The 144179-nt window shown below is 46.2% G+C and overlaps 2 protein-coding genes across 2 annotated transcripts in view; both read left to right on the top strand.

The window, feature by feature from the left end:
* LOC134354390 (matrix Gla protein-like) overlaps positions 1-10026 on the top strand; it is an 11367-nt gene extending 1341 nt beyond the window's left edge. The window contains exons 2-4 of the mRNA XM_063063380.1: positions 2912-2941; positions 4235-4304; positions 7513-10026. Of these exons, the coding sequence (XP_062919450.1) occupies positions 2912-2941; positions 4235-4304; positions 7513-7717 (305 nt within the window). The 3' untranslated portion in view covers positions 7718-10026. The remainder of the gene's footprint in view (positions 1-2911; positions 2942-4234; positions 4305-7512) is intronic.
* Positions 10027-76080: 66054 nt separating this feature from the next.
* LOC134353521 (uncharacterized) lies at positions 76081-142427 on the top strand. The gene is made up of 38 exons (XM_063061520.1): positions 76081-76291; positions 77386-77415; positions 90660-90716; positions 93805-93840; positions 93980-94015; positions 95072-95128; positions 97011-97046; positions 98586-98642; positions 102181-102216; positions 103408-103464; positions 104960-105016; positions 106519-106575; positions 108070-108126; positions 109620-109676; positions 110993-111049; positions 114856-114891; positions 117465-117521; positions 122272-122328; positions 123266-123301; positions 123447-123482; positions 124389-124445; positions 126326-126370; positions 129193-129249; positions 130117-130152; positions 130693-130749; positions 131843-131878; positions 132421-132477; positions 133899-133934; positions 134476-134532; positions 135593-135628; positions 136170-136226; positions 137296-137322; positions 137864-137920; positions 138939-138974; positions 139508-139564; positions 140636-140671; positions 141212-141268; positions 142357-142427. Exons 1-38 carry the CDS (start codon positions 76234-76236, stop codon positions 142425-142427), a joined length of 1839 nt encoding a protein of 612 aa, XP_062917590.1. The 5' UTR covers positions 76081-76233.
* Positions 142428-144179: the final 1752 nt, after the last annotated feature.

Below are 144179 nucleotides of genomic sequence, written 5' to 3'. Positions count from 1 at the left end.
AGCATCTCACTGTCAGAGGGACGGTACCGGGGGAGTGCCTCACTGTCAGAGGGACGGTACTGGGGGAGTGCCTCACTGTCAGAGGGACAGTACCGAGGGAGTGTCTCACTGTCAGAGGGACGGTACTGAGGGAGCGTCTCACTGTCAGAGGGACGGTACTGAGGGAGTGTCACACTGTCAGAGGGACGGTACTGAGGGAGTGTCTCACTGTCGGAGGGACGGTACTGAGGGAGTGTCACACGGTCAGAGGGACGGTACTGAGGGAGTGTCTCACTGTCGGAGGGACAGTACTGAGGGAGTGTCTCACTATCGGAGGGACAGTACTGAGGGAGTGTCTCACTGTCGGAGGGACAGTACTGAGGGAGTGTCTCACTATCGGAGGGACAGTACTGAGGGAGTGCCACACCTTATTTCAAGGTGACGTCAATATTTTCTCAGACTCAGGTGGACTTGGAAGAGCCAGTGTCGAACATTTCAATTAGACATAGTGTCAATTTGAATGCCACAGTTTGCAGTCCTACAGCAGGCTGTCTAGCCTTTCTCACGGTTGGGGAAGGTAACTGGGGCTGAACTGCGTCCCTCCATGGGTGTCATCTAATGTCAGGGGTCAGTTACTGGTTGCTCTCTGTCGGAAGAACCACAGGACTGGGTGCAGACTATCGCTACTCGAGAAGTATCTGCGTCAGTTTTTTAATTTTGTGCTGGCTGTTTCCTAGATAGTTATTTCCACGTCCAGCAGCCGACAGATTGTACAAGCTATGGGTAACGTCCATGCCTTGGATCTGGTGGTTTGGCTTTGATATCTGCAGTTCAGCGTGCTGAGCTCGGACACACTCACCCAGGGGGCTGTGGAGCTGAGGCAGCTACAACTTCACCCCGGGCATCCTCGCCAACAGCCACAAACAGCAGAGAGGTGACCATTAATCAGAAGGACAAGTTTTCAAAGTTCAAAGTAGATTTATTATCAAAGTACTTTTAAGTCACTATATGTAACCCTGAGATTCATTTTCTTTTGTGCGTTCACAGTAAGTGCAAGGAACACAATAGTATCAATGAACAGCCACACCCAACAGGATGGACAACTAACCAATGTGCAAAAGACCAGAAGCTGTGCAAATACTAAAGGAAATAATAATAATAACTAAATAAATAAGCAATAAATATCAAGAAGATGAGGCAAACTGTCCTTGAAAGCAAGTCAATAGGTTGTGGGAACACTTCAGCGATGAGGTGGGTTAAGTTGAGTTAAGATATCCCCTCAGGTTTAAGAGATTGACGGTTGAGGGGGAATAACTGCTCCTGAAAGTGTAGACTTCTTAAAGCAGTGGAGGGCTCGAGAACTCCATTAACCCCTTAGTTATCGGTAGAGTAGGTCTGTGAATCCTAATTTGTTCCACCGATGGATGTTTTCAAGGAATGGTTTTCTCTGCGCATTTTGTGTTGTGGAAGGTGATACCCATGTAATTTTCCTTTGGCAGACAGAGGGACACCCAGCTGCAGATGCCAAGAGATATCCCTGTGGAGTGCATCACAGACAAATATAACGCCACTCCCTTGAGATAACGTGGTGCTCAATCCCTGGGAGTCTGATCCTTTTTGTACCATCTCAGCCTGGAGTTGCAGGGACAAACTAGTCGTTGAACTTCCAGAACAGCACCTCACTAACTGTCGCATGCCTCAGGGCACCCTGAGGCTGTGAAGGTGCCTTTGCAGTATCAGACATTTCAACATCGAAAGCAACTGCAGATGCTGGAAATCTGAAATAAAAGTTGAAAATACTCATCGGGTCAGGCAGCAGCTGTAGAAAAAACACAGTGCTAATGTTTCCAGTCAAAGGGTAGAGAGTTAAGTTTTGCAGAGGTTTGGAGGATGGATATCTCTGATAGGGTGAGGTTAGGGTTGCCGTGGTGACAGGTTATCAAGGGAGGTTGGAGAGAGAGGAGGAAGAAGTAAAGTATTATGTAAAAGATTTGAAATGAGTTCAAAGATCTGGTTCAGACGGAGGAAGTCAGTTAATTATAATGGTTGAATTCGAAATGTTGGAACATCAGCCGAAAGAAGATGAGGAGCTGTTCCTTGAGCTTATGTTGAGTCTTTTCAGTAGGGTTTCAGGGTCTACCTTGGCTCACTGTAGAGAGGGATTTGCCCATTTTCCCCAAGTCCACCATGACTCACAGTAGAGAGGGATTCGCATCACTCATTCCATCAGTAATCAGGAGGCTCCTTCTCGGGCAACATCTCCTCAAGTGCTTGCATTTTTTTGCTGGTGGGGGGGAGGGGGTATTGCTGCTCGCTGCCGCTTACGCGCAGGAGGGAGGGGAGCTGGGGTAATGTGGGGTTCTTGTGTTTATCTGTCGTTCATTCTTTGGGGCACTTCTCTGTTTTTGTGGATGTTTGCGAAGAAAAAGCATTTCAGGATGTATATTGTATAAATTTCTCTGACGTTAAATTGGATCTTTGAACCGTTGAAGAGAAACAATTATTGTTTCAAGTCTGAGGCCCTTCCCTTCCTCAGAACAATCTGTAAAGATCCTGGGCCTGAAACATGAACTGTTTCTCCCCCACAGATGCTGCCTGACCCGCTGAGTGTTTCCAGCATTCGCTGTTTTCACTTCATCTGAAGTTTTCTTTTCATTTACACTCCCTTCTAAGGAACTGTCTTTTCATTTTCAGGCTTTGCCAAGTTGGGGAGTGCAAATCCCCTGAAACCATTTCCTGCACAAATACAAGAAACACCACAGACCAATTAACATCTTAACCCTCTGAGACCATAAGGCTATATTCCAGAGGGATTGCTCTCACTCACTGAATATTGTGTTTTTAATTGGTTTTGCTATTTAAAGAAAATTAATTTTCATAGTTGTTGGTTGTATTTGTTAATGTTACTAATGAGAGTTTTTTCTCTTTGCAGATTCCTCAGAGTCCAATGAGATTGATGATGGTATGTTAGAATTTATTAACGGGCTTTCACATAATCATGTGATGGGTAGGGCAGGAGGTCTCACATTGGAGCCAGGATATTGGAATTCACAGTGAGGCAACGACACAGAGACACACAAAGAGAGGAAGGTGGGATTACTGTCAGTACACTGTGGGACAACTGTCACACCACAGAGGGTCACGGATACTGAGATGCAGAGGGTCATGGACACAGGGACACAGAGGGTCACGGACACTGAGACACGGAGGGTCGTGGACACTGAGACACAATGGGTCAAGAACACTATGACACAGTGAGTCAGGAACACTGGGACACAGAGGGTCACGGACACTGGGACATGGAGGGTCACGGACACTGAGACACAATGGGTCAAGAACACCATGACACAGTGAGTCAGAAACATCGAGACACAGAGGGTCAGGGACGCTGTGACATAATGGGTCAGGGACACTGAGACATAATGGATCAGACATCGAGACACAGAGGGTCAGGGACACTGACAGAGAGGGTCGGAAATACTGAGACACAATGGGTCAGACTTTGAGACACAGAGGGTCAGGGACACTGTGAACAAGAGGGTCAGGGACACTGAGACATAATAGGTCAGACATTGAGACACAGAGGGTCAGGGACACTGTGACATAATGTATCAGGGACACTGAGACATAATGGGTCAGACATCGAGACACAGAGGGTCAGGAACTCTGACACAGAGGGTCGGAGATACTGAGACACAATGGGTCAGACATCGAGACACAGAGGATCAGGGACACTGAGACACAATGGGTCAGACTTTGAGACACAGAGGGTCAGGGACTCTGTGACACAGAGGGTCAGGAACACTGAGACACAGTGGGTCAGACGTTGAGACACAGGGGGTCAGAGACTCTGAGACAAATAGAAACTGTGTCACAGACACACTGCTATAGGAACTCGGAAGCAGTGCAAGGCAGGAATTCTGGAATCCCCGGGGTGAACTGTGGCAGGGACATCCAAGTGGAAGACGGACACTAGGACCCACTGATCCAGAGGCACTGTGACATGCTGGGGCAGGTTTACTGGGACAGAGATAATGAAACACATTGAGTCAGGGAGACTAAAACCAGCAGCAGAACCTGTGACACGGGAGTGGGGGTGGTACCCTGAGAACCATACTGAGGCTATAATTGTAAGCTAAAGGTGCTGCACTGAGAGATGTGGTGTGCATTAAGATATCACTGAGTGTATTTTGAAGGAACGATTTTCTTGTGAAGACCGGACAACTTTCATTGATGTAATTCCTTTCTCTTGTAGTGCTGTTCCTTGGGAGGGGAGATGCGTATTCCTTTATGAGACCTGCAAGTCGATGGTATCCATGGGAAAGGTTTGTTCAGAGAGCCATTCTGTCTTTATAAAGTCACATGGGGCACCAGATAGTTCTGTGGTTTAATTCTGGACTGGCCTTTGGTAGTCATCTGAGCATTGGGATATTGGTCTTTCTTCTGGGCTGGGAAGATATCTGACGGTAAGGGTTAAGAAATCACACATGCTTCCCCCTTCCCTCTCGGAGTATTGTACACAAATTAGCTGCCACCTTTTCCTACATTCTCCTCCTTAGGCAGACCCCAGGATTGAGAGGAGCAAACCCAAAATTCTGGAGGAACTCGGCAGGTCAGGCAGCATCTACGGAGAGGAACAAACATTTGGTGTTTCCAGCCAAGGCACAATGGTCTCAGCCTGAAACGCCAACTACTTATTCCCCTCTATAGATGCTGCCTGACTGCAGAATCTTGTGCTTGTTATTCTGGATTTCCAGCATCTGCGGGACCTCTTCTGTCCCTAGGATTGAGAGTGTTGCTGAAAAGGGTTCTGAAGTGGCTGGTAAGACCAGTGTGTGAATCCGGACTCTTCCACCGATAGAGCAGGAGAGGGCTAAAGCAGAGGGTTGGAATTTTGTGAGTGTGTGTGTGCGCGTGTTTGGGGTGGTGGGGGGTGCGGAGGGCTCTTTCTGCCACTTACGCAAGGATTCTACGTGCTGCCAGTGCGCGACCTTGGGATTCTCCAAACCAGCCCATTGAATTCCTTATAAGGTCATACGGAACATAGGTAAGAGTTAACAGCTGGTATCTTTCTCCCAGGGTTGATAGTTCTAATACTAGAGGGCATGCATTTTAGTTCAGCGGGGATAAGGAGATGTGCCAAGCATTTTTGGAGAGTTGTGGGTGTCTGGAATGCACTTGCAGGCTTGGTAGTGGAGGCAAATACGACAGAGGTGGCTAAGAGGCAGTTGGAAAGGAACGTTAACGTCCAGGAGATGGAGGGATGTGGACAGTGCGGAGGCAGGAATTAGTTTCGTTATTCATTTAATTTCTGAATTAATTAGTTTGGCATAGCTTCATGGGTTGAGGGACCATTCCAGTCCACAACTGTTCTCCGTTCTACGTTTTGTGCTCTACATTCATTATCAGAATCAGGTTTAATATGGGGAAAAGTACAGTAGGCATGCTGGGCCAAAACCCTTCAGCAGGACTGGCTTTTCTCCTGCAGTCCTGACGGAGGTCTCAGCCCGAAATGTCGACTGTTCACTCTTCTCCATAGACACTGCCCGGCCTGCTGAGTTCCTCCAGCGTTTTGTGTGAGCTGCTCAGATTTCCAGCTTCTGCAGGTTTCCTCTTGTTTGTGATCGGGTTTAATATCGCTGCCGTGTGTCGTGAAATTTGTCGTTGTGCGGCAGCAGTACAAAGGGATGCATGAGAAATAGAATCCAGACGGAATATAAGGCATTGCTCCGTCCTCCCTGAGGGTGGCCTCATTTTGGCACAAGAGGAGCCCATGGACCGACATGCCAGAATACACACGTGTAGAGCAACTACAGAATGCAGAATAAAGTTTAACAACTGCAGAGCAAGTGCAGTGTTGGTAAACAATAAGATGCAAGGTTGATTGTGAGGTCAAGTGCCCAAGTTACTGTTCCAGTGAAACTTTCAATAGTCATATAACAAGGAGGTAGGAGCTGTCCTTTAGCCTGGTGGTGTATGCTTTCCGGTTTTTGTATCTTCTGCCTAATGGGAGAGAGGAGAAGAGAGAACGTGCAGGGTGGTTGGGGTCTTTGATTAATGCTGGCTGCTTTGCCAAGGCAGCAAGAAGTATAGACAGAATCCGTAGAGCAGAGGCTGGCTTCCATGACGTGCTGAGCTCTCTGAAGTTATTTGCTTTCACATGCCGAGCAGTTGCCGTACAACGCCGTGATGCATCTGGACAAGATGCTTTCAGTGGACTATCGGTAAGATAGGTTAGGACGTTACTCCTTAGAACTTAGAGGAGATTTGATAGAGGTATACAAAATTATGAGGGTCATAGTCATAGCCATACTTTATTGATCCTGGGGGAAATTGGTTTTCGTTACAGTTGCACCATAAATAATAAATAGTAATAAAACCATAAATAGTTAAATAGTAATATGTAAATTATGCCAGGAAATAAGTCCAGGACCAGCCTATCGGCTCAGGGTGTCTGACCCTCCAAGGGAGGAGTTGTAAAGTTTGATGGCCACAGGCAGGAATGACTTCCTATGACGCTCTGTGTTGCATCTCGGTGGAATGAGTCTCTGGCTGAATGTACTCCTGTACCCACCCAGTACATTATGTAGTGGATGGGAGACATTGTCCAAGATGGCATGCAACTTAGACAGCATCCTCTTTTCAGATATCACCGTCAGAGAGTCCAGTTCCATCCCCACAACATCACTGGCCTTACGAATGAGTTTGTTGATTCTGTTGGTGTCTGCTACCCTCAGCCTGCTGCCCCAGCACACAACAGCAAACATGATAGCACTAGCCGCCACAGACTCGTAGAACATCCTCAGCATCGTCCGGCAGATGTTAAAGGACCTCAGTCTCCTCAGGAAATAGAGACGGCTCTGACCCTTCTTGTAGACAGCCTCAGTGTTCTTTGACCTGTCCAGTTTATTGTCAATTTGTATCCCCAGGTATTTGTAATCCTCCACCATGTCCACACTGACCCCCTGGATAGAAACAGGGGTCACCGGTACCTTAGCTCTCCTCAGGTCTACCACCAGCTCCTTAGTCTGGATATATATAGGGATATATATAGGGTAAATGCAAGCTGGCTTTTTCCACGGAGGTTGGGTGGGACTACAACCAAGGGTTAAGGATGAAAGGTAGAAAGTTTAAGGGGAACATGAGGAGAAACTTCTTCACTCATAGGCTGGTGAGCGTGTGGAAAGAACTGCCAGCATAAGTCGTACATACAAGATTGATTTCAACGTTTAAGAGAAGTTAAGATCAGTTCATGGATGGTAGGGGTATGGAGGCCAGGTGGAGGCTGATGGGAGTAAGTAGATTAAATGGTTCAGCACAGACTAGATGGGCTGAAGGGCCTGTTTCTGTGCCTTACTTTTCTACGACTCTTTGAAACTCCGACAAAGCACTGTGGGTACTGTACTGCTGTACTGTTCTACGTTCTAAAGCGGCCTGCACAAACTAGATGGGCCAAAGAGCCTGTTTATAAATTCAACATTACTCTCTGCAAAATGCTTGAACAGTTATCTGCTTCCTGTGTTGGTTCTCCAGGGCGCGAGTCAAGCCCATATACGAGGTGAACAGGGAGCAGTGCGAGGAGTACCCGCTGTGCGATCACCTGACAAGACAGGTCAACGGCAGGTACGCTCAGAGCAGGCGCTTTGGTGGTGGCTGGATGCGCCCCGGGAGCCACGGCCAGCTGCGGCCTCACCGACAGAGAGGCTATCGGAGCAGGAAACAGTACTACGGGTACTAGGGGCTGCAACAGCAAGATGAGCACGCATGCACGCACGCACGGACACACACACACACACACGCACGCACGCACACAGACTCACACAGGAATCTGTGGTTGGCAGGACAGTGTCAAATAGAAGCAGGACGTGTTGGAAAGACTCAGCTGGTCAGGCAGCATCTGTAGTGAGGGATGTTCCATTAATGATGTAACACACACACACACACAATGCAGGAGCTACGCCGCAGGTCAGGCAACATCTATGGAGGGGAATAAACAGTCAACGTGTTGGGCTCCCTCCATAGATGCTGCCTGACCTGCTGAGTCCCTCTAGCATTTTGTGTGTGTTGCTCAAGATTTCCAGAATCTCCTGCGTCTCTTCTATAGATGATAACCCTCCAACACACCCTGAATGCACCTCAATATCTGGCATGGACCCACAGGTTTCTGGTGTACCTGCCCCAGGGTGTCTCAGTGTAACAACTTCTGTTCACCCCAGTAACCTTCCTCATTGCCCCTGGACCTATCGATTCCAGTATCTCCCCTAAATGCTTCTCATTCCTTGACCTGCTGAGTGTTTCCAGTATTGTCTTTTCATTTCAGACTTCCAGCATCTGCAGTTTTTAAAAAATTTTTCAGCCGAGTAATGTTACCGGGAGGAAAAGCGACAGAACTTTCCCTGGCATCCAAGCCATTCACATCCTGCCTTGGGGCCTGTAGCCCAGTTGTGTGTGTGGGGGGGGGGGGCCAGTTGCTTTTCCCAGTGGCGATGTTACCTCATTCCCGAGGGGAGTGCCGGGAAAAGGGTCTCAGACCGAACTCCGTGTTCCGCAGCTTGCTCCTAAAGGGATCAGGCAGAGAAAATGCCGGGAGCATTCAGCCAGTATCTGTGGAAGGAGAACTGTTTGCACTACAGATCAGAAGGTCTTTGATGAAAGGTCATCAACCTGAAATGTCAACTCTGCTTCTCTCCCCACATATGCTACCTGACCAGCTGAGCATTTCCGCCATTTTCTGATTTTATTTCACATTTTCTTTCACTCCTGGAAGGATCTCCACAAAGCACTGAGGCTTTGCCTTCAGCCAATCTCCCTCTATTCACTCACCAAATCATTGCTAACACTACAAGCTCCACTCTTTCTCCTACTCATACTCTCACTGGAGACGGTTACTGACTTGGGCTTTCTCACAGTAAGGTGCCACGGGAAAAGGTCAGAGAGAAGTCAGCTCTCATTTACCATGGGATTTGGGGCCAGAGGAACGCAATCATCTGCCCCTCATTCTGTGGAGCGAGAGGGTTCCCATGGAGGTGACCCATTCAGGGTTGGGGGCGTCCTCTACCTCAGCCCAACTGGGATGAGGAAGAGAGGTGTCTCCGCCCCTTAACAGGGGAACTTAATGTCCCAGCCTTTTTGGGTGGATACCTTTCTCACTGACTGAAGAGATCCAATTATCAAGCGATGCAGAAAGGGAGAGAAGTGGTGGCAGGAAGGTGACATTGGACAGATGATGGACTGGGAAGAGGGGAAAAATGGTAAGAGTTAATTAAAGTTCAAAGTGAATGTCACCATATACCCCAGAGATTCACTTTCTTGTGGGCATACTCGATAGGTCTATAGAATAATAAGCGTAACAGAATCAATGAAAGACCACACAGTCTGAGAGTTCAACCAGACTGCAGAAGACACCAAGTTGCACAAATACAAAAATAAGGAAGGACAATAATAAATAAACAGGCAATAAATATTGAGAACACGAGATGAAGAGTCCTTGAAAGTGAGTCCATAGGTTGCGGGAACTTTTCAGTGATGGGGCAAGTGAAGTTGAGTGAAGTTATCCACTTTGGTTCAAGAGCCTGACACAAGTGACAGAGAATATGTACAGCCAGGTACAAAGCAGACCAGACCACTGACTTCTCTCCACTACAGTGAGGCTAAGAACTTCCTCAGAGCCAGCGGCAAAGGGAAAGCAATTTCAGCTCAAGAGCAACAAGGTGCTTTTTTTTGAGGGAGGTGGGTAGAGTTTGCAGCCTCTGGGCAGGACTGCCCAGCACCTGTTCCAGACTGCCCAAACTCAGTAGAGTGTACTCCAGTTAACAATATTAGTAACCAACGCAGTGTAAACCATATCAGCAGAGAGAAATAAAATTATAGTCTGCAACATATGCTGTATATTATACACATAAACCTTGTAAATACATCCTGTTTGCGACTTGAACCTGTAAGAGCTTCTTATCAACCTCTGTTTGAAGCTTACAACCTAATCATTATAGGTGCAGAGTGTAACTGAAACTTTCAATGGCATTTACAGGAATATATAATAAAGAAATATTGAAAGTTTCTCTCTGTGCCCGTCTACTTTTTGCTGTAAGGTTGAACGGGTGAGGTGGAGTAGTGATTGCCGTGGTGTAAATGGGGTTTCGATGGCAACTGTGGCTGAGGGGCCTGTTTCTGTGTTGTGTCTCTCTCTAAGCCACAAACTTTGCCAGCAACCTCCATTTCTCGGGAGGTAACAATAAACACAATGTGGCTGAGAACTTTGCCCCCCTTCCCGACCACTCTGTTCTGAAATTATATAACCATATAACAATTACAGCACGGAAAACAGGCCATCTCGGCCCTTCTAGTCCGTGCCGAACTCTTACTCTCACCTAGTCCCACCGACCCGCACTCAGCCCATAACCCTCCATTCCTTTCCTGTCCATATATCTATCCAATTTAACTTTAAACGACAACATCGAACCTGCTTCAACCACTTCTGCTGGAAGCTCGTTCCACACAGCCACCACTCTCTGAGTAAAGAAGTTCCCCCACGTTACCCTTAAACTTTTGCCCTTTAACTCTCAACTCAAACTTGGACAAGTATTTGTCAGAAGTCAAAATCAAGTTTAATATCATTGGCATATGTCATAAAATTTGTTGTTTTTGGTGCAGCAGTACAATAATATTAACAACTGTGAATTACAGTATATATATAAAATAGTTAAATTAAGTAGGTAGTGCAAAAAAGTAGTGAGGTAGTGTTCATAGATTCAATGTCCGTTCAGAAATTGGATGGCAGAGGGGAAGAGATGAATCATTGAGTGTGTGTCTTCAGGCTCCTGTAACTCCTCCCTGATGGTAGCAATGAGGAGAGGGCGTGTCCTGAGTGATGGGGTCCTTAATGATGGATACTGCCTTTTTGAGACATTGTTCCTTGAAGATGTCTTGGATACTACAGAGGCTGGTGCCCATGATGGAGCTGGCTGAGTTCACAACTTCCTGCAGCTTATTTTAATCCAGTCTAGTGCCCACCCATACCAGCGATGCAGCCCGTTAGAATGCTCTTCATGGTACATCTGTAGAAATTTGCGAGTGTCTTTGGTGACATACCAAATCTCCTCAAACTCCTAATGACTTGTCCTGCCTTCTTTGTAACTGCATCAACATATTGAGCCCAGGTTAGACCCTCAGAGATATTGACACCCGAGAACCTGAAATTGCTCACTCTTCCTACTCCTGATCCCTTTATGGGGACTGGTGTATGTTCTGATTTCTCTGTGAGAACTGCAGTGTGTACAGAAGCCTGGCCTTAAAAGGTGAGTCCAAATCCCACCACAAGGAATCAAAATAAGTTTATTTAAACAAACCTGTTGTTAGAAGTTGGAGATCACGACTGGTCACTGTAAAACAATGCGTCTGTTGAAAACCTGCAGCCACTTTAAGATCAGGATCAGATTTAATATCGCTGTCATACAGGTATGTCATGAAGTACTTTAACTGTCTGCATCACTGTCTGGTATGGAGGGGTGAGGGGGGCTACTGCATAGGATTGAAATAATATGCAGAGACTTGTAAATTCATAATGGGTACTAGCCTCCGTAGTATCCACAACATCTTCAAAGAGCAGTACCTCAAAAAGGCAGCATCCATCATTAAGGACCCCATCAATCCAGGACATGCCCTCTCCTCATGGCTACCATCGGGAAGGAGGTACAGGAGCCTGAAGACACACACTCAACGATTCAGGAACAGCTTCTTCCCCTCTGCATCAGATTTCTGAATGGACATTGAACCCATGAACTCTATCACCTACTTTTTTATTTCTATTTTTGCACCACTTACTTAATTTAACAATTATATATATATATATATATATATATATGCTTTAATTCACAGTTGTTTTCTATTATTATCCATTTCATTGTACTGCTGCCGCAAAGACAACAAATTTCAAGACATATGCCAGTGATATTAAACCTGATTCTGATTCTGATTCTGGCAAACAGTTTGTCATGAAATATGTGGTTTTGCAGCATCAGTATATTGCATTACACAATAAATAAACTATAAGTTACAATTACTATACATACAGTTCTGTGCAAAAGTCTCAGACACATATATAGCTAGGGTGCCTAAGACTTTAGCATTGTTCTGAATATTGGTTAAAGTAGGAAGGTGGTTGGGAAACAGAAACAAGAGTACTCAAACACGAGGAATTCTGCAGATGCAGGAAATTCAAGCCACACACATAAGAAATGCTGGTGAATGCAGCAGGCCAGGCAGCATCTATAGGAAGAGGTACAGTCGACGTTTCGGGCCAAGACCCTTCGTCAGGACTAACTGAAAGAAGAGATAGTAAGAGATTTGAAAGTGGGAGGGGGAGGGGGAGATCCAAAATGATAGGAGAAGACAGGAGGGGGAGGGATGGAGCCAAGAGCTGGACAGGTGATTGGCAAAAGGGATATGAGAGGATCATGGGACAGGAGGCCTAGGGAGAAAGAAAGGGAGAGGGGGGAAGCCCAGAGGATGGGCAAGGGGTATAGTCAGAGGGACAAAGGGAGAAAAAAGAGAGGAAAAAAAGGGGAAAGAAAAAAAATAAAAAAGAAAAAATAAGGGATGGGGTACGAAGGGGAGGTGGGGCATTGATGGAAGTTAGAGAAGTCAATGTTCATGCCATCAGGTTGGAGGCTACCCAGGTGGAACATAAGGTGTTGTTTCTCCAACCTGAGTGTGGCTTCGTCTTGACAGTAAAGGAGGCCGTGGATAGACATATCAGAAAGGGAATGGATTGGCATGTACATCCTTCCCTCCCCTCTTCTTTCTGCTTTCTGCAGGGATCGCTCCCTACGCAACTCCCTTGTCCATTCGTCTCCCCCATCCCTCCCCACTGATCTCCCTCCTGGCACTTATCCTTGTAAGCGGAGCAAGTGCTACACATGCCCTTACACTTCCTCCCTTACCACCATTCAGGGCCCCAGACAGTCCTTCCAGGTGAGGCGACACTTCACCTGTGAATCCACTGAGGTGATAATACTGCGTCCGGTGCTCCCGATGTGGCCTTCTATATATTGGCGAGACCTGACGCAGACTGGGAGACCGTTTCGCTGAACACCTACGCTCTGTCCGCCAGAGAAAGCAGAATCTCCCAGTGGCCACACATTTGAATTCCACGTCCCATTCCCATTCTGATATGTCCATCCACAGCCTCCTCTACTGTCAAGATGAAGCCACATTCAGGTTGGAGGAACAACACCTTGTATTCTGTCTGGGTAGCCTCCAACCTGATGGCATGAACATTGACTTCTCAAACTTCCGTTAATGCCCCACCTCCCCCTCGTACCCCATCCCTTATTTATTTATTTATTTGTTTGTTTGTTTGTTTGTTTGTTTATTCTTTTCCCTTTCTTTCTCTCTTTTTTCTCCTTCTCTCCCTCTCACTATAACTCCTTGCCCATCCTCTAGGATCCCCCCCCCTTTCTTTCTCCCTAGGCCTCCCATCCCATGATCCTCTCCCTTCTGCAGCCTGGTATCCCTTTTGCCAATCAACTGTCCAGCTCTTGGCTCCATCCCTCCCCCTCCTGTCATCTCCTATCATTTCCGATCTCCCCCTCTCCCTCCCACTTTCAAATCTCTCACTAGCTCTTCTTTCAGTTAGTCCTGACGAAGGGTCTCGGCCCGAAACGTCGACTGTACCTCTTTCTATAGATGCTGCCTGGCCTCCTGCGTTCAGAAACAAGAGTACTTAGCTTTGTATTAACTCAGTCGTGTTAGGTGTTATTTGGTAACTGGAAAGATGTAAAATAAAGTACTGTGCAAAAGTCTTGTGCACCCTAGTAATATGTATATGCCTGAGACTTTTGTACAGGACTATATGTATATAAAATTAGGTAAAAAGTGCAAAAAGGTAGCAAAAAAAAGTGAGTTATTGTACTTGGGTTCATTGTCTGTTCAGAAATGTGATGGCGGTGGGGAGGAAGCTGTTTCTAAAACGTTGACTATGTATCTTCTGCTTTCTGTACCTCCCAGACATGAGAAAGTCTGCAGACACCGGAAATCCAAAGCAGCCCACACAACATACTGGAGGAACCCAGCAGGCCAGGCGGAAGCTATGGAAAAGAGTAAACAGTCGACATTTCGGGCCGAGACCCTTCTCCAGGACTGAGAGGGAAGGGGAAGCGTGTCAGAATAAAAAGGTGGGGGGAGAGGAAAGAAGGTGATAGGTGAAGCCAGGTGGGTGGGAAAGGCCAAGGGCTGGAGAAGAAAGAATCCGATTCCAGAGGAGAGTGGACTATAGGAGAAAGGGAAGGAGGAGGGGACCCATGGGGAAGCAAAAGGCAGGTAGAATGTCAGAGTAGGGAATGGAGGGGGGGTGGAATTTGTTTATCAGCAGGAGAAATCAACACTCATGCCACCTAGCTGGAGGCTTTCCAGATGGAATATAAGGTGTTGCTCCTCCACTCTGAGGGTGGCCTCATCTTGGCACAAGAGGAGGCTATGTATCGACACATCGGAGATGGAATGGGAACCGGAATTAAAATGTTTGGTCACCGAGAAGTCCTGCTTGTGGCGGGTGGTGTGGAGGTGCTCGATGTAGCGGTACCCCAGTTTACGAGGGGTCTCACCAGTGTAGAGGAGACCTCTCCCTTGATGCCATCAACAAGAGGTCATGTCCTGGGTGATGGGGGTCCTTCACACCGATCTGTACTTCTGACTCGAGGTGGTTCACTCTGAGGTGGACTTTCAAGTTAGGCCGGGCCACAGTGAATGAACCAATTTGTTCAGAAGCCTGATGTTCGTAGGGTGGTAACTGTTCCTGAACCTGGTGGTGTGGGACCTAAGGCTATTCTGTCTTCTGCCTGATGGTACAGTACTAACAAGAAGAGGGCGTGGCCTGGGTGGTGGAGATCTTTGATGATGGCTGCTGCTTTCTTGTGGATGTACTCAGTGGTGGGAAGACTTTGCCTGTGATGGACTTAGCTGAGAGGCTGAGATAACTGTCAATCACTGAAGCAGGAGCATGTCAGCTGTGTGCTGGGGGGTGGGGGGGCAGTCAACGCTGCTGTCACTCACTGGAACAGGTTCTCTCAACGCGCACTGCAACCTTGGCTAATGGTTTACCTAATCTTGTGCTTAATGGGCTGCTATGAGACTCCAGTCCCAGGAACAACCTCAAACTAACCACGACACCTGCAAGTAATTACATGATGGAACAGCAAAGGATGTAGCTGTTCTAGTACTCAACACTTCATTCCCAATGGAAACCATTTTGGAGATTTAAATGGTCTTGTGCTGGCTACCAATATGGCAATTCTGTTTGGTTTGCCGTAAACAGAGAGGCAGCCGCGACATTTGAACTGCTACATTCTAACCTCGTCCCAACACAACCCACCCCCGAGCTCTGAAATCGCCAGCCCAACTCTGCCTTTCAGTTCCCATGAATTGATTGTCCCAGAGGCACCACAACCTTGCTATGGTTTGGAGGCTTGTGCGTTTCAATGACCCAAAGAGCTCCGTAGACTGGAGTCAGGGCTTTATGCCTTGGCTCTTGGTAGGGTCACCCATGTCAAACAGGTCAAAGGGTGGAGGCCAGACTAAGATGGTCCACTGGTCCTCCAGATTTGGCGGTTCAGCTCAGGGCTAACAACCATGACCAGTAAAACAAAATTGTTACGGAAACAGTGATGGAGAATCCTCCTACATCTGTGCGCGACGGTATTCCTGAGTCTCCACCCGGGACTTGCTTGACTGACAGTAGTGAAAACCAAGAGGAAGCTACTGTCACGATGAAGGAAGTCCTGAACAACATCAGCAACTTAATGAGCAGTAATGCATTTGAATTGATAGCTCTGTGAGTTTGCAAAGGGCTGTGTTGTAACTGTGAGAAAAGTCACCAGAAAGACACTGATGGTAGTGGATATAGAAGCCTGTATTCAACAAAAACGAGAAAAGGCTCCATATTCGAGGCAGTCTTCAAAGAAGAGGCCTGCCTGACCCATTATTACATGACATTTTTATTTGCTAAAGATCAGAGGTAACACCAGGACAATTCTACAGTTACAATACATGTACAATGCTTCCTTTGAATTACATATAATTTTCAAACACCCCCGCCCCTCGCACCCACTCTCCAGACACCCAAGGGTCTCGGCCCGAAACGTTGACTGTACTTTTTTCCCATAGATGCTGCCTGGCCTGCTGAGTTCCTCCAGCATTTTGTGTGTGTTACCCAGAATGAATGTTAGTTGGCATCAACTCTCTCCAGTCACACTCATGCATGTGCAGACTTCTCAGGTGATCAACCCCGGTCTTCAGCTCCAGGGAGACCATTGTTCTGAGCTGGGGTTGAAATTCAATCTGCAACCACGTTCCAGTCTGAAGGATGGTTACTGTTGGAATTAATATTTGCTAGATACCCTAACTCCAGAATATGCACCAACAAGCTGTTCATGGCACTGTAGTCTCATTGGTAGACAACGACAGTTCTTTTCATTTCCTTGGCATCTTTAGCACCAAAAAGCAGATGGGAAACGTTACACTAGAGCACAATCTAACACTGTTTGGTACAGGAGATATTAGGACAGGTGTCAAAAACCTTGAACAAAAAAGTAGGTTCAAGTCCTACTTATTGTCATGTGTACAAGTAAAGTGAGGTACAGAGAGGGGAACGTCAACTCAGACCATGAGAGGTCTGCGTCGGGCATTTTCATGCCTTACAAGGCGCAGATTGGAAGTCTGTGTGGGACGCCACTCCTCGTACAGACACTAGAGCAATGTGTGGTTAAGTGCCTTGCTCAAGGGCACAAACACGCTGTCACATCTGAGGCTTGAACTAGCGACAGTGAGGTACAGGTGCAACAAAAGTATTCCTTGCAACAACATCACAGTCACGTAGGTGCAGGCAACATGCAAGATACACTGGACAACAATTTTTTTTTTCAAAGGCTTTGCTTCCTTGGAATTTTTTTCTGTTTATAATAGACTGCTTGAAGCTAAATACAGATATAATTTCAGACTACTTGTATCACGTAGGAATTTGGAGAAACAAGAAATTAACTTTTATTGAATATAATGCATTTAATGGTGTAGGTGCTGACACTTTGCAGTCATCATCATCATCATCATCAACATCATCATCATCACCATCACCATCAACATCATCATAATCATCATCACCATCAACATCATCATCATCATCATTATCAACAGGTGCCGTGCCCAGTTTGAGCTTTGACTGCCATGGCCCACACACTCCTGTTTCGTGTCAAGTGGATCAATTCATTGGTATTCATTTCCAGTTCTCTGGCTGCTGTCCCCATCATCATTTGTCTTTGCCCTCCTCTTGCTTTCTTCCCTTCAATCTTTCGCATAATTACCATACATTCTAACTCCTCTTTCCTAATCACATGTCCAATGAAGTCTCATTGCCTTTTCATGATCTCATACATTATTTCTCTTTTTGTGCTTGCTCTGTTCATGACATCCTCGTTAGATATTCATTTCGTCCATGATATTCTTTGCATCCTCCTCAAAAACCACATCTCTGCTGCTTCAACTTGTTTCCTCATGTTACTAGATATTGTCCAACATTCTGAGCCATACAACATAACTGGATAAATGTAACATTTCAGTAATCTGAGGCGGGTTGTCATGCCTAGTTTAGTATTGGTCAGTATACTCTTCATTCTCGTAAAGGAGTCTTTCGCCATCCCTATTCTTCTTTTGATGTCCATGTCGCACCTGCCATCTGATGTCACCCAGCTTCCTAAGCAGCAAAAGTTCTGTACTTGTTTTATGTCTTCCCCGTTTATTCTCAGCCTGCAGATAGGATTCTCCTTCTTTTTGGATATCACCATACATTCTGTCTTTTTGCAATTGATAGATAGACCCATTTTTGCACTTTCTTCTACTTTTTCAATATCTTTATTGATTCCTTACAAAAAAGAATACAGAGTACAGGAGCATATATAATCATATATCAAATACAATATGTGTGAATCTCATTTATAGTTTCATTACCCCATGTTCGTATAAATTAAATTGCATTGTAATATTGAAAAGTAATAGTTTTATTATTATACAAAAAAAATTCTAAACCCACTACCAAGAAAGCTGCTTGGTAAAGAAAGCAAAAGGAAAAAAAAAATCCTTGTCATATGGTAAAACATATGATTAGCCAACATCTGTACTTGATAACAAATCAAAGATTTTGAAAGTAATTCAAAAAAGGTCCCCACAGCGTTTAAAAAGTCTTGTCTTGATTCAGAAATTGAACAACGAATCTTCTCTAAATTTAAGCATGACATAACATCGCTCAGCCTAAGCAACAATGCCCTCCTAGCTATAACAGAAATAAAAGCCAAAATGTGCAAATCAGGTGTCTCCAAGATAATATCTTTTCCTCCAACAATACCGAATAAGGCAGTCAAAGGGTTTGGTTTAAAATTTACTTTTAAAAGCACAGAAAACGTTTGAACTACTTCCTTCCAGTATTTTTCAAGACTCGGGCACGTCCAGAACATATGAATTAATGAAGCCTCTCCTTTGTTACATTTTTCACAATAGGGAGATATATCCAAATAAAAACGAGACAGTTTATCTTTAGTCATGTGGGCCCTATGGACCACCTTAAATTGTAGGAGGGAGTGACAGGCACACAATGATGAGGTATTAACCAATTTAAAAATTTCATTCCAAGTTTCCTCAGACATTGAAGTCTGTAAGTCTTGTTCCCAGAGATTTTTAATTTTGTCTAAAGGAACGTTTCTCATTCCCAACGACATACCATGCACTTTCTTCAACAATTATATCAATTAAGTTTTGTAGTTCTTCCTCCGTACTTCCAATTAACACAGTGTCATCCGCATATCTAAAATTATTGATGTTTTCACCACCAACTTTGATTTCCAAGATGCCTCTAATTTTTTGTAATATTGTTTCATTGTACACATTAAACAAATCAGGGGAGAAAACACACCCTTGTCTAACGCCTCTCTTGATTTTCATAAACTGACTCACTCCTCCATCTATTCTTACAGCGGCAGTTTGTTCCCAGTACAGATTTCTCATTAGGTGGAGGTCTTTCGAATCTAGATCTAGAGTTTCCTATAATATTTCAAATAACTTATTGTGCTTCACTTTATCAAATGCTTTTCTGTAGTCAATAAAGCAAACAAACAAATCTTTTTTCACTTGAATAGCTTGTTCTGATAGTATCCTTAACATCAATATCGTATTTCTTGTACCTTTGTCTTTCACAAAGCCACATTGTTCTTTACCTATTTCAGCTTGTATTTTACTTTTAGTTCTTGTCATCAAAATTCTTAGAAGTATCTTGGTGATATGACTCATTAAATGGTCCTATGTAATTCACATTCTATTGCTCCAGGTTTCTTAGGAAGAGTGATAAATACTGATTTTTTTCATCTCTTCTGGTATTATTCCAGTCTCATAAATGTCACTTTGCAGTAGTTCAACTAAATTAAAAGTGTTTTGCTGATGATTTTCATCTGTACTCAGTGTCTAAGGCTTCTCACTTAAGTGTCCAACAATAATCAGCCAGCACTGATGGATTCCAGCAGCCTTGGTACCATTTCTCCATAACCACAATGTCCCAGTGAAACCTTTCACCATGCTTGTCACTGACAGTGCCAAGATTTGTAGGGGAGAAGTCCAAATGGGAGAGCAGAAAATGAATCTTTAGTGACCTGTTGCTTGAAGCATGTTGTCAACCAGCTGCATGTAGTTTGGTGCTCTGTAGTTGCCAAGAAAACTTTCAACAACATCCTTGAATGACTTCCATGCGATTTTCTCTGTTCCTACTAGAAGTTCTTTAAATTGCCTGTCATTGATGACCTGTTTGATTTGTGGACCAACAAAAATGTCTTCCTTAGTCTTGACACCAGTTATTCTGACATGAAATAACAAATATAGATGATTTTAAAAAATGGTGTGTGATAGGGAAATTTCATGGTGATTTTCATGATTGGCAGCCCATAACCCATAAAATACACCCAGAAGAATGCTGAAAACAAGGCCTTAGTGCAAAACAAAAAGACACAATTTTAATGAGGGGTATCAACATCATTATGTGCTGTGTTGTGTGATGTGGGTGACCATGACCATGATTGTTCTTGGCAAATTTTTCTATAGAAGCATTTTGCCATTGTCTTTTTCTGGGGAGTGTCTTTCCAAGACGGGTGAACTCAGCCATTATCAGTACGCTTCGGAGAGTGTCTGCCTGGCATCAGTGGTCACATAACCAGGACTTGTAAAATGCACCGACTGCTCCCATGGCTTCACATGACCCTGACTGAGGGTGGGGGGGGGGTGGTTAAACAGATGCTACACTTCACTCAAGGATGACCTGTAGGCTAGTGGACAGTAGGAGTGCCTTGCACGGTCAATGTTTCAAGTTACAAATTGTAACAATAAACTCAGAATAGAGGTCAGAATCTGCCAGTCTGCTGAATGCTGACGCCATCTAGTCAAAACATTTTACTTTTGCCATTGTGCCTGTTGGTTGTTTTGACTGCCTGACAGTGTTTACTTGTGTTGTGAGTTGTGGTTTATGTTTTCTTGATGTGAAAATTACTACATTCTGACTTATTTTTATTTACAGAAAAAAAACATTTAAAGTGCTGTGCCGTGTTAAAATTTCCTGCTCAGGGCAATGGTTGGTCTGTGCAGCTGTAAAAAAAAACTTAGAGAGAACATTGTTCCTCACCGATTTGATTTGACACAAAGGACACATCTCACTATATGTTTTGAAGCTTCGATGTACATAGGGTTGCCAACGTTCTCACTCCCAAATAAGGGACAAAGGTAGCAGTCAAATACGGGACACTTGCGTTTATCCCAAGAAAGACTACCATGACCATGAAGCCTTGCGCGGGGCACCTGTGTGCGCATACATGACGTGTGCATACCTGTACGTGCCGGTATTTTTCTACAAAGTGGTTTTGGCTTAATCTTCCCGATTCTGGTAAGTGAAACTACACTGTACATACATTATTTCTACTTTATATAGGCTGTGTATTTATCATATCATTCCTGCTTTCACCATATGTTAGTGTTATTTTAGGTTTTATGTATTATTTGGTATGATTTGGTAGGTTATTTTTTGGGTCTGGGAACGCTCAAAAATTTTTCCCATATAAATTAATGGTAATTGCGTCATTTTGGCTTACAAACGGTTTCATAGGAACGCTCTACATTAGCGGGGGAAATATGGGACAAGGGCAGTCCCGTATGGGACAAACCAATTTAGCCCAATATACGGGATGTCCCGGCTAATACGGGACAGTTGGCAACTCGAGATGTACATGTGACAAACAAAGATAAGCTGCTTTAATCTTCTTCCTCCAAACTTTCCTCCACTCACCTTTAATGTATTGGCCATTGTTCCTTGAAGAAAAGAGGTGCTTCGACCTGTACCTCACCTTACTTCAGCATATAACAATAAACTCGACTGAGGTATTTTGTCCTGGTTTAGGAAATTAGTCTGGAGACAGTATTTCAGGATAAGGGATGCTCACTTAAGACTGATATGAGGAAGAACATCTTTACTGAGGATTGTTGCTCTTTGGAATTCTCCAACCCAGAGTCCTGGGGGTGATGTGCCTTTGCATATTGGCTGGATAGAATTACAGAGACCAAGACAGACAGGTAGACAGGGTTGTAAAGAAGGCTTTTGGCATCCTGGCATTCATAAATCAAAGTATTGAGTATAGGAGTTGGGATGTTATGGGGAGGTTGTATAAGACATTGGTGAGGCCAACTGTGGAGTATTGTGTACAGTTCTGGTCACCTAACTATAGGAAGGATATCAGTAAGATTGAAAGAGTGCAGAGAAGATTTACTAAGATGTTGCCGGGTCTTCAGGAGTTGAGTTACAGGGAAAGATTGAACAGGTTAGGACTTTATTCCTTGGAGCATAGAAGAATGAGGGGGATTTGATAGAGTTTACAAAATTATGAGGGGTATAGACAGAGTAAATGAGAATAGGCTCTTTCCACTTAGATTAGGAGAGATAAATACGAGAGGACATGGCTTTAGGGTGAAAGGGGAAAGGTTTAGGGGGAACATTAGATTAGATTATGAAACCACTCAGTCCTCGTTTACTGTCATTTAGAAATGCATGCATTAAGAAATGATACAATGTTCCACCAGAGTAGTATCACAGAAAAACAGGACAAACCAAAGACTAACACTGACAGAACCACATAATTATAACATATAGTTACAGCAGTGCAAAGCAATACCATAATTTGATGAAGAACAAACCATGGGCACGGTAAAAAAAAGTCTCAAGTCCCAATCGACTCCCGAGTCCCCGATAGCAGACGGCAAAAGGGAGAAACTCCCTGCCATAAACCTCCAGGCACCGACAACTGCCGATACATTGGAAGCACCTGACCACAGTCGACACTGAGTCTGTCCATCCGAAAACTTCGAGCCTCCGACCAGCCCCTCCAATACCGCCTCCCGAGCGCCATCCTCTGCCGAGCGCCTTCAACCTCGCCCCGGCCGCCGAAACAAGCAAAGCCGAGGATTTGGGCCTTCTAGTCCAGAGATTAGGGGGAATTTCTTCACTCAGAGAGTGGTGGGAGTGTGGAACGGGCTGCCATCTGACGTGGTAAATGCTGGCTCACTCTTAAGTTTTAAGAGTAAATTGGATAGGTACATGGATGGGAGAGGTCTGCAGGGTTATAGACTGGATGCAGGTCAATGGGACTAGCGGAATAAAGTTTCGGCACAGACTAGAAGGGCTGAATGGCCTGTTTTCTGTGCTGTAGTTCTGTGCTATGGTTCTATGGTTCTAAGATCTGATTAGTCATCACCTTATTGAATGGCGGCAGGTGCGAGGGCCCGTGTCTTGATTGATCCATTTCTAATGTTCTTAAGTTCTCATTCAGACTCTCACCCTGTGACCTGCTAGATGCAGCTGTTAGAGGAGTAAATTGTTATTAGTCGGTGAACAAGATGGTGGGGGAGCTCAGTGGGTCAGGCAGCCTCTGTGGCGGGAAATGGACAGTCAACATTTTGGCTCAAGATCCTTCACGTGGACCGACAGATTGATGGGAGATAGCCAGTACAAAGAGATGAGGGGAAGAGATGGTGGGCAATAGGTGGGGTTGGGTTTCTAGGCAGATGGAGGAGGGAAGAGCAGAAACTGGGAGGTGATAGGTGGAGGTGACAAAGGGCTGGAGATGGTGGAATCTGATAGAGACGAAGGTAGAGCACGGAACCAAATACAGGAGGTAGGGTGGGCAGGTGGGAACAGTGAGGCAAGAGGACCTAGTGGGAGGACTATGTGGATGCAACCAATTTTAGTGTTCCTCAGTAACGGACACACACAATTCACAACAGGAACATGGGAGAGAGTACAAGTAGATTTGTTGTAATAGGATTACTTTCCTCAGATATTTTGCATTGTAGAAAGTCATGTTACATCAGAACAGGCTGTAGCTGCTTTCAAAGCATAGATTTAGACCAACTTTCCTGATCTCTCTAACCACTGCAGTCCACCTAATGAACATAATCTTCCGTCGTCCATTAATTACATTTTATATCAGAACCTGGAGTGTAAGGCAGGATTAGAGCTACAGGAAGCAGTTGGTGTTGAACAAGGATTGTTCAACAAATCTCCTTGTGGGATGCCCAAAATTTTTTTTTAAACTAAATTAATCAGATAATGGAGTGTATAATTTATATGCTGCAATTTCTGGAGCTGTGACTGACCTCTGGTGATGTGAACGAGTAATGCAAGATGCCAATTGTCCACTTCAAAGTTCAAAGTTCAAAGTAAATTTATTATCAAAGTGTATATATGTATGTTACTATATACTACCTTGAGATTCACTTTCTTGCAGGAATTCACAGGAAAAATAAAGAAATACAACAGAATTTATTTAAAAAACTGACATACAACCAATGTGCAAAAGAAAACAAACTGTGCAATAAAAAATGCTGAGAATATGTGAGTTGTAGAAGTTGCTCAAAAGTGAGTCTGTAGGTCAGAGAAACAGTTCAGAGTTGTGATGAGTGAAGTTATCCACACTGGTTCAGGATTCTGAACCCAAGACATGCTCTCTTCCCACTGCTGCCATCAGGAAGAAGGTATGGGAGCCTCAGGACCCACACCACCAGGTTCAGGAACAGTTATTACGCCTCATGCATCAGGCTCTTGAACCAAAGGGGATAACTTCACTCAACTTCACTTGCCCCATCACTGAAATGTTCCCACAACCTATGATCACTTTCAAGGACTATTCATGTCATGTTCTGTGCACTGGCAACATCAGAATTCAAGTGCAGAGGAAAGACGGAGTCTTGATGTATAAATGGTGATGAGAGTCTATTCATAATAATCCCAGAAGAACATCAGTGGCTTGACCAAACAACACCACGAGAAGCAACATTCTCAAAACTAGGACCCCGCGATTAGCGCTAATTGGGCGTCCGCTTAAATAATACATGTAACATGGAATCCCTGAGCCTATTAAAATAAACTTAACAAGTTAAACAAAAAGCACCAGGAGACCACATTACAAAGAGCAAATCACTCGAGAAAAACATAAAGAACTCTTAATGATTAATGACTGTAGTTAACCAACAATGAACCCATTCAGGTGCTTGTGCTCTAAAAACTTTGGAGCCCAACACTCTCGAGCCTAAAGAACTCATTACAGTTCTCGATACTTATTGCTTGTTTATTTATTATTATTATCTTTTTTTTATATCCGCACAGTTTGATGTCTTTTGCACGTTGGTTGTTTGTCCGTCCTTTAGGGGGCAGTCTTTCATTGATTCAGTTATGTTTTATGGATTTACTGAGTATGCCGGCAAGAAAATGAATCTCAGGGTTGTATATGGTGACATACTGTATAAGTATTTTCATAATAATTTAATTTGAACTTTGATGGTTGTTAGGTAATAATTGTTCATAAAGCTGGTAGTGTGGAACCTAGGGCTCCTGTACCTCCTGCTCGATGGTAGCAGCATGAAGAGAGTGGTCTGGATGGTGGGGTCCTTGATGATGGATGCTGTTTCTTGTGACAACACTTCATGTAAGTATGGTCAATGATGGGGCACATCACCACAAGAGCAGATTAGACTAGTTTATTGTCATATATTGGTAGTAGTGTGGAGATACATCTCTACCAAAGGAGGTGTAAGGAGCTCCTTCCCTCCGCTAGCCTGCAGGTCACCCTTGGGCAAGGTGTGGCACCTGCTTGGTCTCCTGATCAGGGTCATGAGAAGCCACGGGAGCAGGTGGTGGATGGTCGTATGAGCAGCTGGTGCATACCTCAGGTCCTGGTTATGTGACCACTGATGCCAGGCAGACAATCTCTGAAGAGTATTAATAATGGCTGGGGTCACCCCTCTTGTAAAGACACTGCCCAGACAAGAAGACAATGGCAAACCACTTCTGTAGAAAACATTTGCCAAGAACAATCATTGTCATGGACAATAATCACCCATGTAATGACATGGCACATAATGATGGGGACGATGACTATCATATACACCAGGGTGCAATTAAATTCCTTATTCACGTGCAGTTAAATTCCTTATTTACAGCTGATTAATTTATTTTTCAACGGTCTAGGAGATTCTGGTTGTGAAAAAATGAGAAGGCTACATCAGTTGTGAAGTATATTAAAGGATCTGAGCATGAAGAGGGCAAGAATATACTGGGGGAATTTAAAAGGATAGTGGACTTTAGGAAGGGGAAGTTGGGAGAACACATACCAATCCTCACTGAGGGGTCAGTGGTGGAAAGAACGAGTAGTTTCAAGTTCCTTAGGGTCAATATCTCAGAGGACCTATCCTGGGCCTTGCATACTAATGTAATCATGATGGAGGCATACCATGGCTATAATTCATCAGGAGTTTGAGGAGATTTGGCACGTCATCAAGGACTCCAGCAAACTTCTACAGAGAAACTGTGAAGAGTTTTCTGAGTGGTTGCATCACCACTTGCGATGAGGCACCAATGCACTGGATCAAAGGTCAAAGTTCAAAGTAAACTTTATTATCAAAGTACATATATGTCATCATAGGCAACCCTGAGATTCATTTTCTTGTGGGCATACTCAATAAATTTATAGAATAACAAGCATAAAAGAATCAGTGAAAGACCACCCAACCAGGGCGTTCAACCAGAGTGCAGAAGACAACAAGCGGTGCAAGTACAAAGAGAAGAAACAATAATAATAAATCAATAAGCAATACATATTGAGAACATAAAATGGAGAGTACTTGAAAGTGAATCCATTGGTTATGGGAACATTTCAGTGATGAAGTTAAATGAAGTTATCCCCTTTGGTTCTAAAGCCTGATGGCTGAGGGGTAGTAATTGTTCCTGAACCTGGTGGTGTGAATCTTGAGGCTCTTGTACCTTCTACCTGACGGCAGCAGCGAGAAAAGAGCACGGGCGGTGGTGGTGGTCCCTGATGACGGATGCTGCTTTCCTGTGACAATGTTTCATGCAGATGTGCTCAATGGTTGGGAGGGATTTATCCATGATGGACTGGGCCGTATCTACTACTTTGTAGGATTTTCCGTTCAAGGGCATTGGTGCTTCCAAGCGAGAAGATTCAGAGAGGTGTAAACCCAGCTAGATCTATCATGGGCACAATCCTCCCCACCATCTTCAAGAAGGCAGCATCCATCATTAAGGACCTGCATCAGCCAGAGCATGCCGTCTTCCCATCACTACCATCAGGGAGGAGGTACAAGAGTTTAAAGACCCACCCTAAACATTTCAGGACCAGCTTCTTCCCCTCTGCCATCAGATTTCTGAGTGGTCCATCAACCCCTGGGCACTACCTCCCTATTTCTCGGAGAGACAGCAAAGGACAAGATGTGCTTAGTGGTAGAATCCCGTTGTAGAAGGCAGTATTTACAGAGAATGCTGTGCTGGATACAGAGGCTTGCAGAGTGGTAGGTAAGCCCAAAGGGAGTTTTATTTGGGTTTTTAGTGCTGGAAATAGTTACATCCCGACACACGGGACAGAAGCATGGTCACATTGTTCATTCCAGGGACCAGCTGATTGTGCTAATGCCGGCTGGTTTAGCGAGCAGAGCGGCGGACACCCCGGCTGAAATCTGGAGGAAAACACACAGAGGATGCAGAGGGGGATCACAAAGTCGAGGAAAGAGGACCGGCTCGAGACAACAGGGACTTATGGAGAAGAGGAGTTCGGTGGGTAATAAAATGGACGAGTTCACAGCGCTAGCCAGATGTCAGAGAACATTTTGGGAGTGCAGTGTTATGTGTTTCACTGGAACGGGGCTGCACGAGGACATACCCGATCAAAACTTCTCCATGGACGGCTTCCAGACTGTTCCGGCTGACCGGAAGTGCACTGAGAGCAGTAAGCGTAAAGGATTTCGGTGCTTACTGTTCTGGTTAACAACAGATGGTGCAATCCGGGTCATATTACGATCGAGGAACGTGATTGTAGACCAGATACTGAATTTTTTACTGTTGGACTTCAGCCACATTCCACCGAGATACAACACTGGGCGGCACAGGAGGTTGTTCCTGCCTGTGGCCATCGAACTTTGCAGCTCCTCCCGTGGAGGGTCAGACACGCTGAGCCAATGGGCTGGTCCTGGACTTTTTTCCATCTGGCATAGTTTGCATTTTGTTGTTTGATTGTTTGTGGTTTTTGTATTGCTATATTTATGCTCTATTCTTGGTTGGTGCGGCTGTAACACAACCCAATTTCCCTCGGGATCAACAAAGTATATCTATCTATCTACCTGTCTATCTATCTATCTATCTAACCCTATTCCTGTTATGGTGGCAGGAGGATGTGTGGGAAATGGAGGAGATGCAGGTGAGGGTGCATCAGTGCTAGCGGAAGGGAAACCCCACTCTTTGGAGGAGGACATCTCAGAATTTCGGCAATGGAGTGCCTCCTCCTGATAACAGATACGGCGGAGATGGAGGAATTGAGAATGGGGGAGGGTGAACGTAATGATAAAAGCTGCAGGGAAGGAGGAGAATATAATGTATATGGGCCGTAAGGGGGTAAAGGACAGAATCAGAATCGGGTTTAATATCACCGGCATGTGTTGTGAAATTTATTAACTTTGCGACAGCAGTGAAGTGCAATACATGATAAATGTAGAAAAAGAAATCTGAATTACAATAATTATATACTGAAGTGAAATGATTCTCAGAGAAATAGAAAACCTAGATGGGGTAAAAATTGAAGGTGTTAACATCAACAATATAAGATATGCAGACGATACCACCCTAATATCAAGTGCTGCAGAAGACCTACAAATTCTCCTAGATAAGGTAGTACAAACAAGTGCAGATTTTAGTCTAGCCATCAACTGTAAAAAAACATATGTATGGTAATATCAATACAGCAGGATACTCCCATCTGCCAATTGTACATCGGTAACCAAGAGATTGAACAAAAGACCAGCTTTAATTACTTTGGTAGTTTTATATCACAAGATGCTAGAAGTAAAGTAGAAATAAAAAGAAGAATTGCCATTGCCAAAGCCAACTTCCAAAATGGAGACCCAGCACAGATTGGGGGATCAATTCATCAAGCGCCTTCACTCTGTCTGCTACAACAGCCAGGATCTCCTGGTGGCTACCCATTTCAGTTTGACTTCCCACTGCCACACTGACATGTCCGTTTATGACCTCCTCTACTACCGCAATGAAATTTGAGAGGCAATACTTCATGTCTGTCAGGGTAGTTTCCAACGTAATGGTATGAACACCAATTTCTCTAGCTTCTGGGTAACAACTGCCACACCTTTTTTTGCTTAACCCGTATTCTGGTAGCCCTCTTACCTGTTCTCTTCACCTCCCTCACCCTCATGAACTTCACATTAGCTCCCCCTGGTTCCCCACTTCCTTCCCTTTCTCCCATGGTCCACTGTCCTCTCCTATCAGATTCCTTCTTCTTCAACCCTTCATCTCCCACCTTCTCACATCATCCCACCTCCCCCATCCACCTATCTCCCCCCCGACAACTTGTACTCCTCACCTCCTTGTTCTAACTTCTACCCCCCCCTTCCTTTCCAGTCCCGTCAAAGGCTCTCGTCCCAAAGCCTCGACAGCTTCTTCCCTCCGTAGATGCTGTCTGACCTGCTGAGTTCCTCTGGCATTTGCGTATGTGGCTCCTGACAGAGGCGATTGTTTTGAGAGAGGATGTGGGTATTGAGGGGTTTTCATGTCAGTGGCTCAAAACAGCTCAGGACAAGAGAAATTGCAACATTACCAAACAGTACTGAGCGCATTTTTGGGATAACATTCCACCTCAGTCAAACAAATTTGTTTACCCATAGAGTTGGAACTACTGTGCAAATATTGAACTTACCCCATTGGAGAGGCCAGTGTTGGATCTTGTGGTACAGCTACGCTGACCCAGCCAAGTACATGGAAATGGTGACCAGGGGAACCATCCACCTGTTTAATTAAGGACACAAGGAATGTTTTCAGCCGAATGAGTGAAAAACAAAGGCAGAGCGGGCAGTAAATAATAAACACAAGAGTTTCATCAGATGCTGGAAATCCAGAGCAACATGCACAAAATGGTGGAGGAACTCAGCAAGTCAGGCAGCATCTATGGAAGGGAGTATAAAGTTAAATTTTCAGACTGCAACCCTTCATCAGGACATACTTGCTGCATGCCACAGGTAGGTTCCTATTTTCCACCTTTGCACCTTTCTTCTGCCATGAATGGAAGAAGGAAACACAAGCTGGAAAATTGGGACACCGCTTCATCAAGCACCTCGACTCCATCCACCAAAAGCGGAACTTCCCAGTGGCCAAACCTTTTAATTCCCATTCCCATTCCAACATATGGGTCCACGGTCTCCTCTTGTGTCAAGATGAGGCCACCCTCGGGGTGGAGGAGTAACATCTTATATTCCGTCTGGGTAGCCTCCAACCTGATGGCACGAACATCGGTTTCTCCTTCGGGTTAAAAAAAAAATTTCCTCCCCCTCCCCTCTCTGGCCTTGCCTGCCTATCGCCTGCCCCGCGTCGCCTCCTCTTTCCGTTTCTGCTATGATCAGCTCTCCTCTCCTATCAAATTCCTTCTTCTCCAGCCCTTTACCTTTCCCACCCACCTGGCTTCACCTCTCACCTTCCAGCTATCCTCCTTCCCCACCCTCCAACTTTTCATTCTGTTAATGGTGATGGACCAGAGTGCAAAATCGTTATTTTTCTGATAGGTGATGATGAATCAGCATATAGGAGGGAGATTGAAGATCTGGCTGAGTGGTGTCATAACAACAGCTTCTCATTCAGTGCCAGCAAGACCAAGGAACTGATTATAGACTTCAGGAAAGGGAAACCAGAGGTCCACGAGCCAATCCTCATCAGAGATTCAGAGTTAGTAAGGGGGGGTGTCACAGCCACGGATTCGGGAATTGTGCTTGTGAATTTTCATGTGTCAGTTAATTATTATTTAATCGAGATAGTATTTAACTCCATACTTGTCATCGTAGTGCTTGTCGAGACTTGGACAGCGCATAACAACGCTTTGCTGCTGTTTTGCATTCGGCCTTCCCTGAGATATTGGACTTTCAAGTCAACTGACTCCGAAGACTAGCGGTATTTGTTTAATGTTTAGATGTTCTTTTCAGCCGCAGTGTAGGCTTTGTTTTCCTTTTGAGAGTTTTAGTTAACAGCCTTGTTTGGCCTTGCGTTTATTGTTTATATTCCCTTTAACACTGTTCGTATTAAAATCTGTGAACAATCAACCTGCTTCAGTGTGTCTCACTCTGCACTTGGGCCATATCCGAACCTGGTAACAGAGGGGATTAGTAACTTTAAATTCCTGGGTGTTACTATTTCAGAAGTCCAGCATATCAGTGCAATTGCAAAGAAAGCATAGCAACTCCTCTACTTCTCTAGGAGATTGTAGATCTTTGGCATGACATCTAAAACTTTGACTAACTTCTATAGATGTGTAGCGGAGAGTATATTGACTGGCTGCCTCACAGTCTGGTATGGAAACACCAATGCCCTTGTACAGAAAATCCTACTAAAGGTAGTGGATTCACGGGTAAAGCCCTCCCCACCATTCAGCACATCTACATGCAACATTATCGTAAGAAAGCAGCATCTATCAGAGATCCACACTATATAGGTGATGCTCTCTTCTTGCCATCAGGTAGGAGGTACAAAAGCCTCAGGACTTGCACCAGCAGGTTCAAGAACCATCAGCCTCTTGAATAGAAGGGGATAACTGTACTCACTTGCACCATCATTGAAATGTTCCCACAACTATTGATCTCACTTTAAGAACTCTTTATCTCATTATCTCATGTTCTCACTATTTATTGCTATTTATTTATATTTGCATTTGCACAGTTTGTTGTCTTCCGCACTCTGGTTGATCTTTCATTGATCTGTTATAGTTACTATTCTATAGATTTGTTGAGTATGCCCACAATAAAATGAATAAAATGGGTGTCATTATACACCAGTCATTGAAAGTGGGCATGCAGGTACAGCAGGCGGTGAAAAAGGCGAACGGTATGCTGGCATTTATAGCGAGAGGATTCGAGTACAGGAGCAGGGAGGTACTACTGCAGTTGTACAAGGCCTTGGTGAGACCACACCTGGAGTATTGTGTGCAGTTTTGGTCCCCTAATCTGAGGAAAGACATCTTTGCCATAGAGGGAGTACAAAGAAGGTTCACCAGATTGATTCCTGGGATGGCCGGTCTTTCATATGAAGAAAGACTGGATGAACTGGGCTTGTACTCGTTGGAATTTAGAAGATTGAGGGGGGATCTGATTGAAACGTATAAGATCCTAAAGGGATTGGACAGGCTAGATGCGGGAAGATTGTTCCCGATGTTGGGGAGGTCTGGAACGAGGGGTCACAGTTTGAGGATAGAGGGGAAGCCTTTTAGGACCGAGGTTAGGAAAAACTTCTTCACACAGAGAGTGGTGAATCTGTGGAATTCTCTGCCACAGCAAACTGTTGAGGCCAGTTCATTAGCTATGTTTAAAAGGAAGTTAGATATGGCCCTTGTGGCTACAGGGCTCAGGGGGTATGGAGGGAAGGCTGGGTTCTGAGTTGGATGATCAGCCATGATCATAATAAATGGCGGTGCAGGCTCGAAGGGCCGAATGGCCTACTCCTGCACCTATTTTCTATGTTTCTATGAATCTCAGAGTGACATATACGGTAGGTATTTTGATAATAAAATTTACTTTGAATTTTGAACATTGAAGTTCAGTTTAACTTTTCCGCTGCCTGCTTGTATTTTATACAGCATAATCACCTACAACATATATGTGTAACTATTCAGTGAGCTTTTCAGCAACTTATAGTATAGATAGATGAATCTATATTTTTCTATAAATTTCTCTGCAGTAGGTGTCAATCTGCTTATTTCACAGGTTATTTTATATCATAAAGTGTTTTGGTTTTTATCTAGTCTGAATAAGCTATTAGAATACGACAACCGCAATTTCTTTGTTCTTCGATATTTTTCTTGATTCTTGTAACATTTTAACAAACGCCCATAACTATCAAGTTTTATGCCTCATCCTTGACCTCTGAAGAACCTTTGGATCGCAAAATTACCAGTGTTCATTTTTATAACTTGAAAACATTAAATTAATTCAAAGAAATACGTAAGTCTGAAAACACAAGAGTAGTTCACGTTTACTTTAAGTGAGGCATGCATGCATTGTGTGGGATGGCTTATGCAATTTGCATTATTTAATTATTTAAATGACCAGAAAGCTTAATCAACTAATATATATTTACAAGATTATTCAAATATTAATGGTATTAAATACATAACAACCAGGGTCCAACAAAGACAATTATATTAAATATATTCAAACAACAGGAATTCTGCAGATGCTGGAAATTCAAGCAACATACATCAAAGTTGCTGGTGAACGCAGCAGGCCAAGCAGCATCTGTAGGAAGAAGTGCAGTCGACGTTTCAGGCCGAGACCCTTCGTCAGGACTAACTGAAGGAAGAGTCGTCAGGACTAACTGAAGGAAGAGTGACTCACTCTTCCTTCAGTTAGTCCTGACGAAGGGTCTCGGCCTGAAACGTCGACTGCACCTCTTCCTACAGATGCTCCTTGGCCTGCTGCGTTCACCAGCAACTTTGATGTATGTTGCTTATATTAAATATATTGCTGGGATCAGCAGGCTCATAAAGGCCAGACTGGGTAAGGAAGGCAGATTGCCCAGCTTCTTTCCCTTCACATAGGCCCTTCTGTCCTTCATCTGCACTCCGATTTCCCTCCCTACCTCCCTCACTTTATCCTGAACTCCACCTTCATCTCCTATCATGTTCTGTCATCTGCAGCCCTTAGTCATCCCCTCCAGCTATCACCTCCCAGCTTCTGATACATTTCCCTCTCTTCCTCCACCCCTCACTTCTTGTCCATCCTCGCCCAGATCGACCAGCTCTTGCTCCACCCCTTCCCTCCACCTCGCTGTGCTGGCCATCTCTCCCCTCTGTCTTTCAGTTTGAACCACAGCGTCGGCTGTCCATTGCTCTCTGCCTCCAAATCAGACATGTCAGTCCATGGCCTCCTCTGCTGCCATGATGAAGCCACACTCAGGTTGGACGAGCAACACCTTACGGGTCTGGGTAGCCTCCAACCTGATGGCATGAACATCGGTTTCTTGTACATTCAGTAATCGCCCCCACTTCACCATTCCCCATTCCTGTTTCCATCTCTCTCTTATCTCCTTACCTCCCCATCGCCTCCTTCTAGTGCTCCTCCTCCTTCCCTTTCTTACATGATCTTCTACCTTCTCCTATCAGAGTCCCCCTTCTCCAGTCCTTTATCTCTTTCACCTATCAACTTCCTTCGCAGCCCCTTCCACCAATCCCAGTTTCACCTATTACCTGCCCCCTTGTACTTCTTCCTCTCTTCCCCCCACCTTCATACTCTGACTTCTCTCTTTCCTCTCCAGTCCTGATGAAGGGTCTTGACCCGAAACGTCGACTGTTTACTCTTTTCCATAGATGCTGCCTGACCTGCTGAGTTCCTCCAGCATTTGCAGCTTGTCTTCCCTGCAGGACATCGGTAAATTTGGCAATGGTAGCTTCATTATTGAGAGAAGCTGTTTATTTCTGAATTACTCAACGACTTGACTTTAGGTTCCCCCAGATTATGTGAAGGAATTATCTCCATTCCTCTGTTATAAACATTCTACTGAGCCTGTTGTGGATTTGGTTAAGTGGCTTGCTTCTGAGAACTATCAATAGATCATTGGTTTAGGGTGAGTTATGTAGCCAGACATCCCAGTAACCTTCGATGCCCTTACTAGTCAAGAACGTATCAACCTCCTCTTTAGATATACCCAATGACTTAGCCTCCGCAGATTCACTGTCCGCTTGCTAAAGAAATTCCTCTGTTTCTCTGTTCTAATTCGAGGTCCTTCTATTCTGAAGCTGTGCCCTCAGGTTCTAGAATCTTTCACCATTAAAAACATCCTCTCCACGTCCTCTATTTCTGGGCCTTTCAATATTCAGCCGGTTTCAATGAGGTCCCCCCTCATTCTTCTAAATTCCAGACCCATCCAATGTTCCTCATACATTAATCATTTCAGTCCCACGATAATTCTTGTGAACCTCCTCTGGGCCTTCTCCAATAACAGCACATCCTTTCTTAGAAAAGGGCCCAAAACTGCTCACAGTACTCCAAGTGCAGTCTGACCAATGCCTTCTACCACATCATCATTACATCCTTGCTTTTATATTCTAGTCCTCTTGAAATGAATGCTAACATTGCGCTTTCCTTCCTTACCACCAACTCAACCTGCAAGTTAACCTTTAAGAAATCGTGCACAAGGAGGCGGGAGGAGAAGATGGCGGCGCGCCTGCGCGTGTGCAGCCCTCTGGTGAAAAATGATATCGTATCTGTTAAATAGGGGCCGTGGACAATTCTGATTTGATGGAGAATGGACGTGAGAGCACAAAGGAACATCTGGAGAAATTTCTGAAACGCTCGTTCGCTGCTGTCGTTACTGCGTGGTCGGGAATCTTTCGGAGGGGAGGCCTCAAAATCCCCGGCCTGGCCTGCTTTTGGCGACCAAGAAGGAGGTCGAATCGTTCGGACAGAGATGGTGCTCGGTACTTGGTGTCGGAGAGCTGATCAGAGCTCGAAGTTTTCGGATGACTCAGAGTCGGACTGTGGTCGGCATGGCAGGGAGAGTTTTTCTTCCGTCTCCCGTCTGCGTGAGATGTGGGACATTTGAGAGACTTTGAACTTTACTGTGCTCATGGACCTGTTCATCAAGCTATGGTATTGTTGCACTGTTGTAACTATATGTTATAATTATGTGGTTTTGTCAGTTTTTCAGTCTTGGTCTGTCCTGTGTTTTGTGATATCACACCGGAGGAAATATTGTATCATTTCTTAATGCATGCATTACTAATAGACAATAAAAGAGGACTACGTGTCTTCATAATCTAAATCCCTTTGCACTTCTGATTTCTATATTTGCTCCCTTTTAGAAAAAAGTCTACACCTTTATTCCATCTACCAAAGTGCATGAACATACACTTCGCTAAACTATATTCCATTTACTACTTCTTTGCCCATTCCCCTAACCTAAGTCCCTCTGCAGTCTCTGCTTCCTCAGCACTACCTGCCATCCACCTATCTTTGTATCATCCACAAACCCGGCCACAAAGCCAACAATTCTATCATCGAGATCATTGGCATATAATGTGAAAAGAAGTGATCACAGCACTGACCACTGCAGAACACCACTAGTCAACAGCAGACAACCAAAAAAAGATCCCCTTTATTCCCATTCTTTGCTTTCTTCCAATCCGTCAGTCTTCTACCCATGTTAGTGCTTCTCCTGTAATACCATGTACTCTCATCTTGTTAAGCAGCTTCATGTGTGGCACCTTGTCAAAGGCCTCCTGAAAACCCAGGTATACAACATCTACTGACTCTCCTTTGTCTATCCTGCCCTTTACTTCTTCAATGAATCCCAACAGATTTATCAGGCAAGATTTCCCCTTAAAGAAGTCATGCTAACTTTGGCCTTTTTTATCATGTGCCTCCAAGAACCCCCAATCCTCAACCTTAATAATGGACTCCAATACCTTACCAACCACTGAAATCAGGCTAACTGGTTCATAACTTACTGTCTTTTGCCACCCTCCTTTCTTAAAGAGCAGCGTGACATTTGTATTCTCCAGTCCTCAGGAACCAATCTAGAATCTAATGATCTTGAAGGAGCATTACTAATCCCTCCACAATCTCTTTAGATACCTTGTTCGGAACCCTGGAGTGCAGTCCATCTGGTTCAAGTGACTTATTTACTGTATCTTTAGACCTTTCAGCTTCCTAAGCTCCTTCCCCTTCGTGATAGCAACTACACTCGTTTCCACCTGGTTCAGAAGTCTGAAAGCAGTAAGGAAGGAGTGGGGAATGATATGTACATGCTGGTCTAATTATAACCTGCTACCAAATCCCATTCCGTTTGAAGTTCACGCCTGGGAGATCAGCAATAAGGAATCAAAACTTATTTTTACCAGAATAAATAATCCATTCTACCCACAGGGGAATAGCTAATTAGGTTTATTTAATTCATGAAGGCCATCCGTGAATAAGTTGTCTGTTCTGTTTGCCACAAAGTGATACAGTTTCCCAGTGGCTGGCCAAGTGATTCACTTCCAGCCTCACAGTGACATCCAGTTAGAGACATATCAGCAAAACTAGTTGCTCCCTGTGCACAGACGTTTCATCTGTTTGATATCCATAACCATCATTTACAGTACTGTGCAAAAGTCTTAGGTGCATATATATAGTTGGCACGTGGCCAAGTGGTTAAGGCATTCGTCTAGTGATTCAAAGGTGGCTAGTTCGAGCCTTGGCTGAGGCAGCGTGTGTGTCCTTGAGCAAGGCACTTAATCACACATTGCTCTGCGACGACACCAGTGCCAAGCTGTATGGGTCCTAATGCCCTTCCCTTGGACAACATTGGTGGCGTGGAGAGGGGAGACTTGCAGCATGGGCAACTGCTGGTCTTCCATACAACCTTGCCCAGGCCCGCGCCCTGGAAACCTTTCAAGGCGCAAATCCATGGTCTCATGAGACTAACAGATGCCTATATATAGATAGATAGATCGATAGCTCGGTTGCCTAAGACTTTTGCATACTGTATTTACCAACATGGAGCAGACAGCAAGTTTGTAAATCTGGCGGGAATGGTGAAGGGGGGTGTGCCGTGGAAGGGGAATGGGTCAGGTGGCAGAGAAGGAGTGCCAGAGGCGGGGGGGGGGGGCGGGGGCGTGACACATCCAGCCCTGAGACATGTGGCAAGGTCATCTGATTCCAAACAATTGGTTTATTGATCATTACAGAATGTCTCTCTGGTGCTTCCTGCTCCCTTCCTTCTCCCTTCTCCTTTTCCCAACCATGATTCCCCTCTCCCTGTCCCCTTCCCACTCTCAGTCCACAATGGAGACCTATATCAGAATCAGGTTTATCATCACTCACATATGTCATGAAATGTGTTTTTTTTTTGCAGCAGTACAGTGCAATACATAATAAAGGCATCTGTTAGTCTTGCGAGACTATGGATCTGCACCTGGAAAGTCTCCACTCTCCAGGGCACAGGCCTGAGCAAGGTTATATGGAAGACTGGCAGTTGCCCGTGCTGCAAGTCTCCCCTCTCCATGACACCGATGTTGTCCAAGGGAAGGACAAGGGCTGATACAGCTTGGCACCAGTGTCATCGCAGAGCAATGTGTGGTTAAGTGCCTTGCTCAAGGACACAACACGCTGCCTCAGCTGGGGCTCGAACTCACAACCTTCAGATCGCTAGTCCAATGCCTTGGCCACATTCCCACACAATACATAAAATTACTATAGTACTATGCAAAGGTTTTTGACACCCAAGCTTTGTATATGTGCCTAAGACTTTTGCACAGTACTGTATTTGTGATAAACACAAGAGATTCAGCAGATGCTAAGAGTTTTGAGGAACTCACACAAAATGCTGGAGGAACTCAGCAGGTCAGGCAGCATCTATGGGAGGGAATAAACAGTCAACGTTTCAGTCCAAAGCCTTCATCAGAACTGGAAAGGAAGGGAATAAAAGCCAGAATAAAATGGGGGGTGCAGAATGGGAGAAGTACAAGCTGGTAGGTGATAGGTGAAAACAGGTCAGGGGAAAGGTAGTTGGGTGGGGCGGGAGGGTTGTAGTAAGAACCTGGGAGGTGATAGGTGGAAGAGATAAAGGGCTGAAGAAGAAAGCATCTGATAGGAAAGGCAAATGATCCATGAGAGATAGGGAAGGAGGAGGGGAACCAGGGGGAGGTGATAGGCAGATGAGGAGAAGGGTTAAGAGAGGATCCGGAATGGGAAATAAAATAAAGAGGGGAGGGGGAAGGGGAAGAAATTACCAGAAATGAAAGCAATCAACGTTCGTGCCATCTGATTGGAGGCCACCTAGATGGAATATGAGGTGTTGTTCCTCCACCCTGAGAGTGGCCTCATCTTGGCGGTACATGGACCGACATATTGGAATGGGAATCAAAGTCAAGCTGAAGGGTCTCGGCCCGAAACGTCTACAGTTTATTGATTTCCAATAGATGCTGCCCGACCTGCTGAGTTCCTCCAGCATTTTGTGTGTGTTGCCCTGGATTTCCAGCACCTGCAGACCTTCTCATGGGCATACACTACTCCCGCTTGATATGTGATGAGATATGAGTAACAGCTAGAAGTTCAGTAGCCTAATGGTGTAGGGGAAGAAGCAATTTCCCACCCTAACAGTTCTTGTCCTGATGCTGATGGTAGGGGGTCAAAGAGATTGTTGGACGACTTGGAGGGATCATTGACAATACTAAGGGCCCAGCATACTCAGAGCTCCTGATAAATATCTCTGATAGGTGGAAACTGAAGACTGTAACTAATATAATTATCTTTGCTGTTTAACTGTAACTAGTATCAAATCACTATTATGTAAATACACAGGAGAACGTCACAACTTCAAAATTGATTTTGATTGATTTTCATATTTATTTATTTATTGAGACACAGTGTGAAATGGGCTCTTTGGTCCTTCGAGCCGCTCCACGCGGCAACCAACAATTTAGCCCCAGCCTAATCACGGGATAATTTACAATGACCAATTAACCCACCAACCAGTGGGTCTTTGGACTGTGGGAGGAAATTGGAGAAGCCCACGCGGTCAGGGTGAGTACATACAAATTCCTTATTGGCAGGGGCGGGAATTGAACCTGGGTCACCTGTACTATAGAGTGTTGTGCTTACCACTAGGCTACACCCCAGGGCACGATGAAGCACCTTGTTTGTATGAATCTTACAGAATAGACAGTGTAACAAATCAGTAGTGTGGAGCAAAGATCGCAGTGCAGACTGGTTTAGTCATAGTCATAGTCACACTTTATTGATCCCAGGGGAAACTGGTTTTCGTTACAGTTGCACCATAAATAATAAATATTAATAAAACCATAAATAGTTAAATAATAATATGTAAATTATGCCAGTAAATTATGAAGTAAGTCCAGGACCAGCCTATCGGCACAGGGTGTCTGACCCTCCAAGGGAGGAGTTGTAAAGTTTGATGGCCACAGGCAGGAATGACTTCCTATGACGCTCTGTGTTGCATCTCGGTGGAATGAGTCTCTGGCTGAATGTACTCCTGTGCCCACCCAGTACGTTATGTAGTGGATGGGAGACACTGTCCAAGATGGCATGCAACTTGGACAGCATCCTCTTTTCAGACAGCACCGTCAGAGAGTCCAGTTCCATCCCCACAACATCACTGGCCTTATGAATGAGTTTGTTGATTCTTATTTGCGTCACAAATAAGAAATTCTAAAGAGCAGAGAGTGAAATAACTGGGAAAGGCTGAATTAAGAAAGGCACGGGAAGCGGGTGTGATTGATTCAGAAGTCTGACAGCAGTGGGGGATGATACATTCTGATCTAATTACATCCTGCTTGCAAGATCCATTTTGCGTGACGCTTACTCCGGGGAGGCCACCAGGTTTATTTCTGCGGATTAGGACTTGTCACTTATCAGCTGCATCTCAGCGGGTAGCACGGTGGTGCAGTGGTTAGTGTAACGCTGTTGCAGTGCTGGCGACCCAGGTTCAGTTCCGGCCACTGCCTGTAAGGATTTTGTATGTATGCTCTCGCCGTGACGGCGTGGGTTACGCCCAGGTGCTCCTGTTTCCTCCTGCATTCCAGAGACCTACAGGTTAGTAGGTTAATTGGTCACATGGTTTTACTGAGTGGTGCAGGCTCATTATACAGTAAAGGCCTGTTACTGTGCTGTACCCAAGTGTAACGTCCCCATAAGACCATGAGATATAGGAGCACAATTAGAACATCTGGCCCATCCGCTCTGCCATTTCATCAAGGCTGATCCAATTTTCCTCTCTGCCCCAATCTCCTGCCTTCTCCCCGTATCCCTTCATGCCCCAACCAATCAAGAATCTGTCAATCTCTGCCTTAAATATACATAAAGACTTGGCTTCCACAGTCACCTGTGGCAAAGAATTCCACAGATTCACTACTCTCTGGCTAAAGAGACCCAGGGGCCCATGACACCGCTATACAGCAACCTTCTCATGGCACTTTACCGGCACGTGACAATAAACTTCACAAAGTTTACCAACCACCTCCCCACCATGAGACCACCCCCTCACCCCAGTTAAAATCAGCATCGTCCTCCGGGCATATTGCTCCGCGAGGTTTACTGGTTTGCGCTGAACGGTGGCCTCCAACTTACGGGCTGCTGGATCGGCTGCAGTGATAACCGGCTTCGCATCTGTGGACTCTCTTCTCCGAACTTCCGCGGTTTCCTTACTTTTGCTGTTTGCATGATTTGCTGTTTTTTCTCCCCCTGCCCACCGGGTGTTGGGTTTCTTTGTTCTGCGGCTGCCCGTAAGGAGACGCATCCCAAGGTTTCATATAGCGTACGTACATAATTTGATAAGAAACGCACTTTCAACTTTCCTCCAAGAGGACCACAACCTTGTCGTAGGGTTTGGAGGTTTGCGTGCCTCACTGACTGGGAGAGCTCTGTTGGCTGGAGTCAGGGCTTTGGCTCTTGGTAGGGTCACCCGTGCCAAACAGCCCAAAGGGTAGAGGCCAGACTAAGAGTGGTCTACCGGTCCTCCAGGTTCGGGGGTTCATCTCAGGGCTAACAACCCTGACTGTCAAACAAAAGTGTTACGGAGATAGCAATGAAGAGTTCTTCTTTATCTGTGTGCAAAGATATGGACAGACAGAGATGGAGCTCCTTCATTGCTGCCCTAAGAGACAGCAGCATAACGGGGAGTAACTAAAAACTATGAGCTTTGGGCCACTTCTTGTGCAACATCTTGATGTCAGTGAAAGACCATATAGTTCGTTAACACCTTGACAGACCAACATCCCTTGCTGCAATATGCACGAATGCGTCCAAAAATTAGCTGTTCCCTTTATCTTTGTTATTTGTCCAATGTACTGATTAGACTTCTGGAAGCTGTCTGCGATGTCTGGGGCTGGATTACTCCCTCGACAGATGTAATTCATTTTACTGGAGCTGGCAGACACCCCATTTAACAAACATGACTTAAAAGTTTCCAGGAAGGAATGCGGATAATTTCCACACACTCCCTGAAAGCTTGTTTCACTAACTTTCCATTTCTAATCTGCTCCTTTTGATCTTGACCCCAGCCGTGCAAACACTCCGCTCCTGCCCCACGAGAGCAGAGATTAAGTTATCACAGAAGAGCAGAAGATATGAGATGTCAGCTGAAGATCAGAGGCCAGGAGACGCAGCTTACAGTCTGAGGCAGGTTGAAGATTGAAGATCCACGCGAAAGATTTGAACATCAATACCAGACTGAAGGAGGGCCTCACTGTCAGAGGGACAGTACTGAGGGAGTGTCACACTGTCGGAGGGACGGTACTGAGGGAGTGCCTCACTGTCAGAGGGACAGTACTGAGGGAGTGTCACACTGTCGGAGGGACAGTACTGAGGGAGTGCCTCACTGTCAGAGGGACAATACCGAGGGAGTGTCACACTGTCAGAGAGACAGTACTGAGGGAGTGTCTCACTGTCAGAGGGACAGTACTGAGGGACTGTCTCACTGTCAGAGGGACGGTGCTGAGGGAGTGTCTCACTGTCAGAGGGACAGTACTGAGGGAGTGCCTCACTGTCAGAGGGACAGTGCTGAGGGAGTGTCTCACTGTCAGAGGGACGGTGCTGAGGGAGTGTCTCACTGTCAGAGGGACAGTACTGAGGGACTGTCTCACTGTCAGAGGGACGGTGCTGAGGGAGTGTCTCACTGTCAGAGGGACGGTACTGAGGGAGTGCCTCACTGTCAGAGGGACAGTGCTGAGGGAGTGTCTCACTGTCAGAGGGACGGTGCTGAGGGAGTGTCTCACTGTCAGAGGGATGGTACTGAGGGAGTGTCTCACTGTCAGAGGGAGAGTACTGAGGGAGTGTCTCACTGTCAGAGGGACAGTACTAAGGGAGTGTCTCACTGTCAGAGGGAGAGTACGGTGTGGGGGAGTATTGCCCCCTTTTATGGACATTATGCAACATTTCAAGATCAAAGTTAAAGTTGAAAGTAAATTTATTATCAAACTCTGTACATGTTACCATATACTACCTTGAGATCCATTTTCTTGTAGACATTTACACAAAAAACAAAAAGGAACTTTAAAACACTGTACGTAAACAGGCAAAGACTGACAGACAACCATTGTGTAAAAAATGACAAACTGTGTAAATAAAAATCATACTGAGAACTAGTTGTGGGGAATCCTTGACAGTGAGTCTGTGAGCTGTGAGAACTAGTTCAGTGTTGAGATGAGTGAAGTTATCCACACTGGCTCAGGTGCCAAATGGCTGTATGGTAATAAGACCATAAGATATAGGAGCAGAATCAGGCCATTTGGCCCATCGAGCCTGCTCCACCATTTCATCATGGCTGATCCATTTTCCCTCTCAGCCCCAATCTCCTGCTGTCTTCCCATATCCCTTCATGCCCTGACTAATCAAGAATCTATCAACCTTTGCCTTAAGTATACACAATGTCTTGGCCTCCACAGCCGCCTATAGCAAAGAATTCCCCAGATTCACTGCTCCCTAGCTAAAGAAATTCCTCCTCATCTCCGTTCTAAAAAGATAACCCTCTATTCTGAGGCTGTGTCCTCCCGTCTTAGACTCTCCCACCATAGGAAACATCCTCTCCACATCCACTCTATGGAGGTCTTTCAACATTCGATAGGTTTCAATGAGGTCACCCCTCATTCTTCTGAATTCCAGAGAGTAGAGGCTCAGAGTCATCAAATGCTCTTCATATGACATGCTTTTCAATCCTAGAATCATTTCTGTGAGCCTCCTTTGAACCCTCTCCGGTGGTTGTAGCAAGAAGAGAGCGTGGTCAGGATGGTGGGGTCCTTGATGATAGATGCTTCATTCTTGTGTCAGTGGTTCATTTAAATGCTCCATGCTGGGGAGAGCTTTGCCTTTGATGACCTGGGATATGCCCACCATTTTCTGTAGCCTTTTTTTTTTCGTTCCTGGGCCTTTGGTTTTTCCCAGGTGGTGCGGTGAAGAATGTCTCTACCAAAGAAGGCAAAAGGCGCTCCTTCCCTCTGCTCGCCAGCAAGTCACCCTTGGGAAAGGTGTGGCACCAGCTTAGACCCCCGATCAGGGCCACGTGAAGCCATGGCAGCAGGTGGTGGATGGTCATGTGAGCACATCACAAGTCCTGGTTATGCGACCACTGACGCCAGGTAGACAATCTCTGAAGGTTATTGATCATGGCTGGGGTCACCCGTCTTGCAAAGACGCTGCCCAGAAGAAGGCAATGGCAAATCACTTTGGTAGAAAAATATGCCAAGAACGATCAAGTTCTTCTTCTTCTTCTTCTTCTCCTCCTCTATTTCCGGCTGTTTAGACACATCTAGGTGTATTACAGCCTCTGCAGGATGTGTAATTAATTATAGAACTTCAAGGAACTCAAATTCTCGAATACAACCTAGTCTCACATATAAGCTGAATGATAGACGCTTCAATCAGATGTTGATTCTCTTGTTGGCCAAACAAAGATTGAATAGAAAACCAAAATACATTTAAGCCAGATAGCCTCTTGAACAGCATGCTTCTTTCAATTTTGTATCGATTGCAGCTCAGCAAAACATGCTGGACTGTCTCTGGACTAACACAGTCACATAATCCAGTAGGATGTTTTCCTATTATCTTTAAATAATAGTTTAGCCCACAATGCCCCAACCTAAGTCTTGTAAATTTCACCATACCTCTACGACTTAAAAGGTAACAGTCTGAGACCTTTTTAACTAGTGGGTGACTAGAATAATAATGCCTGCCCCTTAATTCATTTTTCCATTCCTCCTGCCACTTCTTCTCTATACCTTTTTTAATCCTGCTTCTCAATTCTGCTCTGCCTAGGAGAACTCTAATTTCCACTTACAATCAAGGTCATAATGATGGTGATTGATTTTTCCATACCAGGCCATGATAGAACTATTTACGATCATCTCTACTCTGTATCTATAGACGTATAGTCTTGTTTCTCATGATCAAACACTCGGCTAGGATTCACACCTCCCACTTCCATTAGGGATCATTGCTTTGGACTGATTCCAGGCTGTCTCTGTCCACAACAATGGAGCAGGTTTGTTTTCAGCCCCAACTGCAGGTGGGCTCAAGAGATGTCCGTGGCTTGAGGGGAAGCTGCTCCATCGGATGGTCCAAATGACCAGGGGAATCGTCACTGGGCCTTCCCCTCTCCGCAGTCAGCAGCTGGTAACTTCCAAACGCTCTGCTGCCACAGAAACCGGGAAATTCCAGCCCGACTAGCTGACTGACAGGAGCCATGTATTAGCACAGGTGCAGCCAAGCCAGCAGCCCTGCGGGAGGGCAGCCATTCCAGTGTGGTTTTGTACAGACTTCAGCTGACAGCCCCTGAACCAGATGATTTAGTGTGAAAACATATTGGAATGAAGAACAACTTCTTCAGGAGAGCACGTCAGTCTCTGGGAGCTGCCTCTGGCTACACACAATGGCCACTCAGAACTGTCCACTTCTCATTCTCTCTCCCTCTCTCACACACAGGCTCTCTCTCCCTCTCTCACTCACACTCTCTCCCTCTCTCACTCACACACTCTCCCTCTCTCACTCACACACTCTCTCCCTCTCTCACGCTCTCTCTCTCACACACACTCTCCCCTCCCTCACATGCACACTCTCTCCCTCTCTCACACTCTCCCTCTCTCTCACACTCTCCCTCTCTCACACTCTCTCCCTCTGTCTCTCTCACACACTCTGTCCCTCTCTCACTCACGCTTTCTCCCTCTCTCACTCACACTCCCTCCCTCTCTCCCTCACACTCCCTCCCTCTCTCCCTCACACTCCCTCCCTCTCTCACTCACACTCCCTCACACACACACTCTCGCTCTCACTCACTCACACTCTCTCCCTCTCTCACACACACTCCCTCACACACACACTCTCCCTCTCACTCACTCACACTCTCTCCCTCTCTCACACACACTCCCTCACACACACACTCACACTCTCTCCCTCTCTCTCTCTCTCACACTCACTCACACTCTCTCCCTCTCTCTCACACACACTCTCTCCCACTCTTACACACACTCTCTCCCTCTCACTCACTCACACTCTCTCCCTCTCTCACTCACACTCTCTCCCTCTCTCACTCACACTCTCCCTCTCTCTCACACTCTCCCTCTCTCTCACACTCACTCACACTCTCTCCCTCTCACTTACTCACTCTCTCCCTCTCCCACACACACTCCCTCACACACACACTCACACTCTCTCCCATTCTCTCACACTCTCTCCCTCTCTCTCACACACACTCTCTCCCTCTCTCCCTCTCACACTCTCTCCCTCTCTCACTCACACTCTCTCCCTCTCTCACTCACACTCTCCCTCTCTCTCACACTCTCCCTCTCTCTCACACTCACTCACACTCTCTCCCTCTCTCTCTCACACACTCTCTCTCTCTCACACACTCTCTCCCTCTCACTCACTCTCTCTCACACACACTCTCCCCCTCCCTCACATGCACACTCTCTCCCTCTCACTCACACACTCTCTCCCTCTCTCACACTCTCTCCCTCTCTCACACACCGTCTCCCTCTCACTCACTCACTCTCTCCCTCTCACTAACTCTCTCTCCCTCTCTCACACACATGCACACTCTCTCCCTCTCTCACACGCTCTCTCCCTCTCTCTCACTCACACTCTCTCCCTCTCTCACACTCTCTCTCTCACACACCCTCTCCCTCTCACTCACTCTCTCTCACATACACTCTCCCCCTCCCTCACATGCACACTCTCTCCCTCTCACTCACACACTCTCTCCCTCTCTCACACTCTCTCCCTCTCTCTCACACACACTCTCTCCCTCTCTCACACACACTCTCTCCCTCTCACTCACTCACACTCTCTCCCTCTCTCTCACACTCTCTCCCTCTCTCTCACACACACTCTCTCCCTCTCACTCACTCACACTCTCTCCCTCTCTCTCACACTCTCTCCCTCTCTCTCTCACACACTCTCTCCCTCTCACTCACTCACACTCTCTCCCTCTCTCACACTCTCTCTCTCACACACTCTCTCCCTCTCTCATGCTCTCTCCCCTCTCTCACACTCTCTCTCTCACACACCCTCTCCCTCTCACTCACTCTCTCTCACATACACTCTCCCCCTCCCTCACATGCACACTCTCTCCCTCTCACTCACACACTCTCTCCCTCTCTCACACTCTCTCCCTCTCTCTCACACACACTCTCCCTCTCTCACACACACTCTCTCCCTCTCACTCACTCACACTCTCTCCCTCTCTCTCACACTCTCTCCCTCTCTCTCACACACACTCTCTCCCTCTCACTCACTCACACTCTCTCCCTCTCTCTCACACTCTCTCCCTCTCTCTCACACACACTCTCTCCCTCTCACTCACTCACACTCTCTCCCTCTCTCTCACACTCTCCCTCTCTCACACTCTCCCTCTCTCACTCACACTCTCTCACACACACACTCTCCCTCTCACTCACTCACACTCTCTCCCTCTCTCTCACACTCTCTCACACACACTCTCTCCCTCTCACTCACTCACACTCTCTCACACACACTCTCTCCCTCTCACTCACTCACACTCTCTCACACACACACTCTCCCTCTCACTCACTCACACTCTCTCCCTCTCTCTCACACACACTCTCTCCCTCTCTCTCGCACACACTCTCTCCCTCTCACTCACTCACACTCTCTCCCTCTCTCTCACACACACTCTCTCCCTCTCTCTCACACACACTCTCTCCCTCTCACTCACTCACACTAGCTCCCTCTCTCTCTCCCTCTCTCACTCACACTCTCTCCCTCTCTCTCACACTCTCCCTCTCTCACTCTCCCTCTCTCACACTCTCTCCCTCTCTCACACACTCTCCCTCTCTCGCACTCTCCCTCTCTCACACTCTCTCCCTCTCTCACACACACTCTCTCCCTCTCACTCACTCACACTCTCTCCCTCTCTCTCTCCCTCTCTCACTCACACTCCCTCCCTCTCTCCCTCACACTCCCTCCCTCTCTCACACACACTCTCTCCCTCTCACTCACTCACACTCTCTCCCTCTCTCTCTCCCTCTCTCACTCACACTCTCTCCCTCTCTCACACTCTCTCCCTCTCTCTCACACTCACTCTCTCACACTCTCTCCCTCTCTCACACACCCTCTCCCTCTCACTCACTCACTCTCTCCCTCTCACTAACTCTCTCTCCCTCTCTCACTCACACACTCTCCCTCTCTCACACTCTCCCTCTCTCACTCTCTCCCTCTCTCTCTCACACTCTCTCCCTCTCTCTCACACACACTCTCTCCCTCTCTCTCTCCCTCTCTCACTCACACTCTCTCCCTCTCTCACACTCTCTCCCTCTCTCTCACACACACTCTCTCCCTCTCTCACACACTCTCTCCCTCTCTCTCACACACACTCTCTCCCTCTCTCACACACTCTCTCCCTCTCTCTCACACACACTCTCTCCCTCTCTCACACACTCTCTCCCTCTCACACACTCTCTCCCTCTCTCTCACACACACTCTCTCCCTCTCTCTCACACTCTCTCCCTCTCTCTCACACTCTCTCCCTCTCTCTCACACACTCTCTCTCCCTCTCTCTCACACACACTCTCTCCCTCTCTCACACACTCTCTCCCTCTCTCTCACACACACTCTCTCCCTCTCTCACACACTCTCTCCCTCTCTCTCACACACACTCTCTCCCTCTCTCTCACACTCTCTCCCTCTCTCTCACACTCTCTCCCTCTCTCTCTCACACACACTCACACTCTCTCCCTCTCTCTCACACTCACTCACACTCTCTCCCTCTCTCTCTCACACACACTCACACTCTCTCCCTCTCTCTCACACTCACACACACTCTCTCCCTCTCTCTCACACACACACTCTCCCTCTCTCTCTCACACACACTCACACTCTCTCCCTCTCTCTCACACTCACACACACTCTCTCCCTCTCTCTCACACACACTCTCTCCCTCTCTCACACACTCTCTCCCTCTCTCTCACACACACTCTCTCCCTCTCTCTCACACTCTCTCCCTCTCTCACGCTCTCCCTCTCACACTCTCTCCCTCTCTCTCACACACTCTCTCCCTCTCACACTCTCTCCCTCTCTCTCACACTCTCTCCCTCTCTCACGCTCTCCCTCTCACACTCTCTCCCTCTCTCTCACACACTCTCTCCCTCTCACTCACTCTCTCCCTCTCTCTCTCACACACTCTCTCCCTCTCACACTCTCTCCCTCTCTCTCACACACTCTCTCCCCCTCTCTCACACTCTCCCTCTCTCTCTCACACACACTCACACTCTCTCCCTCTCTCTCACACACACTCACTCACTCTCTCCCCCTCTCTCACACTCTCTCCCCCTCTCTCACACTCTCTCCCTCTCTCTCACACACACACTCTTATACAATCACACTTTTTTGTGTGACTGTATCTTACTGCTATTTTACATGTGCCTTGTTCTGTGTATGACTGTTGGTAAAGTGCTTTGTACCTTGGCCCAAAGTGACACTGTCTCGTTTGGGTGTATTCATGGATATTTATGTATGGCCGAATGACAATTCAACAGGAACTTGAATGTGAACACAAACTTACATGCACACACATATACAAATATAAATGCACGTATGTATACCCATACCTCACGCATGCATAGATACATCAACTCTCATATTAGGGGGCAGAAGGAGAAGATGGCAGTGCGACGCAGCGCGCGCAGCTCTCCGGTGAAAGTGGTATTGTCTCTGTTAAATAGGGGCCGTGGACAATTCTGATTTGATGGAGACAGACGTGAAAGCACAGAGGAACATCTGGAGAAATTTCTGAAACGCCGGTTCGCTGCCGCTGTTACTGGGCGATCAAGAATCTTCCAGAGAGAAGGCCCCAAAATCCCCGGCTTTGCCTGCTGCTGGCGACCGAGATTGAGGTTGAATCGCTCGGATAGAGATGGTGCTCGGTACTCGGTGTCGGAGGGCTGGTCGGAGGCTCAAAGTTTTCAGATGACTCAGAGTCGGATTGTGGTCGGGCATGGCAGGGAGAGTTTTCTTCCTTCTCCCGTCTGCATGAGATGTGGGACTTTCGAGAGACTTTGAACTTTTTTACTGTGCCATGGCCTGTTCTTCATCAAGTTATGGTATTGTTGCACTGTTGTAACTATATGTTATAATTATGTGGTTTTTGTTAGTTTTCTCAGTCTTGGTCTGTCCTGTGTTTTTGTGATATCACACCGGAGGAATATTGTATCATTTCTTAATGCATGCATTGCTAAATGACAATAAAAGAGGACTGCATGTCCTCATAATCTAATGTAATCTAATGTTGAGACTTTATAAAGCACTGGTGAGGCCTCACTTGGAGTATTGTGAGCAGTTTGGGGCCCCTTATCTTAGAAAGGATGTGCTAACACTGGACAGGGCTCAAAGGAGGCTCACGAAAATGATTCCATTCCAGGATTGAATGGCTTGTCATATGAAGAACGTTTGATGGCTCTGGGCCTGTATTCACTAGAAATCAGGAGAATGAGGGGTGACCTCATTGAAACCTCTCGAATGGTGAAAGTTCTTGAAAGAGTGGATGTGGTGAGGATGTTTCCTATGGTGGTGGAGGCTAAGACCAGAGGACGTTCATTCATTCATTCATTCAGGTGCCTTGCCGTTCGGCATGGGCGATCATGTCTCTCTATCCATCACGGTCCCTGACCCTCCGAATTTTGGTTGTTGCCTCCCCTGTTTCTATCCATGATGTTATTCCATCGATCATTTTCATTCTCTGTCTGTCTCTGCTTTTTCCTTCCAGCTTTCCAGTTGTAACTAAATGTTCTAATGTCTCTCTTCGCATGATGTGTCCAAAGAATTTTGATTGCTGTTCTCTGATTTTTTTTAAGTAATGTACGTTTTGTTTTCGTTCTCTGTAGAACTTCTTCGCTGGTTATCCTGTCTGTATATGATATGCATAGCATTCTTCTGAGGAACCACACCTCTGCTGCATTGATTCTTTTTCCCATTGCATTTGTGATGGTCCATGACTCGTAGCCATAAATCAATATAGGAAGAATGTAGCAGCTGAGGGTTCTAAGGCAGATGTCAAATGCTATTTTCTTGTTCGTTAGGATGTTTCTTGTTCCTGTAAAAGCTGTTCTTGCCATTTCTATTCTTGCTTTTATGTTTGTTTCGCATTTGCCATCAGATGTTGCCCATGATCTGACGTACTTGAAGTTGTGAACTTGTTTCAGGATTTCATTTCCCAATATGATCCTACGGTTGGGGATATCAGGTTTCTTTGATATTACCATTACTTCAGTTTTCTTTTTGTTTAAGGTTAGGCCAAGTCTTTCGCTCTCTGTGTTGATGGTAGAGACTAGTTTCTGTAAATTTACTTCACTGTTTGCTATCAGTACTGTATCACCCACATAGCAAAGGTTGTTGATATTGTATCCTCCTATACTTATTCCAGGTAGATCTCGTATGGTTCTCATGATGTTTTCACTGTACAGGGAGAACAGGTCTGGTGATAGAACACAACCCTCTCTGACTCCTCGCTTCATTGGGCAGAGGACACAGCCTCAGAATTGAGCAACACCCTTTTAGAATGGAGATAAGGAGGAATTTCTTTATCCAGAGAGAGAGGAATCTGTGGAATTCTTTGCTACAGGCAGCTGTGGAGGTCAAGTCTAATGTATATCAAGGCAGGGGTTGATAGATTCTTGATTGGTCGGGGCATGAAGAGGTACAGGGAGAAGGCAGGAGACTGGGGCTGAGAGGAAAATTGGATCAGCCATGATGAGACGGCAGAGCAGACTCGACGGGCCAAATGGCCTAACTCTGCTCCTATATCTTAAACGCTGTACACATAACCAGATCTACGCATAGTCGATGTTTGTGGTCCACACCTGCTCACAAGAATTGGTTCCGGGTTTCAAACACCCATCCTGGCTCATTAGACTGTAACCAGTGTAAAGGGGGACTTTGGCTTTCCCCTCAGTACGACCCACGCCCCGTTGCTCGCAGCAGCCTCAGGTGAGACCCCGGTGAAAGTGTCTCTGACTGAGCCCAAAGAGGAGAGTATGGCCGTGTGTTGCTGAGACTCTTAAGCTGCAGGATGCAGATTGGCCAGACACCACCGGCCTCTGGTGGAGTTCCTTTTGATGATTATTTACTCTGCTTTTCCCGATATTTTCCTGAGCTGTCAGCGGTGAGTCAATGCGTGGGAGGGTCCAACTTGTGGTACGGCTATAGTTGTTGCTCAGATTGTGGTTAATAGTTTCTATAAAAATACCATCTGCATCCTTCTTTGGCTCCGTTCCAATTCCATTCTGCCTCATTGACTGCTATCGTTGGTTCTCCCCTCAAATACCCAGTTTGTATTTTGAGATAACCCACGGTATCCAGGCGGCAGCAAATTCCTGCAGATGCTGTAAATCTGAAATTAAAACAGAAAGCATTGGACACATCTATCTATCTCTCAGCAACTTATGTTTTCTCTGGAACAGGCTAAGGAGAGATCAACGCAGACCGCAACAGCTGTGATTGGTCCGCTTGGTAGCATCGCATTTCATCCTACGCTGCAATAGCTTCCCATTGGGCGACTGAAGGGCAGGGAAGGAACTCTGGCTGCAATGCTTTCCATAAAGCTTTACAGACCTCCGAAATTATGGAGGACACATTTCGCTTTTACGAATAAAGACACTCACTTTAAGCTTGCTTACCTCGAGAAGGACTACCATGACCGTGAAGCCTTGCGCGGGCGGGCGTGGGCGCAAGCGTGACGTGCTCGAATTGCAGAGCGATGCAGACACACCAACGCGCAAGTATAAATGCTCACAACGCGCGTAGGCCACTTGCGTAGGTTACGGCGTCCATTTGACGCAGAAGTATAAATCAGCCTTACTTTGGTGTCGTTAATTTGGGGTCCACACTTGCTCACAAGAATCTATGTACCTATCCAAACTTCTCTTAAACAGTGAAGTCAAAATTGCAGCCATCATTTGCATTGGCAGCTCGTTCCACACTCTCACTACCCTCCGAGTGAAGAAGCTTCCCCTCATTTTCCCCTTAAACATTTCACCTTTCACCCTTAACCCATGACCTCTAGTTGTAGTCTCACCCAACCTCTGTGGAAAAAGCCTGCTTGCATTTGCCCAATCCATACCCCTCATAATTTTGTACATCTCTATCAAATCTCCTCTCAATCTTCTACATTCCAGGGGATAAAGTTCTAACCGATTCAATCTTTCCTTATAACTCAGGTCCTCCAGTCCCAGCAACATCCTTGTAAATTTTCCTCTGTACGCTTTCAATGAAAGGACATGCAGTTAAGGTGGGGGGGGGGAGTTCAAAGGAGATAAGTGAGGCTTGTTTTTTTTTACTACACAGAGAGTGGTGGGTGTCTGGAATGCACAGTACGATGGTGAGGCAGATGTGATAGAGGTGTTTAAGAGGCTCTTAAATAGATACATGAATGTACAGAGCGTAGAGGGATTATGGACGTTGTGCAGGCAGAAGGAATTTGCATAAGTAGACACCATTAGTTTGGCACTACATTGTAGAATGGAGGGCCTGTTACATGTGTACTGTTCTATGTTCAGTACTGAGGTATGAGAATAAGACGAGGTAGCAGCCTTCAATGAAGATTCTTGATTCTGTTTCTCTCTCCACAGATGCTGCATGACCATCCGAGAACATCCAGCTTTCTTAGAAGCATCAAACAGAAACAAAGAGCAAGTGTAGGCTATTCGGCCCTTCAGGTTTTCTCTACCGTTTCACTGGATCCTTTACAAGGATCTTGCCACTGGATCCGGATGGGAATTGGGAAGAGAGAGTGAGGCAACTCTCCCTCACTTAAATCCAAATCACGGGCTAGTCTCCACACCATTATAATGGTGTCGAGGTCCTCATCGACGTCGACGATGGACGAGCACCATTTCATACAATCATGGCCAAGACCCCCCTCTATCACTCCAAAAATCCGGTGTCCGATTGTTCAGAAATCCTGATAGTCCAGCGTTTGGCTTACTTATCAGTCCAAGTACGATACAGGGCCCAGAATGAAAGTAGCGTGCGGCTAGGATCAGGAACACCCAGGATCAGAAACTGGATTCTGGTCAGAGCAGGGCTCCAGAGGATTTGTAGATTTCCTGTTCCCTTCGAACTCTCTGGATTTGCTGAAATATTTATTATACTTGTAACCGGGTGCCCGTCGGATCTTATTCAGTATCGTTAAAAGTGTACTTAGGCATCCGTCCGGGTAATGCTAGAATAGTTGTCTGTGCCTTTAAGGGAGATGGTGATGTCATTACGCGCGCGCGGGATAGTGGGGAGACCATTTTGCTTTCTGCTGAAGACGTGGTAAGGTGTTGGAAGTGGGTTCCTCCCAGAGTGCGCTGGGCATGGTGATGAAAAGTGAGCATTAATTGACAATATCCATGTGAATTCGTTTATGCTTGTTGGCGGATCGAGAATATCGGTAATTTGACACGTTTTACATGTGGATGCTTTAGATTTTCTCGAGTAAGTGACTCAAAGCTGGATTACGTGGCTTGGGCGAAGTTCCTCACCAGCCAAGTAGGTCAGTCTTCCTGTAATTTAACTACCAGAAAATACCTTGTAAAAGTTGTGCCAAAGTGTACCTTTTGTCTAACTTTATTGTATCGGGACTGATTGTGCATGTAACCGCGTAGCGTGAATGTTTAGTCTCTGTTCGGAAGTTCAGCACGTGTGTACGTCTTACATGAGACAAATTCGCTTCCATTTTTCATTGCCATGTATAAGATGCAGGGTGGGTGGGATTCTAATGTTGTTTGTAATGTGTTCCTTCAGGATTGCCACTACCGTATTTGTACCGTATTAGTTCTGGTATTTTTATACTGCATACGCAATTCTGTCCATACACACAGGTGTGGATCGAAAGTTAAACTGAGATTGTAACGGCAAGAACTGGTCGTAAATTCGTTCATTTTGTTTCGCGACCCTCTTCTGGCACTTAAACATCGAAAACCAATAAAGGAATTAAAACCCGAAAAAGTCTTTGTTGTCCTGAGCGTGTACTTTTCCCCAGGCTACATACTACAGTATAACATGTAAATAAAAGTGGGTTGGGTCTATTATGAGTAACATCCAATGATCTGGAAGATCTGCTGGTCTGGCTTCACCCAAGGGTGCTGTATTATTCAAGTTTGTCTGTACCATATTTCTGGTTCCTCTTTGTGAATACAGATGTACCGACCACTTTCTTTCTCTTTATATGGGATGTATAAACTTTGGAATTGCTTCAAGGTTAAACCAGAGCCTTAGCCAATTGACAGGACAACTTGGTAACATAGCAGTTAATGTAACACTACTTTAGTGCCAGCGACCCGGGTTCAATTCCGCGTCTGTCTGTAAGGAGTTTGCACACTCAGTGACTCCTGAACCTAGTACCTAGTGAAGTGGGCACTGAGTGTATGTTCCTGATCTTCTGCTGCTGTAGCCCATCCACTTCAAGGTTCATCATGTTGTGCGTTCAGAGATGCTCTTCTGCACACCACTGTTATAATGTGTGGTTATTTGAGTTACTGTCACCTTCCCGTCAGCTTGAACCGGTCTGGCCATTCTTCTTCGACCCCTCTCATTAACAAGGCATTTTCACCCAAGGAACAGCCCCTCACTGAATGGTTTTGGTTTCACGCACTATCCTCTGTAAACTTGAGAGACTGTTATGAGTGAAAATCCCGGGAGAGTGGCAGTTTCTGAGATACTCAAACCACCCCATCTGGCACCAAAAATCATTCCATGGTCTAAGTCACATAGATCACACTTCTTCCCCATTCTGACATTGGGGCTGATTAACAACTGAACCTCTTGACCATGTCTGCATGCTTTTCTGCATTGAGTTGCTGCCACGTGATTGGCTGATTAGATATTTGCATTAATAAGCAGGTGTACAGGTGTGCCTAATAAAGTGGACACTGAGTGTTTACTCTCCCGTAACCATGTAGGTTTCCTCCGGGTGTTCCAGTTTTCTCCCACATTCCAAAGAGGTACAGGTTAGTAGATGGGTGTAGCTGGGTGATGAGAGATTGTGGAGCTGGAACAGCACATTACTGTGCCGTTTGCAAATTGGGTCTGTGGTGAGGAAGACAACTGTGATGTTCAAGAAGACTAGAATATAAAAGCAAGGATGTAATGGTGAGTCTTTATAAAGCACAGGTGAAGCCTCACTTGGAGTATTATGAGCAGATTTGGGCCTCTTATCTAAGTGAGGATGTGCTGACATTGGAGAGGGTTCAAAGGAGGTTCACGAAAATCATTCCAGGATTGAACGGCTTGTCACATGAAGATCATTTGATGGCTTTGGGTCTGTATTCACTGGAATTCAGAAGAATGAGGGGTGACCTCATCGAAATCTATCAAATGTTGAAAGCCCTCGATGGAGTGGATGGGGAGAGGATGTTTCCTATGGTGGAAGTCCAGAGGACACAGCACCAGAATAGAGGGGCATCCTTTTAGAACAGCGATGAGAAGGAATTTCTTTATCCAGAGAGTGGTGAATCTGTGGAATTCATTGACACAGGCAGCTGCGGAGGCCAAGTCATTGGGAATATTTAAGGCAGGGGTTGATAGGTTCTTGATTAGTCAGAGCATGAAGGGATACGAGGAGAAGGTTGGAGGTTGGGGCTGAGAGGAAAAATGGATCAGCCATGATGAAGTGGCAGAGCAAATGGCCCAATTGTGCTCCTACAGTGCCTATATAAAGTACTTACCCCACCCCCTGGAAGCTTTCATGTTTTACAACATTGAAGCACAGTGGATTTAGTTTGGCTTTTTAGACACTGATCAACCAGAAAAGACTCTTTTGTGTCAAAGTGAAAGCAAATTTCTACAAATTGGTCTAAATTTATTACAATTATTGACCACAAAGTAATTGGATAATTACTCACCCCCTTTAATATAGTGTTTAGTATATGCACCTTTGGTAGCAATTACAGCCTTGAGTCTGTGTGGATAGGTCTCTGTCAGCTTTGCACATCTGGACACTGCAATTTTTCCCCATTCTTCTTTACAGAACTGCTCAAGCTCTGTCAAATTGCACGGGGATCGGGAGTGAACAGGCCTTTTCAAGTCCAGCCACAAATTCTCAATTGGATTGAGGTCTGGACTCTGACTTGGCCACTCCAAGGCATTAACTTTGTTGTTTTTAAGCCATTCCTGTGTAGCTTTGGCTTTATGCTTGGGGTCATTGTGTTGCTGGAAAACAAATCTTCTCCCAAGTCACATTTCTCTTGCAGACTGCATCAGGTTTTCCTCCAGTATTTCTCTGTATTTTGCTGCATTTATTTTACCCTCTACCTTCACAGGCCTTCCAGGGCCTGCTGCAGTGAAGCATCCCCACAGCACGATACAGCCACCACCATGCTTCACGGCAGGGAAGGGTTGTTTTTGACGACGTGCGGTGTTTGGTTTACGCCGAACATAGCGTTTAGTCTGATGGCCAAAGAGCTCAATTTTGGTTTCATCAGACCAGAGAACCTTCTTCCAGCTGATATCAGAGTCTCCCACATGCCTTCTGGCAGACTCTAACTGAGATTTCATGTGAGGTTTCATCAACAGTCGCTTTCTCTTTGCCACTCTCCCATAAAGCTGTGACTGGTGAAGCACCCGGGCAACAGTTGTTGGATGCCCAGTCTCTCCCATCTCAGCCACTGAAGCTTGTAACACCTCCAGAGTCGTCACAGGTCTCGTAGTGGCCTCCCTCACTGGTCCCTTTCTTGCACAGTCACTCAGTTTTTGAGGATGACCTACTCTAGGCAGATTTACAGCTGTGCCATACGCTTTCCATTTCTTGATGATTGACTTAACTATACTTCAATGAATATTCAGTGACTTGGAAATTTATTGTACTTATCCCCTGACTTTTGCTTTTCAATAACCTATTCATGGAGTTGCTTGGAGTGTTCTTTTGTCTTCATGGAGTAGTTTTTGCTCGGATACTGACTCACCAACAGTTAGACCTTCCAGATACAGGTATGTTTTTACTCATTGAAACACTTTGACTACACACAGGTGATCTCCATTTAACTATTATGTGACTTCTAAAACCAATTGGCTGCACCAGTGATTATTTAGTGTGTCATATTAAAGGGGGTGAATAACTTAAGCAATCAATTATTTTGTGTTTTATAATTGCAATTAATTTAGATCACTTTGTGAAGATCTGTTTTCACCTTGAACGAGTCTTTTTCTGTTGATCAGTGTCAAAAAAGCCAAACTAAGTCCACTGTGATTCAATGTTGTAAAACATGAAAACTTCTGGGGGGGGGGTGAATAATTTTAAAGGCACTGTAAATCTCATAGTCTTTATGGTATTCCTAAATTTAAAAAAATAAATAAGCAAATGCCAATAATGAACTTAACAGGTCCAAAGTACAAAGACACAAAGACTAAGACCCTGGAGGTGGTCCAGCCATTTTATTAATGTCCCCCATTAGAGAGGTTACAGACAGTTGTGGACACAGCTTAGCATAACCAGCCTCCCCTCTATGGACCTTATCTATACTTCTCGCTGCCTCAGTAAAGACCTCCACCTACCCCGGACTTTCTCTCCTCTCCTCTATCATAGTGCAGAAGATACAAAAGTCTGAAAGCACGTACCACCAGGCCCAAGGACAGCTTCCGCCCGTCTGTTTTAAATGGACTCTTGACCCTCAAAATCTACCTCATTGTAATCATTTGCCTGCATTGCACTTTCTCTGCAGCTGCTACACTTTATTCTACGTTGTTATTGTGTTACTTCATTCTACTTCAGTGCCCTGTGCAATGATCTGACCTGTATGAACAGTAGGCAAGACACTGTATCTCGCTACACAGGACAATTCTAAAACCAGTACCAATACTGGGTCCCCGCTCAGCTCTGGGAGAGAACCAGCCTGCAGTGAAACGTGATGCTTAAAAACGTAGAATGTAACGGCAGTCAGAACCCAAGGATTATTTAAAGTTTGATTCAGTTCTTAAGAGTTAGCAGCATTGGGGTCAAATTTGTCCAAGCCAGCTAGGGGAGATCTGTGCAATTGCAGGCACTTATTGTGCATCCTGAATTCTCCTTGAGCAACGCATGAAAATGCTGGAGGAACCCAACAGCCTCCATAGGGGGAAATAAACAGTCGACTGTTTATTCCCCGCAATAGATGCTGCCTGACCTGCTGAGTTCCTCCAGCATTTTGTGTGTGTAAGTCAGATTTGTATATGCATTCCTCTTTTTCATTTTGCAGATATTAACATAAATCTAAACTGTACGAGGCAGTGATCAACAGATAATGAAACAATCAAAGAACATTTATTATCGAAGTATGCATGCAGGACTCAACCCTGCGATTCGTCTTCCACACAGACAGCCACGAAACAAAGAAAAACCACAGAACCCATTCAAAGGAAAACATCAAACCCCCACACGCAAAAAAAAACAAATTGTGCAAACGGCAACAAAAACAAATGAGAGAAAAACACAGAATATAAAACACAAAATCAAAAGAGTCTCTATTCAAGCAACACACATAAACGTTGCTGGTGAACGCAGCAGGCCAGGCAGCATCTCTAGGAAGAGGTACAGTCGACATTTCAGGCCGAGATCCTTCGTCAGGACTAACTGAAAGAAGAGCTAGTAAGAGATTTGAAAGTGGGAGGGGGAGATCCAAAATGATAGGAGAAGACAGGAGGGGGAGGGATAAATAAATAAATAACAGATGGGGTTCTACATATTGGCGAGACCCGACGCAGACTGGGAGATCGTTTCGCTGAACACCTACGCTCTGTCCGCCAGAGAAAGCAGGATCTCCTGCCACACATTTTAATTCCATGTCCCATTCCCATTCTGATATGTCTACCCACAGCCTCCTCTATTGTAAAGATGAAGCCACACTCCGGTTGGAGGAACAACACCTTATATTCCGTCTGGGTAGCCTCCAACCTGATGGCATGAACATTGACTTCTCAAACTTCTGCTAATGCCCCGCCTCCCCCTCGTACCCCATCCGTTATTTATTTATTTATATACCTACATTCTTTTTCTCTCTCTCCTTTTTCTCCCTCTGTCCTTCTCACTATACCCCTTGCCCATCCTCTGGGCTTCCCCCCTTCCCCTTTTCTTTCTCCCTAGGCCTCCTGTCCCATGATCCTCTCATATCCCTTTTGCCAATCACCTGTCCAGCTCTTGGCTCCATCCCTCCCCCTCCTGTCTTCTCCTATCATTTTGGATCTCCCCCTCCCCCTCCCACTTTCAAATCTCTTACTAGCCCTTCCTTCAGTTAGTCCTGACGAAGGGTCTCGGTTTGAAACATCAACTGTACCTCTTCCTAGAGATGCTGCCTGGCCTGCTGCGTTCACCAGCAACTTTGATGTGTGTTGCTTGAAATTCCAGCATCGGCAGGTTTCCTCGTGTTAGAGTCCCTATTCAGTTCAGCTCAGTGTTCATTATGTGCAGGCCGCCCTGATTCAAAATCACCCGAGATACTATAGCAACAAAAGCAGAAACACATCATAAGGTGAACTACAGAGTCCAATCCACAAAGCACATCGATTAAACCTTGCCCAAGACCTGGGACTCCAGTACCATCCTCTAACACCATGGAGCAAGAGGGAGAGCACTGGACACAGGAGCTCTGTTCCTTCAGGAGCAGCGAGCGAGAGACCGATCAGATAATCGCGTTGCTATCTGGTTTTCCCCACAACGTAATGTATATTCGCTGGAGCATGAGGGAGTCCAGTGAAACTCTTACAGTAAGAATAGATTGGCTTTGCTTGTTTTCAGGCTTCTGTAGGGGGAAAATAAACAGTCAACCTACTCCCCTCCGTAGATGCTGCCTGACCTCCCGAGTTCTTCCACCATTGTGAGTGCGTTGCTCAAGATTTCCAGCATTTTCAGAATCTCTAGTGCTTACTGAATTCTCCTAAACTGCAGATATTGTGGGGCCATGACATAGGTCAGTTAAGAGTTAACAGCACTGGGGCTGGATGTTGACCAGACCAGCTAGGGAGAGCAGGCCTCCTGCACGAATCAAAACAGAAGCTTTTTATTCGTTTCTGGTTGTCACTGACAATGAATGGTTCTCGTTGGGTTCCACATTTGCCGTTCGGTATCTGGATTGTTAATCTGGTCTGGCAGATAAGGAGGCCGTTGTGAGAGTCATGTAGAACTCAATCCTACTTATGAGCCAATGCGTGCAAAATTCAAGACAACAGCGCACGACGTTCGCCACACAACCAATCAGCGATGAGATTTCCTCCCCACATCACAACTGAGTTTCCGAAATGGTGACCAATCAGCTGATTGATATATAAAGGCCAGGTATTCGAAGGACACTCCACAATTAACAGCACACCAATGACGTCCCCTTGTATGGAGATGAAATGTTAAAATATATTTGCAAATAAATTGCCAAGTTCGGAGAACAACTCAACCCAACCATCGACCACCTGAGCTATACATTTTCTAAATTGTTCCCTCTGAAGATGTGTTGATGAGATTGAGGGTGAGGAAGGAGTTGGGTTGATGGGCTGAATGGCTTTCTCCAGCTTTGAGATTTTCCTACGATCAGTTCCTAAATCTGTGGAATTTCAAATAATCGCAGCAGAATTTTGTCAATCGAGTCAGAGAGTTATATAGCATAGAAACAGGCCCTTCTGCCCACCCCATCCATGCTGACCAAGTTGTCTACCTCAGCTAGTCCTATTTGCCTGCGTTTGGCCTTCATCCCGCAAAACCTTTCCTATCCGTGTACCTGTCCAAATGTATGTTAAATGATGTAATTAGGCAATAAGACTACAAAACATAGGAGTAGATTAGGCCATTGGGATTATGGAGTCTGCTCCGCCATTTCATCATGGCTGATCCATTATTCCCTTAACCCCATTCTCCCTGTAACCTTTCACACCCTGACTAATCAAGAACCTATCAACCTCCCCCTTAATGCACCCAATGACCTGGCCTCCATAGCCACCTGCGGCAGTGAGTTCCATAAATTTGCCACGCTTCTGGTTAAGAAGTTCCTCCTCATCTCTGTTCTAAATGGCCATGCCTCTATTTTGAGGCTGTTCCCTCCAGTCCTAGACTTGCCCGGCTGAAGGAAACATCTTCTTCACATCCACTCTGTCGAGGCCTTTCAATATCTGATAGGTTTCAATGAGATCCCCCCCCCCTTTCTTCTAAATTCCAGCAAGTAATTGTACCCACCTCTACCACTTCCTCTAGCAGCTCATTCCATCTACCCACCAGCCTCTACGAGAAGAGAAACCTGACCCTATTACGATTATGAGGACACTCAGTCCTCGTTTATTGTCATTTAGAAATGCATGCATTAAAAAAAAGATATAATGTTCCCCCAGTATGATATCACAGAAACACAGGACAGACCAAGACTAAAACTGATAAAAACCACATAATTATAACATAGAGTTACAACAGTGCAAAGCAATACTGTAATTTGATAAAGAGCAGACCATGGGCACGGTAAAAAAAAGTCTCAAAGTCCCGATAGCCCCAACATCTCACGCAGACGGTAGAAGGGAGAAACTCTCCCTGCCATGAGCTTCCAGCACCGCAAACTTGCTGATGCAGCACCCTGGAAGCACCCAACCACAGTCCGACTCTGAGTCGTCCGAAAACTTCGAGCCTCCGACACCAAGCACCATCTCTGCCGAGCGCTTCGGCCCCAGCCCCGGCTGCCGAGCAACAGGCAAAGCCGAGGACTCGCGGCCTTCCCCTCCGGAGATTTTGGATCACACAGTAGCGGCGGCAGCGAAACAGGCATTTCAGAAGTTTCACCAGATGTTCCTCCGTACTCTCACGTCTGTCTCCATCAAATCAGAACTGTGCACGGCACCCTACTTGACAGATAACAGATATTCATCACCAAAGAGGCCACGTGCGCTGCATCGCGCCGCCATCTTCTCCTCCTCCCTAAGGTCCCCTTTTAGATCTTTTCTCTCTCACCTTAGTTTTGAACTCTTCTGGGAAAAAGACAGTGAGAATTCACTGTATCTACACCCCATCATGATTCTCTAAACCTCTGTAAGGTCACCCCTCGGCCTTCTGCACTCCAGGGATAAAATTTCCCGCCCATCCAGCCTCTCCTGATGATTCAATCCAGTCCTGGTAAGCTTTATTGTATCTTGTCCAGCATAAAGACATCCTTCCTATGACTGGACAACCAGAACTACACATATTACTCCAAGTGTGGTCTCACCACTGACTTGTACAGCCGTAACGTGAAGGCAGCAACGTAGTGTGACAGCTGATGATTAACAGTATCAGCGAACAGGGTTCGATTCCCACCACTGTCATTAAGAAGTTTGCACACTCACTCTGAGACCCCATGAGTTCCTCCGGGGTGCTCTGGTTTCAAAGTTCAAAGTACATTATTTTCAAAGTATGGATGCATTACACAACCTTGAGATTTGTTGCCTCACAGACAAACCACGAAACAGAGCAACCCCAAAAGAGCCCATTAAAAAAGACCATCAAACACCCAACGCGCGAAGAGGGAAAGAAATCGTGCAGGCAATAAAAGCAAGCAAGTGGAATTCAGAACTGAAGTTTAGTGAAAGGCACGAAGCCAGGCGTCAGTGCAGCCAGGGCAGACCGCAGCCTCAGTTCATCGCAGGACTGAGTAAACGTCGCAGGAACACAGATGCAAAGCCAGGAATTATTACAGCGCAGAGCTGAGTAGAACCAGATCGCCCCTCGCCTCCCGTCCCAACACTCCGGCCTCTTCAATCTGGCCAAGCGCTTAAATCATCCAAACACTGGGTTGTTCCTTGCTCCCAGACCGTTCTGGGGCCTGGACCTCGCCACCACAATTTGGCCCACGCCCGACCAGCCCAGCGCATGTCAATCAGACATCGGGACCTTCCTCGCTCCCTCCTCCACTTCCTTCCACTGTTCCTCGCCTTCGCCTCTGCCCCCTCCACTTCCCTAGCCTGGCCTCTGCACGCCTCTCCATTATTCGCGGTGATCGCTATTAATGAAGAGTTATTAATAAGTTTTCTTTGTTTTGTATTTTGCCACCTCTAAGTAGTCACTGGGCATCTTAAACTGGACCCCACATTCCCAAGACATATGGGCTAGTAGGTTTCATACATGATACGTTGGCGCCAGAGGTGTGGTGACACTTGCTGGCTGTCCCCAGCACGTCCTCGGATTGTGTTCGGCAAAACAACGCATTCCACTGTATGTTTCGATGTACGTATGACAAATAAAACTAATCTAATCCCAACTCCTCTACTGCATAATATTTAATTTAACCATTTCTGGTTCAACAGTGTTGAACCAAAAATAGTTGGAACACAGGTAGACATGAAGAAAATTATTAGAAAGGGTGGTTCAGTATGAAATCAGAATCAGAATCAAGTTTATTATCACCAGCATGTGACATGAAATTTGTTAACTTAGCAGCAGCAGTTCAAAGCAATACATAATATAGCAGAGAGAGAAAAAAATAATAAATAAAATAAAACATAATAAACAAACAAATAAATCAATTATGTATATTGAATAGATTTTTTTTAATGTGCAAAAACAGAAATACTGTATATTAAAAAGTGAGGTAGTGTCCAAAGCTTCAATGTCCATTTAGGAATCGGATGGCGGAGGGGAAGAAGCTGTTCCTGAATCGCTGAGTGTGTGCCTTCAGGCTTCTGTATCTCCTACCTGATGGTAACAGTGAGAAAAGGGCATGTCCTGGGTGCTGGAGGTCCTTAATAATGAACACTGCCTTTCTGAGACACTGCTCCCTAAAGATGTCCTGGGTACTTTGTAGGCTAGTGCCCAAGATGGAGCTGACTAGATTTACAACCTTCTGCAGCTTCTTTCGGTCCTGTGCAGTAGCCTCTCCATACCAGACAGTGATGCAGCCTGTCAGAATACAACCAGTGAGATTCTGAGATGATGACTCTGGGTATTTCTGGGTTATTGGCTGGATAACTTTGGGCCACTGCCTGAGAGCCCTCCCACAGGGATTCTGTCAGTAAATTGCTCATTGTTATGGGAAATCCAGCCCTGAGCATTGATCTGGCTGTTGGCAAGTCCGATCTAACCAGTCAAGCTCTGGCTGGAGCCCTGAGCAGCTAAGAACAAGGGCAAAGCTGAGCTCAGGCCGAGTTATTCCACCCATACCATCTCATTGGGACTTCCACAGAAGCATTCAGCTTTTAGTCTGTCAGTACTGGTCACTGTATCAGAGCATCTCTCCGTGTGGGTGGATCAGGATTAAAAACTAAAGCAACACTCACAACACGCTGGAGGAACTCAGTAGGTCGGGCAGCATCCATGGAAACGAACAGTCAACGTTTCGGGCCGGAACCCTTCATCAGGACTGAAGAGGGAAGGGGCAGAGGCCCTATAAAGAAGGTGGGAGGAGGGTGGGAAGGAGAAGGCTGGTAGGTTCCAGGTGAAAAACTAGTAAGGGGAAAGATAAAGGAGTGGGGGAGGGGAGGAAGGGAGGTGATAGGCAGGAAAGGTGAAGAAGGAATAGGGGAAAACACAATGGGTAGTAGAAGGAGGCGGAACCATGAGGGAGGTGATAGGTAGCTGGGGGAGGGGCAGAATGAAACTGGGATGGGGGAAGGGAGGGAGAGGGAATTACTGGAAGTTGGAGAATTCAATGTTCATGCCAAGGGGCTGGAGACTACCTAGACGGTATATGAGGTGTTGCTCCTCCAACCTGAGTTTAGCCTCATCATGGCAGTAGAGGAGGGCATGTATGGACATATCTGAATGGGAGTGGGAAGCAGAGTTGAAGTGGGTGGCTACCGGGAGATCCTGTCTGTTGTGGCGGACGGAGTGGAGGTGCTCGACGAAGCGGTCCCCCAATCTGCGTCGGGTTTCACTGATGTAGAGGAGGCCGCACCGGGAGCACCGGATGCAATAGATGACCCCAACAGACTCACAAGTGAAGTGTTGCCTCACCTGGAAGGACTGCTTAGGGCCCTGAATGGCGGCAAGAGAGGAGGTGTAGGGACAGGTGTAGCACTTACGCTTACAGGGATAAGTGCCGGGTGGATGATCTGTGGGGAGGGACATGTGGATAAGAGAGTCACGGAGGTAACAATCCCTGCAGAAGGCGGAGAGGGGTGGAGAGGGAAAGATGTGCTTAGTGGTGGGGTCCTGTTGAAGGTGGCGGAAGTTGTGGAGGATAATGTGCTGGATCCGGAGGCTGGTGGGGAGGTAGGTGAGGACAAGGGGAACTCTGTCCCTGTTGTGGTTGCGGGAGGATGGGGTGAGAGCCAAAGTGTGGGAAATAGAGGAGATGCGGGTGAGGGCATCATTGATGACAGCAGAAGGGAAACCACGATCCTTAAAGAAAGAGGACATTTGAGATGTCCTGGAACGGAAAGCCTCATTCTGGGAGCAGATACAGTGGTGATGGAGGAACTGGGAATAGAGAATAGCACTTTTGCATGTGGCAGGGTGGGAAGAGGTATACTCGAGGTAATTATGAGAGTCAGTGGGCTTATAGAAGATGTCAGTGGACAGTCTGTCTCCAGAGATGGAGACCGAGAGATTGAGAAAAGGGAGAGAAGTGTCCGAGATGGACCAAGTGAATTTGAGGGCTGGGTGGAACTTGGAAGTTAGAAGCAAAGTCGATGAAATTGACGAGCTCAGCATGGGTGCAGGAAGCAGCACCAATGTAGTTGTCAATGTAGCGAAGGAAAAGTTGGGGAGCAGTACCAGTATAGGTTTGGAGCATAGACTGTTCCACATAACCAACGAAGAGGCAGGCGTAGCTGGGGCCCATGCGAGTTCCCATAGCTACACCCTTGGTCTGAAGAAAGTGGGAAGAGCCAAAAGAGAAGTTATTAAGTGTGAGTACCAGCTCCAACAACTGGAGGAGGGTAGTGGTGGTGGGGAACTGGTGAGGTCTATTGTCCAGAAAGTAGCGGAGGGCTTTGAGGCCTTCTTGATGGGAAATGGAAGTATATAAGGATTGGACATCCATAGTGAAGATGAAGCAGTCGGGACCAGGGAACTGGAAGTTATTGAAGAGGTGGAGGGCATGGGATGCATCTCGGATGTAGGTGGGGAGGGACAAAATGGAGTCCAGGTAGGCAGATATAAGTTCGGTGGGACAGCAGCAGGCAGAAACTATGGGTCTACCGGGACAGTCAGGCTTGTGGATCTTGGGGAGGAGGTAAAACCGAGCAGTACGGGGTGTGGGAATTATGAGTTTAGCGGCTGAGGATGGAAGATCTCCGGAGTTGACAAGGGTGGTGATGGTGCGGGAGACAATGGTTTGACGTTGTTTGGTGGGGTCCTGTTCCAGGGGTAAGTAAGAGGAGGTGTCAGAGAGCTGCCGTTTGGCCTCAGTGAGGTAGCGGTCCGTCCGCCAGACTACTACAGCACCACCTTTGTCAGCGAGTTTGATGGTGAGGTTGGGATTAGTGCTGAGAGAGTGGAGGGCAGTGCGTTCCGAGGGAGTGAGGTTGGAACAGGAGAGTGGAGTGGTGAAGTTGAGACGGTTGATGTCTTGGCAACAGTTGGAAATGAAAAGATCGAGTGTAGATAGAAGGCCCGGGCGGGGTGTCCAGGAGGAGGAGGAGGGTTGAAGACAGGAGAAGGGGTCATCAGTAGGGGAAGGGGAATCCTTGCCAAAGAAGTAGGCTCGGAGACGTAGGCGATGGAAGAAGAGTTCAGCGTCATGGCGGGCACGGAACTCACTGAGGTGTGGACGGAGGGGGACAGAAGTGAGGCCCTTGCTAAGGACAGAACGTTTTGCCCCAGAGGGGGGAAGGTCAGAGGGGATGGTGAAGACACGGCAAGGGTTGGGGCTGGGGTCAGAGGAGGGTAAAGAGTGGGAGGTCTCAGGAGGGAGAGGAGGGTGGGGATATTCAGGGAGAGCGGGGTTAGGGGAGGATGAGGGATCAGAGGAATGGAGGGGGATGAGGGGTAGAGGGAAGGTTGGGAGTCGCGGGGAGGATGGAAGAGCACGCTGATAGACAGGACCAATCCCCACCAGCAGGAATAGAATAGGTTTCAGATACCATGTCAGTAACTAGCACAATGATGCAAGATTGGGCATACTGCCTGCCCTCTACCACCTTGTGTATAAATAAAACCTCCAGCCGATGTATACATAGGAGACTTTCCACACGTCGCATAGTTGACAGGCCCATTATAAATTCAGGCTGCATTACTAACTGCTCTACCCGACACCACATCCAGAAGCCCACACAGCAGCCCCAAGGGAGCTGGCCAATTGTTAATGTCTGTCTGCAATTGGTCGCACGTCGGAAGGAGTGATATTTACCCAGTCAAATGGCTCAATCCTGCCTTTGGTCCACTCGAAATAGAGGCTTCCTGTGCCAGCTCCCGTAGGCCAATGACTAATGCTGTGGTGCACATTGTGGGCAACACTTCCAGGTTGTTCAAAATATGTTTTTCACACACACACACTCTTACACTCTAACTCACGCACGCACACACACACTCACTCTCACACTTTCACACTCACACTTTCACACACATTCTCTCTCTCACACTCTTACACTCACACACACGCGCTCTCACACACACTCTTACACTCTCACTCACACACACACACACACTCACTCTCACACTTTCACACACACTCTGACACACACTCACACTTTCACACACACTCTCACACACTCTCTCTCTCTCACACTCTTACACTCTCTCACACACACACTCTCTCACACTCTGACACACACACACACACACACTCTCTCGCTGTTACACTCTCACTCACACCCGCACGCACACACACACTCACACACACACACACACACACACACACACACACACACTCACTAGAGACTGGAAAGGAAGGGGTCAGGAACCAGAATGGGGAAGTTTGTTTCTCTGCCTGATATTCAACCCCATGAAGTGGAGCTGACACACAATCTGATTTTAAAATTGACAATTACACTGTACGTGCAGTAAAAAAGTACAAGGGGTTCTAAAAGGAGCACTTCATTTTTGCCTCAGTCCTCTTCCTTTCCAGTCCTGGTGAAGGGTCTCAGCCTGAAACATCAACTGTTTATCCCCCTCCATAGATGCTGCCTGTCCTGCCGAGTTTCTTCAGCTTTTTGTACGTGTTGCCCTAGATTATTTATTGATTGAGATACAGCACAGAATAGGCCCTCCTGTCCCTTTGAGCCATTGTGTTGTTCAGTCGTTTAGTCGAGCACCTCATGGACCATAGGGTCCATAGGGTTTCCATGGCACGATACGGAAGTGGATCGCCAGGCCTCTCTTCCGTGCAGGTACCACTGCTACCCAGGTTGGGACCCGGCTGGGTTTGAACTCAGGACCTCCTGCCTTGAAGTCCAGTGCTGATACCACTACACCACCAGCCGGCCCATATGTGTTGAGCCGTACCGCCCAACAATCCCCGGTTTTAGTCCAAGCCTAATTGCGGGATAGTTTACAACGACCAATTAACCTACCAACCAGCACGACGTTGGACTGGGGCAGAAACCCACGCGGTCACGGGAAGAACGGACAAGCTCCTTACAGGCAGCTCTGGGAATTGAACCCGGGCCACCGGTACTGAAAAGCATTCTGCTGACCACTGCTGCCTTTTTCAGCCCCTTCAGAATGCCGTGCGTTTTAAAAATGTCATCTCTGTTGTGGTGAGTTAGCAGCCAGCTCCACAAACAGCACTGTCCCAGTGACTAAATGATCTATTCCGGGTGGCCGTTGTAGACCTAAAGGGATGAGGTCCCAAGTTTCTCCCTGAAGCAGTGCGGTGGTATCGTTTACATCCGCGTGAAACTGTTGGTGAAGCCTTGGTTTCTCTGCTAGAGGGGGTCACACCGGGCTGTACAATACTCCTTCAGCAGCACCGCGACCCTGGGGGGAAGGAACCCCGACAGTGCTGTAGATAATCAGAATCAGGTTTAAGATCACCGGCATATGCGGTGAAATCTGTTAACTTTCCAGCAGCAGTACTGTGCAATACATGATAAAAATAGAAAAAAACTAAATTACAGTACGTATATATTTGTATATTAAATAGTTAAATTAAGTTAATGATAGTGCAAAAAAACAGAAATAAATTTTTAAAAGTTGTGAGGTAGTGTTCACGGACAATCAAAGTCAAAGTAAAGTTATTGTCGTCACCATATACGACCTTGACGTTTATTTTCTTGCGGGCATTTACAAGACAGTAAAGAAATGCAACAGAATTTATGAAGAACTATTCATAACCAAAGACTGACAAGGGAGCAAACTTGATCCTCTGCGTCTCCTAACCTCTGCCCCCAATTATGGATATCTTGCATCGTTTAGCTCAAAGTTCAAGTTCAAAGTGAATGTATTATCTAAGTACGAATGTGTTACCTTGGGATTCATTTTCTTGCAGGTTATTTACAGGAAAAATGAAATACAACAGAATTTTACAAAAAAAAAACTATACTCAGACTGGAAAACAAGGGATGTGCAAAAGAAGACAAATTATATGAGTTTTAAAAAATACCAAGTGCACCAGTCCTTGAAAATGAGTCTTTGTGTCATAGAATCAGTTCAGAGATGAGGCGAGTGAAGCTATCCATGTCAGTTCAGCAGCCTGATGGTCGTAGGGTTCAGGGAGACAAAGAAAACCATTAGATGTAGGAGCAAAATTAGGCCATTTGGCCCATCAATTCTGCTCCGCCATTCAATCATGCCTGATCTTTTTCTCCCCTCCTCAGCCCCACTCCCCAGCCTTCTCCCCGTAACCCTTGATGCCGTGTCCAATCAAGAACCTATCAAGTTCTGCCTTAAGCACAACCGACAACCTGACCTCCGCAGATGCCTGCGGTAATAAATTCCACAAATTCACCACCCTCTGGCTAAAGAAATTTCTCCGCACCTCCGTCTTAAATGGACGACCCTCTATCCTGAGGCTGTGCCCTTTTGTCCTAGACTCCTCCACTATGGGAAACATCCTTTCCACATCTGCTCTGTCTAGGCATTTCAACATTCGAAAGAACTCGTGGAAGAGCTTTGAAGATAAGATTATAAGATGCTTAAGAGGCAGAGAAGGAGTGGACAGCCATTCTTCCAGGGCTAATACCAGAGGACATCCTCTTAAGGCAAGTGGAGAAAAGTTTAGAGGAGACGTCAGAGGTAGGAGTTTTACACAGAGAGTGGGAAGTGCGTGGAATGCACTGCCGAAGATGGTGGTAGTGGCCGATACATTAAGGACAATATCCGCGAATCCACCACTCCGCCAGTCCAGAGGTTAGAGCAACGGTCCCCAACCACTGGGCCGCAAAGCATGCGCTACCGGGCCGCGAGGAAACGATATGATTTGGCGATATGAGTCAGCTGCACTTTCCTCATTCCCTGTCACGCCCACTGTTGAGCTTGAACGCACGCGAGGTCATTACGCACGCGTCATCCATGTCAGCGCGGGAAGAAGATCAACTCCTCGAGCTTGCAAATGGCAGCGGGCTGAGAAGTATGTAGTTTCACTGAACAGAATTGCCAAAAATGATTTGTAGGAGAAAATGGGCACGTACATGCATGCGCACACAGGTGCTCGAGTAAGGCTCCAAGGTCATGGTAGTTTTTCTCGGGGTAAACACAACGTATTTGACTGCTACTCTTGTCCATTGGCAACCCTACCCCCGCCCCCCCCCCCAACTGGTTGGCCAATCCGCAAGAATATTGTCAATATTAAACTGGTCCGCAGTGCAAAAAAGGTTGGGGACCCCTGGGTTAGAGGAACTGTGTGTGCCTAACCGGGTAGGTAAGTGAGTGGAAGGGAGGAACGGGACACCTTTTGCGGTAGTTGATTTGTTGCTCGGCATGTTCTGTGTCGTTTCGCCGAACGTGGTCAGTGTGCTATGCTGGGGCCCGAATGTGCGGCAACACTTGCCGGCTGCCCCCCTCCCCAGCACATCCCTGATGGAGAGACAGAGAGCCTGCCTGAGATACGTAAGTGCTGGGTTGTGGACTGCTGTTTTTTTGATGGACTCTAGCTCAAGGTCTCTTTGTGGGGTGGGTGGGCTTTTGCTCTTCTTTGCATGATGGGGGTTGGTTGGTGCTTCTGCTCACGCAAGTGGGGGGGAGGGTCAATTCTTCTGCTGTTGCTTGTGGGTGGGAGGGGTAGGGGGCTCTGGTGCTCTAATGTCTCTATCAGTCATTCTATGGTGTTCTTGTTTCGTGGATGTCTGCAAAGAGTAAGAATTTCAGGTTGTATATCGCATACGTTCTCTGATGTTAAATTCAACCAGTGAAATACTGAATTGATGCATTTCACTGTATGTTTCATAAACAAATCTGGATCTAAATCTGACATTGTAGGCACCCTTTGATAGGCATATGGCTGAAAGAAAAATGGAGGGGAAGGGTTAGATTGAGCGTGATGTATTTTGTATAGGCTAGCACTACATCATGGGCCAAAAGGCCTCTACCTTCAACGTTAAAGGCAGAAAAGAACTTTCCTGGCACGTTGGCTGCATCATGTGGGACAGTGCAGCATTCCCTCAGCACAGCGGTCAGCTCGGATTATGGCCTCGTATCCCTGGAAAGGAGCTCGGCCCAAGGATTCTGAAATATGGGGATCTGTGTTGGGTCCCGTGCTTCATTGGAGCTGTGTGGTAACCACCAGCAAGGACATCCTCAAGGGGCAAGGCCTCAAAAAGGTGGCATCTGTCATTAAAGACCCTCATCACCCAGGACAGGCCCTCTGCTCATTGCTACCATCGGGAAGGAGGTACAGAAGCCTGAAGGCACACACTCAACGATTCAGGAACAACTTCTTCCCCTCCACCATCCGAGTTCTGAATGGACATTGAACCCATGAACACTACCTCACTACTTTTATTGCACTACTTATCTAGAAACATGGAAAATAGGTGCAGGAGTAGGCCATTCGGCCCTTCGAGCCTGCACCGCCATTCAGTACGATCATGGCTGAGCATCCAACTCAGAACCCTCTACCTGCCTTCTCCCCATACCTCCTGATCCCTTTAGCCACAAGGGCCATATCTAACTCCCTCTTAAATATAGCCAGTGAACTGGCCTCAACTGTTTCCTGTGGCAGAGAATTCCACAGATTCACCACTCTCTGTGTGAAGAAGTTTTTCCTCATCTCGGTCCTAAAAGGCTTCCCCTTTATCTTCAAACTGTGACCCCTCATTCTGGACTTCCCCAACATCGGGAACAATCTTCCTGCATCTAGCTGTCCAATCCCTTTAGGATTTTATACGTTTCAATAAGATCCCCCCTCAATCTTCTAAATTCCAACGAGTATAAGCCTAGTTGATCCAGTCTTTCATCATATGAAAGTCCTGCCATCCCAGGAATCAATCTGGTGAACCTTCTTTGTACTCCCTCTACGGCAAGAATGTCTTTCCTCAGATTAGGGGACCAAAACTGCACACAATACTCCAGGTGTGGTCTCACCAAGGCCTTGTACAACTGCAGTAGTACCTCCCTGCTCCTGTACTCTTGCTATGAATGCCAGCATACCATTCGCATCAAACATCAGAATGGGGAAGAATTGGTCATGTCTGTATGCGTTCATGCTTTAAGTTGCTGTTATATGCTTGGCTGATTCGATATTTGCATTAATGAGCAGCTGTGCAGGTAGTACCTAATAAAATGGCCACTGACTCCATACCCAAATGAATGTGGTTGACTCTTAACTGCCTCCTGATATGACCTAGCAAGTTATTCTGAAGGTCAACCATTTTATTAAAGCCATAGAAAGACTAAACATAGATAAAAACATAGAAAATAGGTGCAGGAGTAGGCCATTCGGCCCTTCGAGCTTGCACTGCCATTCAGTATGATCATGGCTGATCACCCAACTCAGAACCCTGTACCTGCCTTCTCTCCATACCCCCCCCCCGCCCGATCCCTTTAGCCACAAGGGCCATATCTAACTCCCTCTTAAATATAGCCAATGAACTGGCCTCAACTGTTTCCTGTGGCAGAGAATTGCACAGATTCACCACTCTCTGTGTGAAGTTTTTCCTCATCTCGGTCCTCAAACTGTGACCCCTCGTTCTGGACTTCCCCAGAATTTAGGCTTCTAAATTTTTTTAAATTTAAAAAAAAATATATATATATATAGAGAGAGAGAGAGAGAGATAACAGAAGTACTTACTGTAATTCACAGTTATTATTACTATGTACTGCTGCCACAAACAACAAATTTCACGACATATGCCAGTGATATTAAACCTGACCCTGATTCTGCTTTTGAACGGTGAGGGCCTAACAGGTCAGGAGCATGCAGTTGAATAGCCCACAGATACACAGTTCCACCCCTCCCCCCCCGCCACCGGTCTGAAGTAAAACAGAAAATGTCCCTCCTCCAAATACTCGGCAGGCCAGGTAGCGTCTGTGGAGAGAGAGACAGGATTGATTTTCAGGTACGAGGCCCTTCATGGGAACTGGAAGGGAGAAAGCAAGCTGGTTTGCAGTAGCAGAGAGGGTGGGGAGGGAGCGGGTAGGAAAAAGAAAATACTTCTGATAGGGCGGGACCAAATAGGTGAATGTGGTTGTGGGGAGCAGAGCGGAAGAATGCAGATGTGTCTGAATGATTTGTCACATGGTGTGAGCAGAATTATCTGCAGCTCAATGTGAAAAAGACTAAGGAGCTGGTGGTAGACCTGAGGAGAGCTAAAGTACCGGTGACCCCTGTTTCCATCCAGGGGGTCAGTGTGGACATGGTGGAGGATTACAAATACCTGGGGATACAAATTGACAATAAACTGGACTGGTCAAAGAACACTGAGGCTGTCTACAAGAAGGGTCAGAGCCGTCTCTATTTCCTGAGGAGACTGAGGTCCTTTAACATCTGCCGGACGATGCTGAGGATGTTCTACGAGTCTGTGGCGGCTACTGCTATCATGTTTGCTGTTGTGTGCTGGGGTAGCAGGCTGAGGGTAGTAGACACCAACAGAATCAACAAACTCATTCGTAAGGCCAGTGATGTTGTGGGGAAGGAACTGGACTCTCTGACGGTGGTGTCTGAAGAGGATGCTGTCCAAGTTGCATGCCATCTTGGACAATGTCTCCCATCCACTACCTAATGTACTGGGTGGGCACAGGAGTACATTCAGCCAGAGACTCATTCCACCGAGATGCAACACAGAGCGTCATAGGAAGTCATTCCTGCCTGTGGCCATCAAACTTTACAACTCCTCCCTTGGAGGGTCAGACACCCTGAGCCAATAGGCTGGTCCTGAACTTATTTCCTGGCATAATTTACATATTAATATTTAACTCTTTATGGTTTTATTACTATTTATTATTTATGGTGCAACTGTAATGAAAACCATATTTCCCCTGGGATCAATGAAGTATGACTATGACTAGACGTACCGATGTCAGCATGGGGGGAGGAGGCAACTGTGTGAGGGGTGGAGGGGTGGAGGGTTGGAGGGATGGAAGACAGGTGAAGGGAGGAAGAGCGAGACCCTTGGTTGGTGGGTGCTGAGGTGGGCAGAGGGGGGTGGCAGGACCGTGGCGGGAGAGGAATGAGGTTGAGTGGGTGGAGGGAGAGATGAATTAGTCAGTGAGGGAATGACGGGGAGGGGTGAATGATCAATATAAAGAAGTGTCAATGGCGGGGGGCTGATGTGTGACAGGACGCGACATACTGGGGGTGCGGAGTTGCAACCAACATTGGACTGGGTGGTGGTGGGTGGGTGGTTAACAGCACGCGCTGAGTGGCGGGGTGGGAGGTGAGAGGTGTGGGGCTGGACAGATGATGGCGGAACAGTACTGGGCAGAACGGAACGGACGAAAGGGAGGCAGGAGACTCCGATGCATAAAGACAAGAATGGTCAGGATGGGAAACAATTTCTGCCCTCAGGCCATTAGGCTTCCAATCTCCCTGCCACATCACATTTGAAATGTCACCAGATAATGTGTTCTGTATTTTTATAATATATATTAAATTTATGCACTTTATTTATGCATAATTCAACTGTAGATTTTATCATAAGTTATTGTGTGTTATGCGTACTACTGCGCTTTACACCCTGGTCTGGAGGAACGTTGTCTCGTTTGACGGTATACATTCATATAGTTAAAAGACAAAAAACTTGAGTTGAACAGTGTGAGTGAATGAGGGCCGCAGGGTTCCAGAGTTTGGGTGGGTGAGGTGGGAAGATCAGTGTGGAGGTTTTGGATGGTGGGGGGGTGATTCTCGATTTCTTCGACCGAGGAGCTGGGCTGCAGAGAGCAGGCATGGCGTGGAGAGCCGCGGGTCAGAGCCGTGAAATTATTGCATCCCTTTGGAATCCCCGGCTGGAACAATGTCCAGATTCGGGAAAAAAAAAAGATGCACTTCATTTGAGAATGTAAATAGACTGCAAACCTAGCGTGGCCACATCTACCCGGAATTAGCTCAGGGAGGTGGAATAACTTGTCTGCATCACCACGTACACACAAACACACACACACACACACACTCTCCCCCTATACATTGTGACCCGCGATGGCTTGTCCTGTCAGGATTGTGAATCACCGGGCAGGTGGAGGTGGGGGGCGGGGGGTCGGTTTTGGAAGCTGTGGTCACCTCTGGTCCATCCTGTGGGCAGATGGTAGAAGCCACAGCATCACATGACTCACTCCGACAGTCAGAAGGAACGACATAAAAAGCCAGGTCTGCCCTTGCAGATCATTGCATTCCCGGTCTCCGGCTCACGGCATCCTCCCTGCTGCAAGGACGCGCGGAAATGAGAAGCCTGCTGTTGTTCGCTCTCCTCGGACTGGTGGTCCATACCTACTGCGGAGGTAGGCTGTCTCCTCGGAGCAGAGGAGTTAACCTGGTCCGGTTAGCACCGCATTAAAGATCTGTAGCATGGAAGGATTTAACTCGCACCTTACCCCTACCTGGGAGACGCAAAATCCAAGGAAGATTTTCAGTGCGCAGTCATTTCGTGATGTAGGATCATTCGCTTAATTCATCCTGGCTTCCTCGCACTCTCAGGGGGAAAAAAATCCCAGCTGCGCATTTGCAAAGACGGGTTTAAGATGAGCGGGCAGAGCGGGCAGAGTTCTCTCGCAGCCTGGCGCTCCCCACCCTGCCCGCTGCAGCAGCAACCTGCGCTCCGTTCTCGTGGGGCTGCGGCGCATTTCCCCTGCCCTCCCTCACGGCACCCCGGCCGTCCTGCGGGTCCGCCTGGGGTGGAGACGCCTTACGGCAAACCCCAGGCGTGACCTTGTGACCACCTGCGGTGACATTGGGATCTTACACCATCCCTGCAATGGTTGTGAGTCCTTGTAACTACCTGACGATGACCCTGCGTTGATTCGGCGACCTTACGACTACACAAGGCTGCGGCAACCCAACCGACCCTCGCAGCGACCCCGTGATCCGTCACTGGAACCCGGAAACCTCTGCCACATATTTTCACCGCAGCCCTTGGGGAGGGGAGGGAGTGTGAGGATCTCTGGCATGGGGAGAGGTTTAAACCTCCTCGAATTTCTTCCCAAACGTTACCCAGTCGGAGGGGCGTCTGTAGAAGGTTCCGGGGAGGGGGTGCCATCCTCGATCTTACCCACAGCAAGATCGGATGGATCGCCAGCCAAAGGCAATAGGGCAGGAGCGTATGGTTGCAGGAAGCCCGAGTCAGTGGGTACTGCAGATGTGCTGGAGATGCTGCAAGGCACCAGCATCACTGCACGGACGCGGAGACCTCCCCGTTCTCCTCTCACGTTCAAATAATGGGGCAGAGGGTGAGGAAAAACAAGGCAAGAAAAACCCAGAAACAGTCAGAAAGATTCTGAAAATCCCTCCATGGTAAATTGGTCTGTTGATACTGGTCGTTATCGATCGATCTCACTGGAAGCGTCATTGTGACACGGTATTTCTCTGTCTTTTGCAGTGATCTTCAGAAACTCTAATGAAAGAGACGGTCAGTATCATTACTTCCTTCAACTTTCACGGTGTCCTGTTGCGATTCTATTCTGATTTAAGATTTCTATCTGAATATTTTTGCTATTACTGCCAATAACTGAGGACTAATTGCTACTGGAGGTTGGTATGTTTGCAATTTAAATGTAATTAGAAGATTCCTTGATCAGTCTATTCGTTCCCTGTAACAGCGAGCAGAAAAGTCCCATTCTGCCACTTACAGGGCTTTTCTCGCTGGGTTTGGAAGGCTGGTGTAGTGCTGGACCTGAACAAGTGGAAGGAGTCAGTTTGCAAATCTAAACACACACACACACACACACACACACACACACAATTTCCAAAAACATTTTCCTGACACACTGAGTAGCCACTTTATTAGGTACTCCTGTACACCTGCTCACAAATGCAAATATCTTATCAGTCAATCATTTGGTAGCAACTCAATGCATAAAAGCATGCAGACAAGGTCAAGAGGTTCGGTTGTTGTTCAGACCAAACATCAGAATGGGGAAGTGACTTTGACTGTGGAATGATTGTCGGTGCCAGATGGGGTGGTTTGAGTATCTCAGAAACTGCTGATCTCCTGGGATTTTCACGCACAGCAGTCTCTAGAGCTTACAGAAAATGGTGAGAAAAACTACAAAAAAATATCCAGTGAAGGGCAGTTCTGTTGGTGAAAATGCCTTGTTAACGAGAGAGGTCAGAGGAGAATGGCCAGACTGGTTCAAGCTGATGGGAAGGTGACAGTAACTCAAATAGCAACAGCGGTGTGCAGAAGAGCATCTCTGAATGAACAACACATTGAACCTTGAAGTGGACGGGCTACAGCAGCAGACGACCACAAACATACACTCAGAGGCCACTCTGTTAGGTACAAGAGGTACTTATAAAGTGGCCACTGAATACAGTATATACAGAGGGAGAGTAAATGAGGAATAGTGATAGAGAGTCAGACAGTACAAGACAGAGATAGACAGAGAGACTGAGTAAAAGAGAGAGGGAGGTAGAATTGGACAGGGCAAGAGGAAGTAAGAGACGAATAGAGACTGACAGATCTAATATCTTTCTGTCTGCATTTTGTCCATGTTGCAGCTTCCTTTTCTGCGTTGTTACACGGAGGCAGAGGGGAGGATAAGATACAGAGAGACAGAGCCAAACAGACTGAAAGGCAAAGAGAGAGAGAAGAGCAGATGGTGACAAGTGAGATGAGCAGAGAGAGAGAGAAGGACAGATGGAGGTAGGAGAGGGAGACAGACAGATAAATAGACAGGTTGGCAAAAGAGAGAGACAGAGACATAGTCAAGAGAGAGTGCAAGTCCTTACTGGCATGCCTTTCACCTGCCCTTGTGCAAGATGCTCCAGTATCTCCTGGCACTGCTAACTGAGTTGGCAGTGACCCAGCCAGTGAGGCAGCAGGTTCCTAATAAATCCTGTGTTGCATTTCGCTGTTCATCTACCGCAACTGATAAAGCTACAACGTGAAGCTTCTGGTCACTCCCCTCCCTCCCGAAAGTAATGTTCTGCTCTCATTCCCCCCCCCCCACCCCTCTGAGGAGGGTCCCAGTGATGGTCAATGTATCCACTTACCGTTGCACTGTTCAGTGCACCCCCCTTCCTCAATGTCGGACCCCCGGGAGACGGAGGTCTGGGGTGTTACGCAGATGATGTTTACACAGGGAGTGGTGGGTGTATGGGACACCCTGCCAGGGGCAGTGGTAAAGGCAGATACATTAGGACATTAACGAAACGCTTAGATGGGCACATGGATGATATGTAGGAAGGAAGGGCTAGATTGATCTCAAGAGCAGATTAAAATTTTGGCACAACATTGTTGGCCGAAGGGCTGTATTGTTCTATAGTCTATGTTAGTTGCCGTGTTCCTCCAACAATATCATACAGTTTTGATACCAGATGGGTCCTTGTCGTGCTGGTGTTATATTGAGTAGCAGCGGGGGTTGCGGGGGGTGCTGGAAAATAGGAGGGTGATCCCAGAAAGCCGGAATGCCACAGGTTGGAACCTGCGGAGCAGCAGAGCATCTCCTTAATGACGAGCCTTGGCTCGTGCACCTTGTCTGCTTTCTAGTTCACTGGCAGCATCAAGGTTGAAGTGATGAACCGTGCTTTCAACTCTGTTTGAATTCACTGATCTCCAGAGTTGGTTGGGGCTGGGTAGCATTCAGGTGTAGAGAATAGGCTGATATCTTCGCCCCAGCAGGATGCCTATTTCTGCCCTGTGATAGGCGAGGCGGGGTTCACTTTATGGACAGGCTAGGACCCTCCTGATAAGAAAGAATCTGACCCGTCCACATGAATATCCAGCATACCATTTGAAGCTGGTTTTCAATGCTGGAGCGGTCGAACTTAAGAGCAGAGAGATTTATGCCGCAACTGTACAGGGGTACTGGTGAGGACACACCTGGAGTACTGCGTGCATCTCTGGTCTCCTTACTAGAGAAAAGATATACTGGCTGTGGAAGTGGTTTAGTGGAGAACCGCGAGGTTGATTACGGAGGTGAGGGGGTTAACCTCTGAGGAGAGATTGAGTTGCCTGGGACTACACTTGCTGGAGTTCTGAAGAATGAGAAGAGTTCTTATACAAACATTTTGAAAGGGGTAGATACAATAGAGGCAGGAAAGCTGTATCAACTAATAAGTCAGACTAGAACTTGGGAACATAATCTCAAGATTCAAGGGAATAGATTCAGGAGAGAGATGAGGAGAAACTGCTTTTCCTACAGACTGTTGAAACTGTGGAATTCTCTGCCCAAGGAAGGAGTAGCGGCTACCTTATCTAACATATTGAAGACACAGTTGGGTAGATACTTCCATAGCAGGGGAATTAAGGGGCTCTGGGGAAAAGCCAGGTAGCTGGAGCTGAGTCCACTGCCAGATCAGCCATGATCTTATTAAATAGCAGAGCAGGCTCGATGGGCCGGATGGCCTTTTCCTGATCCCATTTTTTATGTTTTTTTTGCTCGTACATCTGAACCCTGAGCCTGACTGAGCTGAGACTGTGCAATCTGTCTATCTCTCTGGGGTGAGACTGTTCAGCTCAGTGACGCAGTTCCCCCAAGCCTCCTCCTCCCGTTGGAGCTTGGTAACACCCTCATCCAATCAGTCACCTTGCTTTTGGTCATGTGATCATTTCTCTCCTCCCCTCCTCGAAATATATCATTGAATAATTTATTTAAAATTTCGAAGTCTCTTTGTGCAGAGAGTATTATCATCATCATCATCATCATCAGGTGCCGTGCCCAGTTTGAGCTTTGACTGCCATGGCCCACACACTCCTGTTTCGGGTCAAGTGGATCAATTCATTGGTATTCATTTCCAGTTCTCTGGCTGCTGTCTTCATCATCATTTGTCTTTGTCTTCCTCTTGCTTTCTTCCCTTCAATCTTTCCCATAATTACCATTCATTCTAACTCCTCTTTCCTAATCGCATGTCCAATGAAGTTACATTGCCTTTTCATGATCTCATACATTATTTCTCTTTTTGTGTTTGCTCTGTTCATGACATCCTTGTTAGATATTCGTTTCGTCCATGATGTTCTTTGCATCCTCCTCAAAAACCACATTTCTGCTGCTACAATTCGTTTCCTCGTATTACTAGATATTGTCCAACATTCTGAGCCATATAACATAACTGGATAAACGTAACATTTCAGTACTCTGAGGCGGGTTGTCATGCCTAGTTTAGTATTGGTCAGTATACTCTTCATTCTCGTAAAGGTGTCTTTTGCCATCCCTATTCTTCTTTTGATGTCCAAGTCACACCTGCCATCTGATGTCACCCAGCCTCCTAAGTAGCAAAAGTTCTTTACTTGTTTTATGTCTTCCCCATTTATTCTCAGCCTGCAGATAGGATTCTCCTTCTTTTTGGATATCACCATGCATTTTGTCTTTTTGCAATTGATAGATAGACTCATTTTTGCACTTTCTTCAACAATTATATCAATTAAGTTTTGTAGTTCTTCCTCCGTACTTGCAATTAACACAGTGTCATCTGCATATCTGAAATCATTGATGTTTTCACCGCCAACTTTGATTCCCAAGATGTCTCTTACTTTTTGTAATATTGTTTCACTGTACGCATTAAATAAATCAGGGGAGAAAACACACCATTGTCTAACGCCTCTCTTGATTTTCATAAACTGACTCACTTCTCCATCTATTCTTACAGCGGTAGTTTGTTCCCAGTACAGATTTCTGATTAGGCGGAGGTCTTTCGAATCCAGATCTAGAGTTTTCTGTAATATTTCAAATAACTTATTGTGCTTCACTTTATCAAATGCTTTTGTGTAGTCGATAAAACAAACAAACAAATCTTTTTGCACTTGAATAGCTCGTTCTGATAGTATCCTTAACATCAATATTGCGTTCTTGTACCTTTGTCTTTCACAAAGCCACATTGTTCTTTACCTATTTCAGCTTGTATCTTACTTTTAGCTCTTGTCATCAAAATTCTTAGAAGTATCTTGGTGATATGACGCATTAAACTTATGGTCCTATGTAATTCACATTCTACTTCTACTGATTTTTTTTTTCATCTCTTCTGGTATTATTCCAGTCTCATAAATGTCATTGATTAAATCAGTAAGTTTTTCAATTCCATAATCTTCAAGGGCAATAATTTGTTCTATTACTAATTTATCAGGACCTGCTGCCTTTCCTTTCTTCATCTTATTTATTGCATTACGAACTTCAGATTTTAAAATACTCGGACTTTCAATGCTTTTCTTAATTTCTGGTTTTTTGCCTCGATCGTCTTCAGACAATTCCTGAATATACTCTGTCCGTATGTTCATAATCTCATCTTTTTTCATGATAATGGTACTGTCCTTTGCTTTCAAACATCCACCTGAAGAACAGAGGAGCTTTTTACCAGTGATATTCTTGATTTGTTGATGTAACCTTTTTGGATCAGTAATAGGGATTCTTTCTGTTTGCTTACATTCCTGGTTTAACCATTCTTCTTTGGCTTTTTGACCTAAGCTTTTAACTTTTTTATCTAAGGACTTACATTCTATAGGATTTGCTTTCTTCCATTAGATTTTTGATTTCATCTGTCATCCATTTATTCTTTGTGCATTTTTCTTTTAGGAATCACTGACTTTGCTGATTCTACCAAGGCATCCTTTAGAGAGTTAAATTTCATTTCTACAGGATTGCTATCATCTTCAACAGATTCTATTTCTAGACTTTGAAATCTATTCCTTACCTCAATTGTAAATTTTTGTCTTAAGTTTTCTTCTTTACTTAATTGCAAGTAGTCAAGGGATTGTTCGGGTTTTTGCTTCTTTAGTTTTTAAAGTTTTACTCTTACATGACATACTACTGGGTTATGGTCACTATTACAGTCTGCAGCTGGATATGTTTTGCATTGAGTCACTGAGTTTCTAAATCTTTAGTTTATAGTAATAAAGTCAATTTGATTTCTAGTGTCATCACCTGGACTTTTCTAGGTCCACAAGCGTCTTGGATGGTTTTTAAAGTAGGTATTCATAATGACCTGATTATTCATCTTGCACCATTCTACCCATTTCTCACCTCTTTCATTTCTTTTCCCTAGTCCAAATTTTCCTATTTTTATTTCCATCAGCACCTTGTCCAACTTTAGCATTTAGATCTCCCATGACAGTAACAGTATCTTGAGATTTGCATCCATTCTTTGCTTGTTCAAGCTCTTCATAGAATTTATCTATATCTTCATTTGTTCCATCTGTTGTTGGTGCATATACCTGTATAATTGCTAAATCAAATAGTTGTCCTCTGAATCTAACAAGGAGCATTCTTTCTGATTTTGCCCAATATTCTAAGACACTTTTTGCCATGTTTTCATCCATAAGAATTCCTACTCCATTAGGATAGGATGTTCCACAAGAGTGAACTAGTGTATTATTTCTAATCTGACATGTTCAAGCACCTATCCAACAAACTTCGCTAATTCCCATGATAATCTTTAGTCTTTCCATTTCATTGATCACATTGTCCAATCTTCCTGCTTGATATAGGGTATAGAGGGTATAGAGAGGGTTTAGCAGAATGTTCTCTAGAGTGGAAAGAGTTTCGGATAGGTTTGGATTATTTTACTCGGTGAAAAGGCGGCTAAGTGGTATTTTAAGGCTGGCAAGGTAAAGAATTGGTTAGTGTAACGTGACTACAGTTCCAGCCATTGGCGATTGGGTTTCAATTCTTGCCGCTGTAAGGAGTCTGTACCTTTTCCCTTGACCGAGAGGGTTTCCTCCAGGTGCTCTGGTTTCCTCCACATTCCAGAGACATATGGGTTAGGGGTACTGAGTTGTGGGCATGCTATGTTGGTGTCACTTGCAGGCTGCCCAGGGCGCAGATCCGGATCGTGTTGGGCGTTGACACAAATGACACATTTCTCTGTATTAGACCATAAGACCATAAAATATAGGGGCAGAATGAGGCCATTTGGCCCATCGAGTCTGCTCCGCCATTTCATCGTGGCTCATTCATTTTCCTTCTCAGCCCCAATCTCCTGTCTTCTCCCCGTATCCCTTCATACCTTGACCAGTCAAGAACCTATCAACCTCTGCCTTAACTATTATATCCAATGACTTGACCTCCACAGCCACCTGTGGCAATGAATTCCACAGATTCACCGCTCTCTGGCTAAAGGAATTCCTGTTCACCTCTGTTCTAAAAGGACACCTTCTGAGGCTGTGGCCTCTGGTATGTTTTGATAAAGCTAAGATGAAAGAGTACAGGTTGAGGAACAGAGGGGGTAGAACATCAGAATCTCTTTCCAGTGATATATGAGAAACAAGCGCACGTAGGTTTAACAATCTGCTGGAGGAGCTCAGAGGGTCGAGCCTGATGGCAGCCCAGTCCTGATGCAGAGTTTCAGCCTGAAACGTCGACAATTCCTCTCCCCCTGCCCCGATAGGCGCTGCTCGACCCGTTGAATCCCTCCAGCAGGTTGTCCATTGCTCCCGATTCCAGCACCTGCAACCTCTTGTGTCTCAGGCATAGGGTGGAGTTGAGCGGAGAGGGGCTTATGTGGACCTGAGGGAGGATGGCTTCTTAACAGAGTCACTGATCTCTGGGACATGCTGCCGGGGCTGTGGTGGAATCAGATACAACTATAATGCACAAGAGGCATTTAGACACAAGGATCAGAAGGATATATTCCTCACAGCACATAGGCAAGTTCCTCAAGGTTGTCATTGCCAGGGGAGGTAGTGGGGATATGCGCCCACCACCTATTAAATGCTCCCAATGGCGTACAACTCAAACAGCCTCTGACAACCAAGTCCAGCTCCTGGACTTCACGCGTGGCTTAGCTACTAAGCCCGGCGGAACCATTTCTACTGACAGGAGAAGGGGCAAAGGCGGCTTACTGGCACCTTAAAACCGGTCACTTCAGACAGATGGGTCTCGTCACCTGTGGTTGGCAGCTCATCTCGGAGAAGGAAAACTCTGATTTCAAACCTTCACTGCCCTGCGGCTATACCCACTCATGGGGAAGGCTCCGAGGGTAAACGCCGAGGGAAAAATCCAGAGCTGGAGTCTCTAAGGCAGTCCTACATTGAGATCAACGCTGACTGGCAACTCCTGCGACGCCACCGGTACCAAACTGTATCGGTCTCTGCCGTTCCTTTGGATTGATCAGCTGCGTGGAGGGGGGGAGCCTTCTGCATGGGCAGTAGCATATAGGCACGGTAGTGCAGTGGTCAGCACAACGCTTTACAGTGCCAGCGCCCAGGGTTCAATTCCCGCCACTGCCTGTAAGGAGTTTGTACGTTCTCCCCGTGACCACGTGGGCGCCCCGGTTTCCTCCCACAGTCCAAGGACGTACCGGTTGGTAGGTTGATTGGTCATTGTAAATTGTCCCATGATTAGGCCAGGGTTAAATCGGGGATTTCCGGGCAGCACGGCTCGAGGGGAGGAAGGGTCTATTCTGCGCTATATCACAATAAATAAATAAACAGCTTGTTCTTTATATTGCACTTGCCCTGGCTTGCTGGAACGCAATAACCATGGTAGACCCCAGCCATCAGAGGCCCTCTCAAATAAAGGCACAAAGATCACCATTGATATCATGAGCAAAAGACCCTTTCCAGTACTGTATAGCTCTATGACTCTAATCCCACCCTAAGCTAGTGTTGGATTTGGAGATGATATCGCCCAGATGGCTCTTTGGAAGTCAAGTCATGTGGTTACAAACATTTCACTAAAGGAATATCAGTGAACCACAGCAACTGGGAACTAACTCTAACCGTAACTAGCTCACTCTAACTGAGAACCTGCCTCGTGGCCTCTCTTTATACTGAAAACCGGTTCAAGGTGGCCGATAGAGTGGATGTGGAAAGGATGTTTCCTATAGTGGAGGAGTCCAAGACCAGAGGACACAGCCTCAGAGTAGAAGGGTGTCCTTTTAGAACGGGGATGAGGAGGAGTTCCTTTAACCAGAGAGTGGTGAATCTGTGGAATTCTTTGCCACAGGCGACTGTGGAAGCCAAGTCTTGATGTATATTTAAGGCAGAGGTTGATAGATTCTTGACTGGTCAGGGCATGAAGGGATAAGGGGAGAAGGAAGGAGACTGAGGCTGAGAGGAAAATTGGATCAGCCATGATGAAATGGCAGAGCAGACTTGGTGGGCCAAATGGCCTAATTCTGCTGCTATGTTTTATGGTCTTATAAGGAAATCTTCTCTGATAAGAATTGCTGGTGAGACAACAAAGACAGTCTCGATTAAGGCTCACAGAGGAAGAAAGAAAGCACAGAGCCAGCTATGCTGCAGATGATTGAAAATCGACTGAATGTTTACAGACAAACAGCTGATTATAAGCATGTAAACAAGCATAAAGAAGATCAAATTACAAGAGAAATAACAATTTGGACCACAGTCCACCACGAGACGCTTAGGTATGGGGAGTTAGCTGATGGACTGCCCCAGTTCTGGGGATTGCGCAGTCTGGGAGTCTATTATAGAGGAGCAATTGGGGTTGATGTCCTCTCCCTGGTGAGGTGGTTGACCAGCCCCTATGTTGGTCAAGCTCTTTGATAATTCATAATAGATTCCTTCCATAATTCATGTGTAGCCCCCCGCCCCCTCCCCGGCAAGCCTCAAGGTCGCTCAGCTCGCTGCCGTCTCGGGAAACAGCCCTCGGTCCCGCCAAACTGGGTAATTAGTTTGTGTGGATGCTGTGTGATGTACCCCACCCCACCCAAATAACAGACCTACCACCCCACCAGCCTCCGGGTCCAACATATTATTCTCCGTAACTTCCGCCACCTCCAACGGGATCCCACCACTAAGCACATCTTTCCCTCCCCACCTCGCTCTGCATTCTGCAGGGATCGCTCCCTACTCAACTCCCTTGTCCATTCGTCCCCCCCATCCCTCCCCACTGATCTCCCTCCTGGCACTTATCCGTGTAAGCGGAACAAGTGCTACACATGCCCTTACACTTCCTCCCTTACCACCATTCAGGGCCCCAGACAGTCCTTCCAGGTGAGGCAACACTTCACCTGTGAGTCGACTGGGGTGATATACTGCGTCCGGTGCTCCCGATGTGGCCTTTTATATATTGGCGAGACCCGACGCAGACTGGGAGACCGCTTTGCTGAACATCTACGCTCTGTCCGCCAGAGAAAGCAGGATCTCCCAGTGGCCACACATTTTAATTCCACATCCCATTCCCATTCTGACATGTCTATCCACGGCCTCCTCTACTGTAAAGATGAAGCCACACTCAGGTTGGAGGAACAACACCTTATATTCCGTCTGGGTAGCCTCCAACCTGATGGTATGAACATCGACTTCTCTAACTTCCGCTAAGGCCCCACCTCCCCCTCGTACCCCATCTGTTACTTATTTTTATGCACGCATTCTTTCTCTCACTCTCCTTTTTCTCCCTCTGTCCCTCTGAATATACCTCTTGCCCATCCTCTGGGTCCCCCCCCTTGTCTTTCTTCCTGGACCTCCTGTCCCATGATCCTCTTGTATCCCCTTTTGCCTATCACCTGTCCAGCTCTTGGCTCCATCCCTCCCCCTCCTGTCTTCTCCTATCATTTTGGATCTCCCCCTCCCCCTCCAACTTTCAAATCCCTTACTCACTCTTCCTTCAGTTAGTCCTGACGAAGGGTCTCGGCCTGAAACGTTGACCGCACCTCTTCCTACAGATGCTGCCTGGCCTGCTGCGTTCACCAGCAACTTTGATGTGTGTTATTCAGATAATAATCTGTTTTCCTGTTTTTGCCACCAAAGTGGATAACTTCACATTTATCCACATTAAATTGCATCTGCCATGAATTTGCCCACTCACCTAACCTATCCAAGTCACCCTACATCCTCTTAGCATCCTCCTCACAGCTAACACTGCCGCCCAGCTTCGTGTCATCCGCAAACTTGGAGATGCTGCATTTAATTCCCTCATCCAAGTCATTAATATATATTGTAAGCAACTGGGGTCCCAGCACTGAGCCTTGCGGTACCCCACTAGTCACTGCCTGCCATTCTGAAAAGGTCCCGTTTATTCCCACTCTTTGCTTCCTGTCTGCCAACCAATTCTCCACCCACACCAATACCTTACCCCCAGTACCGTGTGCTTTAAGTTTGCACACTAATCTCCTGTGTGGGACCTTGTCAAAAGCCTTTTGAAAATCCAAATATACCACATCCACTGGTTCTCCCCTATCCACTCTACTAGTTACATCCTCAAAAAATTCTATGAGATTCGTCAGAGATGATTTTCCTTTCACAAATCCATGCTGACTTTGTCCGAAGATTTCACCGCTTTCCAAATGTGCTGTTATCACATCTTTGATAACTGACTCTAGCAGTTTCCCCACCACCGATGGGATAGACTGGGTCAGTGGGGATTAACAAGCTCTTTATGTACGTGATATCCGATCCATGGATACCAGCAACAGAACGGGGACTGGAAGGCCAGATACAAAGCAGAAGGAATTGGTTTAGGGGAGGCCCGGTCGAGGGAAGAACCCCCCAGTGCTGAAGGAACTGAGGGGTAGGGGAGGTAGGGAGGTAGCTGGAGGCCATGGGCTCTTGCAAAACTAAAAATTGAATGAGATTTAGGAAAGAGATTCACAATGCAAAGCAGCAACCCAGGTGAAAAATAGACTGTGACGTTCACTCCCACACTGAATGGTTGAGCAATGTAATAGCGAAGAAGATGTACAAAATACAAGTAAGAATGATATATAAGAACGTATATAGGCATCCATTAGTCTCATGAGACTGTGGATTTGTGTCTTGGAAGGTCTCCAGGGCACAGGCCTGGGCAAGGTTGTATGGAAGACCAGCAGTTGCCCATGCTGCAAGTCTCCCCTCTCCACGCCACCGATGTTGTCCAAGGGAAGGGCATTAGGGCCGATACAGCTTGGCACCGGTGTCGTCGCAGGGCAATGTGCGGTTAAGTGCCTTGCTCAAGGACACAACACGCTGCCTCAGCTGAGGCTCGAACTAGCGACCTTCAGATCACTGGACTGACACCTTAACCACTTGGCCACGCGCCAACATGTAAGAACATAGAATCATAGAATTGGCCAATCAGGTCTGTGCCAGCTCTAACAGAGCAACCCCCATCCCGTTACCCACAGCTCTGCATGTTATTCTATCTCAGTTCCCAAACCCAATCCCTCGTTCGGGGCACTAATTGACAGACACGTTCAGATCAAAACTACGATCTGTACAAACAGAGGTCCACAAACATGCCTTCTATCTTTGCACACCATTTTGAAGCTGTGTCCCCTGCTCTTTAGATCTTCCGCTACCAGGATCAGCTTCCTTCAGTTTGCCCCAAAGAAAGTGTTATGATCTAGGTATGTTCTATCCAATGCCTCCCCAAGGAGAGCAACCCCATTCTCTCCGGGCTGACCTTCTACCTTTACCCTTTGTCCCAGGAACCATTCCAGATCCTTGTTCCTGTACCCTCCACAAGTCCTACATGGTCTTGCTAAGGTGAAGTGTCTGACGTTGGCCAGAAGCTGCCATCCTAGAGTTTTATACAGGCTCGGCAGAACCACCCTACACTTGCCACCAATGCCTCTGTGTAGGTCCTCTGTTAATCAGGGTTAACCATGGATGTTGCATCCCAGCTGTCTACGCAAGCCAGGGCCCATGCGGCAAGCTCCCCCTCTCCACGCAGCTGATGAATCCAAAGGAACGGCAGGGACTGATACAGTTAATAACCAGCGGCGTCGCAGGAGTTGCCAGTCGGTGTTGAACTCAACGTAGGATGGCCTTAGGGACTCCAACTTTGGATTTTTCCTCGGTGTTTACTCCTGAAGCCTCCCCCATCAGTGGATATAACCTCAAGGCAGCAGGGCTTTCAGATCAGAGTTTTTCCTTCTCCTAGATGAGCTTACAACCACGGCTGATGTTCCCCAACTGCTGGAAGTGATTGGCTTTAAGGCACCAGAAACCTGCCTTTGCCCCTTCTCCAGTCAGTAGAAACTGTTCTGCTAAGCCACATGCAAAGGCCAGGAGCTGGACTTGGTTGTCAGAGACTATTTGAGGCGCAAGCCATTGGGAGGATTTAATAGGCAATGGGAGATTGCCCCCATTACCATCCCCAGCTATAATAACCTTGAGGATACAAAAACTAAGGCCAGATCCCCCTTTGGTTTATGGTGACCGACAGGAAGGAGACTTGAATGAAACTTAAATATCAGCACACGTTTATTCCTGTTCATTCTACATACAGTAAATCTGATAATCCGCTATCGGCTATTCAGAAATCCCAGGGTATCAGCATCTAATTCCTGTACTCCCTTCCACGAGCTGGAGTCGGGATTTGTCCTCCTCCAAACCGACCTGATTCTAGTTCCCAAAAGGTCCTTGAAACTTATCGAGAAGGGTCTCGGCCCGAATCGTTGCCAGTCTACTCTTTTCCATTGATGCTACCTGACCTGCTGAGTTTCTCCAGCATTTTGTAGGTGCTTGTTGCTTTGGGCTTCCAGCTTCTGCAGACTTTCTCGTGTCTGTGAGTTGACTGGAAAACTTAATGCATTGGGAGGACACCAACTCGGCAGCCAGGCATCTCAGATCAATGCGTAGGAGACCCACTCGACCCAGAGACTCTGGGGTTCAGTTAGTAGTAACCTGGTAAAAAGCTGGACAATCCCACCCGCTCTGAGTCAGATCAGTAGGGACACAGCGTTTGAATATGACTGGGAACACAGACGCACTTTAAAACTGAACTTTCCACACACTCTTCACATTTTATGATCAAATACTGGTTTTGCTTTCAGGTTCCAAAGAGGGTGGCGAGCAGAAAATCAGAGTGATCGGATCCAGAGAAGACGACGGTTTGTGTGGGGATTATTGACTGAGCTGGTGTGGAGGGGAGCTGGCACTGTGAGGGTTAAAAAGCTGCGTATTTCACGTCAAATCCGCGTGGAGCCGGGGGCAGGCAGCGGAGCAGTGAACAGGCTGGATATAGAACAGAAACGGTAGCGAGGCGGTTAGCGCGAAGCTATTACAGCTCAGGGCGCCTGTGGTCGGCGTTCAATTCCAGCATCCTCTGCAAGCAAGTTTATCTGTTCCTTCCCGTGCGCACGCAGGTTTCCTCCGGGTACTCCGGTTTCCTCCCACAGTCCAAAGACTACGGTTCGTAGGTTAATTGTTCATTGTAAATTGTCCTGTGATTTGGCTAGGGTTGAATCGGTGGGTAGCCGCGTGGTGCGTCTCAAAGGGCCGGAACAGCCTGTCCTTGCACGATATCGCTAAATAAATAAAATCCAAACATTTGCCCCAGGGCAGACTACGCTACCATACAGGAGCTGGCTCCATTATCATATCAATCACCCTAGGGCTACTACTACATCGACTCAGGCCTAGGGGGCCGGCGTCGGGCACGATGACGGACTCTCCACTTCTCCCTCTCCCTCATCAGTGTGTTCAGTTCATCTACATTAGCCGCGCCGCTGTCTTCTAGGAGCGTGTTGACCATAGTCTTGGGAGGGCGCCCAGGGTTCATCCTCCCGTGCTTGGGCTCCCATATGATGACTAGGCTGGCAGGTAGCTCGGGGTGGCGTAGACAGTGCCCTGCTAGTCGCCTCGATTTTAGTGGTGAGCATCGGTAGGTTGTTATAGAGCTCGATGTTCATCATGTGCTGTTGCCAACTCACGTCAAGAGCCATCCAGAGCGTTTGTGTATATCAACCATCTAGAGACTTTTGCATCGTCTTGGTGAGTGTCCACGTCTCGCATCCGTACGTGAGAATGGACTTTATGACTGCTACGAAAATCCTCTTTTTAAGCCCTCTGATCAGGTTCGACTTCCAGATTTCCTTCATGTCGTTCATAGCCCTCCGCGCTAGCGCCTTCCGTATCTTTATATCCTTCTCCGAACTCATCATTCTTGACCCGAGGTACTTGTAATCAAAGACTTTCTTAATGGCATCATTCTCTACGGTCTTGAGAGTACCTTCGTCGCAGTTAAACGCCATGTACTCTGTCCTTTTAGCGTTTAGGTGAAGTCCAACTTTATTGCATTCTAGTTCCACTTTTGTCAGTAGCTGCCGTGCTTCCTCCATCTGGTCAGAGAGCAGGACTACGTCATCTGCAAAATCGAGATCTGTGAGCGTAACTGGTCTGACCCTTTTGGTTCGCCCTGGTTTTATGGTAAAACCAAGCTTGTCATGATCTTGACACTACCCTAGGGCAGTGAATGGCAAATAATTTCAATAAAGATCCCGATGGGAATAAGGAGACAGACTCTGGTGGGGAGAAAAGGAGGAGACGGGCTCTTGAGAAAACAGGACGGCAAATGGCGTTGGGGGAAAACAGAGAAGTGGAGAGATGCGATCATAACTCATTCGAAGTAGACAGGTGATAGAATCAGGTTTAATATCACCGGCATAGGTTGTGAAATTGTTAACTTTGCGGCAGCAGTACAAAGCAGTACATGATAATAGAAAGAAAAAGAAACTGTAACAATAATTAGCTGTAATAATAAGCAGAAAATAAAGGGATAACCAATACAAATCATTTCAGAAGAACACGGATGCTCCGGGAAACGGGATGGTGAAATGGAAAACCAGCAGGGTTAGCCTTGAGGCAGTTGGATTGAAGGATTGGGAAAATCCAGGAAGGAAGTGTAAATTAACCAGAATGAGTCAATTCAGTATAAAAATAAATCGTGCAAATAAAAATAAATATGCCTGGAACTGTTACCATGTGTGATAGCAGTTATCAGTTCTATAATAGCATGTCCAGGCTTCTTTAACTGTTAGGATTAAAGTTAACAGTTTATTTTTAATCATAAATAATTTATTTAGAGATACAGCGCAAAGCAGCCGCACCCCCCAGCAACCCGTCTTTTTAACCCTAGTCTAATCAGGAGGCTATTTACAAAGACCTATTAATCTACTAACTGGTAGGTCTTTGGACTGTGGGAGGAAACCGGAGCACCCGGGGGAAACCCACGCAGTCATGAGGAGAACTTGCAAATTCCTTACAGATAGCGCTGTAATTGAACTCTGACCTCTGGAACATCCCAACCTGTAACAGTGTCATGCAAACCACCACGCTACCCTCTGTCTGCCCGTTACGCCGCTGGTGTTTCGGGCAGCAATGAAGGTCCTCTGTCTCTGACGGTGTTCAGGCCTTCCTTCATCGTGTCAGTGGCTCCCTCTCAATTTTTACTACTGTCCCTCTTGCAAGTCCCGGGTGGAGACTCAGGAATACCGTCACACTCAGATGTAGAAGGATTCTTCATTGCTGTTGCCGTAACAGTTTTGTTTCACCAGTCAGGGTTGTCATCCCTGAGCTGAACCCCCAAACCTGGAGGACCACCATGCTACTGTAGCACCCTATTACTAGGATAATAAACAATTATCTTATGATTAAAAACAATAATCATAATCTTTAATCAGTTATCTGACTGAAAGTTGATTAGCCTGGATTGAACTGGGTTTGCAAGCACGGACGTAGGGCAGAGAGCTGCTCTCTCTCGCAAAGGGGCTCCCAGCCTTTTTTTAATGCCATGGACCCCCTACCATTCACCAAGGGGTCCGTGCAAAAATCACGGATCTGAGGCCCTGGAGAAGGTGAATCAGTGATGCATGGGGATGATTGGGAGGTTGAAACTATCCGGAAGAAGGAACAGTCTGGAAATTCCCTTTTGTAAAGAGACGAAGCGTAAACATTGCTTCACGAGAGGTGTCGTTAACGAGGGGTCGGCCTGATGAAGTCAGAGCTTGCGTTTCACACCAGGACCAGGAACATTACTGTAAGATCCTCAATGATCCTGAGATCCCACAGGGAAGGAGGGGGAAGTTTCCTCAAAGAGTGCAATGTCTCGGTGTCCACAGGGGGAATGGGACTCTGAGAAATGTTTGAGTAGCTGACGGTGTGCTCGGGAAACTGAAATTCTCTCCCTTTATGTTTCAGACTCTACCGAGAATGAGAGTGGGCCAGACACTAAAGGTATGTCTGCTGACCTGTCAACAATACGTCACTGGGATATGTCGTAAAAGCGGAACGGGTGGAGTTTAAAAGAGTGCAATGGATGGGAAATAGAAAGCCTTGTGATTCGTGAATTGATTTCTTTATCTGCCTCTTCCAGATTCTGCTGAAAAAGAGAGTCACTCGGCAGCTCGAGGTATTGATGTTTATGATTTCAATGTCACCCTATCACATTCTCTGGTGAATAATCCACTGATGACTCTGGGAATCTGTTGGGATCCAGTGGCCTTGGCTGGAGTCCAGAAACTGTGAGCTCAGAGCCAGTGCTGGGCACTCTGTGTACGATATGTACCCGACCATGCTGCCTTTCAGGGTTTAGGTGCTCTGACTCTCCAGAATATGGATAACATTTAAAGACTCAGGCCCACCCTGCTAACTGAAGCCAAGATTTTAATATTTAGAGGGCACCTGATCTGAGGTTTAGTGCTCATTCGTCAGCTTTTCTTTGGATTCTAGTCTAGAGTCTAGTTTAGAACCCTGTCCTCGTTTCCATCTTGGATCATGCCTCGATTCTAGTCTCAGATACTCCAGCACTTGGGTCTTAACCATACCCACCTATGTCTCTCGTCATACCCTGTTCCTGCATCCGAGGAGCTGGGAGGCCAGAGTGGATGGGAGAGGGACGCCCTCATCCCCGGACACCAGCGCTTCGGAACAGAGGACATGTGTGTGGCGCGACTGGGTTGAAACTGGCAGGTGTGGGTGGGCGCCAACCTGGACCCAGAGGCAGGAGACTCCCACTCACCCCAGAGACACTGGATTTCAGGCTGCAGTGTCCCGGGGTAAAGGTCAGACCCTAATCCCAGCCTCAGCTGGGGCTTTGGGCAAAGGGCGATCAGCTCATGGGGAGGCATCCAGATCGGGGGGGGGTGCGTGCAGTGCGTTAGGATGGACAGATGGGGAGGGAGGGAACGTCGACTCAGACCATGAGAGGCCTGCGTCAGGCATTTTCATGCCTTACAAGGCGCAGATTGGAAGTCTGTGTGGGGCGCCACTCCTTGCACAGACACTAGAGCAATGTGTGGTTAAGTGCCTTGCTCAGGGGCACAAACACGCTGCCCACAGCTGAGGCTCGAACTAGCGACCTTCAGATCAGGTGGACAGATAGTTACACGTTACATGTTTGCACTTGGAAGCTGGGAACTTTAGACGCTCGTCTTCCATTTTATAATAAAACACTACTTTCTTTCAGACTCCAAAGAGAGCGGCGAACGGAAAGTCAAAGTGATCGCATCCAGAGAGGATGACGGTTTGTGGATCTTTCTGTGTGGGGATTATTGACTGAGCTGGTGTGGGGGGTGGGGGGGGGCTTTCACTGTGAGGGTTAAAAAGCTATTTCTTTCACATCAAGCCGGTGTGGACAGAACACCATAAGACACAGAAGCAGAGTTAGGCCATTCGGTCCATCAAGTGCTCTGCTTTTCAATCATGGCTGACTTACTATCCCTCTCAACCCCATTCTCCTGCCTTCTCCCCATAACCTTTGACGCCCTGACTAATCAAGAACCTATCAACCTCCATTTTAAACATAGCCAGTGACCTGGTCTCCACAGACGTGTGTGGCAATGAATTCCATGGAATCACTACCCACTGGCTAAAGAAGTTCCACCTCATCTCTGTTCTATGTTGACACCCCTCTATTCTAAGGCTGTGCCCTCTGGTCTCAGGCTCTCCCGCTATTGAAAACATCCTCTGCACATCCACTTTGCCTCGGTCTTTCAATATTTGGTAGGTTTCGATAAGGGTCTCCCCTCCCCACCCCCATTCTCCTAAACTCCAGCGAGTACAGGCCCAGAGCCATCAAATTCTCCTCGTACATTAACCCTTTCATTCCCAGGATAATTTTTGTGAACCTCCTCTGGACCCTCTCCGACGCCAGCACATCCATTCTTAGATAAGGGGCCCAAAACTGCTCCCAGTACTCCAAACAGACTGGATATACAACAGGAGCAGCTTCCCCAGTGCAGTCTGCACTGCTGTACAGGAACTGGGCCTGTTAATTACCCCAAGGCCCAGTGAATGGCAATAACATTGATAAAGATCCAAATGGGGATGAGGAGACTCACTCTGGTGGGGAGAAAAGGAGATGACAGTCTCTTGTGAAAGTAGTAGGGTAAATGGGTCAGGAGAGAATGGAGATCGGGGGAGACATAATTATAACTCAATCAAAGCATCTAGGTACTTGGGTAACCAATGGGTCCTGTTTTTACACAAATCCAGAAATCAATTTTTGTCCTCAAGTCAGAAAATACACCAAAATCTCATTATATAATAACTATACTGCCCCATGAATTGAATCCAGAGCATATCAGATGAATAAGAAAGAACACTGTTATGAAAATTACAGAGAGACAGGAAACTAATTCTTCTACCTGTAGATAAGAACTTAATGTACACACATTGGACTTCTGAATTTAATCATGTTATGGGAGGGCTCCCCTCAAGTTGGGTATTCATAACCTGGGTAATTAGCAGAAGGGTCAGGAAGGAGCATTTTCAAGTTATTTCAGGATCATGGAGATGTTCTGCTGAAAATGTGATGACATTGGAGAGTGCTGTCCCAGACATTGGGCCCGGAGCTGGAACTCTCCACCACAATGAGGCCGAGGCCCTGGAGAGGACGCAAAGTGGTATTCAGGGGTGATACCAGGACTGGGAGGCTGTACCTGTTAGGAGAGATTGGATAATCAGTAGGAAACTCCTCCAGGAAAGAGTCCACTGCACTTATCATTAGATAATGAGAGGTGTTGATAGGGTCGACCTGACAAAGATGTCAGGGCTTGTTTCTGAGACCAAGGTCATCACTGTAAGACTGCCTGTGATGCAACGGGGAATGAAGAAGAAAATTGCCCTTTGTGGGCGCAGTGATTTTCACACCAGGAGATGAAAACCCTTTTTTTTGGTAACTGACCATGTGCTCAAGAAGCTAAAATGATCTTCGTTGCATTTCAGTCTCGACCGAGAATGAGAGTGGGCCAGATTCTAAGGGTAGGTCTCCTGATCTGTGAACGATTCATCACCAGGATACATTAATTGTTGAAAAAATGAGAGGGACAGATTTAAACTATTCTGACAGCAGGGAAAAAATGTCTTGAAATGGATATGTTAAAATCCTTTTCCTTCTTTTCCAGACTCTACTGCAAAAGGGAGTCACTCTGCAGCTCGAGGTACGGATAGTTATAATTTTAATGTCTCCCTATCAGATTCTCTGGTGAATTATCAATTCAGCGGATGTCATACCAAGCTGAGATGGATCTGGAGTGGATGTTTTCTATGGGGTACCTATAAAAATTGGTGAGGGTCAACAGGTTCATGTTGAATTTCCATCGATTGTTGAAGAACTGGAGGTGTTAGTATGCTTTCTTGGCCGTTGGATCTACATGGTTGGACTAGGACAAGTTTTTTGTGTTGTTGACACCTTTGAACTTCACCAACTCACACCACACAATTAACACATAGAGGGAACTGTATGGAAGCTTTTTGATACTGTGAAACTCCCCCTATAGGAAAGAGGAGTTAGAATGCACGGTAATTATGGGAAAGATTGACGGGAAGAAAGCAAGAGGAAGGCAAAGACAAATGATGATGGAGACAGCAGCCAGAGAACTGGAAATGAATACCAATGAATTGATCCACTTGACCCGGAACAGGAGTGTGTGGGCCATGGCAGTCAAAGCTCAAACTGGGCACGGCACCTGATGATGATGTTGATGGTGATGATGATGATGTTGATGGTGATGATGATGATGATGATGATGTTGATGGTGATGATGATGATGATGATGATGGTGTTGGTGTTGATGATGATGAAACTCCCCCAATCAATTTCCATTTTGTTGTGTTTTTAATATTTCAATAATATTTGAGAAATCTTGTGTGTATATGTATAGATAGAGATACATATATATAGTTTGTTTAAATAATTAATTACAGGTTATATGTAAAAATATGTTAATTGCATACGTTATCACTCTACCTCGTGATACATGCACTCCTCGCTTCAAGTAAAATACAAAGTTATACCCACATTCTTCGGACTTCCTGGTGGGTAACCATTTCAATTCTGCTTCCCATTCCCATTCTGACATGTCAGTCCATGGCCTAATCTGCTGCCATGATGAGGCCACACTCAGGTTCCGTCTGGGTAATCGATTACTCAAACTTCCAGAAATTGCTCCCCACCACCACCCCCCCCCCCGTCTGTCCTTCACCATTCCCCATTCCTGTGCCCTGTCTCAGCTTATCTCCTTACCTGCCCATCACTTCCCTCTAGTGCTCCTCCCCCTTCCCTTCCTTCCATGGTCTTCTGTCCCCTCTGAATAGTTTCCCCCTTCTCCAGCCCCTTCACCAATCAACGTCCCAGATCTTCACTTCAACCCTTCCCCCTTTCTGCTTCCCCTCTATCACCTGCCACCTTGTACTTCTTCCTCCACTCTCCCAATCTTCTTATTCCGCCTTCTCCCCTTCCTTTCCAGTCCTGATAATGAGTCTTAGTCCGAAACATCGACTGTTAACTGTTTTCTGTAGATCCTGCCTGACTTGCTGAGTTCCTCCAGCATTTTATGTGCATTGCTTTGGATTTCCAGCATCTGCAGATTTTTTTCATGTTTGTTCTTCAGGCTCCCATGTTTTCTTAGAATTAGTTTAATGTTTTGAAGATACAAAACATAACATATTTTATAATCAAAAACTGGTTTTGCTTTCAGACTCCAAAGAGAGCAGCGAGATGAAAATCAAAGTGATTGGATCCAGAGAAGATGACGGTTTGTGGATCTCTCTGTGTGGGGATTATTGACTGAGCTGGTGTGGGGGAGCTGGCACTGTGAGGGTTAAAAAGCTACTTATTTCATATCAGATCTGTGTGGAGTCAGGGATCTGGCAGTGGGACAGTGAACAGACCGGTTATTCAACAGAAACAATTACTCCAGCCCACTCTGCACTGCTGTCCGGGGAGCTGGGTCCATTATCGTGTTAGTCACCTCAGTGTTGGCGCGTGGCCAAGTGGTTAAGGCGTTCGTCTAGTGATCTGAAGGTCGTTAGTTCGAGCCTTGGCTGAGGCAGCGTGTTGTGTCCTTGAGCAAGGCACTTAATCACACATTGCTCTGCGACGACACTGGTGCCAAGCTGTATGGGTCCTAATGCCCTTCCCTTGGACAACATCGGTGGCGTGGAGAGGGGAGACTTGCAGCATGGGCAACTGCTGGTCTTCCATACAACCTTGCCCAGGCCTGCACCCTGGAAACCTTCCAAGGCGCAAATCCATGGTCTCATGAGACCAACGGATGCCTATGCTATACTATACTATGCACCCCAAGGCAGTAAATTGCAAATATCTTTGGATGAGGAGATTCACTCTGTTGGGGAGGAAAGGAGGTGACAACCTCCCGTGAAACTAGGAGGGTAAATAGAAATAGAACATATTATATACGGCACAGTCTAGGCCCTTCAGCCCACAATGTTGTACTGACCAACTCCACAGCCCATTATTATCGTTCCTTTCCATGCCTTGTGGCTCATTAGGCGGCAACCTTAATGTTTCTTTAGCATTTTTGTCTGTTTTACGAGCCCAAGTTGCTAGCTCGATGCTCAACCCAGCACGGACGGAAAGCGTGAAAGGAGCCGGCCGGATTCGAACCTGGGACAACTCGACTCGAAGTCCGATGCAGATACCATTACACCAGCAGCCGGCATGCAGCCCATAACCCTCCATTTTCCTTACACGTGCCTGTCTAAGATTCTTGTAAATGTCCCTCTTGTATCAGCCCTTACCCCCACCCCCAGGAGTTCATTCCACACACCTATCACTCTCCGTACGTGAAACTGTCTCTGACGTCTCCCCTAAACTTTCCACCATCTTACATGGCCATTACTGGCCTGGGAAAAGGGCGTTGGGGAGACCAGAGTTTAGGTAAGACAGAGTTACATCTCATTCAAAGTAGCCAGGAATTATCATAAAAAGAATAAACAAGGGAAAACTATTTCAGAAGAACATGAATGTTCGGGTGAATGTGTATTTAGACATTGGTGAGTGCAGACCTGGACGCCCGGGGTCAGAACTGCTCTCTCTACAAGTGCGAGGAGACTGAGGTCCTGGAGACAGTGCGCCAGTGGTGTCCAGGGATAAAATCAGGACAGGAGAGGTTGCAGGCGTCAGGAAAGATGGAAGATGTCTGTGGAAATGTCCTCTATTAAAGACAACAATGGAGAAGACACCAAAACCAAAGCCAAAGTCACATTTATTGTGATGTGCATAAGTACATGTATGTATAGGTGCAAAAACAACATCAGATACTCCAGAAAAAATATAAATCAAAATGAGAAATTATAGAAAAAGAACACAATTGGAACATGTAGTACAAAATGGTCAAAGTGGTCATAGTGATGTACACGTGGTTTGAGTTGTGATATGTTTCTGGTCACTCCTTTTCTTTGTTGCTACTTTGGGTGATTTTGAATCGGGGTGGCCTGCAGTTAATGAACACTGAGCTGAACTGAATATGCCTGAACTCTTTCAATTTTGTGTTTGTTTGTCGCTCGTTTTTCTTTCTTCTTTGTCATTTGCGTGATTTGTTTTTTTTTATTGTGTGGGGGGGGGTTGATGTTTTTCTTTGAATGGTTTCCATGGTTTTTGTTTCGTGGCTGTCTGTGGGGAAGACAAATCTCAGGGTTGTCTACTGCAGACACACTTTGATCATGGAACAGATGGCTTTGTGGCTAAGTTTGCTGACGATACGAAGATAGGTGGAGGGGCCGGTAGTGCTAAGGAAACGGAGAGTCTGCAGAGAGACTTGGATAGATTGGAAGAATGGGCAGAGTAGTGGCAAATGAAGTACAATGTTGGAAAGTGTATGGTTATGCACTTTGGCGGAAAAAATAAACGGGCAGACTATTATTTAAATAGGGAAAGAATTCAAAGTTCAGAGATGCAACGGGACTTGGGAGTCCTCGTACAGGATACCCTTAAAGTTAACCTCCAGGTTGAGTCAGTGGTGAAGAAGGCGAATGCAATGTTGGCATTCATTTCTAGAGGAATAGAGTATAGGAGCAGGGATGTGATGTTGAGGCTCTATAAGGCGCTGGTGAGACCTCACTTGGAGTACTGTGGGCAGTTTTGGTCTCCTTATTTAAGAAAGGATGTGCTGACGTTGGAAAGGGTACAGAGAAGATTCACTAGAATGATTCCAGGAATGAGAGGGTTAACATATGAGGAACGTTTGTCCGCTCTTGGACTGTATTCCCTGGAATTTAGAAGAATGAGGGGAGACCTCATAGAAACATTTCGAATGTTGAAAGGCATGGACAGAGTGGATGTGGCAAAGTTTTTCCCATGATGGGGGAGTCTAGTACGAGAGGGCATGACTTAAGGGTTGAAGGGCGCCCATTCAGAACAGAAATGCGAAGAAATTTTTTTAGTCAGAGGGTGGTGAATCTATGGAATTTGTTGCCATGGGTGGTAGTGGAGGCCAAGTCATAGGCTGTATTTAAGGCAGATATTGATAGGTATCTGAGTAGCCAGGTCATCAAAGGTTATGGTGAGAAGGCAGAGGAGTGGGACTAAATGGGAGAATGGATCAGCTCATGATAAAATGGCGGAGCACACTCGATGGGCCGAATGGCCAACTTCTGCTCCTTTGTCTTATGCTCTTAAATATCTGAACCTTTTGAATCTATATTGAGGTGGTGGTTTAGGGATTGTGCAGGTTGGTTCAAGTACTCGGGTCGGGTTCTTGATTTGAAACTAATTGAAGATTGAAACTGCCAAGAAAGACTGAACGAACTGTGGATATTTGCTCCAAACTGGAGGCCGGCAGCTCAGTACCGTAACACCGAAACAGCGCCCGCAACCCGGGTTCAATTCTGCTGCTGTCTGTAAAGAATTTCTCCTCGTGGCCCCGTGGGTTTCCTCCGGGTACTCCAGGCTCCTCGCACGTTCCAAACACGCATGGATTAGAGATCGCGGACCGGGTTGGTGTAGGAATGCTGGGTGTATGAGGATTAACAAGCTGCTTGTTTCATATTGAACACCTGGGGAGTCAGGGGAGAGACAGCAGGCCAGAGAGCACATTCGAGAAACTGCCTGTGTGGTGAGAAAGCTCAGACTGCCCTCCCTGTGTATCAGACTGTGCCATAACTGAGGGTGGGCCAGATACTAAAGGTAGTTCTTCTAATCTGTGAATGCTACATCAACAAGATAGAGTAAAATGTCATTAAACTAGGAGGAAGTGGTTTAAACCATTCTGACAATGAGAAACAGAGGATGTATTCTGATGGATAAACCAAAATTCTTTTCCTTCTTTCCAGATTCTGGAGAAAAGGGGAGTCGCTCCGCAGCTCGAGGTATTGATATTTATGATTTCACTATGTCCCTATCACACTTTCTGGTGATTAGCCTATTGACAATTGTACCAATGAATCTGACAGTCTGCTGTGATCCACTGGGCTTGTCTGGAAACCCAAGGTTGTGAGCCCAGAGTCAATGCTGTATCTGAGGAGCCGGGAGGGTGGAGTGTGCGGGAGAGGGACATTCTCATCCCCAGACTCCAGTCCCTCAGGAAACAGGACAAGTGTGTGTGTGTATCTCCGAGGGTTTGGGACGACGAAACAATGGTCAGCACAGCGGAGCATCTCGTAGGGCAACTGCTTCACGTCTCCAGAGACCAGGGTTCAGTCTGGCTGTCGTCTGTGTAGAGTCTGCCTGCGCTCCCTGTGACCATGTGGTTTCCTACCCAAATCTCAAAGATGTATGGAATTGTGAGTTAATTAACCAGTAGAAACTTGCCATAGTGTGTGGTAGAATCTGGTGGGAGAGGGATATGATGAGAACTTCAGGAGAATAAACTAGGATTAATACAACCAGGTGATTGATGGGTTGTGGGAACTCATTGTGCTGATGGATTTGTTTTTATTCTGACTCCCTCTGTGACACCAACAAGGACTCTCTTTCACTTCTCTCATTCTGCTGGTGAAAGGCCACACTTTAGTCCCATCTCCATAGCACCATTAGGTATAGGAGCAGAATTAGGCCGTTTAGCCCATCGAGTCTGCTTCATCATGGCTGATCCATTTTTCTTCTCAGACCCAGTCTCCTGCCTTCTCCCCATATCCCTCCGTCCCCTGACTCATCGAAAATCTACCAATGTCTGCCTTAAATATACCCAATGACCTGGCCTCCACTGGCACCTGTGGCAATGAATTCCACAGATTCACCATTTGGCTAAAGAAATTCCTTCTCACTTCCGTTCTAAGAGGACACCCCTCTATTCTGAGGCTGTGTCCTCTGGTCCTAGATTCTCCCACCATAGGAAACATCCTCTCTACACCCAATCTATCAAGGCCTTGCAACATTCAATAGGTTTCAATTAGGTCACCTAATTCTCTTTCAGCACTTGGGCGATAGGCAAACAGTAGATGGGAAGGGACCTAGATGTGAGTGTAACTGAGTGATCAAACACAAATGTACTTTAGTACTGCGAACTTTGCACACTCTTTCCCACTTTATAACTGGCAACCACCTTTTTTTCATTTCAGATTCCAAAGAGAGCGGCGAGAGGAAAATCAAAGTGATCGGATCCCGAGAAGATGATGGTTTGTGGAGATTATTTTCTGCTCTAACATTTGGGACCGAGGTCCGATATCATATGAGACACCCATGGGTGTGAGAGATGGATCAGGGTGAGGGTTGACGGGGATGAGGAGCCCACAGGTGGGGTGAGCAGTGGGGTTTGCAGAAGGAGTTTGTCAGAATAAGTTAGCATAACAAGATAAAAATCATCAGCACAAAATCTTAAAACAATTTCACCGGAAAATTAAGAATACTGCACTTCGTAACATCTAAGCAAAAGCCAATTTTGTGTGGCGTACTAACCAGGAAAATAACCAACAAAGCCGGAAATCCGTCATGTCTCCCTATCACGTTCATTGGTGAATAATTCATTGATTGGTGATTGACAATTGGGAATTGGTTGGGATCCATTAGCCTTGGGTGGAAACCCAACGCCATGAGCCCAGAGTCATTGCTGGGCTCCCTGTTCCTGTACCTGAGGAGCCGGAAGGGTGGAGTGTGCGGGAGAGGGACATTCTCATCCCCAGACTCCAGTCCCTCAGGAAACAGGACAAGTGTGTGTGTGTATCTCCGAGGGTTTGGGATGACAAAACAATGGTCAGCACAGCGGAGCATCTCGTAGGGCAGCTGCTTCACGTCTCCGGAGACCAGGGTTCAGTCTGGCTGTCGACTGTGTAGAATCTGCCTGCGCTCCCTGTGACCATGTGGTTTCCTACCCAAATCTCAAAGATGTATGGAATTGTGAGTTAATTAACCAGTAGAAACTTGCCATAGTGTGTGGTAGAATCTGGTGGGAGAGGGATATGATGAGAACTTCAGGAGAATAAACTAGGATTAATACAACCAGGTGATTGATGGGTTGTGGGAACTCATTGTGCTGATGGATTTGTTTTTATTCTGACTCCCTCTGTGACACCAACAAGGACTCTCTTTCACTTCTCTCATTCTCCTGGTGAAAGGCCACACTTTAGTCCCATCTCCATAGCACCATTAGGTATAGGAGCAGAATTAGGCCATTTGGCCCATCGAGTCTGCTTCATCATGGCTGCTCCATTTTTCTTCTCAGACCCAGTCTCCTGCCTTCTCCCCATATCCCTCCGTCCCCTGACTCATCGAAAATCTACCAATGTCTGCCTTAAATATACCCAATGACCTGGCCTCCACTGGTGCCTGTGGCAATGAATTCCACAGATTCACCATTTGGCTAAAGAAATTCCTTCTCACTTCCGTTCTAAGAGGACACCCCTCTATTCTGAGGCTGTGTCCTCTGGTCCTAGATTCTCCCACCATAGGAAACATCCTCTCTACACCCAATCTATCGAGGCCTTGCAACATTCAATAGGTTTCAATTAGGTCACCTAATTCTCTTTCAGCACTTGGGCGATAGGCAAACAGTAGATGGGAAGGGACCGAGATGTGAGTGTAACTGAGTGATCAAACACAAATGTACTTTAGTACTGCGAACTTTGCACACTCTTTCCCACTTTATAACTGGAAACCACCTTTTTTTTATTTCAGATTCCAAAGAGAGCGGCGAGAGGAAAATCAAAGTGATCGGATCCCGAGAAGATGATGGTTTGTGGAGATTATTTTCTGCTCTAACATTTGGGACCGAGGTCCGATATCTATGAGACACCCATGGGTGTGAGTGATGGATCAGGGTGAGGATTGAGGGGGATGAGGAGCCCACAGGTGGGGTGAGCAGTGGGGTTTGCAGAAGGAGTTTGTCAGAACAAGTTAGCATAACAAGATAAAAATCATCAGCACAAAATCTTGAAACAATTTCACCGGAAAACTAAGAATACTGCACTTCGTAACATCTAAGCAAAAGCCAATTTTGTGTGGCGTACTAACCAGGAAAATAACCAACAAAGCCGGAAATCCGTCATGTCTCCCTATCACGTTCATTGGTGAATAATTCATTGATTGGTGATTGACAATTGGGAACTGGTTGGGATCCATTAGCCTTGGGTGGAAACCCAACGCCATGAGCCCAGAGTCATTGCTGGGCTCCCTGTTCCTGTACCTGAGGAGCCAGGAGGGTGGAGTGTGCGGGAGAGGGACATTCTCATCCCCAGACTCCAGTCCCTCAGGAAACAGGACAAGTGTGTGTGTGTATCTCCGAGGGTTTGGGACGACAAAACAATGATCAGCACAGCGGAGCATCTCGTAGGGCAGCTGCTTCACGTCTCCGGAGACCAGGGTTCAGTCTGGCTGTCGTCTGTGTAGAGTCTGCCTGCGCTCCCTGTGACCATGTGGTTTCCTACCCAAATCTCAAAGATGTATGGAATTGTGAGTTAATTAACCTGTATAAACTTGCCATAGTGAGTGGTAGAATCTGGTGGGAGAGGGATATGATGAGAACTTCGGGAGAATAAACTAGGATTAATACAACCAGGTGATTGATAGGTTGTGGGAACTCATTGTGCTGATGGATTTGTTTTTATTCTGACTCCCTCTGTGACACCAACAAGGACTCTCTTTCACTTCTCTCATTCTCCTGGTGAAAGGCCACACTTTAGTCCCATCTCCATAGCACCATTAGATATAGGAGCAGAATTAGGCCGTTTGGCCCATCGAGTCTGCTCCACTATGTCATCATGGCTGATCCATTTTTCTTCTCGGACCCAGTCTCCTGCCTTCTCCCCATATCCCTCCGTCCCCTGACTCATCGAAAATCTACCAATGTCTGCCTTAAATATACCCAATGACCTGGCCTCCACTGGCGCCTGTGGCAATGAATTCCACAGATTCACCATTTGGCTAAAGAAATTCCTTCTCACTTCCGTTCTAAGAGGACACCCCTCTATTCTGAGGCTGTGTCCTCTGGTCCTAGATTCTCCCACCATAGGAAACATCCTCTCTACACCCAATCTATCAAGGCCTTGCAACATTCAATAGGTTTCAATTAGGTCACCTAATTCTCTTTCAGCACTTGGGCGACAGGCAAACAGTAGATGGGAAGGGGCCTAGATGTGAGTGTAACTGAGTGATCAAACACAAATGTACTTTAGTACTGCGAACTTTGCACACTCTTTCCCACTTTATAACTGGAAACCACCTTTTTTTTATTTCAGATTCCAAAGAGAGCGGCGAGAGGAAAATCAAAGTGATTGGATCCCGAGAAGATGATGGTTTGTGGAGATTATTTTCTGCTCTAACATTTGGGACCGATGTCCGATATCTATGAGACACCCATGGGTGTGAGTGATGGATCAGGGTGAGGATTGAGGGGGATGAGGAGCCCACAGGTGGGGTGAGCAGTGGGGTTTGCAGAAGGAGTTTGTCAGAACAAGTTAGCATAACAAGATAAAAATCATCAGCACAAAATCTTGAAACAATTTCACCAGAAAATTAAGAATACTGCACTTCGTAACATCTAAGCAAAAGCCAATTTTGTGTGGCGTATTAACCAGGAAAATAACCAACAAAGCCGGAAATCCGTCATGTCTCCCTATCACGTTCATTGGTGAATAATTCATTGATTGATGATTGACAATTGGGAACTGGTTGGGATCCATTAGCCTTGGTTGGAAACCCAACGCCATGAGCCCAGAGTCATTGCTGGGCTCCCTGTTCCTGTACCTGAGGAGCCGGAAGGGTGGAGTGTGCGGGAGAGGGACATTCTCATCCCCAGACTCCAGTCCCTCAGGAAACAGGACAAGTGTGTGTGTGTATCTCCAAGGGTTTGGGACGACAAAACAATGGTCAGCACAGCGGAGCATCTCGTAGGGCAGCTGCTTCACGTCTCCGGAGACCAGGGTTCAGTCTGGCTGTCGACTGTGTAGAATCTGCCTGCACTCCCTGTGACCATGTGGTTTCCTACCCAAATCTCAAAGATGTATGGAATTGTGAGTTAATTAACCAGTATAAACTTGCCATAGTGTGTGGTAGAATCTGGTGGGAGAGGGATATGATGAGAACTTCGGGAGAATAAACTAGGATTAATACAAGCAGGTGATTGATGGGTTGTGGGAACTCATTGTGCTGATGGATTTGTTTTTATTCTGACTCCCTCTGTGACACCAACAAGGACTCTCTTTCACTTCTCTCATTCTCCTGGTGAAAGGCCTCGCTTTAGTCCCATCTCCATAGCACCATTAGATATAGGAGCAGAATTAGGCCGTTTGGCCCATCGAGTCTGCTTCATCATGGCTGATCCATTTTTCTTCTCAGACCCAGTCTCCTGCCTTCTCCCCATATCCCTCCGTCCCCTGACTCATCGAAAATCTACCAATGTCTGCCTTAAATATACCCAATGACCTGGCCTCCACTGGCGCCTGTGGCAATGAATTCCACAGATTCACCATTTGGCTAAAGAAATTCCTTCTCACTTCTGTTCTAAGAGGACACCCCTCTATTCTGAGGCTGTGTCCTCTGGTCCTAGACTCTCCCACCATAGGAAACATCCTCTCTGCACCCAATCTATCAAGGCCTTGCAACATTCAATAGGTTTCAATTAGGTCACCTAATTCTCTTTCAGCACTTGGGCGATAGGCAAACAATAGATGGGAAGGGACCTAGATGTGAGTGTAACTGAGTGATCAAACACAAATGTACTTTAGTACTGCGAACTTTGCACACTCTTTCCCACTTTATAACTGGAAACCACCTTTTTTTTATTTCAGATTCCAAAGAGAGCGGCGAGAGGAAAATCAAAGTGATCGGATCCCGAGAAGATGATGGTTTGTGGAGATTATTTTCTGCTCTAACATTTGGGACCGAGGTCCGATGTCTATGACACACCCATGGGTGTGAGTGATGGATCAGGGTGAGGATTGAGGGGGATGAGGAGCCCACAGGTGGGGTGAGCAGTGGGGTTTGCAGAAGGAGTTTGTCAGAACAAGTTAGCATAACAAGATAAAAATCATCAGCACAAAATCTTGAAACAATTTCACCAGAAAACTAAGAATACTGCACTTCGTAACATCTAAGCAAAAGCCAATTTTGTGTGGCGTACTAACCAGGAAAATAACCAACAAAGCCGGAAATCCGTCATGTCTCCCTATCACGTTCATTGGTGAATAATTCATTGATTGGTGATTGACAATTGGGAATTGGTTGGGATCCATTAGCCTTGGGTGGAAACCCAACGCCATGAGCCCAGAGTCATTGCTGGGCTCCCTGTTCCTGTACCTGAGGAGCCGGAAGGGTGGAGTGTGCGGGAGAGGGACATTCTCATCCCCAGACTCCAGTCCCTCAGGAAACAGGACAAGTGTGTGTGTGTATCTCCGAGGGTTTGGGACGACAAAACAATGGTCAGCACAGTGGAGCATCTCGTAGGGCAGCTGCTTCACGTCTCCGGAGACCAGGGTTCAGTCTGGCTGTCGTCTGTGTAGAGTCTGCCTGCGCTCCCTGTGACCATGTGGTTTCCTACCCAAATGTCAAAGATGTATGGAATTGTGAGTTAATTAACCAGTATAAACTTGCCATAGTGAGTGGTATAATCTGGTGGGAGAGGGATATGATGAGAACTTCGGGAGAATAAACTAGGATTAATACAACAGGTGATTGATAGGTTGTGGGAACTCATTGTGCTGATGGATTTGTTTTTATTCTGACTCCCTCTGTGACACCAACAAGGACTCTCTTTCACTTCTCTCATTCTCCTGGTGAAAGGCCTCACTTTAGTCCCATCTCCATAGCACCATTAGATATAGGAGCAGAATTAGGCCGTTTGGCCCATCGAGTCTGCTTCATCATGGCTGATCCATTTTTCTTCTCGGACCCAGTCTCCTGCCTTCTCCCCATATCCCTCCGTCCCCTGACTCATCGAAAATCTACCAATGTCTGCCTTAAATATACACAATGACCTGGCCTCCACTGGTACCTGTGGCAATGAATCCCACATACTCACCATTTGGCTAAAGAAATTCCTTCTCACTTCCGTTCTAAGAGGACACCCCTCTATTCTGAGGCTGTGTCCTCTGGTCCTAGATTCTCCTACCATAGGAAACATCCTCTCTACACCCAATCTATCAAGGCCTTGCAACATTCAATAGGTTTCAATTAGGTCACCTAATTCTCTTTCAGCACTTGGGCGACAGGCAAACAGTAGATGGGAAGGGGCCTAGATGTGAGTGTAACTGAGTGATCAAACACAAATGTACTTTAGTACTGCGAACTTTGCACACTCTTTCCCACTTTATAACTGGAAACCACCTTTTTTTTATTTCAGATTCCAAAGAGAGCGGCGAGAGGAAAATCAAAGTGATTGGATCCCGAGAAGATGATGGTTTGTGGAGATTATTTTCTGCTCTAACATTTGGGACCGAGGTCCGATGTCTATGAGACACCCATGGGTGTGAGTGATGGATCAGGGTGAGGATTGAGGGGGATGAGGAGCCCACAGGTGGGGTGAGCAGTGGGGTTTGCAGAAGGAGTTTGTCAGAACAAGTTAGCATAACAAGATAAAAATCATCAGCACAAAATCTTGAAACAATTTCACCAGAAAACTAAGAATACTGCACTTCGTAACATCTAAGCAAAAGCCAATTTTGTGTGGCGTACGAACCAGGAAAATAACCAACAAAGCCGGAAATCCGTCATGTCTCCCTATCACGTTCATTGGTGAATAATTCATTGATTGGTGATTGACAATTGGGAACTGGTTGGGATCCATTAGCCTTGGGTGGAAACCCAACGCCATGAGCCCAGAGTCATTGCTGGGCTCCCTGTTCCTGTACCTGAGGAGCCAGAAGGGTGGAGTGTGCGGGAGAGGGACATTCTCATCCCCAGACTCCAGTCCCTCAGGAAACAGGCAAATACCTTCAGGACAGATTAGGATGAGGATTGAGGGGTGTAAGAAGGTTGGCTGAGGTGGGATGAGCATCTGTGATGGGAGAGATTCCCTGTCCATTAAAACATAATGAATTAAACGCCTCTCTATCTTGTGCCCTTTTAAACTTACTGGATTCTTTTCCACATCCTTGCCTGGTCTGTCTTAATCCTTGCCTCATCGCACCTTCCTCAGCTGGACCCCAATCCCACTCTCATCAGATATCTGGGTGATATGTCATGATGCGCACTGGATCAGAACCCAGGTGCGGAGGAAAGATAGACTCTGATGTAGAGAGGGCGACCAGAGTTTATTCACAATAATTCCAAATGCACATCGGTGGCTCGGCTGAGCGACACCACAAGAAGTAACATTCTCAAAACTAGGACCCCGTGATCGGCGGTAATCAGGCATCCACTTTCGTAATACAAGTAACACAGAATCCCCGAGCCTATCAAAATAAACTTAACAAGTAAAACAAAAGGTACCAGGAGACCGCATTACAAAGAATGAGTCATGGGAGAAAAACATTTAAAGACTTTCATCAAACAACAATTAGCCAATTCTGGTGCTCCAAACACCGTGAAGCCCAATGCTCTCTGGCGCCCCATAGAGGCCTGAAGAACTCATTACATGATAGAGGAGCAGTACCCAGATTGGTGTAGCTGTGTGAGTTTGATCAGAAATTCAAAAGTCACACTGACGCAGTTTAACACTGGGAACCTTCCACACTCAATCTTATGTTATAGCCGGAAATCGCCTTTTCGTTTCAGATTCCAAGGAGAGCGGCGAGAGGAAAATCAAAGTGATTGGATCCCGAGAGGATGATGGTTTGTGGATTTCTCTGTGTGGGGATTATATGGAAGCTCTGTGCATTATCAAATCAAACCCCGCGTGGGTGTAAATAGCAAACGCCTTTGGGGATAGATCAGCATGAAGAACGAAGGGAATAAAGAACATCACAGGCAATGTAATCTGTGATGGGACTGATTCACAATTCAATAAGTCAAAGTATTGAGTACAAGAGATGGGATGTTATGAAGTTGTATAAGACATTGGTGAGGCCTAATTTGATGTATTGTGTGCAGAATTGGCCACCTACCCTCAGGAAAACTGTAAACAAGGTTGAACGAGTGCAGAGAAAATTTAAAAGGATGTTGCCGAGTCTGGAGGACCTGAGTTATAAGGAAAGATTAAATAGACTGGGACTGTATTCCTAGGAGTGTAGAAGACTGAGAGGGGATTTGATAGAGGTATACAAAATTATGAGGGGTATAGATAGGGTAAATGCAAGCAGGCTTTTTCCACTGATGTTGGGAGGAACTACAACTAGAGGTCATGGGTTAAGGGTGAAAGGTGAAAGTTTAAGGGCAACATGAGGGGAAACTTTTTCACTCAGAGGTTCGTGAGAGTGTGGAACAAGCTGCCAGCACGAGTGGTCCATTCGAGCTTGATTTCAATGTTTAAGAGCAGTTTGGATAGGTACGTTGATGGTAGGGGTATGGAGGGCTATGGTGGCGGTGCAGGTCGATGGGAGTAGGCAGTTTAAATGGTTTGGCATGGTCTAGATGGGCTGAAGAGCCGGTTTCTTTGCTGTACTTCTCTATCACTCTAACCATCTCAGACAGCCTAATAAGATGCCCCTGTCTCCCCCTAGATTCTGTTTTAAAGTGGAACCTTTATTAAACTATTCCTCTTCTGTTTCCTACAATCCCTCTGAACATACCAGATTCACAGGAAGTTTTTATTGTTCTGCTGCCTCAGATCCTAACAAAATTCCGTTAAGTGTGCTAGAGTAAAGTAACATCCAATAGTATGGAAATTCCGCTGGATTGCTACCACCTACGTACCAGTTACAGGAATTTTGCTGGGGTAAATGGGAGGACCATCAATGGAAATTATGTAGAGGATTACAGAGCGGAGTTGTCACAGGGAACGTGTACCGGATGTTGGGTCAGTGCTAACTCAGTGGGCCAAGGGGTCTATCACTATGCTGTGTGACGCTCTGTGACACTATGAAGCCACCGAAGCGTAGCGGTCAGCGCAATGCAGTTACAGCTTGGGGCGTCAGTTCGGAGTTTAACTCCGGTGAGGTGCATAAAGAGATTGTGCGCTCTTCCCCATGACTGTGTTGGCTTCCTCCGGATGCACCGGTTTCCTCCCACAGGGTTAGCAGGTTACTCCGGTAGACTGAATTTCCGGTAATGGCCCCTCCGCCGCCGCCGTCACCATTCCCCATTCCCATTTCCCTCTCTCACCTTATCTCATACCTGCCCATCACCTCCCCTTTCCCTTCCCGGGCCTTCTGGCCTCTCCTATCAGACTCCCCCTTCTCCAGCCCTTTATCTCTTCCACTAATCAACTCCACAGCTCTTTACTCCACCTCCCCCCTCTCCTTTTTCTTTGGTGAGTGCATGCGTGCGCGTCTGCGTGTCCACACGTGCATCCGTGATGATGTCCTTCTCATGGCCTTTACAAGGCGTGGAGCGAGAGAGAGACTGTGTGGGGTGCCGCTCCTCACGCAGACATTTTCGGAGTATTTTCTCTTTATTTTACGAGGTCGAGTTGCGATCTCGACACGCAACCCGGCACGGATGGAAAGCATACTCGGGAGCGGACCCGACTGGTTTTGAACCCAGGAACCTCCGCTCCCGGGTTCGGCACTGATATCATTGCGCCACCAGCCGGCCCGAACCTCCCCCCTCTACTGGATTCACCTATCACCTTCTACCTCCCCTCTCCCCATCTTCCCATTCTGACTTCTCTCTTTCTTCACCAGTCCTGATGAAGGGTCTCGGCCTGAAACGTCGACTGTTTACTCTTTTCCATAGACGCTGCCTGGCCTGCTGAGTTCCTCCAGCATTTTGCGTGTGTGTTGCTTTGGATTTCCAGCATCTGCAGACTTTCTCTTGTTAGTAGGTTATTGGGTCATTGTTAAGTGTCCTGGGAGACCGTTTCGCTGAACACCTACACTCTGTCCGCCAGAGAAAGCAGGATCTCCCAGTGGCCGCACATTTTAATTCCACGTCCCATTCCCATTCTGACATGTCTATCCACGGCCTCCTCTACTGTAAAGATGAAGCCACACTCAGGTTGGAGGAACAACACCTTATATTCCGTCTGGGTAGCCTCCAACCTGATGGCATGAACATTGACTTCTCAAACTTCCGCTAATGTCCCACCTCCCCTTCATACCCCTTCCTTCCTTCCTTCCTTCCCTTTCCCCTTTTTCTCTCTCTTTTTTCTCCCTCTGCCCCTCTCACTATAACTTCTTGCCCATCCTCTGGGCTTCCCCCCCACCACTTTCTCCCTAGGCCCCCCGTCCGATGATCCCCTCCCTCCTCCAGCCTCGTATCCCTTTTGCCAATCCACTTTCCAGCTCTCAGCTCTATCCCTCCCCTTCCTGTCTTCTCCTATCATTTTGGAACTCCCCCAACCCCTCCCTTTTTCAAATCTCTTACTACCTCTTCCTTCAGATAGTCTTGACGAAGGGTCTTGGCCCGAAATGTCAACTGTACCTCTTCCTATAGATGCTGCCTGGCCTGCTGCGTTCACCAGCAGTTTGTGTGTGTTGTTTAAGTGTCCTGTGCTTAGTCTAGTGTTAAATAGGTATAGCTCATTGGGCCAGAAGGGCCTGTTCTGTGCTGTATTTTTAAAATAAGTACAAAATAGATGGCAGAGATGATTTCCCTATCCACTGGGGAAGTCGAGGCTTGACGTTTGTGGGCCTGAGTCCCAGTGCAATTCCGCTGAAGGTTGGAAGCCAACAAAGATAGCCTGCCCTGGGGTTAGGTGACCGTGTATGCACACGGGTGGGTGGGAGGCAGGAGTGGGCCTTGCCCTGCTGTTGTTCTGGTGCTTTCTACGCGGTGCTCTGCGTAATTCTGCCGAGCGTTGCAGGCATGCTGTGTTGGCGCCAGAAATGTGTGGGGGCCACTTGCGGGCTGCCCCCAGCACAGCCTTGAGTGTGCTGGTTGCCAACGCAAAACGACACGTTCCACTGTACGTTTCAATGTACGTGTGATAAATAAACTCGAACCTTGAACTTTAAACCTGAGTACTGAGACCCCAGACGAGGTACCACAACGGTCATCAAGGCCTGCAATACAAACATGGCAACAAACAAAAAAGAAATGACCTGTTGCGGATACCTATACTTGCCAACGAGTGTCCAGAACCAATCTGGGCTCAAAAGGAGGGGGTGTTTGTGGGGTAGACAGTACAACATGTGTTTGAGATCAAAGACTGGACTGGCAATGTAATATGGCCACTGATCTAGTCTGATCTAATGTAGGAGATTTCCGCAGGCCGGGGGCTGGGGGAGGGTTGATGTGCAACTCCATTTCACAGGGGAAGGATATGAGAAAGTTGTTATACACTAGGGTGTGAAGTAGATCACACGATGTGGTGGCAGCAGGAGATGGAGGTCCAGGGGAGGTTGGTGTGAAGCACAAACTCTGGTACAGCCCAGCCGGGTCACTCGGCCAGATCCTGTGCTGTAGATTGTGTTCTTCTGTGCAAATAATCTACCTGGCAACATCACTTACCCAGGTGCTGGGGGAGAGTGATCTTGAAAAACCGTTCGGGTAACTGACCGTGCGATCAGGAAACTGAAACACTCTTCCTTGTGTTTCAGACTCTACAGAGAATGAGAGTGGGCCGGATAACAAAGGTACAGTACTTCCAATCTGTGACCAGAACATCCCCTAGATAGAGTGAAATGTCATTAAAATGGGAGGGCAAGTTTTTAACTACTCTGAGAACTGGTTAAGAATTTCTTGTGACTACCGAACTGAAATACTTTCCCTTTTTTTTCGAGAATCTGCAGAAAAAGAGAGTCTCTCTGCAGCTCGAGGTATTGATATTTATGACTTCAATGCGTCCCTGTAATATTCACCAGTGAACTATTGTGCTAATGATGCCAGGAATCTGTTAGGACCTTCAAGGGTGCTGGAGTTGTTCTAGTTTGAGACGGTAAACACCGGGCAGCACAGTGGGTCGGTCTGTAGACCCACTGCCGCTCAGCGCTGGTGTCCACAGTTCAATGCTGACCTTGACTGGTGTCCACATGGAGTCCCCGTAGTCTCCCCGTGAGCTGTAGAGTTCACATCGCACCACAGTACAGAAACAGGCCCTTTGGCCCATCTAATCTGCCTAGTCCCATTGACCTGCACCTGGACCATAGTCCTCCATACCCTTCCCATCCATGTACCTGTCCAAATTTCCCTTAAATGTTGAAATTGAACTCTCATCCACTGTTTGCACAGGCAGCTCGCACTGGCAAAGAAGATTCCCCTCATGTTCTCTTTAAACCCTTCACCGTTCACCCTTAACCTATGACCTCTAGTTCTAATCTCACCCAACCTCAGAGGAAAAAGCCACCTTGCATTTCACCTACCTATACCCCTCATCATTTTGTATACCTCTCTCAAATCTCTCCCCAGTCTCCTACACGCCAGAGAATAAAGTCTGTTCAAATATGGGTTTCCTCTAGAAGCTCCCGTTCACTCGGAAATCCCCGAGATGTACGAGTTGGAGCGTTAATTGGTCCCTAGCGTGTGGATCGTGATAAAATCAGGGCAGCGGAAGTTTAGAATAAAGATGTGATTCATGTAGCATTACTGTAGACTGAGTGTTGCTTGCTTTTATTGTTTGCATGATTTGTGTTTTTTTTCCCTCTTTCTCTGCTTATTGGGTGTTGGTCTCTTTTTAATTGGGTCCTTTTGGGCTTCTTGCTTTGTGACTGTCTGGAAGCAGGCAAATCTCAAGGTTGTATAATTTATACATTCTTTGATAATAAATGTACTTTGATGGTCAGCACAGACGCTGTGGGCTGAAAGGCCTGATTCCATTCTCTATCCTATTTTCACACTGGTGGATGCAGCTTCATTTGCAACTGCTAAGAGAAGTTTGGGTGGGTAAAGGGATGCAGGGGTTATGGTGGTCTATGGTAAAGGAATGCAGGGGTTATGGTGGTCTATGGCATGGACGTGGATAAATGGAATTAGGCAAAATAACATTTTTGTTTCTTTTGCCAATCTCTCTTCAATTCGTATTCTTAGTTCTTGATCCCTCCATAAATGGGAGCCGTTTTTGCCTGTCTACAGTGCTAATATCCTTCACGGCTTTAATGCCTCTAGCAGATCTTCTCACAAACTTTACATTTTGTATAAGGGTGTACAAATCATTAGGGGTATGAACAGGGTAAATGCGAGCGGGCCTTTTCCACCGAGGTTGAGTGAGACTAGAATTAGAGGTCATAGGTTAAGGGTGCACGATGAAATGTTTAAGGGGAACATGAGGGGGGAGCTTCACTCAGAGGGTGGGGAGAGCGTGGAGTGAGCTGCCAGCGGAAGTGGTGGATGTGGGTTCGATTGTAACATCTGAGACGGGTACATGGATGGGAAGGGTAATGAGGACTACAGTGCAGATGCAGGTCTACAGGACTAGGTAGAATAATAGTTCAGCATAGACTAGATGGGCTGAAAGGCCTGGTTTTGTACTGTAGTACTCAATGAGTCCTTGAATCTATCGCTCTCTGTGACTCTGACAGCCTGGATCCATTTGCAACTGTCCCAACGTCCTGGTGGAAGGCTCATTAACTGAACTCTAGAAACAAACACACACACACACACATTCCTCAATCGCATCTAATCTAATGTGCACGAGTAGAACAGCCCTGTCTCCACACTGTCCTGAAGTCTGAACAGAGAAATGGCATTTTCATACAGAATTGACTAGCAGTTATGGACGTTGACCAATTGGTAACCTTGCGAGATCAATCACCATTCATAGTCGTGCATTCATTGTGCGCCATGGCGTATGACATGTACAATCACGGTCTTTCCATGCCCTTGCTTGATCTTAGCAAGTTTTCTACAGAAGTGGCTTGCCATTGCCTTCTAATCAGGCTTACGCTTAAATAATACAACTAACATGGAATCCATGAGCCTATCAAAATAAACTCAAGCTTAAATAGAAAGCACCAGGAGAACACATTACAGAGGAAAACACAAGGAACTCTAAATGATTAATGACTGTTATTAAACAACAATTAACCAATTCAGGTGCTCTAGAAACCTCAGAGCCCAACGCTCTCTGGTGCCCTACAGGGGCCTGAAGAACTCATTACATGATAGAGGAGCAGTACCCAATTGGTGTGGCTGTGTGAGCTTGATCAAAGATCCATGCATCACACTGACACAGTTTAACACGTCCACGCTGGTTATAACCTTCTCATTTCAGATTCCAAAGAGAGCGGTGAGATGAAAATCAAAGTGGCCGTATCGCTAGCTGATGATGGTTTGTAGATCTCTCTGTGCGGGGATTATATGGGAGTGTGTCTGTTATCATATGAAACAGCCTGTGGGTGTGAGTGGCAAATACCTTCAGGACAGATTAGGATGAGGATTGAGGGGCGTAAAAGGCTGGCTGCAGGTGGGATGAGCAATGGCATCTGTGACGGGAGAGATTCCCTTAAAGCACAATGAATTAAACACCTCTTTCTCTTGTGCCCTTTTAAACTTACCGGATTCTTCTCCCCTCAATCCCCCGAAACATATCACGTTCACTTATTATTTTATTATTTTTAATACTTTATTATTATTAAGGCTACTTTATTATTATTAAGGCATCCGTTAGTCTTGCAAGACCATGGATCTGCGCCTGGAAAGTCTTCACTACGCCTGGGCAAGGTTGTATGGAAGACCAGCAGTTGCCCATGCTGCAAGTCTCCCCTCTCCATGACACCAATGTTGTCCAAGGGAAGGGCAAGGGCCGATACAGCTTGGCACCGGTGTCGTCGCAGAGCAATGTGTGATTAAGTGCCTTGCTCAAGGACACAACACGTTGCCTCGGCTGGCACTCGAACTCAGAACCTTCAGGTCGCTAGTCCAATGCCTTAACCATTTGGCCACGTGCCCATACCTACTTTATTATATAACTGTATTGTGTATAATCTAAACAAAAGTCTATTAAGTGATCTGGGGTATTAATTGGAATAACTTCGAGGGGGAGGGGGGCTTTGAGGTTCTGATATTGCCGTCATTCATTCTTTGGGGGTTTCTTGTTCTGTGGATGTCTGTGAAGAGTAAGAATTTCAGGTTGTATATACAAACGTTTGTACATTCTCTGATATTAAATTCAACCATTTGAAAATCAAGGAAGGGAAATGGACAGTTGATGTTTCTGGTCAAGACCCTTCATCCAGACCAGAGGTTCCCAACATAGGGTCCACAGACCCCTCGGTTAATGGTATTGGTCCATGGCATAAAAAAGGTTGGGAACCCCTGATCTGGGCTGAAAGATGTGCGTATAAAAGGTGGAGTATAATCTGATAGGATGAGAAAGGGGAGTAAGGTATAAAGACTTTAAGACCATAAGAGATAAGAGCAAAATTAAGTCATATGGCCCATTAAGTCAGCTTCGCCATTCTGTCATGGCTGATTTATTTTCCCTCTGTACCTCATTCTCCCGCCTTCTCCCCAGGACTTTCAATGGTCTTTCTAATCAAGAACCTATCAACCTTTGCTTTAAACATCCTGGCAAATTGTTCTTGACAAATTTTTCTACAGAAGTGGTTTGCCATTGCCTTCTTCTGGATGGTGTCTTCACAAGACGGGAAACTCCAGCCATTATCAATAGTCTTCAGAGATTGTCTGCCTGGCGTCGGTGGTCACGTAACCAGGACTTGTGATATGAACCAGCTGCTCATATGACCATCTACCACCTGCTCCCATGGTTTCACCTGACCCTGATCGGGGGGGCTAAGAAGGTGCTACACCTTGCCCAAGGGTGAACTGAAGGCTAGCGGAGGGAAGGATCACCTTGCACCTTCTTTGGTAGAGATATATCTCCACCCTGCCACCCCGCTTTAAACAGACCCAAATATAAAGGGACATTCCACTTTCATCTCCTGTCAAACTCCATCATCTTCAGTGCTTTGTCTCTTCCATCCATCATCTCCCCCATCTGCTCATCATAGACCCTCACCTGGATCCACCTTTCACCTGCTTCCAACTCTTCACTTCTCCTTTCTATACTGGCTTTCTCCCCACTATCCTTTCAGTCCAGATGAAGGGTCTCAACCCCAAATGCCGACAATCAATATCTCTTCATCAATGTTGTTTGACCCACAGAGGTCCTCCAACATTTTGTGTGCTGTTCTAGGTTCTGCAATTTCTTGCGTCTACAGTACAGAAAATCCGCTGGATTGAGACTAAAGTGTTGGAATGGAGAAGTTTCTCTGTGAATGGGAAGATCATCAAGGAGAATTATTTCTGGAGTTGAACTGCACCTGTACCAGATGTTGGGCCCAGTGATGGTTGGTGCTACCTCAGTAGGTCAAAGCATCTGTCACTGTGCTACGTGTCTCGATGGCTCTATAACAGAGCTCGTCTCTCTGTCACAGAGAATGCATAGGAAACCAGACGGGTACCACAGTGCTCCATCCGGGAAGATGGTGCCAGTGAGCAACACGACCAAGGGCGACATCCTCCAGATGGTTCACGAAACTATTTCTTTCACTTCCTTCCCTTCTTTTTCTTTCAAATGTGGTTCTGCTACTTTCGGAGCCTGTGATCTACATCTTGGCGGTGTGCTTTTTGGATTGAGTGATCTGGCACTTTGCTGTCTCCAAGGGGGTGGTTTGGTGAGGTTTCAAGCGAAGCATGCCGCCCGGAGGCACCGCGCGAGCCCATGATCGACTCCATTTCCCGCTGGTCTCGCCAATTAAAGTGTCCAGGAAGGTTGAAATCATCGAGGACGAGAACCGAAGGCGAGTGGGTGTTCAGCGCCGTTTACCTGCGTGTGTCTGGTCTCCCTCTCTCTCTCTCTCCCGCTCACTCACTGCTGCCGAAGGAAGTTGTCTGCGTGTGTTGATCTCTCTCTGTCTCCCCCTCTCATCCACTGCTCCCTGAGGAAGGTCCCTATGTTCGAACGATCTTCCTGCCTCTCACTTGATGTCACTGGAGGATGGTACAGAGTCCTGGATCTTAGGCAAGGCTGAATCAATGTGGTTTGTGCGTTGGACCCTGTACTTCACATTATGACGTGTTTCTGGTTTCTGGTCACTCCTTTTTTTGGTTGCTATTTTGTGCAATTTTGATCGGGGTGGACTGGCTCTACAGCCTAACATTAATGAACGACACAGCACTAGATTAAACTGAACTGAGTGTGCCAGGACTGTTTTAATAGTTTGTTTTATAATAGATCTGTGCTTTTCTTTCTTTTTTTTTTGCCCACTTATGCGATTTGTTCTTTTTTTTTTGCACGTTGGGGGTTTGATGTTTTTCCTCGAACAGGTTCCATGGTTTTCTTTGTTTCGTGGCTGTCTGTGGGACGACAAATTTCAGGGTTGTGTACTTCATACATACTTTGATAATAAACGTATTTCGGATCAAGGATGATAACAGGGATGCTGAGGCTAACAAGAAACTGACATGTAATGGAAACGTGAATAGGAAGGGGAAAGACCAGCTACAACCCATGATAAACTGAGAGGGTGTTTATGGGGTAGACTGTACCACACGTGATTGAGAACAAAGACTGGATTGTCAGTGGTCTTACATGATTTAATGAAGGAGAGTTCCCCAGGCAGAGAGTGGGTGGGGATGTGCAACTCCCTCCCACAGCTGGTAGCTGGTATAAATTGAAGGATATGGTGACAGAGGGAGATGGAGATTGGTGTGAAGCACAAACCCTGGTACAACTGAGTGACCCAGCCGGATCCTGCACTGTAAATTCAATGAGCTTCTGTGCAGATAATCTACGAGGCAACGTCACTTGCCTTGGTGACAGGTGTGTCTGCGATCACAGGGGGAGCGGGATCTTAGATACCCGTCTGGTAACTGACCGTGTGGTCAGGACACTGAATCTCTTAGGCCCTGCCGAGAATGAGAGTGGGCTCAAGGTAGTTCTCCTGATTTGTGAATGATACATCACCAGGATAGAGTGAAAATTTTTTTAAAACGGAAGGGACAGGTTTAGAACTGATCTAATAATGGGACACAGAATGTCCTGTGCTTGGTAAACTGAAATTCTTTTCCTTCTTCTCCATATTCTGCTGAAGAAGAGAGTCACTCTGTAGCTTGAGGTATTGATGTTTATGATTTCAATGTCTCCCTATCACATTCTCTGGTGAATAATCCACTGACGATTGTACTAATGATTCTGGGAGTCTGTTGGGATCCATTGGCCTTTGGTGGAGGCCCACAGCTGTGAGCCCAGAGTCAGTGCTGGTCTCTCTGTTCCTGTACCTGAGGGGTCAGGAGGGCAGAGTGTACGGGAGAGGGTCATCTTCATCCCTGGCCACCAAACCCTCAGGAAACTGGGTTGAAACCGGTGGCCACTTGGGGGAAAACTAACCTGCACCCACAGATACCTGTCCCAGTGTCAGGATGCCCTGGCAATTAACGCAACGCTATACGGCTTGGGGCGTCAGAGTTTGGAGCTCAATTCCGGCGTGCTCTGTAAGCAGTTTGTATATCCCTCCTGTGAGCGGGTGAGCCCACGGGTTTCCTCCGGGTGCTCCAGTTTCCTCCCACAGTCCAAAGACATACCGGTTAGTAGGTTAATGGGTCATTGTAAATTGTCCGGTGATTGGGCTGGGATTAATTGGAGGGATTGCTGGGAGGTGTGGCTTATTGGGCTGGAGGAGCCTGTTCTGCACAATGCCTTTAAATTCAGGGATTCTCAAGCTTTGGTATGCTATGCACCCCTGCCATTGACTGAGGAGTCCATCGATCCCAAGTTGAGAACCCCTGCTCTTAAAAATAATTAACTAGACGTAAGAAAAAAAGACTTACACTCACCCCTGAGACACTGGGGTTTGAGTCACAGTATCCCGGGGAGATGAAGGACCCTAATCCCTCCCCGAGCAGAGTTTTTGGGTGATGGAAATGCAGCTCACTTGGGGAGACACCCGGGCCAGTGGGTTGTGTACAAGTGTGTGAGTGTGAGCAAACGCCATGGTGTGGGTTCAACGCACTTTGACACCCTGAATCTTCCACATCCGTTTTCCCACTTTATAACCAGAATTTTCCTTTGATTTCAGATTCCAAAGAGAGCGGCGAAAGGAAAATTAAGGAGCTCAGATCCGGAGGAGATGACGGTTTGTGATTCTCTCTGTATGGGCGTCAATGGTGCGCTCGTAACCGGGGGGGCTGCACCTGTTATCGTTGGTGTAAATAATGAGCCCGCAGGCTCCAGAGAAAGAAAATGCCTAAACAGGATAGGGGAAAGAGCAAAGGGACCTGGGAGATTTGTTCTTAATTTGCTGAAAATCACAATATTGGATAATATAGAAAAAAGTGGAAACTAAATATAAGGTCATTTCAGGAGAGCAGGAGTTGCAGTGGTCCAAGCATTGGTAGAAGCAAACCAAGGACCCTGGGTACTGGGCTGGTCTAGCTATTACAGAGGGGATCCCAGGCCCTGGAGAAGGCCCAGGCCCTGGAGCCTGGAAAGGTGCAGTGGTGGGTCCTGGAGAAGAGGTGGGCCCTAGAGAAGGCATTGTGGTGGGATACACAGATCACAGGACTGGAAGATTGTAACTGTCATGAAGAATTGAATTGACCAGTGAGACGTACTCCAGAAAAGTGGAGAAACAGTGTTTGATTCAGAAAGTAATGAAAAGTGCTAATTGGAGAAATGTAGCAAGGATGTTAAACCCTGTCTCTGAGACCAGACTAAGAGCATCAGTGTAATGTTGCCAGTGACTGAAAAAAATGATTAAAGAAGTGGTTTCCTCAAGCAGAGAATTGAAAGAATATGAAACTCCCACCCCAAAGGGGGAGGAGCTGGTAAACACTCTGGGGTGAAATAAATGGAGGGAGTGGAAGCTCAGTGGATACTGGTGTGGAGCATAACCTCCGGTTCAATCCCGCCGGGTCACTCGGCCAGGTACTGTGCTGTAAATCCAATGTGTTCCTATGCAAATAATCTACCTGAACTGGTGCTGGGTGTGTCGGTGCTCACAGGGGGGACTGTGATCTTGGAAAACCGTTTGGTCACCTGACCACGTTGAACTTCTCTTCCTTGTGTTTCAGACTCTGCCGAGAACGAGAGTGGGCCAGACACTAAAGGTAGTTCTGATCTGTGAACAGTACGTCATTGGGTTAGAGTGAAATGTCATTAAAACGGGAGGGAGAGTGTTAGAACCCGTCTGATGATGGGACACAGAGAATGTCCTGTGACTGGTGAACTGAAATTCTTTTCCTGCTTTTCCAGATTCTGGAGAAAAAGAAAGTCACTCTGCAGCTCGAGGTATGGACATATACAATGTCTCCCTATCACATTCACTGGTAAATAACCCATTGCCGTTTGTACTATCGGATTATCGGCACCCAATTGCCCACCATTGAGAACATCTACCATAAACACTGCCTGGGCAGGGTGAAAAGCATTATCAAGGATGCATCTCACCCTAACCATGGACTTTTTACTTTCCTCCCATCCGGTAGGCACTACAGGAGCCTCCGCTCCCACACCAGCAGACACAGGAAGAGTTTCTTCCCTGAGGCTGTGACCCTGCTGAACCTCACATCACAGCGCTAAGCAGTATTGCATCCGTACTGTACTGTCTCAGTACTTTTATATTTGTGTGCTGTAGCACTTTTTATTTGCAGTTATTTTGTAAATAACACTATTCTTTGCATTTCTGGTTAGATGCTAACTGCATTCCATTGGCTTTGTATCTGTACTCGGCACAATGACAATAAAATTGAATCTAATCTAATCTAATCTACTAAAGTCACTGGGAATCTGCTGGGATCCATTGACCTTGCGTGGAAACCCAATGCTGTGAGCCTTTGCTGGGTCAGTGCTGGGCTCCCTGTTCCTGTACCTGAGGAGCTGGCAGGGTGGAGTGTTGGGGAGACGCTGGATCTGTGTGCAGCTCTGCAGGTTAGAGATAGACGCCGGCCTGGACGCATGGGTACCTGCTTCACACCCAGGACCAATGCGCAAATTCATCCCAGGAGACACTGTGACTAGGAGAACAGCCCTACCTTGACCCCACACCATAAGTGGCCATTGGGTAATGGGAAAGCTCGTGGGGTAGGGGGAGTGCAAAGTGTAAGTGTGATGAACAGTAACAAGGACACACTTTGATACTGTGAACCTTTCACGCCTATTTACTATTTTCTAATCAGAAGCCGATTTCCATTTCAGACTCCAAAGAGAGCGGCGAGCGGAAAATCCGAGTGACTGGATCCAGGGAAGATGACGGTTTGTGGATTTCTCTCTGTGTGGGGATTTTTGGCTGTGGTCATCCACAGGAACTGGGGCCTTTGTCATATGAAACACCTCGCGATCGGAGTGAGGGATGAGGAAAATGAGGAGGACACAGTTTCCTGAGCACAGCTTAAAGGTGGCTGGGAGGGCAACGGGGGATTGAGGAGTAACGCCCACGATTTGCTCACAGCAGCGCGAGAGGCTAACAAAGAGAGCGTTAGAAAAATAACAAAGAAGATGACTTATTTTTATTTATTTATTGGAATTCAGTGCAGAATAGGCCCTTCTGGCCCTTTGAGCCGTGGAACCCAGCAACCTCCGATTTAACCCTGGCCTAATCACAGGACAGTTTACAATGACCAACTAACCATAAGACATGGGAGCAGAATTAGGCCATTCAGCCCATTGAGTCTGCTCTGCCATTCCATCATGGCTGATCCCAGATTTGGCTCAACCCTATACACCTGCCTTCTCGCCATATCCTTTGATGCCCTGACTGATCAGGAACTTCTGCCTAAAATATATATATTTTTTAATTCATTTACAGGATGTGGGCATTGCCAGCTAAACCAGCATTTATTGCCCATCCCTAGTTGCAATCCCTGAGTTGTAGGTACACCCACAGTGCTGTTAGGTGTATACGCACAGACTTGACCTCCACCACAGTCTGCAGCAGAGCATTCTACAGATTTACTACTCTCTGGCTAAAAAAAAAAATTCCTCCTTATCTCCGTTCTAAAGGGTCACCCCTCAGTTTTGAGGCTGTGCTCTCTAGTTCTGGACACCCCCACCATAGGAAGCATCCTCTCCACATCCACCCTATCTAGTCCTTTCAACGTTCAGTAGGTTTCAATGAGATCCCCCCCCCCGCATTCTTCTCAATTCCAGTGAGCACAGGCCCAAAGCTGCCAAACGCTCCTCATATGTTAACCCCTTCATTCCCAGAATGTTCCCCTTGAACCTCCCCTGGACTCTGTCCAATAACAACACATCCTTCCTGAGATGAGGAGCCGAAAACTGTTGACAATACTCCAAGTGCGGCCTGACTAGTGTCTTATAAAGGCTCAGCATTATCTCCTTGCTTTTGTATTCTATTCCCCTTGAAATAAATACCAACATTGCATTTGTCTTCTTTACCACAGACTCAACCTTTAAACTAACCTTCTGGGAGTCTCGTACAAGGACCACTAAGTCCCTCTGCACCTCTGATGTTTGAACCTTCTCCCCATTTAGATAATAGTCTGCACTATTGTTCCTTTTACCAAAATGCACTAACGTCTTTGGACTGCAGGAGGAAACTGGAGCACCTGGAGGAAATCTGTGCATTCCACAAGGAGGATGTACAAACTCCTTATAGATGACGGAATTGAACTCCCAATGGCGACACTGTAATAGCGTCACACTAGCACTACCATGAGGAATTAAAGAACTTGATTAGAGAATTAAAGGGTTTGAAGTAAAGACAGAAATTGAATGAAACACTCAGCAGGTCAGACAGCGTCTGGAGAGGGTGCAACCAAGCAAAGGAAGACCCTGTATACGAACTGATCGCACTGTGTTCAGAGTGGCTGGACCATTGATTGCAGTCGACTCTCAGGGCAGAGTGGGACAGTCCGCTCTGGGTCTGGTCCAGCTTCTGCCCTGGGTTCTGGGACTGCTTGGTGCCAGGGTGGTGGAGCGGGATCTGAGAGCCGTTCCCAAATCTGCACGCCCCGGGAAAACTGGGAACGGGGTGTGTGCAGAGAGCCCCTCTCACACATTGCCACCCTCCCCTGGTTTAACGAGAACCCGATGGGGCTGGAGCAGCTCCAGCACGCGGAGATTTCACAAACATTCCTCAGTGATCAAAGGTTGCTCTGTTGTCTCTGATGCAGATTCGGGTGAGAGCGGAGAGAAGAACCAGAACAACAACAACTCCAGTGAGTGGACAATTCGAGGTTTTACTGAATCCGTGCGTGTGGCGACCAGACTCGTTCTGTCCGCTGGGCCTCGGTCCCAGACTCTCTCACAACCAGCATGCGCCCTGTGTAGAATGGAAGCTCAGGGATAATATTAAACCGACCCAAACTCACCTGACCCAAGTTAAATCCATCCCCATCCGGGCAAAGAAAACATGGAAATAGCCACTGTCGTAGGCCACTCACCCCTCAAGCCTGCCCCATCAATGAAAAGCATCATGGCCCATCTACTCCAAGCAAAGACGTAAAGTCAAGGAGTCATACAGGACAGAAGACCAGGTTGGCATGGACTAGATGGGCCAAAGGGCCTGCATCTGAGCTGGAGTACTCTATGAATGGTGAACTAGTGGCCTTTGTTGCAAGAGTATTGGAGTGAAAAAAAAATTGAGGAAGATATGCTCTTATTGGGATGCAACCTCTTGTGGACTACTCTGATGTCTACATAAGGGAGGGTCTATTGGAGATGGTTCAATAGACTGATTTCCTGAGATGTGGAGATTGCTGTGTGAAGATAGGTTTACTACTTTGGGTTTATACTCACTATAGTTAATACAGGGGATCCCATTGAAATATATAATTCCAGTGGCGCCCACAAGACAGATGCTGTGACTACAAGACCACAAAATACTGGAGCAGAAGTTAGACCACCAGCCCATTGAGTCTGCTCCGCCATTCAGTCATGGGTTTTTTTTAATCAACCTCATTCTCCTGCCTTTTCCCCATTGCATTTAACCCACTTACCTCAAGAACGTATCAAAGCGACACACACAAAGTGCTGGAGGAACCCAGGAGGTGAGGCAGGATCAATGGAAGTGAATAAACAGTCAGCGTTTCAGGCTGAGACCCTTCACCAGGACTGCAAAGGAAGGGGGAAGACGCCAGAATAAAAAGGTGACAGGAAGGGGAAGGAGGCTAGCTGGAAGTTGACAGGTGAAGCCAGGTGGGTGGGAAAGCTGAGGGTCTGGAGATGAAGGAACCTGATAGGAGAGTGGACCATCGGAGAAAGGGAAGGAGGAGGAGTCCTGGGGCGGGGGAGGCGGAAGTGATAGCAGATGAGAAGAGGTAAAAGGACAGTGGGGAATAGAAGCAGGGGGGAGGGAAAATAACATTTTACCAGAAGGAGACTTCATGAAAACCTATCAACCTCTGGCTTAAATAATCCAATGATTTGGCTTCTACTGCTCTCTCCGTCAGTAAGTTTCACAGATTCGCCATGCTCTAGCTGAAGCGCTTCCTCCTCATCCCAGCTTTAAAGGGACATCCCTTTATTCTGAGGCTGTGCCCTCGGATCCTTGATATTCCTTCTCTCCACGTCCACTCTATCCAGGCCTTTCGGTGTCTGGTAGGTTTTAGTAGGAACCCCCCTCCCTCTGCTGAATTCCACCGAGGGAAAGCCCAGAGATATCAGACATTCATTGCCAGGATCACTCTTGTGAAACCCCGCTGGACCCTCTCCAGGACCAACACATCTCTCCTTCGACCCCCTCCAGGACCAGCGCATCTTTCCTTAAACCCTCTCCAGGACCGGCACATCTCTCCTTAGACCATCTCCAGGACTGGCATATCTCTCCTTCAACCCCCTCCAGGACCAGAACATCTTTCTTAAACCCCCTCCAGGACCAGCACATCTCTCCTTCAACCCCCTCCAGGACCAGAACATCTTTCTCAAACCCTCTCCAGGACCAGCACATCTCTCCTTAGACCCTCTCCAGGACCAGCACATCTCTCCTTAGACCATCTCCAGGACTGGCACATCTCTCCTTCAACCCCCTCCAGGACCAGAACATCTTTCCTTAAACCCTCTCCAGGACCAGCACATCTCTCCTTAGACCTTCTCCAGGACCAGAAGATCTTTCCTTGGGGATGATCGCCATGGTAACGTAGCCCTTAGCGCATTGCTATTACAGCTCGGGGCATCGGGGTTTGAAGCTCAATTCCAAAGCCACCTGTAGGGAGTTTGTACATTCACCCAGTGACTTTGTGGGTTTCCTCTTGGTTTCTCCAAAGATGTACAAGTTAGTATGTTAATTGGTCATTGTAAATTGTCCTGTGATTAGGTTCGGGTTAAATAATTAGGTTGCTGGGCGCTGGAGCTCAAAGGGCCTGCTCCACACTCTATCTCTAAATAAATAACCGAGTAAATAGTTACAGGTCCTAAAATTACTCACAATGTCCCAAATGCAGTCTGATAAACATTAAATAAAACCACAGCAGGACATCCTTGTTTATGTTCCAGTCCTCTTGATATGACTGCTAACATTGTATTTGCTGCCTTTACTGCCGACTCAGCCTGCAAGCTGAGGGAATCCCGAACTAGGACTCACAGTCGCTTTGCACCTCTGATTTCTGAATTCTCTCCCTGTTTAGAAAAGAGTCTGCACTTTTATTCTTCCTACCAAAGCGTGTACCTCACGTGATATCTCCCCCTGGTGTTTTTGGCAGGGCAGAGGGTGTAATCACGAGGGGTATTAGCTCAAGATAAGGTGTCACCCCTTTATTCAGAGTACAATTTTCTCTGAGGGTATTACTAAATATTTTCAAGGCTGAGGTAGATCAAGATTATTGAAGGAAGGTGGTTCTGAGCTAGACAGTCTCATCGAATGGACGAGAAGCTCAAGGTTAATACAGCTGACACCAGCTTCTGTACTTTACCATCGAACCTGGGCTTTTGGGCAGCAGACACTGAGAGTGTGTAAGCAAATAGCCGCGTGAGAGGCCGACAACCTCTGCGAACCCTTCACACTGAATTTCGTTCCACAATTGGAATCCGGTTTATATTTCAGATTCCGATGAGAGCGTCGAAAGGAAGGTCAAAGTGCTTGCGTCCGGAGGAGACGACGGTACGTGGATTACTCTGTGTGGGGATTATTGACCGCGCTAACGTACGGGGAGTTGTCTGCTTGCGAGCGTGCCTGCCCGCCAGCTAATCCGTAAGGAATCCAGGAGCGGGCAGATGAGCGGAGGGAAAACGTTATACAGAGCACTCGGATTTATTCCGGATCAGGGGAATGGTGAAGGGAACTGTGATAAACAAAATTCAGAAGGAGGACTCTCAGGAATAAATAAATTGGATACAGATCAGGGTGAGGAAGAAAATTGTATTGGAAAGGATAAGGGTACCACTGGCTCCTGGGATTGGTGAAAATGCAGGAGGGGAGGGATAGTGAGTTACAGGAGGCTGGAGGAGAGACTTTTAAATCATTCATCAATGTGCCAAAGTTCCTTTTACAAAGATGTTGCTCGGATCAGATAGTGTGAGTTATAGGGAGAGGTTCGCCAGGCCAGTGATTATTCCTTGGGACGTAGGGAATGAAGGAAGACTTACAGAAAGTACGAGGTGCATTGGTAGGGTGGAGGGTGACGGCCTTTTCCCCATGGTAGGGGAGTCCAAAAAACAGCAAACTCTGCAAATAAGATGAAGAGACCTTGAAAGTGCGTTCAGAGGTTGTTGAAAGAGAAATGAAGGACTATGTGAGAAGAAAGGGTAAGATTGACATTGGAGAAGGTTAAAGTGTTAGCACAACATTATGGGCGAAGCTCCTGGACTGTACTGCACTGTTCTATGTTCAATGATCTGTGAACAATTCATCACCAGCTTAAAGTGAAATGTCATTAAAATGAGAGCAAGCGTTTGAGAACTGAACTGATAATGGCCATAGAAAATGCCCTGTCATTGGTGAACTGAAATTCTTTCCCTTCTTTTTTAGATTCTACAGAAAGAAATAGTCACTCTGAAGCTCGAGGTATCGATATTTATGATTTTAATCTCTGCTGTAACATTCTCTGGTGAACAATCCATTGACGATTGTACTAGTGACCCTGGGAATCCGTGGGTAACCATTGGCCTTGGCTGGAAACCCCAACACTGTGAGCCCTGTTCCTGAATCTGAGCAGACAGGAGGGTGGGGTGTGTGAGAGAGGGACAACATCATCCCTGAAAAAGGTTCCTTGGTATGGGAGGCTCTGATGAGTTGAAGCTGACAAGTTTGGGTGGACACCAACCCGGACCCATAGATACTTCTCTCACCTCAAGGGGAAAACTCTCACTCACCACAGAGAGACCATATTCAGGTCACTGTGTCCTGGGAGAAAGTTGGATCTAATCCCAACCTCAGGTGGGGTGTTGGGCAATGGGTGAGCAGATCATGGGGAGGTACTCAGATCAGTGGCAATGACGTGTGTGAGTGTAAATAGATAGTTCCACATTACAGGGATACACTTTGATGCTGGGAGACTTTCCACACTCACCTTCCATTTTATAATCAAACACTTTTCACTTTCAGATTCCAAAGAAAGTGGAGAAAGGAGAATCAAAGTGATTGGATCCCGAGAAGATGATGGTTCGTGGATTTCTTTCTATACAGAGATTGTTGACTGAGCTAATCTGGTTCTGAGAGGACTAGTTCAGTGGATAATTACTTGACATCAGAATCCACAAGGAATCAGGTAGAATAGGGAACAGACTGGATACAAAGCAAAAGCATTTATTCCAGGAGAGGCTGAGAAATGGCAGATGGAGTTCAACTCAGAAAAGTGTGGAGTGATTCAGTTTGGAAGATCAAATGTGAAGGCAGAATTAGTCGGGGGATCGAGTTCAAGAACCACAAGGTAATGTTGCAGCTCTACAACACCTCTGGTTAGACCACACTTAGAGTATTGTGTTCATTTCTGTTCACTTCTTTATAGGATGGATGTAGAAGCTTTAGAGAGAGTACAGAGAAGATTTACGAGGATCCTACGGAGATGTCTCTTTGCTCCTTAGATATAAGCCAGAGCTTGATCAATATATCTTCAGAAGACTGCTCTCTAATCCAGCCAGCGTGCTGGTAATTCTTCTCTGGACCCTCTCTAAAGTTTCCTCATCCTTCCAGTAATAAAGTGACCAGAACTGAACACAATACTCCAAGTGTGGTCTAACTACAAGAAGGAGATTAAAGGTGGTGTGATAGAGCTGTACACCGAAGGCATAGATAAAGTGGACAGCCGGAGATAATTTCCCAAGGTGAAAATGGATACAGGACGGAACATATCTCTCATGTTTGTGGGGAAGTGCAGGGGATTGTCAAAGGTTGGTTTTTATACACAGAGAGTGGAAATTGCGTGGAATGCTCTGCCAGGATTGATGGTAGTTGGCGATATATTAGGGATATTTAAGAGACTCTGAGGCACATAGTTGAAAGACAAATGAAGGACTATGTGAGAGGAAAGGATAAGATTGATCTTGGAGTAGGTGAAAGGGTTAGCACAACATTGTGGGCTGAAGGGCCTGGACCGTGCTGTACTTTTCCATGTTGTGTAATCTGTCAACTATACATCATCAGCTAACAGTGAAGTGTCATTAAAATGAGAGCGAATGTTTGAGAACTGAACTGATAATGGCCATAGAGAATGCCCTGTCATTGTTGAACTGAAATTCTTTCCCTTCTTTTCCAGATTCTACAGAAAGAAATAGTCACTCTGCAGCTCGAGGTATCGACCATTTATGATTTCAATCTCTTGCTGTAACATTCTCTGGTGAACAATCCATTGACGATTGTACTAGTGACCCTGGGAATCCGTGGGTAACCATTGGCCTTAGCTGGAAACCCCAATACTGTGAGCCCTGTTCCTGAATCTGAGCAGATGGGAGGGTGGAGTGTGTGAGACAGGGACAACATCATCCCCGACAAAGGTTCCTTGGTTTGGGAGACTCAGCTGAGTTGAAGCTGACGAGTTTGGGTGGACACCAACCTGGACCCATAGACACCTGTCTCACCTCCAGCGGAAAACTCTCACTCGCCACAGAGAGATCATATTCAGGTCACTGTGTCCCGGGAGAAAGATGGATCTAATCCCAACCTCCGGTAGGGTGTTGGGGAATCGGTGAGCAGATCATGGGGAGGTACTCAGATCTGTGGCAATGACGTGTGTGAGTGTAAACAGATAGTTACACGTTACAGGGATACACTTTGAAGCTGGGAGACTTTCCACACTCACCTTCCATTTTATAATCAAACACTTTTTACTTTCAGATTCCAAAGAAAGTGGAGAAAGGAGAATCAAAGTGATTGGATCCCAAGAAGTTCATGGTTCGTGGATTTGTTTCTATACGGAGATTGTTGACTGAGCTCATCTGGTTCTGAGAGAATTAGTTCACTGGTTAATTATTTGACATCAGAATCCACAAGGAATCAGGTAGAATGGGGAACAGACTGGATACATTGCAGAAGCATTTATTCCAGGGGAGGCTGAGAAATGGCAGACGGAGTTCAACTCAGAAAAGTGTGAATTATTCACTTTGGAAAGTCAAACCTGAAGGCAGAATTAGTCGCAGGATCGAGTTCAAGAACCACAAGGTAATGTTGCAGCTTATAAAACACAGGTTAGACCACACTTAGAGTATTGTGTTGATTTCTGTTCACTTCTTTATAGGAAGGATGTAAAAGCTTTAGAGGGAGTGCAGAGAAAATTTACAAGGATGGTACCAAATGTCTTTGCTCCTTAGATAAAAGCATTCGCTTGATCAATATATCTTCATAAGACATGCTCTCTAATCCAGCCAGCGTCCTGGTAAATCTTCTCTGCACCCTCTCTAAAGCTTCCTCATCCTTCCAACAATGAAGTGACCAGAACTGAACACAAATTTCCAAGTGCGGTCTAACCACAAGAATGAGGATAAAAGGTGCTATGATCAAAGTGTACAGTAAAGGCATAGATAGAGTAGGCAGCCAAGGATATTTTCCCAAGGTGGAAATGGAAAATTGAAGGAGGAAAACTCGCGTGTTTGAGGTGCAGTACAGGGGGATAACCGTATAACCATATAACAAGTACAGCACGGAAACAGGCCATCTCGGCCCTTCAAGTCCGTGCCAAACGCTATTCTCATCTCTCATCTAGTTCCACTGACCTGCAATCAGCCCATAACCCTCCATTCCTTTCCTGTCCATATACCTATCCAATTTTTCTTTAAATCATAATATCGAACCGGCCTCTACCACTTCTACTGGAAGTTCGTTCAACACTTACTTCAAGCTCCCCTGTCTTCCCCTGATAATTGACTTATCGCTACATTCATGCAAGGAAAATATGTGCTGTGTGTTTAATATTTAATTCGTTAGATAAACCCTTTTAGAAACGAAATTGTGCATATTATGTCTGAGATTCGTTTTTATACACAGAGAGTGGTAATAGTGTGGAATGCGCTGCTAGGGGTAATGTTAGAGAGACATTTAAGAAACTCTAAGGCACATGGATGAAAGAAATGAAGGACTATGTGAGAAGAAAGGGTAAGATTGACATTGGAGAAGGTTAAAGGGTTAGCACAACATTATGGGCTGAAGCTCCTGGACTGTACTGGACTGTTCTATGTTCAATGATCTGTGAACAATTCATCACCAGCTTAAAGTGATGTGTCATTAAAATGAGAGTGAGAGTTTGAGAACTGAACTGATAATGGCCATAGAGAATGCCCTGTCATTGGTGAACTGAAATTCTTTCCCTTCTTTTCCAGATTCTACAGAAAGAAATAGTCACTCTGAAGCTCGAGGTATCAACATTTCTGAATTCAATCTCTTGCTGTAACATTCTCTGGTGAGCAATACATTGACGATTGCACTAATGACCCTGGAAATCCGTGGGTAACTATTGGCCTTGGCTGGAAACCCCAACACTGTGAGCCCTGTTCCTGAATCTGAGCAGACAGGAGGGTGGAGTGTGTGAGAGAGGGACAACATCATCCCCGACAAAGGTTCCTTGGTGTGGGAGGCTCAGATGAGCTGAAGCTGACGAGTTTGGGTGGACACCAACCCGGACCCATAGACACCTGTCTCACCTCCAGCGGAAAACTCTCACTCGCCACAGAGACATCATATTCAGGTCGCTGTGTCCCGGGAGAAAGTTGCATCTAATCCCAACCTCAGGTGGGGTGTTGGGCAATGGGTGAGCAGATCATGGGGAAGTACTCAGATCAGTGGCAGTGACGTGTGTGAGTGTGAACAGATAGCTACACGTTACAAAGATACACTTTGAAGCTGAGAGAATTTCCACACTCACCTTCCATTTTATAATCAAACAATTTTTACTTTCAGATTCCAAAGAAAGTGGAGAAAGGAGAATCAAAGTGATTGGACCCAGAGAAGATGATGGTTCGTGGATTTCTTTCTATACAGAGATTGTTGACTGAGCTAATCTAGGTCTGAGAGGAGTAGTTCACTGGTTAATTGCTTGACATCAGAATCCACAAGGAATCAGGTAGAATGGGGAACAGACTGGATACAAAGCAGAAGCCTTTATTCCAGGAGAGGCTGAGAAGTGGGAGATGGTGTTTAACTCAGAAAAGTGTGAAGTGATGCAGTTTGGAAGATCAAACTTGAAGGCAGAATTAGTCGGGGGATCAAGTTCCAGGTTATGTTGCAGTTCTATAAAATTCTGGTTAGACCCCACTAGGAGTATTGTAATCACTTTTTTATAGGAAGGATGTAGAAACTTTAGAGAGAGCGCAGTGAAGATTTACGAGGATCCTACCCAGGTGTCTCTTTACTCCTTAGTTAAAAGCATTTGCTTGGTCAATATATCTTCATAAGACATGCTCTCTAATCCAGCCAGCGTCTGGGTAACTCTTCTCTGCACCCTCTCTAAAGCTTCCTCATCCTTCCAATAATAAAGGGACTAGATCTGAACACAAATTTCCAAGTGTTTTCTAACCACAAGAAGGGGTATAAGAGGTGGTATGATCAAAGTGTACAGTAAAGACATAGATAGAGTAGACAGCCAAGGATGTTTGCCCAAGGTGGAAATGGAAAATTGAGGGAGCAAAACCGACGTGTTTGTGGGGAAGTACAGGGGGATGTCTGAGGTTAGGTTTTTATACACAGAGACTGACAATTGTGTTGAATGCGCTGCCAGGGGTGATGGTAGAAGGACATTTAAGAGATTGTAAGGCACATGGACAAAAGATTAATAATGGACTATGAGAAGAAAGGGTAAAATTGACATTGGAGAAGGTGAAAATGTTAGCACAACGTTAGGGCCTGAGGCACCTGGACTGTACTGGACTGTTCTATGTTCAATGATCTGTGAACAATTCATCACCAGCTAAAAGTGAAGTGTCATTAAAATGGGGGGAGAGTTTGAGAACTGAACTGATAATGGCCACAGAGAATGCCCTGTGATTGCTGAACTGAAATTCTTTCTCTTCTTTTCCAGATTCTACGGAAAGAAATAGTCACTCTGAAGCTCGAGGTAACAATATTTATGATTTCAATCTCTTGCTGTCACATTCTCTGGTGAACAATCCATTGACGATTGTACTAATGACCCTGGGAATCCGTGGGTAACCATTGGCCTTGGCTGGAAACCCCAACACTGTGAGCCCTGTTCCTGAATCTGAGCAGACAGGAGGGTGGAGTGTGTGAGAGAGGGACAACATCATCCCCAACAAAGGTTCCTTGGTGTGGGAGGCTCAGATGAGCTGAAGCTGACGAGTTTGGGTGGACACCAACCCGGACCGATAGACACTTGTCTCACCTTGAGGGGAAAACTCTCACTCACCACAGAGATATCATATTCAGGTCGCTGTGTCCCGGGAGAAAGTTGCATCTAATCCCAACCTCAGGTGGGGTGTTGGGCAATGGGTGAGCAGATCATGGGGAAGTACTCAGGTCAGTGGCAGTGACGTGTGTGAGTGTGAACAGGTAGCTACACGTTACAAAGATACACTTTGAAGCTGAGAGAATTTCCACACTCACCTTCCATTTTATAATCAAACAATTTTTACTTTCAGATTCCACAGAAAGTGGAGAAAGGAAAATCAAAGTGATTGATCCCCGAGAAGATTATGGTTCGTGGATTTCTTTCTATACAGAGATTGTTGACTGAGCTAATCTGGGTCTGAGAGGAGTAGTTCACTGGTTAATTGCTTGACATCAGAATCCACAAGGAATCAGGTAGAATGGGGAACAGACTGGATACAAAGCAGAAGCATTTATTCCAGGAGAGGCTGAGAAGTGGGAGATGGTGTTTAACTCAGGAAAGTGTGAAGTGATGCAGTTTGGAAGATCAAACTTGAAGGCAGAATTAGTCGGGGGATCAAGTTCCAGGTTACGTTGCAGTTCTATAAAATTCTGGTTAGACCCCACTAGGAGTATTGTAATCATTTTTTTATAGGAAGTATGTAGAAACTTTAGAGAGAACTCAGTGAAGATTTACGAGGATCCTACCCAGGTGTCTCTTTACTCCTTAGTTAAAAGCATTTGCTTGGTCAATATATCTTCATAAGACATGCTCTCTAATCCAGCCAGCGTCTGGGTAACTCTTCTCTGCACCCTCTCTAAAGCTTCCTCATCCTTCCAATAATAAAGGGACTAGATCTGAACACAAATTTCCAAGTGTTTTCTAACCACAAGAAGGGGTATAAGAGGTGGTATGATCAAAGTGTACAGTAAAGACATAGATAGAGTAGACAGCCAAGGATGTTTGCCCAAGGTGGAAATGGAAAATTGAGGGAGCAAAACCGACGTGTTTGTGGGGAAGTTCAGGGGGATGTCTGAGGTTAGTGTTTTATACACAGAGACTGGTAATTGTGTTGAATGCGCTGCCGGGGGTGATGGTAGAAGGACATTTAAGAGATTGTAAGGCACATGGACAAAAGATTAATAACGGGCTATGAGAAGAAAGGGTAAGGTTGACATTGGAGAAGGTTAAAATGTTAGCACAACGTTAGGGCCTGAAGCACCCGGACTGTACTGGACTGTTCTATGTTCAATGATCTGTGAACAATTCATCACCAGCTAAAAGTGAAGTGTCATTAAAATGGGGGGAGAGTTTGAGAACTGAACTGATAATGGCCATAGAGAATGCCCTGTCATTGGTCAACTGAAATTCTTTCCCTTCTTTTCCGGATTCTACAGAAAGAAATAGTCACTCTGAAGCTCGAGGTAACAATATTTATGATTTCAATCTCTTGCTGTCACACTCTCTGGTGAACAATCTATTGACAATTGTACTAATGACACTGGGAATCCGTGGGTAACCATTGGCCTTGGCTGGAAACCCCAACACTGTGAGCCCTGTTCCTGAATCTGAGCAGACAGGAGGGTGGAGTGTGTGAGAGAGGGACAACATCATCCCCGACAAAGGTTCCTTGGTATGGAAGGCTCAGATGAGCTGAAGCTGACGAGTTTGGTTGGACACCAACCTGGACCCATAGACACTTGTCTCACCTCCAGGGGAAAACTCTCACTCACCACAGGGAGATCATATTCAGGTCGCTGTGTCCCGGGAGAAAGTTGGATCTAATCCCAGCCTCAGGTGCGGTGTTGGGCAATGGGTGAGCAGATCATGGGGAGGTACTCAGATCAGTGGCAGTGACGTGTGTGAGTGTGAACAGATAGCTGCACGTTACAGGGATACATTTTGAAGATGGGAGAGTTTCCACACTCACCTTCCATTTTATAATCAAACACTTTTAACTTCCAGCTTCCAAAGAAAGTGGAGAAAGGAGAATCAAAGTGATTGGTTCCCGAGAAGATGATGGTTCGTGGATTTCTTTCTATACAGAGATTATTGACTGAGATAATCTGTGTCTGAGAGGTGTAGTTCACTGGTTAGTTACTTGACATCAGAATCCACAAGGAATCAGATAGAATGGGGAGCAGACTGGATGCATTGCAGAAGCATTTATTCCAGGAGAGGCTGAGAAATGGCAGATGGAGTTCAACTTAGAAAAGTGTAAATTATTCACTTTGGAAAGTCAAACCCGAAGGCAGAATTAGTCGCAGGATCGAGTTCAAGAACCACAAGTTAATGATGCAGCTCTATAAAACTCTGGTTAGACCACACTTAGAGTATTGTATGATTTCTGTTCACTTCTTTATAGGAAGGATGTAGAAGCTTTAGAGGGAGTGCAGAGAAGATTTACAAGGATGCTACCCAGATGTCTTTGCTCCTTAGATAAAAGCATTCGCTTGAACAATATCTCTTCATAAGACATGCTCTCTAATCCAACCAGCGTCTGGGTAAATCTTCTCTGCACCCTCTCTAAAGCTTCCTCATCCTTCCAACAATGAAGTGACCAGAACTGAACACAATATTCCAAGCGTGGTCTAACCACAAGAATGAGGATAAGAGGTGGTGTGATAGAGGTGTACACCAAAGGCATAGATTGAGTGGACAGCCGGAGATAATTTCCCAAGCTGAAAATGGATACAGGACGGAACAGATCTCCCATGTTTGTGGGAAAGTACAGGGGATTGTCAGAGGTTGGTTTTTATACACAGAGAGTGGAAATTGCGTGGAATGCTCTGGCAGGATTGATGGTAGTAGAAAGGGTAAGATTGATCTTAGAGTAGGTGAAAGGGTTAGCACAACATTGTGGACTGAAGGGCCTGGACCGTGCTGTACTTTTCTATGTTCTGTCATCTGTCAACTATACATCACCAGCTTACAGTGAAGTGTCATTAAAATGCGACCGAATGTTTTGGAGCTGAACTGATAATGTCCATAGAGAATGCCCTGTGATTGGTGAACTGAAATTCTTTCCCTTCTTTTCCAGATTCTACAGAAAGAAATAGTCACTCTGAAGCTCGAGGTATCAACATTTATGATTTCAATCTCTTGCTGTAACATTCTCTGGTGAACAATCCATTGACGATTGTACTAATGACCCTGGGAATCCGTGGGTAACCATTGGCCTTAGCTGGAAACCCCAACACTCTGAGCCTTGTTCCTGAATCTGAGCAGACAGGAGAGTGGAGTGTGTGAGAGAGGGACAACATCATCCCCGACAAAGGTTCCTTGGTGTGGGAGGCTCAGCTGAGTTGAAGCTGACAAGTTTGGGTGGACACCAACCTGGATCCATAGACACCTGTCTCACCTCCAGGGGAAAACTCTCACTCGCCGCAGAGTGACGATATCCGGGTCGCTGTGTCCTGGGAAAAAGTTGGATCTAATCCCAACCTCGGGTGTGTTGGGCAATGGGTGAGCAGCTTATGGGGAGGTACTCAGATCAGTGGCAGTGCCGTGTGTGAGTGTAAACAGATAGTTACACGTTACAGGGATACACTTTGAAGCCGGGATACTTTCTCACCTTCCATTTTATAATCAAACACTTTTTACTTTCAGATTCCAAAGAAAGTGGAGAAAGGAGAATCAAAGTGATTGGATACCGAGAAGATGATGGTTCGTGGATTTCTTTCTATACAGAGATTGTTGACTGAGCTAATCTGGGTCTGAGAGGAGTAGTTCACTGGTTAGTTACTTGACATCAGAATCCACAAGGAATCAGATAGAATGGGGAACAGACTGGATACATTGCAGAAGCATTTATTCCAGGGGAGGCTGAGAAATGGCAGACGGAGTTCAACTCAGAAAAGTGTGAATTATTCACCTTGGAAAGTCAAACCTGAAGGCAGAATTAGTCGCAGGATCGAGTTCAAGAACCACAAGGTAATGTTGCAGCTTATAAAACTCAGGTCAGACCACACTTAGAGTATTGTGTTGATTTCTGTTCACTTCTTTATAGGAAGGATGTAGAAGCTTTAGAGGGAGTGCAGAGAAGATTTACAAGGATGGTACCAAATGTCTTTGCTCCTTAGATAAAAGCATTCGCTTGATCAATATATCTTCATAAGACATGCTCTCTAATCCAGCCAGCGTCCTGGTAAATCTTCTCCGCACCCTCTCTAAAGCTTCCTCATCCTTCCAACAATGAAGTGACCAGAACTGAACACAATATTCCAAGTGCGGTCTAACCACAAGAATGAGGATAAGAGGTGGTATGATCAAAGTGTACAGTAAAGATGTAGATAGAGTGGACAGCCAGGGATATTTTCCCAAGCTGGAAATGGAAAATTGAGGGAGCAAACCTCGCGTATTTGAGGGGAAGTACAGGGGGATGTCTGAGATTCGTTTTTATACACAGAGTGGTAATAGTGTGGAATGCGCTGCTAGGGGTAATGTTAGACCGACATTTAAGAGAGTCTAAGGCACATGGATGAAAGAAATGAAGGACTATTTGAGAAGAAAGGGTAAGATTGACATTGGAGAAGGGTAAAGTGTTAGCACATCATTATGGGCTGAAGCTCCTGGACTGTTCTGGACTGTTCTGTGTTCAATGATCTGTGAACAATTCATCACCAGCTTAAAGTGAAAAGTCATAAAAATGAGAGCGAGAGTTTGAGAACTGGACTGACGATGGCCATAGACAATGCCCTGTGATTGGTGAACTGAAATTCTTCCCTTCTTTTCCAGATTCTACAGAAAGAAGCAGTCACTCTGAAGCTCGAGGTATCAATATTTATGATTTCAATCTCTTGCTGTAACATTCTCTGGTGAACAATCCATTGACGATTGTACTAATGACCCTGGGAATCCGTGGGTAACCATTGGCCTTGGCTGGAAACCCCAACACTGTGAGCCCTGTTCCTGAGTCTGAGGAGACAGGAGGGTGCAGTGTGTGAGAGAGGGACAACATCATCGCCGACAAAGGTTCCTTGGTATGAGAGGCTCAGATGAGTTGAAGCTGACAAGTTTGGGTGGACACCAACCCGGACCCATAGGCACCTGTTTCACCTCCAAGGGAAAACTCTCATTCGCCACAGAGAGACCATATTCGGGTGTCTGTTTCCTGGGGAAAAGTTGGATCCAATACCACCCTCAGGGAGGTGTTGGGCAATGGGTGAGCAGCTCATGGGGAGGTACTCAGATCAGTGGCAGTGCCGTGTGTGAGTGTGAAAAGATAGTTAAATATTACAGGGATACACTTTGAAGCCGGGATACTTTCCACACTCACCTTCCATTTTATAATCAAACACTTTTTACTTTCAGATTCCAAAGAAAGTGGAGAAAGGAGAATCAAAGTGATTGGATCCCAAGAAGATCATGGTTCGTGGATTTCTTTCTGTACAGAGATTGTTCACTGCGCTAATCTGTGTCTGAGAGGAGTAGTTCACTGGTTAGTTACTTGACATCAGAATCCACAAGGAATCAGACAGAATGGGGAACAGACTGGATGCATTGCAGAAGCATTTATTCCAGGAGAGGCTGAGAAATGGCAGATGGAGTTCAACTCAGAAAAGTGTGAATTATTCACTTTGGAAAGTCAAACCTGAAGGCAGAATTAGTCGGGGGATCGAGTTCAAGAACCACAAGGTAATGTTGCAGCCCTATAAAACTCTGGTTACACCACACTTAGAGTATTGTGTTGATTTCTGTTCACTTCTTTATAGGAAGGATGTAGAAGCTTTAGAGAGAGTGCAGAGAAGACTTACAAGGATGCTACCCAGATGTCTTTGCTCCTTAGATAAAAGCATTCGCTTGATCAATATATCTTCATAAGACATGCTCTCTAATCCAGCCAGCATCCTGGTAAATCTTCTCTGCACCCTCTCTAAAGCTTCCTCATCCTTCCAGTAATAAAGTGACCAGAACTGAACACAATACTCCAAGGGTGGTCTAACTGCAAGAAGGAGATTAAAGGTGGTGGATAGAGGTGTACACCGAAGCCAGAGATAGAGTGGACAGCCGGAGATAATTTCCCAAGCTGAAAATGGGTACAGGACGGACAGATCTCCTATGTTTGTGGGGAAGTACAGGGGATTGTCAGAGGTTGGTTTTTATACACAGAGAGTGGAAATTGCGTGGAATGCTCTGCCAGGATTGATGGTAGTTGGCGATATATTAGCGATATTTAAGAGACTATGAGGCACATAGTTGAAAGACAAATGAAGTACTATGTGAGAGGAAAGGGTAAGATTGATCTTAGAGTAGGTGAAAGGGTTAGCACAACATTGTGGACTGAAGGGCCTGAACCGTGCTGTACTTTTCTATGTTCTGTGATCTGTCAACTATACATCACCGGCTTACAGTGAAGTGTCATTAAAATGAGAGCGAATGTTTGAGAACTGAACTGATAATGGCCATAGAGAATGTCCCGTCATTGGTGAACTGAAATTCTTTCCCTTCTTTTCCAGATTCTACAGAAAGAAATAGTCACTCTGAAGCTCGAGGTATCGACATTTATGATTTCAATCTCTTGCTGTAACATTCTCTGGTGAACAATCCATTGATGATTGAACTAATGACCCTGGGAATCCGTGGGTAACCATTGGCCTTGGCTGGAAACCCCAAAACTGTGAGCCCTGTTCCTGAATCTGAGCAGACAGGAGGGTGGAGTGTGTGAGAGAGGGACAACATCATCCCCGACAAAGGTTCCTTGGTATGGGAGGCTCAGATGGGTTGAAGCTGACAAGTTTGGGTGGACACCAACCTGGACCCATAGACACTTGTCTCACCTCCAGGGGAAAACTCTCACTCACCACAGAGACACCATCTTCGGGTCGCTGTGTCTTGGGAAAATGTTGGATCCAATCCCAACCTCAGGTGGGGTGTTGGGCAATGGGTTAGCAGCTCATGGGGAGGTACTCAGATCTGTGGCAATGACGTGTGTGAGTGTAAACAGATAGTTCCACATTACAGGGATACACTTTGATGTTAGGAGACTTTCCACACTCACCTTCCATTTTATAATCAAACACTTTTTACTTTCAGATTCCAAAGAAAGTGGAGAAAGGAGAATCAAAGTGATTGGATCCCAAGAAGATCATGGTTCGTGGATTTGTTTCTATACGGAGATTGTTGACTGAGCTAATCTGGTTCTGAGAGAATTAGTTCACTGGTTAATTATTTGACATCAGAATCCACAAGGAATCAGGTAGAATGGGGAACAGACTCGATACATTGCAGAAGCATTTATTCCAGGGGAGGCTGAGAAATGGCAGACGGAGTTCAACTCAGAAAAGTGTGAATTATTCACTTTGGAAAGTCAAACCTGAAGGCAGAATTAGTCGCAGGATCGAGTTCAAGAACCACAAGGTAATGTTGCAGCTTATAAAACACAGGTTAGACCACACTTAGAGTATTGTGTTGATTTCTGTTCACTTCTTTATAGGAAGGATGTAGAAGCTTTAGAGGGAGTGCAGAGAAGATTTACAAGGATGGTACCAAATGTCTTTGCTCCTTAGATAAAAGCATTCACTTGATCAATATATCTTCATAAGACATGCTCTCTAATCCAGCCAGCGTCCTGGTAAATCTTCTCTGCACCCTCTCTAAAGCTTCCTCATCCTTCCAACAATGAAGTGACCAGAACTGAACACAATATTCCAAGTGCGGTCTAACCACAAGAATGAGGATAAGAGGTGGTATGATCAAAGTGTATAGTAAAGGTGTAGAGAGAGTGGACAGCCAGGGATATTTTCCCAAGCTGGAGATGGAAAATTGAGGGAGCAAACCTTGCGTGTTTGAGGGGAAGTACAGGGGGATGTCTGAGATTAGTTTTTATACACAGAGAGTGGTAATTGTGTGGAATGCTTTGCTAGGGGTCCTGACGAAGGGTCTCGGCCTGAAACGTCGACTGCACCTCTTCCTAGAGATGCTGCCTGGCCTGCTGCGTTCACCAGCAACTTTTTTGAGTGTATTATGTATGAGATTCGTTTTTATACACGGAGATTGGTAATTGTGTGGAATGCGCTGCTAGGGGTAATGTTAGAGTGACATTTAAGAGACTCTAAGGCACATGGATGAAAGAAATGAAGGACTATGTGAGAAGAAAGGGTAAGATTGACATTGGAGAAGATTAAAGGGTTAGCACAACATTATGGGCGAAGCTCCTGGACTGTACTGGACTGTTCTATGTTCAATGATCTGTGAACAATTCATCACCAGCTTAAAGTGAAAAGTCATAAAAATGAGAGCGAGAGTTTGAGAACTGGACTGACGATGGCCATAGACAATG

This window comes from Mobula hypostoma, chromosome 11 (genome assembly GCF_963921235.1).
Source record: "Mobula hypostoma chromosome 11, sMobHyp1.1, whole genome shotgun sequence".
Lineage (NCBI taxonomy): Eukaryota > Metazoa > Chordata > Chondrichthyes > Myliobatiformes > Myliobatidae > Mobula > Mobula hypostoma.
This window is presented reverse-complemented; position numbering and strand designations above follow the sequence as displayed.

What these genes read in the sequence shown, in the direction of transcription:
- LOC134353521 (XM_063061520.1), top strand. Translation starts at nt 76,234, where the DNA reads ATGAGAAGCCTGCTGTTGTTCGCTCTCCTCGGACTGGTGGTCCATACC. An exon ending in TAGTCACTCTGCAGCTCGAG is followed by an intron (nt 131,879 to 132,420) that starts GTATCGACCATT and finishes TTTTACTTTCAG; the next exon opens with ATTCCAAAGAAAGTGGAGAA. An exon ending in TGGATACCGAGAAGATGATG is followed by an intron (nt 139,565 to 140,635) that starts GTTCGTGGATTT and finishes CTTCTTTTCCAG; the next exon opens with ATTCTACAGAAAGAAGCAGT.